The 136,148-nt window shown below is 51.4% G+C and overlaps 10 protein-coding genes across 11 annotated transcripts; all 10 read right to left on the minus strand.

Moving 5' to 3' along the window:
* Positions 1 to 3,267: 3,267 nt before the first annotated feature.
* LOC149919345 (E3 ubiquitin-protein ligase PHF7-like) lies at positions 3,268 to 6,944 on the minus strand. The gene is made up of 9 exons (XM_090134115.1): positions 6,396 to 6,944; positions 5,991 to 6,082; positions 5,797 to 5,898; positions 5,429 to 5,553; positions 5,113 to 5,275; positions 4,915 to 5,021; positions 4,611 to 4,724; positions 4,336 to 4,454; positions 3,268 to 4,173 (listed from the first exon to the last, which is right to left on the minus strand). The coding sequence occupies exons 1-9, from the start codon at positions 6,436 to 6,438 to the stop codon at positions 3,482 to 3,484; spliced, it is 1,557 nt and encodes a 518-aa protein (XP_089990241.1). The 5' UTR covers positions 6,439 to 6,944; the 3' UTR covers positions 3,268 to 3,481.
* Positions 6,945 to 11,516: 4,572 nt separating this feature from the next.
* LOC149919346 (uncharacterized) lies at positions 11,517 to 18,038 on the minus strand. The gene is made up of 10 exons (XM_090134376.1): positions 17,884 to 18,038; positions 14,645 to 14,793; positions 14,240 to 14,331; positions 14,046 to 14,147; positions 13,678 to 13,802; positions 13,362 to 13,524; positions 13,164 to 13,270; positions 12,860 to 12,973; positions 12,585 to 12,703; positions 11,517 to 12,422 (listed from the first exon to the last, which is right to left on the minus strand). Exons 1-10 carry the CDS (start codon positions 18,036 to 18,038, stop codon positions 11,731 to 11,733), a joined length of 1,818 nt encoding a protein of 605 aa, XP_089990502.1. The 3' UTR covers positions 11,517 to 11,730.
* A 1,727-nt stretch (positions 18,039 to 19,765) lies between these two features.
* LOC149919347 (uncharacterized) lies at positions 19,766 to 26,287 on the minus strand. Its single transcript, XM_090134377.1, has 10 exons — positions 26,133 to 26,287; positions 22,894 to 23,042; positions 22,489 to 22,580; positions 22,295 to 22,396; positions 21,927 to 22,051; positions 21,611 to 21,773; positions 21,413 to 21,519; positions 21,109 to 21,222; positions 20,834 to 20,952; positions 19,766 to 20,671 (listed from the first exon to the last, which is right to left on the minus strand). The coding sequence occupies exons 1-10, from the start codon at positions 26,285 to 26,287 to the stop codon at positions 19,980 to 19,982; spliced, it is 1,818 nt and encodes a 605-aa protein (XP_089990503.1). The 3' UTR covers positions 19,766 to 19,979.
* A 1,859-nt stretch (positions 26,288 to 28,146) lies between these two features.
* Positions 28,147 to 34,454, minus strand: LOC149919348 (uncharacterized). Its single transcript, XM_090134379.1, has 10 exons — positions 34,300 to 34,454; positions 31,061 to 31,209; positions 30,656 to 30,747; positions 30,462 to 30,563; positions 30,094 to 30,218; positions 29,778 to 29,940; positions 29,580 to 29,686; positions 29,276 to 29,389; positions 29,001 to 29,119; positions 28,147 to 28,838 (listed from the first exon to the last, which is right to left on the minus strand). Exons 1-10 carry the CDS (start codon positions 34,452 to 34,454, stop codon positions 28,147 to 28,149), a joined length of 1,818 nt encoding a protein of 605 aa, XP_089990505.1.
* Positions 34,455 to 36,311: 1,857 nt separating this feature from the next.
* On the minus strand, positions 36,312 to 42,619 carry LOC149919349 (uncharacterized). The gene is made up of 10 exons (XM_090134380.1): positions 42,465 to 42,619; positions 39,226 to 39,374; positions 38,821 to 38,912; positions 38,627 to 38,728; positions 38,259 to 38,383; positions 37,943 to 38,105; positions 37,745 to 37,851; positions 37,441 to 37,554; positions 37,166 to 37,284; positions 36,312 to 37,003 (listed from the first exon to the last, which is right to left on the minus strand). Exons 1-10 carry the CDS (start codon positions 42,617 to 42,619, stop codon positions 36,312 to 36,314), a joined length of 1,818 nt encoding a protein of 605 aa, XP_089990506.1.
* Positions 42,620 to 44,346: 1,727 nt separating this feature from the next.
* Positions 44,347 to 50,868, minus strand: LOC149919350 (uncharacterized). Its single transcript, XM_090134381.1, has 10 exons — positions 50,714 to 50,868; positions 47,475 to 47,623; positions 47,070 to 47,161; positions 46,876 to 46,977; positions 46,508 to 46,632; positions 46,192 to 46,354; positions 45,994 to 46,100; positions 45,690 to 45,803; positions 45,415 to 45,533; positions 44,347 to 45,252 (listed from the first exon to the last, which is right to left on the minus strand). The coding sequence occupies exons 1-10, from the start codon at positions 50,866 to 50,868 to the stop codon at positions 44,561 to 44,563; spliced, it is 1,818 nt and encodes a 605-aa protein (XP_089990507.1). The 3' UTR covers positions 44,347 to 44,560.
* Positions 50,869 to 52,074: 1,206 nt separating this feature from the next.
* On the minus strand, positions 52,075 to 59,117 carry LOC149919351 (uncharacterized). The gene is made up of 10 exons (XM_090134382.1): positions 58,963 to 59,117; positions 55,724 to 55,872; positions 55,319 to 55,410; positions 55,125 to 55,226; positions 54,757 to 54,881; positions 54,441 to 54,603; positions 54,243 to 54,349; positions 53,939 to 54,052; positions 53,664 to 53,782; positions 52,075 to 53,501 (listed from the first exon to the last, which is right to left on the minus strand). Exons 1-10 carry the CDS (start codon positions 59,115 to 59,117, stop codon positions 52,810 to 52,812), a joined length of 1,818 nt encoding a protein of 605 aa, XP_089990508.1. The 3' UTR covers positions 52,075 to 52,809.
* A 1,726-nt stretch (positions 59,118 to 60,843) lies between these two features.
* Positions 60,844 to 63,651, minus strand: LOC149919352 (E3 ubiquitin-protein ligase PHF7-like). The gene is made up of 8 exons (XM_090134396.1): positions 63,563 to 63,651; positions 63,369 to 63,470; positions 63,001 to 63,125; positions 62,685 to 62,847; positions 62,487 to 62,593; positions 62,183 to 62,296; positions 61,908 to 62,026; positions 60,844 to 61,745 (listed from the first exon to the last, which is right to left on the minus strand). Exons 1-8 carry the CDS (start codon positions 63,602 to 63,604, stop codon positions 61,054 to 61,056), a joined length of 1,464 nt encoding a protein of 487 aa, XP_089990522.1. The 5' UTR covers positions 63,605 to 63,651; the 3' UTR covers positions 60,844 to 61,053.
* Positions 63,652 to 67,942: 4,291 nt separating this feature from the next.
* On the minus strand, positions 67,943 to 75,617 carry LOC149919353 (uncharacterized). Its single transcript, XM_090134383.1, has 10 exons — positions 75,463 to 75,617; positions 72,224 to 72,372; positions 71,819 to 71,910; positions 71,625 to 71,726; positions 71,257 to 71,381; positions 70,941 to 71,103; positions 70,743 to 70,849; positions 70,439 to 70,552; positions 70,164 to 70,282; positions 67,943 to 70,001 (listed from the first exon to the last, which is right to left on the minus strand). The coding sequence occupies exons 1-10, from the start codon at positions 75,615 to 75,617 to the stop codon at positions 69,310 to 69,312; spliced, it is 1,818 nt and encodes a 605-aa protein (XP_089990509.1). The 3' UTR covers positions 67,943 to 69,309.
* Positions 75,618 to 77,261: 1,644 nt separating this feature from the next.
* LOC116239612 (E3 ubiquitin-protein ligase PHF7-like) lies at positions 77,262 to 83,418 on the minus strand. Of its 2 annotated transcripts, XM_090134127.1 has the most exons (9): positions 80,538 to 83,418; positions 80,127 to 80,218; positions 79,821 to 79,922; positions 79,439 to 79,563; positions 79,130 to 79,292; positions 78,932 to 79,038; positions 78,605 to 78,718; positions 78,330 to 78,448; positions 77,262 to 78,167 (listed from the first exon to the last, which is right to left on the minus strand). In XM_090134127.1, exons 1-9 carry the CDS (start codon positions 80,578 to 80,580, stop codon positions 77,476 to 77,478), a joined length of 1,557 nt encoding a protein of 518 aa, XP_089990253.1. In that variant the 5' UTR covers positions 80,581 to 83,418; the 3' UTR covers positions 77,262 to 77,475. The 2 variants fall into 2 exon arrangements, with proteins under 2 accessions (XP_089990253.1, XP_089990247.1); XM_090134121.1 differs by having other exon boundaries at positions 77,262 to 78,448.
* Between the last annotated feature and the right edge of the window lie 52,730 nt (positions 83,419 to 136,148).

Below are 136,148 nucleotides of genomic sequence, written 5' to 3' on the forward strand. Positions count from 1 at the left end.
AGCTTGTTCCTGTGGAAATGACAGTCTCTTCCACGTGGATCCCAATTCCCTGAAGCCAGAGCAGTCCCTGAAATAAGCAACGCTGCTCTGAATCTGAACTTGTCCAAGTCCGTTCAAGTTTGGCACCAGAAGTAGGCCTGATTCCCGGCCCTGTGGGTCACCATGGCTGCTCCCTGCCACCCTCTGTGGCATCATGGTCACCACCTCATGGGGGATGTGGGTGCGGGCCTTCATCTCCCAAGCAAGAGGGCAACAGCTCCACAGCTTCTCTGAGCAACCTATTCCAGTGCACCACTGCCCTCCGATTCAAGAATTTCCTCCCAGCGTTCAGTCTCTGTTTCTCTTTCGCCTTTGTTCAATACAACGCATCACCTCCAAGCACAGCTAGTTCCCTCTGGTTTCCCTCGACACCATTCCACTTGCCTGCGTAACGTACCAGATCTTCTTTGAAAGGACACTTTTCCTTCATGGCTGAGAAAGAATCACTTCCGTACCATGAAGACAGATAGCCCTTTTCCAGTCGCTTTGTCAGCATCCCTTCAAGGGGATCCCAGATGCCTGGCTTCATTGCCCACTAAGTCCGGGCCACGGGCCCCATTCTCCTGTTATCAGAGCAGCCAGGGAGCACAGTGCTCACCCGCGTGACGGCTGAAGTCTTTTCACATATCTCTCAGCTCAGCCGTGGTCAGGAGTTGAACGGTTATTGTCGCCCCTGTGAGTTGTGCCTCTTCTGCCTCCCGTCCTCACTGTCGTAGAATCATAGATCCCAGAATCTTTAAGGAGCGTTGGAGAAGAGCTCTAAGATCACCTCGTCCAACTGTCCACCTCTCACCGATATTGCCCACTAAAACCATGCCCCTAAGTTCGACATTACTACTGCGTCCAGTTCTGGAGCCCCCAGCACAAGAAGGACATGGAGTTGTTGGAGCAGAGCCAAGGGAGGGCCATGAAGATGATCAGAAGGCTGGAGCACCTCCCCGATGGGGACGGGCTGAGGGAGCTTTGGGCTGTTCAGGCTGGAGAAGAGAAGGCTCCAAGGAGACCTTATAGCGGCCCATCAGTTCTCGACTGGGGACTACAGAAAAGCTGGGGAGGGACATTTTATAAGGGCATGTTGCGACGGGACGAGGGGAAACGGCTTTAGGCTGGAAGAGGGTAGATTTGGGCTAGATACTAGGAAGTAATGCTTTACTGTGAGGGCGGTGAGACGCTGGAACAGGTTGCCCAGCGAGGTTGTGCATGCCCCCTCCCTGGAAGCATTCAAGGCCAGGCTGCATGCAGCTGTGAACAGCCTGGTCTGGTGGGAGGCGTCCGTGCCTATAGCGGAGGTTGGAACTAGGTGATCTGAAAGGTCCCTTCCAGCCCAAACCATTCTACGACTGTACTTCCCTGGCATTGCTTAGCCTCTCCAGCTCCCCCGAGAGCTCTGCCACCAGGCTGAGCACACCATCCATCCACCTGCTCTCACCTCATGCAGGTGGTATCTCTGCCGCCCTCCGATGGCAGCAGCAGGCTCAGGCACTCCCTGCGGCCCGAGACCCGAGCAGCTGTATTTCTGGGGAGGCACTCAGATTTGGTAGCTGCGTTCTTTTTGGCAAGGGCTTTGTTCCTGGTGGAGGCCATGGCTAGGTTAGTCGTCAAGGAGGAAGCCGATAGGTGAGGTGGTCTCCCGAGTGGGGAGGGAGGCTCTGGCTTCCCTGCTCACCCTCCCTGCGCCAACGGCCGTGCCACAGTCTGTTTGCTGGCTCTGTTCAGCCACCTTCCTGGTTGTTCACGCTCCCCGAGAGCAGCCTTTGTACGTTCAGCATTTGACCACGTCACTCCTGGCTCCGCTCACAGCGCCTCAGAGCCACTGTGCTTCCACGCAGAGGGGACTGCGGGTCCCTGCCTGTCCCCGAACTGTTTCCCGCAGATTTCTTGCGATGGCTCGGCTTCGTTCTCATCCTCTTCCCCCTTTCCCATCTTAGTAAAAGTGAATTTCCTTACTAAAAGCGCCGACCTTCTCAGCCGTTTTCTCGTCTTGTAAACACGGGCATCTGACAGTGGCACAGGTGGTTCTGTGGCTGAACCACAAGTCCTCTCACAGGGACTGGAGCAGCTGCGGGGCCTGTCGCAGGGCCTGTCACGACCGCAGGGCCTGTCATGAGGGCAGAAGCAACTGCGTGGTCCATGGCAGGGCTTGGAGCAACCCCAGCAGCCAGTGTAGGGGCTGGAGCAACCACAGGGCCCGTCACAACGGCAGGGCCTGTCAGCAGGGTTGAAGCAACTGCGGGCTCCGTCATGAGACTTGGAGCAACTGCCGCCTCCGTTGGAGGGTTGGAGCGGTTGCAGGGCCTGTTGAGTTGTCATCAGCTGCAAAGATCTCCAGGGATGGAGCATCCCCAAGCTCTCTGGGCAGCCTATTCCAGCACGTCAGCACTCCCTCTGTAAAGCACTTCCTCCTGGCATCCACCCTACACCTTCCCTCGCTGAGCTTAGAACCGTTCCCCCTTGTCCTCTTGCTGTCTACCCTTGTAAAAAGTTCATTCCCCTCCTGTTCCTTATGCCCTTTTCCATAGTGGAACGCTGCAAAGAGATCTCCTCCCGGCCTTTTCTTCTCCGGGCTGAACAAGACAACGGAATTTGCTCAGTGTTTGCTTTTCTCCTGAAGCCAAAGCATTGTGCCTGACGCTAGGAAGGAACAACAACTGTTCCAGCTGAAAGCAGAACTCTGTCATTTGAAAGGTGATAGAGACATGCTCAGCAATCACTTCTTACAAGTCCCTCAGCATGTGTGGGTGCAGCCAGCCTGGAGGAGGCATCTGGGCAGGCAAGGCCACAGCTCAGCCCAGAGAGCTGCCCTGCCCTGCGCTGACCGCACACGCTTGATGCGCTGCAGGACCTCAAGGCTTGCAGCATCCCCAGACCAGAACCAGCCCTCAGACCTGACAGCGTCTCCCACACGCAGGAGGAAAGCCCAAGCTCTGATTCAACTGGAAGCAGCCCTGGACCTGACATGCACCCTGAACGCGGTGGCATCCCAAGCCCAGAAACAAGCCCAGAACCGGGCTGCTCCTGCCAGTGCAGCCTGGGTTCTCGAGGAACCCAGTGGTCCGTGTGCCCCGCTGGGGATGTGGCCCGAACCCAGCTCAGCCTGGACTGGGCCAGGCGAAGTGAGGTCTGGGAGAGCGCGTTCATGGAGGAGAGAACCGTGCAGTCAAGGTCCCTAGCTGTGCCCAGCTCAGCAAAAGCAGGGAAGGATGAAGCTGACAAATGTGTCTGGGGGGGGGGAACTCTGATCTTTATTGTGTTGGACTTTTGGGACCAGAGCAAGCAGGGGAGATGGGAGGGGGGTACGACCCTGCAGATAGCGGGGGGGTTGAAACTAGATGATCGTTGTGGTCTTCTCAACCCATTCTGTGACGGGCGCACGGCTGCTCCTACGCAGACTTGGGGGCTGTCTGTGGGGACTTTGCCTCTGACGTTGTTCCTGGGAGCAGCTTCATTCCCGGGACCGCCTCCGCTGTTGGGCCCGGCTCCTGCTGCCTCTTTGGGGTGAGCTGCGGGAATTGGAAGCCCGACGTCTCTGCGGAGGACGGCTTTGGGTGCGGGAGCGCCCTCGCTGCCTGGACGGTCCCCTGCGTCCGGGCACTCTGGAAGCCCTCGGGGATCTCGAAGTGGCAGACCTTGTTGACCTGCGGGTGCCGCTCTGCTCCCCTGGGGCTGGCATGTGCCGGCTGCCACGGCGTCTTCTTGGCCGGCTCTGGGAACTCGGGGCCCGATCTTGCAGCGGGGAGCGGCTTCGTGTGCGGCTTCTTCCTCGCTGCCTGGGACGTCTTCTGCGTGCAGCTGCCCGAGACGCCCTGGAGGACCCTGACGCCCTCTGCCTGGTGGATGTGTGGGAGTCGCTCTCAGCACTTGCTGCTGCTGTTTGTCTGCTCCCACGGCGTCCTCGCAGCTGCTCAGAGGTAGCCCGATCCTCCGATGATCGTGGCCCGTTTGTCTCCTGCTCAGTCTCGGGCACACTGGGCAGGTCGCTGGGCTCGGGCAGCTGGGAACTCTGTGATGTCCCCAGTGCAGCCTGGCTGGCGGGCATGGAGCTCAAGCTCTCAGGCTCCATGGAGCTGCTGGATGGCTCCAAAGCCCTCTGGCTGGCGGTGCTGGGACCGGCGAGCTCGGTGTTGGCGCTGGAGGCTGTAAGGAGAGGCAGGGAGGTCCTGAGTCTGAAGCTGCAGCACCACAGTGGGATCTGCCATCCCGCTTGGGGCAGACAGGCTCTGGCAAAGCTGCCTTAAGCACTTGCTGCCGGGCCTTGCCTGGCCCCAGCGCGGTGCCATGCGGCTGACTGCTTCTTACCGGTACCCAGGCCAGCACAGCTGTCGCACTCCCACGTGGCCGTTCCGTCATTCAAGTGGGAGCACCGTCGGTGGGTGCCCTCAGCAGCACAGGAGCTGCACAGGAGCAGCTGCCAGGGCCTGGGGAAGCAAAGCGGTTGTGGCTATGAGGGCCAAGTGAGCCAAGCCATGGAGTGCCCGGCACAGCACATCCCTGGTGCTCAGCCCTTGCTCCGCCAGCCTGTGCTGAGGCTGAGGTCTCCCACAGAGCCGCAGAGAGCTGCTGCGGTAACTCACCCCTCTCCCTCTTCTTGCTCCCTCCCTCCATGGTACAGGCATTCGCTGGCATCGCAGCGGCTGTGCCTCTGGAGAAGTGATGCGTATGCATTGTTGTCCTCCCATGTCGGTCTTCTACAAGAGAAGGCGGGGGAAGTGATGAGCCCCCAGTGTCCCCAGCATAAGAACCAAGGTTATCCAAACCTATCCACCCCAACTCTACTTCCAGATTCACTATGAAGCTGGGGCACGTGCTCATGAGACGGCCAAGGACCAGGCCTGCCAAGGCAGTAATGTCAGCCAAAGTGGGCAGGAGGACACCAACCTGTATGGGATTGGGATCCCCATAATGGCCATTTCTGCAAAGAACAGAGTGTTGTCTCGACAGCTGGCGCACTGGAAGCACAAAGCACCTGCAGTCAAGGCCTGTTGCTGCAGGAGAAACACAAGCAGGGTGAGCGTGAGCAGTGCCTGGTGCTGCTGAGCACCAAGCGTGCTTGCGGGGTGAGGGGACGGCTCCTACCTGGATGCAGCGCCTGTGGAACCAGGCATGTTGGCATGCTGGGCACACCAGGGTATGATAGGACAAGCTGTCCCCCACAGGCTCAAGGCAGATGAGGCAGTTGGTTCCTTCTGCTGGAGCTTCCTCAGCATCCTGTCGAGGGCGGTGCTCCCAACAGAAGGTCCTGGGGGAAGATGGAAGGCGTAGTCACGGTGAGAAGTGCTTTGAGGAGGGCAGAGGAGCAGGAAGGAGCCTCCAGCCCTGTCTCTGGCTCTGGCAGGCTGCTGGGACGCGTAACTGCGGGTTCCTGCGCGGCTTGGCTGCTGACAGCCCTTACCAGTGGTCCCCAAAAAGGTGGACGACACATTCCCCGTCCATGGCGCAGGGCAGATGGAAGCTTCGCTCACAGCCGCTCTGTACGCATGTGATGGCAGCCCCCCTCTCGCCACAAACAAAGCATTGCTGGAAAGAGCAGAACAACCCCGTCAGCCACAGACTCAGGGCCTCCGTGGCTGGCCCCACGCCTCTGGGCACAGCCAGCTGGGTCACATTCTACGAAGATGCCTAGCAGACAGGGCTCATCTCCTGTGGCAGCACTTTTGTCATGGAGGTGGTTGGAAGGGCTGCCATTGCTTTCCTTGGTCCAGACTAAGCTGGCGTGAGCCCCTCCGGGCACAAATCTGCCTGCTCCGTGCAGGTCCTCACCTGCTTGGTGGCCTGTTTGACTGCACGTCTGATGGCAGCAACAGGGAGGCCCACAGTTCCCTGCTGTCTTGGTGTTGCTTCAGAAACGATGTTGGCAGACCCCTGTAGGAGAGAAAAGAGCAGGATCTCATTAGGACAGAAAGGAAAGGAGCATCCCCGGCGGGAATCTGGAAGGAGCCCATGGGGGAACTCACCACGCAGAACTCATGGACGTGAATCCCACTTTCAAAAAGCATGTGCCCGCAGATGTCCGGGTCGACATCTGCCCGGCCACACAGCACACACACTGCAGAGGAGAGAGCAAATGTGAGCGGCGGTGAGCAGCTGGAGGGGCCAGGTGTCCCTGAGGGCCGTCCCCAGGGCCCTGCTCTGTGCCTGCCGTGCTGGCTGGAGGCGGTGGAGGGGAAGGGGCCATGTCAAGGCCAAGGCAGCCACAGCCCAAGCTGGGCCCCCTTGCCGAGGAGCAGAGGGGCCCTGCCTCGCAGCAGTGTGGGGCCTGTACTTTCCTTGCCTCGCCTCCCGTCTGCAGGCAGAGCCCCAGCACTGCTCTGCCTGTTGGCAGGAGCTGTGCACAGGGGTGCTGTGCTCTGTGCTCTCACCTGGCTCCTCCGTGTCGGAGGCCTTCCTCTTCCTATTGGACATGATTGTGCGTTGATAGCGAGCACTGCGAGAGTCCCTGCTCTCTCCGCGCCTCACCAGGCCGCACTGACGCTCGGCCTGAGCCCGGCAGCCCTTGCTCTGCTCCAAGCTTCATGCGTCACAATGGCCGCTCTGTGACACCCACTGTGACATCACGGTCACCGCCTCACAGAGGGTGTGGGCGCGGGCCCTCAAGCAAGAGGGTGGCAGCCCTTGCAGGCAGCACAGAGTGAGGACCCGGTGCTGCCGTGCAGCAGAGAGGAAGGACGGCCGCCCTCAACCTGCTGGCACTGCTCCTCGTGGCAGATGCTGGAGTGCAGCTGTCCCTTGGGCACACTTGTAGCCCTGGTGCCACGCTAGCTCTTCAGGTCTGAGTCTAGTCTAGTAAAGATTGCAAGTTAACAGCATATTTGGTGTCTAGTGTGTGTGGTGAGTGACTTTTTACAAGGTCTGATAGGGATAGGACATGGTTTAATCTAGTTTTAATCTAGAAGAGGAGAGTAGACTAAGTCTTAGAGGAAATTCTTTTCTGCAAGACTGGTGAGACACTGGCGCAGGCTGCCCAGAGAAGCTGTGGATGCCCCATCCTTGGCGATGTTTGAGGCCAGGCTGGACGGGGCCCTATTCTAACCTCCTACAGTGGCAAATCTGGCACGGCAGGTGGTTGGGATACGTTCAGCTTGTAAGGTCCCTTCCAAGCCGAGTCTTTCTGTGGTACTTTGGTAACAAACTCTGCCGCTGTGCTGTAGCCACGACCTTAGCGTCGTATCTTCAATGTTTGTCTAAGGCGCACAACTCCTCCGTCTGCTTCTGTGTTGTAGGCAGCAGGGAAAGTGTTAATGATGTGCACAGAGACACATATGTGATTCAGTATGAAGCTTGGTTGAAGGAACAGAAAGGAAACCCCAAAACATCATGTCAGTGAGCTGCCCAAGCATATTCCTTCTAGCGAGGCTTGAGCTTTCGTGACTGCAGCTGAGCTCAGCTTTAAGCTTTCTCTTCCTTTGGTGCCTTTTTCACTGCAGTGACATTTTGTCTCCTTTTCTTCTCTCTCCAGAGAGAAAACCTGCCTGCTCCCAATTTTCCCAAACTTTTGTCATTCCTCTTTATTCCTTTATTTTTAAGTTACTGTTTCACTGCTTTATTTAACCCGAGTGTGTGAGCGTCCAGATACTTTTACTAGACAGCCATAGGGAAGTCCCACTGAAGGTGAAGAATTCCAAGACTTTGGGAAGAAGTGAAGTAAGGCCCTGAAGTTCGCTCAGCAGTGATGAGTCGAGCCAGAGATGAAATGCGGGCTGGCATCATGCCTTGTGGAACAAGGAGTCTTTGGGTTTGTGCAGCTCAGAAGAAACATTTATCTACATGCATGAAAGCTTCAACCGTTCTGCAGTCAGTGGAGGGAAACTGGCCTACCCATGCCACGATTCCCTTCAAGTCTACATCTAAATTTCGGCAGGAAGAGTGTGTTGGGTGAGATGAAGATCCAGCCTGGCAGGGGATCAGTGACCACCTCAAAAGACACGGGTGTTAGTCGAGAGTGTGCTGGTAGAGCATACTGAGCTCTGCTTTCTGCTCCGTAAGGCTGTTTGCCCCGCAAACCGTAGGTGAAAGGAGAGGTTTAAGGGGATTGGCAAAAGACAGCCCAGTAGGTATTGCTGTGGCTACCAGCAGACAGTTGGTTTGTTTTTACAGCGTTTCCATATTTCTTTCTCTGTAAACATTTTTCTAAGCTTGTTCCTGTGGAAATGACAGTCTCTTCCATGTGGATCCCAATTCCCTGAAGCCAGAGCAGTCCCTGAAATAAGCAACGCTGCTCTGAATCTGAACTTGTCCAAGTCCGTTCAAGTTTGGCACCAGAAGTAGGCCTGATTCCCGGCCCTGTGGGTCACCATGGCTGCTCCCTGCCACCCTCTGTGGCATCATGGTCACCACCTCATGGGGGATGTGGGTGCGGGCCTTCATCTCCCAAGCAAGAGGGCAACAGCTCCACAGCTTCTCTGAGCAACCTATTCCAGTGCACCACTGCCCTCCGATTCAAGAATTTCCTCCCAGCGTTCAGTCTCTGTTTCTCTTTCGCCTTTGTTCAATACAACGCATCACCTCCAAGCACAGCTAGTTCCCTCTGGTTTCCCTCGACACCATTCCACTTGCCTGCGTAACGTACCAGATCTTCTTTGAAAGGACACTTTTCCTTCATGGCTGAGAAAGAATCACTTCCGTACCATGAAGACAGATAGCCCTTTTCCAGTCGCTTTGTCAGCATCCCTTCAAGGGGATCCCAGATGCCTGGCTTCATTGCCCACTAAGTCCGGGCCACGGGCCCCATTCTCCTGTTATCAGAGCAGCCAGGGAGCACAGTGCTCACCCGCGTGACGGCTGAAGTCTTTTCACATATCTCTCAGCTCAGCCGTGGTCAGGAGTTGAACGGTTATTGTCGCCCCTGTGAGTTGTGCCTCTTCTGCCTCCCGTCCTCACTGTCGTAGAATCATAGATCCCAGAATCTTTAAGGAGCGTTGGAGAAGAGCTCTAAGATCACCTCGTCCAACTGTCCACCTCTCACCGATATTGCCCACTAAAACCATGCCCCTAAGTTCGACATTACTACTGCGTCCAGTTCTGGAGCCCCCAGCACAAGAAGGACATGGAGTTGTTGGAGCAGAGCCAAGGGAGGGCCATGAAGATGATCAGAAGGCTGGAGCACCTCCCCGATGGGGACGGGCTGAGGGAGCTTTGGGCTGTTCAGGCTGGAGAAGAGAAGGCTCCAAGGAGACCTTATAGCGGCCCATCAGTTCTCGACTGGGGACTACAGAAAAGCTGGGGAGGGACATTTTATAAGGGCATGTTGCGACGGGACGAGGGGAAACGGCTTTAGGCTGGAAGAGGGTAGATTTGGGCTAGATACTAGGAAGTAATGCTTTACTGTGAGGGCGGTGAGACGCTGGAACAGGTTGCCCAGCGAGGTTGTGCATGCCCCCTCCCTGGAAGCATTCAAGGCCAGGCTGCATGCAGCTGTGAACAGCCTGGTCTGGTGGGAGGCGTCCGTGCCTATAGCGGAGGTTGGAACTAGGTGATCTGAAAGGTCCCTTCCAGCCCAAACCATTCTACGACTGTACTTCCCTGGCATTGCTTAGCCTCTCCAGCTCCCCCGAGAGCTCTGCCACCAGGCTGAGCACACCATCCATCCACCTGCTCTCACCTCATGCAGGTGGTATCTCTGCCGCCCTCCGATGGCAGCAGCAGGCTCAGGCACTCCCTGCGGCCCGAGACCCGAGCAGCTGTATTTCTGGGGAGGCACTCAGATTTGGTAGCTGCGTTCTTTTTGGCAAGGGCTTTGTTCCTGGTGGAGGCCATGGCTAGGTTAGTCGTCAAGGAGGAAGCCGATAGGTGAGGTGGTCTCCCGAGTGGGGAGGGAGGCTCTGGCTTCCCTGCTCACCCTCCCTGCGCCAACGGCCGTGCCACAGTCTGTTTGCTGGCTCTGTTCAGCCACCTTCCTGGTTGCTCACGCTCCCCGAGAGCAGCCTTTGTACGTTCAGCATTTGACCACGTCACTCCTGGCTCCGCTCACAGCGCCTCAGAGCCACTGTGCTTCCACGCAGAGGGGACTGCGGGTCCCTGCCTGTCCCCGAACTGTTTCCCGCAGATTTCTTGCGATGGCTCGGCTTCGTTCTCATCCTCTTCCCCCTTTCCCATCTTAGTAAAAGTGAATTTCCTTACTAAAAATCACAGAATCACAGAATCACAGAATCACTAAGGTTGGAAAAGACCTATAAGATCATCCAGTCCAACCATCCACCTAAAAAAAGCGCCGACCTTCTCAGCCGTTTTCTTGTCTTGTAAACACGGGCATCTGACAGTGGCACAGGTGGTTCTGTGGCTGAACCACAAGTCCTCTCACAGGGACTGGAGCAGCTGCGGGGCCTGTCGCAGGGCCTGTCACGACCGCAGGGCCTGTCATGAGGGCAGAAGCAACTGCGTGGTCCATGGCAGGGCTTGGAGCAACCCCAGCAGCCAGTGTAGGGGCTGGAGCAACCACAGGGCCCGTCACAACGGCAGGGCCTGTCAGCAGGGTTGAAGCAACTGCGGGCTCCGTCATGAGACTTGGAGCAACTGCCGCCTCCGTTGGAGGGTTGGAGCGGTTGCAGGGCCTGTTGAGTTGTCATCAGCTGCAAAGATCTCCAGGGATGGAGCATCCCCAAGCTCTCTGGGCAGCCTATTCCAGCACGTCAGCACTCCCTCTGTAAAGCACTTCCTCCTGGCATCCACCCTACACCTTCCCTCGCTGAGCTTAGAACCGTTCCCCCTTGTCCTCTTGCTGTCTACCCTTGTAAAAAGTTCATTCCCCTCCTGTTCCTTATGCCCTTTTCCATAGTGGAACGCTGCAAAGAGATCTCCTCCCGGCCTTTTCTTCTCCGGGCTGAACAAGACAACGGAATTTGCTCAGTGTTTGCTTTTCTCCTGAAGCCAAAGCATTGTGCCTGACGCTAGGAAGGAACAACAACTGTTCCAGCTGAAAGCAGAACTCTGTCATTTGAAAGGTGATAGAGACATGCTCAGCAATCACTTCTTACAAGTCCCTCAGCATGTGTGGGTGCAGCCAGCCTGGAGGAGGCATCTGGGCAGGCAAGGCCACAGCTCAGCCCAGAGAGCTGCCCTGCCCTGCGCTGACCGCACACGCTTGATGCGCTGCAGGACCTCAAGGCTTGCAGCATCCCCAGACCAGAACCAGCCCTCAGACCTGACAGCGCCTCCCACACGCAGGAGGAAAGCCCAAGCTCTGATTCAACTGGAAGCAGCCCTGGACCTGACATGCACCCTGAACGCGGTGGCATCCCAAGCCCAGAAACAAGCCCAGAACCGGGCTGCTCCTGCCAGTGCAGCCTGGGTTCTCGAGGAACCCAGTGGTCCGTGTGCCCTGCTGGGGATGTGGCCCGAACCCAGCTCAGCCTGGACTGGGCCAGGCGAAGTGAGGTCTGGGAGAGCGCGTTCATGGAGGAGAGAACCGTGCTGTCAAGGTCCCTAGCTGTGCCCAGCTCAGCAAAAGCAGGGAAGGATGAAGCTGACAAATGTGTTTGGGGGGGGGGAACTCTGATCTTTATTGTGTTGGACTTTTGGGACCAGAGCAAGCAGGGGAGATGGGAGGGGGGTACGACCCTGCAGATAGCGGGGGGGTTGAAACTAGATGATCGTTGTGGTCTTCTCAACCCATTCTGTGACGGGCGCACGGCTGCTCCTACGCAGACTTGGGGGCTGTCTGTGGGGACTTTGCCTCTGACGTTGTTCCTGGGAGCAGCTTCATTCCCGGGACCGCCTCCGCTGTTGGGCCCGGCTCCTGCTGCCTCTTTGGGGTGAGCTGCGGGAATTGGAAGCCCGACGTCTCTGCGGAGGACGGCTTTGGGTGCGGGAGCGCCCTCGCTGCCTGGACGGTCCCCTGCGTCCGGGCACTCTGGAAGCCCTCGGGGATCTCGAAGTGGCAGACCTTGTTGACCTGCGGGTGCCGCTCTGCTCCCCTGGGGCTGGCATGTGCCGGCTGCCACGGCGTCTTCTTGGCCGGCTCTGGGAACTCGGGGCCCGATCTTGCAGCGGGGAGCGGCTTCGTGTGCGGCTTCTTCCTCGCTGCCTGGGACGTCTTCTGCGTGCAGCTGCCCGAGACGCCCTGGAGGACCCTGACGCCCTCTGCCTGGTGGATGTGTGGGAGTCGCTCTCAGCACTTGCTGCTGCTGTTTGTCTGCTCCCACGGCGTCCTCGCAGCTGCTCAGAGGTAGCCCGATCCTCCGATGATCGTGGCCCGTTTGTCTCCTGCTCAGTCTCGGGCACACTGGGCAGGTCGCTGGGCTCGGGCAGCTGGGAACTCTGTGATGTCCCCAGTGCAGCCTGGCTGGCGGGCATGGAGCTCAAGCTCTCAGGCTCCATGGAGCTGCTGGATGGCTCCAAAGCCCTCTGGCTGGCGGTGCTGGGACCGGCGAGCTCGGTGTTGGCGCTGGAGGCTGTAAGGAGAGGCAGGGAGGTCCTGAGTCTGAAGCTGCAGCACCACAGTGGGATCTGCCATCCCGCTTGGGGCAGACAGGCTCTGGCAAAGCCGCCTTGAGCACTTGCTGCCGGGCCTTGCCTGGCCCCAGCGCGGTGCCACGCGGCTGACTGCTTCTTACCGGTACCCAGGCCAGCACAGCTGTCGCACTCCCACGTGGCCGTTCCGTCATTCAAGTGGGAGCACCGTCGGTGGGTGCCCTCAGCAGCACAGGAGCTGCACAGGAGCAGCTGCCAGGGCCTGGGGAAGCAAAGCGGTTGTGGCTATGAGGGCCAAGTGAGCCAAGCCATGGAGTGCCCGGCACAGCACATCCCTGGTGCTCAGCCCTTGCTCCGCCAGCCTGTGCTGAGGCTGAGGTCTCCCACAGAGCCGCAGAGAGCTGCTGCGGTAACTCACCCCTCTCCCTCTTCTTGCTCCCTCCCTCCATGGTACAGGCATTCGCTGGCATCGCAGCGGCTGTGCCTCTGGAGAAGTGATGCGTATGCATTGTTGTCCTCCCATGTCGGTCTTCTACAAGAGAAGGCGGGGGAAGTGATGAGCCCCCAGTGTCCCCAGCATAAGAACCAAGGTTATCCAAACCTATCCACCCCAACTCTACTTCCAGATTCACTATGAAGCTGGGGCACGTGCTCATGAGACGGCCAAGGACCAGGCCTGCCAAGGCAGTAATGTCAGCCAAAGTGGGCAGGAGGACACCAACCTGTATGGGATTGGGATCCCCATAATGGCCATTTCTGCAAAGAACAGAGTGTTGTCTCGACAGCTGGCGCACTGGAAGCACAAAGCACCTGCAGTCAAGGCCTGTTGCTGCAGGAGAAACACAAGCAGGGTGAGCGTGAGCAGTGCCTGGTGCTGCTGAGCACCAAGCGTGCCTGCGGGGTGAGGGGACGGCTCCTACCTGGATGCAGCGCCTGTGGAACCAGGCATGTTGGCATGCTGGGCACACCAGGGTATGATAGGACAAGCTGTCCCCCACAGGCTCAAGGCAGATGAGGCAGTTGGTTCCTTCTGCTGGAGCTTCCTCAGCATCCTGTCGAGGGCGGTGCTCCCAACAGAAGGTCCTGGGGGAAGATGGAAGGCGTAGTCACGGTGAGAAGTGCTTTGAGGAGGGCAGAGGAGCAGGAAGGAGCCTCCAGCCCTGTCTCTGGCTCTGGCAGGCTGCTGGGACGCGTAACTGCGGGTTCCTGCGCGGCTTGGCTGCTGACAGCCCTTACCAGTGGTCCCCAAAAAGGTGGACGACACATTCCCCGTCCATGGCGCAGGGCAGATGGAAGCTTCGCTCACAGCCGCTCTGTACGCATGTGATGGCAGCCCCCCTCTCGCCACAAACAAAGCATTGCTGGAAAGAGCAGAACAACCCCGTCAGCCACAGACTCAGGGCCTCCGTGGCTGGCCCCACGCCTCTGGGCACAGCCAGCTGGGTCACATTCTACGAAGATGCCTAGCAGACAGGGCTCATCTCCTGTGGCAGCACTTTTGTCATGGAGGTGGTTGGAAGGGCTGCCATTGCTTTCCTTGGTCCAGACTAAGCTGGCGTGAGCCCCTCCGGGCACAAATCTGCCTGCTCCGTGCAGGTCCTCACCTGCTTGGTGGCCTGTTTGACTGCACGTCTGATGGCAGCAACAGGGAGGCCCACAGTTCCCTGCTGTCTTGGTGTTGCTTCAGAAACGATGTTGGCAGACCCCTGTAGGAGAGAAAAGAGCAGGATCTCATTAGGACAGAAAGGAAAGGAGCATCCCCGGCGGGAATCTGGAAGGAGCCCATGGGGGAACTCACCACGCAGAACTCATGGACGTGAATCCCACTTTCAAAAAGCATGTGCCCGCAGATGTCCGGGTCGACATCTGCCCGGCCACACAGCACACACACTGCAGAGGAGAGAGCAAATGTGAGCGGCGGTGAGCAGCTGGAGGGGCCAGGTGTCCCTGAGGGCCATCCCCAGGGCCCTGCTCTGTGCCTGCCGTGCTGGCTGGAGGCGGTGGAGGGGAAGGGGCCATGTCAAGGCCAAGGCAGCCACAGCCCAAGCTGGGCCCCCTTGCCGAGGAGCAGAGGGGCCCTGCCTCGCAGCAGTGTGGGGCCTGTACTTTCCTTGCCTCGCCTCCCGTCTGCAGGCAGAGCCCCAGCACTGCTCTGCCTGTTGGCAGGAGCTGTGCACAGGGGTGCTGTGCTCTGTGCTCTCACCTGGCTCCTCCGTGTCGGAGGCCTTCCTCTTCCTATTGGACATGATTGTGCGTTGATAGCGAGCACTGCGAGAGTCCCTGCTCTCTCCGCGCCTCACCAGGCCGCACTGACGCTCGGCCTGAGCCCGGCAGCCCTTGCTCTGCTCCAAGCTTCATGCGTCACAATGGCCGCTCTGTGACACCCACTGTGACATCACGGTCACCGCCTCACAGAGGGTGTGGGCGCGGGCCCTCAAGCAAGAGGGTGGCAGCCCTTGCAGGCAGCACAGAGTGAGGACCCGGTGCTGCCGTGCAGCAGAGAGGAAGGACGGCCGCCCTCAACCTGCTGGCACTGCTCCTCGTGGCAGATGCTGGAGTGCAGCTGTCCCTTGGGCACACTTGTAGCCCTGGTGCCACGCTAGCTCTTCAGGTCTGAGTCTAGTCTAGTAAAGATTGCAAGTTAACAGCATATTTGGTGTCTAGTGTGTGTGGTGAGTGACTTTTTACAAGGTCTGATAGGGATAGGACATGGTTTAATCTAGTTTTAATCTAGAAGAGGAGAGTAGACTAAGTCTTAGAGGAAATTCTTTTCTGCAAGACTGGTGAGACACTGGCGCAGGCTGCCCAGAGAAGCTGTGGATGCCCCATCCTTGGCGATGTTTGAGGCCAGGCTGGACGGGGCCCTATTCTAACCTCCTACAGTGGCAAATCTGGCACGGCAGGTGGTTGGGATACGTTCAGCTTGTAAGGTCCCTTCCAAGCCGAGTCTTTCTGTGGTACTTTGGTAACAAACTCTGCCGCTGTGCTGTAGCCACGACCTTAGCGTCGTATCTTCAATGTTTGTCTAAGGCGCACAACTCCTCCGTCTGCTTCTGTGTTGTAGGCAGCAGGGAAAGTGTTAATGATGTGCACAGAGACACATATGTGATTCAGTATGAAGCTTGGTTGAAGGAACAGAAAGGAAACCCCAAAACATCATGTCAGTGAGCTGCCCAAGCATATTCCTTCTAGCGAGGCTTGAGCTTTCGTGACTGCAGCTGAGCTCAGCTTTAAGCTTTCTCTTCCTTTGGTGCCTTTTTCACTGCAGTGACATTTTGTCTCCTTTTCTTCTCTCTCCAGAGAGAAAACCTGCCTGCTCCCAATTTTCCCAAACTTTTGTCATTCCTCTTTATTCCTTTATTTTTAAGTTACTGTTTCACTGCTTTATTTAACCCGAGTGTGTGAGCGTCCAGATACTTTTACTAGACAGCCATAGGGAAGTCCCACTGAAGGTGAAGAATTCCAAGACTTTGGGAAGAAGTGAAGTAAGGCCCTGAAGTTCGCTCAGCAGTGATGAGTCGAGCCAGAGATGAAATGCGGGCTGGCATCATGCCTTGTGGAACAAGGAGTCTTTGGGTTTGTGCAGCTCAGAAGAAACATTTATCTACATGCATGAAAGCTTCAACCGTTCTGCAGTCAGTGGAGGGAAACTGGCCTACCCATGCCACGATTCCCTTCAAGTCTACATCTAAATTTCGGCAGGAAGAGTGTGTTGGGTGAGATGAAGATCCAGCCTGGCAGGGGATCAGTGACCACCTCAAAAGACACGGGTGTTAGTCGAGAGTGTGCTGGTAGAGCATACTGAGCTCTGCTTTCTGCTCCGTAAGGCTGTTTGCCCCGCAAACCGTAGGTGAAAGGAGAGGTTTAAGGGGATTGGCAAAAGACAGCCCAGTAGGTATTGCTGTGGCTACCAGCAGACAGTTGGTTTGTTTTTACAGCGTTTCCATATTTCTTTCTCTGTAAACATTTTTCTAAGCTTGTTCCTGTGGAAATGACAGTCTCTTCCATGTGGATCCCAATTCCCTGAAGCCAGAGCAGTCCCTGAAATAAGCAACGCTGCTCTGAATCTGAACTTGTCCAAGTCCGTTCAAGTTTGGCACCAGAAGTAGGCCTGATTCCCGGCCCTGTGGGTCACCATGGCTGCTCCCTGCCACCCTCTGTGGCATCATGGTCACCACCTCATGGGGGATGTGGGTGCGGGCCTTCATCTCCCAAGCAAGAGGGCAACAGCTCCACAGCTTCTCTGAGCAACCTATTCCAGTGCACCACTGCCCTCCGATTCAAGAATTTCCTCCCAGCGTTCAGTCTCTGTTTCTCTTTCGCCTTTGTTCAATACAACGCATCACCTCCAAGCACAGCTAGTTCCCTCTGGTTTCCCTCGACACCATTCCACTTGCCTGCGTAACGTACCAGATCTTCTTTGAAAGGACACTTTTCCTTCATGGCTGAGAAAGAATCACTTCCGTACCATGAAGACAGATAGCCCTTTTCCAGTCGCTTTGTCAGCATCCCTTCAAGGGGATCCCAGATGCCTGGCTTCATTGCCCACTAAGTCCGGGCCACGGGCCCCATTCTCCTGTTATCAGAGCAGCCAGGGAGCACAGTGCTCACCCGCGTGACGGCTGAAGTCTTTTCACATATCTCTCAGCTCAGCCGTGGTCAGGAGTTGAACGGTTATTGTCGCCCCTGTGAGTTGTGCCTCTTCTGCCTCCCGTCCTCACTGTCGTAGAATCATAGATCCCAGAATCTTTAAGGAGCGTTGGAGAAGAGCTCTAAGATCACCTCGTCCAACTGTCCACCTCTCACCGATATTGCCCACTAAAACCATGCCCCTAAGTTCGACATTACTACTGCGTCCAGTTCTGGAGCCCCCAGCACAAGAAGGACATGGAGTTGTTGGAGCAGAGCCAAGGGAGGGCCATGAAGATGATCAGAAGGCTGGAGCACCTCCCCGATGGGGACGGGCTGAGGGAGCTTTGGGCTGTTCAGGCTGGAGAAGAGAAGGCTCCAAGGAGACCTTATAGCGGCCCATCAGTTCTCGACTGGGGACTACAGAAAAGCTGGGGAGGGACATTTTATAAGGGCATGTTGCGACGGGACGAGGGGAAACGGCTTTAGGCTGGAAGAGGGTAGATTTGGGCTAGATACTAGGAAGTAATGCTTTACTGTGAGGGCGGTGAGACGCTGGAACAGGTTGCCCAGCGAGGTTGTGCATGCCCCCTCCCTGGAAGCATTCAAGGCCAGGCTGCATGCAGCTGTGAACAGCCTGGTCTGGTGGGAGGCGTCCGTGCCTATAGCGGAGGTTGGAACTAGGTGATCTGAAAGGTCCCTTCCAGCCCAAACCATTCTACGACTGTACTTCCCTGGCATTGCTTAGCCTCTCCAGCTCCCCCGAGAGCTCTGCCACCAGGCTGAGCACACCATCCATCCACCTGCTCTCACCTCATGCAGGTGGTATCTCTGCCGCCCTCCGATGGCAGCAGCAGGCTCAGGCACTCCCTGCGGCCCGAGACCCGAGCAGCTGTATTTCTGGGGAGGCACTCAGATTTGGTAGCTGCGTTCTTTTTGGCAAGGGCTTTGTTCCTGGTGGAGGCCATGGCTAGGTTAGTCGTCAAGGAGGAAGCCGATAGGTGAGGTGGTCTCCCGAGTGGGGAGGGAGGCTCTGGCTTCCCTGCTCACCCTCCCTGCGCCAACGGCCGTGCCACAGTCTGTTTGCTGGCTCTGTTCAGCCACCTTCCTGGTTGCTCACGCTCCCCGAGAGCAGCCTTTGTACGTTCAGCATTTGACCACGTCACTCCTGGCTCCGCTCACAGCGCCTCAGAGCCACTGTGCTTCCACGCAGAGGGGACTGCGGGTCCCTGCCTGTCCCCGAACTGTTTCCCGCAGATTTCTTGCGATGGCTCGGCTTCGTTCTCATCCTCTTCCCCCTTTCCCATCTTAGTAAAAGTGAATTTCCTTACTAAAAATCACAGAATCACAGAATCACAGAATCACTAAGGTTGGAAAAGACCTATAAGATCATCCAGTCCAACCATCCACCTAAAAAAAGCGCCGACCTTCTCAGCCGTTTTCTTGTCTTGTAAACACGGGCATCTGACAGTGGCACAGGTGGTTCTGTGGCTGAACCACAAGTCCTCTCACAGGGACTGGAGCAGCTGCGGGGCCTGTCGCAGGGCCTGTCACGACCGCAGGGCCTGTCATGAGGGCAGAAGCAACTTCGTGGTCCATGGCAGGGCTTGGAGCAACCCCAGCAGCCAGTGTAGGGGCTGGAGCAACCACAGGGCCCGTCACAACGGCAGGGCCTGTCAGCAGGGTTGAAGCAACTGCGGGCTCCGTCATGAGACTTGGAGCAACTGCCGCCTCCGTTGGAGGGTTGGAGCAGTTGCAGGGCCTGTTGAGTTGTCATCAGCTGCAAAGATCTCCAGGGATGGAGCATCCCCAAGCTCTCTGGGCAGCCTATTCCAGCACGTCAGCACTCCCTCTGTAAAGCACTTCCTCCTGGCATCCACCCTACACCTTCCCTCGCTGAGCTTAGAACCGTTCCCCCTTGTCCTCTTGCTGTCTACCCTTGTAAAAAGTTCATTCCCCTCCTGTTCCTTATGCCCTTTTCCATAGTGGAACGCTGCAAAGAGATCTCCTCCCGGCCTTTTCTTCTCCGGGCTGAACAAGACAACGGAATTTGCTCAGTGTTTGCTTTTCTCCTGAAGCCAAAGCATTGTGCCTGACGCTAGGAAGGAACAACAACTGTTCCAGCTGAAAGCAGAACTCTGTCATTTGAAAGGTGATAGAGACATGCTCAGCAATCACTTCTTACAAGTCCCTCAGCATGTGTGGGTGCAGCCAGCCTGGAGGAGGCATCTGGGCAGGCAAGGCCACAGCTCAGCCCAGAGAGCTGCCCTGCCCTGCGCTGACCGCACACGCTTGATGCGCTGCAGGACCTCAAGGCTTGCAGCATCCCCAGACCAGAACCAGCCCTCAGACCTGACAGCGCCTCCCACACGCAGGAGGAAAGCCCAAGCTCTGATTCAACTGGAAGCAGCCCTGGACCTGACATGCACCCTGAACGCGGTGGCATCCCAAGCCCAGAAACAAGCCCAGAACCGGGCTGCTCCTGCCAGTGCAGCCTGGGTTCTCGAGGAACCCAGTGGTCCGTGTGCCCTGCTGGGGATGTGGCCCGAACCCAGCTCAGCCTGGACTGGGCCAGGCGAAGTGAGGTCTGGGAGAGCGCGTTCATGGAGGAGAGAACCGTGCTGTCAAGGTCCCTAGCTGTGCCCAGCTCAGCAAAAGCAGGGAAGGATGAAGCTGACAAATGTGTTTGGGGGGGGGGAACTCTGATCTTTATTGTGTTGGACTTTTGGGACCAGAGCAAGCAGGGGAGATGGGAGGGGGGTACGACCCTGCAGATAGCGGGGGGGTTGAAACTAGATGATCGTTGTGGTCTTCTCAACCCATTCTGTGACGGGCGCACGGCTGCTCCTACGCAGACTTGGGGGCTGTCTGTGGGGACTTTGCCTCTGACGTTGTTCCTGGGAGCAGCTTCATTCCCGGGACCGCCTCCGCTGTTGGGCCCGGCTCCTGCTGCCTCTTTGGGGTGAGCTGCGGGAATTGGAAGCCCGACGTCTCTGCGGAGGACGGCTTTGGGTGCGGGAGCGCCCTCGCTGCCTGGACGGTCCCCTGCGTCCGGGCACTCTGGAAGCCCTCGGGGATCTCGAAGTGGCAGACCTTGTTGACCTGCGGGTGCCGCTCTGCTCCCCTGGGGCTGGCATGTGCCGGCTGCCACGGCGTCTTCTTGGCCGGCTCTGGGAACTCGGGGCCCGATCTTGCAGCGGGGAGCGGCTTCGTGTGCGGCTTCTTCCTCGCTGCCTGGGACGTCTTCTGCGTGCAGCTGCCCGAGACGCCCTGGAGGACCCTGACGCCCTCTGCCTGGTGGATGTGTGGGAGTCGCTCTCAGCACTTGCTGCTGCTGTTTGTCTGCTCCCACGGCGTCCTCGCAGCTGCTCAGAGGTAGCCCGATCCTCCGATGATCGTGGCCCGTTTGTCTCCTGCTCAGTCTCGGGCACACTGGGCAGGTCGCTGGGCTCGGGCAGCTGGGAACTCTGTGATGTCCCCAGTGCAGCCTGGCTGGTGGGCATGGAGCTCAAGCTCTCAGGCTCCATGGAGCTGCTGGATGGCTCCAAAGCCCTCTGGCTGGCGGTGCTGGGACCGGCGAGCTCGGTGTTGGCGCTGGAGGCTGTAAGGAGAGGCAGGGAGGTCCTGAGTCTGAAGCTGCAGCACCACAGTGGGATCTGCCATCCCGCTTGGGGCAGACAGGCTCTGGCAAAGCTGCCTTGAGCACTTGCTGCCGGGCCTTGCCTGGCCCCAGCGCGGTGCCACGCGGCTGACTGCTTCTTACCGGTACCCAGGCCAGCACAGCTGTCGCACTCCCACGTGGCCGTTCCGTCATTCAAGTGGGAGCACCGTCGGTGGGTGCCCTCAGCAGCACAGGAGCTGCACAGGAGCAGCTGCCAGGGCCTGGGGAAGCAAAGCGGTTGTGGCTATGAGGGCCAAGTGAGCCAAGCCATGGAGTGCCCGGCACAGCACATCCCTGGTGCTCAGCCCTTGCTCCGCCAGCCTGTGCTGAGGCTGAGGTCTCCCACAGAGCCGCAGAGAGCTGCTGCGGTAACTCACCCCTCTCCCTCTTCTTGCTCCCTCCCTCCATGGTACAGGCATTCGCTGGCATCGCAGCGGCTGTGCCTCTGGAGAAGTGATGCGTATGCATTGTTGTCCTCCCATGTCGGTCTTCTACAAGAGAAGGCGGGGGAAGTGATGAGCCCCCAGTGTCCCCAGCATAAGAACCAAGGTTATCCAAACCTATCCACCCCAACTCTACTTCCAGATTCACTATGAAGCTGGGGCACGTGCTCATGAGACGGCCAAGGACCAGGCCTGCCAAGGCAGTAATGTCAGCCAAAGTGGGCAGGAGGACACCAACCTGTATGGGATTGGGATCCCCATAATGGCCATTTCTGCAAAGAACAGAGTGTTGTCTCGACAGCTGGCGCACTGGAAGCACAAAGCACCTGCAGTCAAGGCCTGTTGCTGCAGGAGAAACACAAGCAGGGTGAGCGTGAGCAGTGCCTGGTGCTGCTGAGCACCAAGCGTGCCTGCGGGGTGAGGGGACGGCTCCTACCTGGATGCAGCGCCTGTGGAACCAGGCATGTTGGCATGCTGGGCACACCAGGGTATGATAGGACAAGCTGTCCCCCACAGGCTCAAGGCAGATGAGGCAGTTGGTTCCTTCTGCTGGAGCTTCCTCAGCATCCTGTCGAGGGCGGTGCTCCCAACAGAAGGTCCTGGGGGAAGATGGAAGGCGTAGTCACGGTGAGAAGTGCTTTGAGGAGGGCAGAGGAGCAGGAAGGAGCCTCCAGCCCTGTCTCTGGCTCTGGCAGGCTGCTGGGACGCGTAACTGCGGGTTCCTGCGCGGCTTGGCTGCTGACAGCCCTTACCAGTGGTCCCCAAAAAGGTGGACGACACATTCCCCGTCCATGGCGCAGGGCAGATGGAAGCTTCGCTCACAGCCGCTCTGTACGCATGTGATGGCAGCCCCCCTCTCGCCACAAACAAAGCATTGCTGGAAAGAGCAGAACAACCCCGTCAGCCACAGACTCAGGGCCTCCGTGGCTGGCCCCACACCTCTGGGCACAGCCAGCTGGGTCACATTCTACGAAGATGCCTAGCAGACAGGGCTCATCTCCTGTGGCAGCACTTTTGTCATGGAGGTGGTTGGAAGGGCTGCCATTGCTTTCCTTGGTCCAGACTAAGCTGGCGTGAGCCCCTCCGGGCACAAATCTGCCTGCTCCGTGCAGGTCCTCACCTGCTTGGTGGCCTGTTTGACTGCACGTCTGATGGCAGCAACAGGGAGGCCCACAGTTCCCTGCTGTCTTGGTGTTGCTTCAGAAACGATGTTGGCAGACCCCTGTAGGAGAGAAAAGAGCAGGATCTCATTAGGACAGAAAGGAAAGGAGCATCCCCGGCGGGAATCTGGAAGGAGCCCATGGGGGAACTCACCACGCAGAACTCATGGACGTGAATCCCACTTTCAAAAAGCATGTGCCCGCAGATGTCCGGGTCGACATCTGCCCGGCCACACAGCACACACACTGCAGAGGAGAGAGCAAATGTGAGCGGCGGTGAGCAGCTGGAGGGGCCAGGTGTCCCTGAGGGCCGTCCCCAGGGCCCTGCTCTGTGCCTGCCGTGCTGGCTGGAGGCGGTAGAGGGGAAGGGGCCATGTCAAGGCCAAGGCAGCCACAGCCCAAGCTGGGCCCCCTTGCCGAGGAGCAGAGGGGCCCTGCCTCGCAGCAGTGTGGGGCCTGTACTTTCCTTGCCTCGCCTCCCGTCTGCAGGCAGAGCCCCAGCACTGCTCTGCCTGTTGGCAGGAGCTGTGCACAGGGGTGCTGTGCTCTGTGCTCTCACCTGGCTCCTCCGTGTCGGAGGCCTTCCTCTTCCTATTGGACATGATTGTGCGTTGATAGCGAGCACTGCGAGAGTCCCTGCTCTCTCCGCGCCTCACCAGGCCGCACTGACGCTCGGCCTGAGCCCGGCAGCCCTTGCTCTGCTCCAAGCTTCATGCGTCACAATGGCCGCTCTGTGACACCCACTGTGACATCACGGTCACCGCCTCACAGAGGGTGTGGGCGCGGGCCCTCAAGCAAGAGGGTGGCAGCCCTTGCAGGCAGCACAGAGTGAGGACCCGGTGCTGCCGTGCAGCAGAGAGGAAGGACGGCCGCCCTCAACCTGCTGGCACTGCTCCTCGTGGCAGATGCTGGAGTGCAGCTGTCCCTTGGGCACACTTGTAGCCCTGGTGCCACGCTAGCTCTTCAGGTCTGAGTCTAGTCTAGTAAAGATTGCAAGTTAACAGCATATTTGGTGTCTAGTGTGTGTGGTGAGTGACTTTTTACAAGGTCTGATAGGGATAGGACATGGTTTAATCTAGTTTTAATCTAGAAGAGGAGAGTAGACTAAGTCTTAGAGGAAATTCTTTTCTGCAAGACTGGTGAGACACTGGCGCAGGCTGCCCAGAGAAGCTGTGGATGCCCCATCCTTGGCGATGTTTGAGGCCAGGCTGGACGGGGCCCTATTCTAACCTCCTACAGTGGCAAATCTGGCACGGCAGGTGGTTGGGATACGTTCAGCTTGTAAGGTCCCTTCCAAGCCGAGTCTTTCTGTGGTACTTTGGTAACAAACTCTGCCGCTGTGCTGTAGCCACGACCTTAGCGTCGTATCTTCAATGTTTGTCTAAGGCGCACAACTCCTCCGTCTGCTTCTGTGTTGTAGGCAGCAGGGAAAGTGTTAATGATGTGCACAGAGACACATATGTGATTCAGTATGAAGCTTGGTTGAAGGAACAGAAAGGAAACCCCAAAACATCATGTCAGTGAGCTGCCCAAGCATATTCCTTCTAGCGAGGCTTGAGCTTTCGTGACTGCAGCTGAGCTCAGCTTTAAGCTTTCTCTTCCTTTGGTGCCTTTTTCACTGCAGTGACATTTTGTCTCCTTTTCTTCTCTCTCCAGAGAGAAAACCTGCCTGCTCCCAATTTTCCCAAACTTTTGTCATTCCTCTTTATTCCTTTATTTTTAAGTTACTGTTTCACTGCTTTATTTAACCCGAGTGTGTGAGCGTCCAGATACTTTTACTAGACAGCCATAGGGAAGTCCCACTGAAGGTGAAGAATTCCAAGACTTTGGGAAGAAGTGAAGTAAGGCCCTGAAGTTCGCTCAGCAGTGATGAGTCGAGCCAGAGATGAAATGCGGGCTGGCATCATGCCTTGTGGAACAAGGAGTCTTTGGGTTTGTGCAGCTCAGAAGAAACATTTATCTACATGCATGAAAGCTTCAACCGTTCTGCAGTCAGTGGAGGGAAACTGGCCTACCCATGCCACGATTCCCTTCAAGTCTACATCTAAATTTCGGCAGGAAGAGTGTGTTGGGTGAGATGAAGATCCAGCCTGGCAGGGGATCAGTGACCACCTCAAAAGACACGGGTGTTAGTCGAGAGTGTGCTGGTAGAGCATACTGAGCTCTGCTTTCTGCTCCGTAAGGCTGTTTGCCCCGCAAACCGTAGGTGAAAGGAGAGGTTTAAGGGGATTGGCAAAAGACAGCCCAGTAGGTATTGCTGTGGCTACCAGCAGACAGTTGGTTTGTTTTTACAGCGTTTCCATATTTCTTTCTCTGTAAACATTTTTCTAAGCTTGTTCCTGTGGAAATGACAGTCTCTTCCATGTGGATCCCAATTCCCTGAAGCCAGAGCAGTCCCTGAAATAAGCAACGCTGCTCTGAATCTGAACTTGTCCAAGTCCGTTCAAGTTTGGCACCAGAAGTAGGCCTGATTCCCGGCCCTGTGGGTCACCATGGCTGCTCCCTGCCACCCTCTGTGGCATCATGGTCACCACCTCATGGGGGATGTGGGTGCGGGCCTTCATCTCCCAAGCAAGAGGGCAACAGCTCCACAGCTTCTCTGAGCAACCTATTCCAGTGCACCACTGCCCTCCGATTCAAGAATTTCCTCCCAGCGTTCAGTCTCTGTTTCTCTTTCGCCTTTGTTCAATACAACGCATCACCTCCAAGCACAGCTAGTTCCCTCTGGTTTCCCTCGACACCATTCCACTTGCCTGCGTAACGTACCAGATCTTCTTTGAAAGGACACTTTTCCTTCATGGCTGAGAAAGAATCACTTCCGTACCATGAAGACAGATAGCCCTTTTCCAGTCGCTTTGTCAGCATCCCTTCAAGGGGATCCCAGATGCCTGGCTTCATTGCCCACTAAGTCCGGGCCACGGGCCCCATTCTCCTGTTATCAGAGCAGCCAGGGAGCACAGTGCTCACCCGCGTGACGGCTGAAGTCTTTTCACATATCTCTCAGCTCAGCCGTGGTCAGGAGTTGAACGGTTATTGTCGCCCCTGTGAGTTGTGCCTCTTCTGCCTCCCGTCCTCACTGTCGTAGAATCATAGATCCCAGAATCTTTAAGGAGCGTTGGAGAAGAGCTCTAAGATCACCTCGTCCAACTGTCCACCTCTCACCGATATTGCCCACTAAAACCATGCCCCTAAGTTCGACATTACTACTGCGTCCAGTTCTGGAGCCCCCAGCACAAGAAGGACATGGAGTTGTTGGAGCAGAGCCAAGGGAGGGCCATGAAGATGATCAGAAGGCTGGAGCACCTCCCCGATGGGGACGGGCTGAGGGAGCTTTGGGCTGTTCAGGCTGGAGAAGAGAAGGCTCCAAGGAGACCTTATAGCGGCCCATCAGTTCTCGACTGGGGACTACAGAAAAGCTGGGGAGGGACATTTTATAAGGGCATGTTGCGACGGGACGAGGGGAAACGGCTTTAGGCTGGAAGAGGGTAGATTTGGGCTAGATACTAGGAAGTAATGCTTTACTGTGAGGGCGGTGAGACGCTGGAACAGGTTGCCCAGCGAGGTTGTGCATGCCCCCTCCCTGGAAGCATTCAAGGCCAGGCTGCATGCAGCTGTGAACAGCCTGGTCTGGTGGGAGGCGTCCGTGCCTATAGCGGAGGTTGGAACTAGGTGATCTGAAAGGTCCCTTCCAGCCCAAACCATTCTACGACTGTACTTCCCTGGCATTGCTTAGCCTCTCCAGCTCCCCCGAGAGCTCTGCCACCAGGCTGAGCACACCATCCATCCACCTGCTCTCACCTCATGCAGGTGGTATCTCTGCCGCCCTCCGATGGCAGCAGCAGGCTCAGGCACTCCCTGCGGCCCGAGACCCGAGCAGCTGTATTTCTGGGGAGGCACTCAGATTTGGTAGCTGCGTTCTTTTTGGCAAGGGCTTTGTTCCTGGTGGAGGCCATGGCTAGGTTAGTCGTCAAGGAGGAAGCCGATAGGTGAGGTGGTCTCCCGAGTGGGGAGGGAGGCTCTGGCTTCCCTGCTCACCCTCCCTGCGCCAACGGCCGTGCCACAGTCTGTTTGCTGGCTCTGTTCAGCCACCTTCCTGGTTGCTCACGCTCCCCGAGAGCAGCCTTTGTACGTTCAGCATTTGACCACGTCACTCCTGGCTCCGCTCACAGCGCCTCAGAGCCACTGTGCTTCCACGCAGAGGGGACTGCGGGTCCCTGCCTGTCCCCGAACTGTTTCCCGCAGATTTCTTGCGATGGCTCGGCTTCGTTCTCATCCTCTTCCCCCTTTCCCATCTTAGTAAAAGTGAATTTCCTTACTAAAAGCGCCGACCTTCTCAGCCGTTTTCTTGTCTTGTAAACACGGGCATCTGACAGTGGCACAGGTGGTTCTGTGGCTGAACCACAAGTCCTCTCACAGGGACTGGAGCAGCTGCGGGGCCTGTCGCAGGGCCTGTCACGACCGCAGGGCCTGTCATGAGGGCAGAAGCAACTGCGTGGTCCATGGCAGGGCTTGGAGCAACCCCAGCAGCCAGTGTAGGGGCTGGAGCAACCACAGGGCCCGTCACAACGGCAGGGCCTGTCAGCAGGGTTGAAGCAACTGCGGGCTCCGTCATGAGACTTGGAGCAACTGCCGCCTCCGTTGGAGGGTTGGAGCGGTTGCAGGGCCTGTTGAGTTGTCATCAGCTGCAAAGATCTCCAGGGATGGAGCATCCCCAAGCTCTCTGGGCAGCCTATTCCAGCACGTCAGCACTCCCTCTGTAAAGCACTTCCTCCTGGCATCCACCCTACACCTTCCCTCGCTGAGCTTAGAACCGTTCCCCCTTGTCCTCTTGCTGTCTACCCTTGTAAAAAGTTCATTCCCCTCCTGTTCCTTATGCCCTTTTCCATAGTGGAACGCTGCAAAGAGATCTCCTCCCGGCCTTTTCTTCTCCGGGCTGAACAAGACAACGGAATTTGCTCAGTGTTTGCTTTTCTCCTGAAGCCAAAGCATTGTGCCTGACGCTAGGAAGGAACAACAACTGTTCCAGCTGAAAGCAGAACTCTGTCATTTGAAAGGTGATAGAGACATGCTCAGCAATCACTTCTTACAAGTCCCTCAGCATGTGTGGGTGCAGCCAGCCTGGAGGAGGCATCTGGGCAGGCAAGGCCACAGCTCAGCCCAGAGAGCTGCCCTGCCCTGCGCTGACCGCACACGCTTGATGCGCTGCAGGACCTCAAGGCTTGCAGCATCCCCAGACCAGAACCAGCCCTCAGACCTGACAGCGCCTCCCACACGCAGGAGGAAAGCCCAAGCTCTGATTCAACTGGAAGCAGCCCTGGACCTGACATGCACCCTGAACGCGGTGGCATCCCAAGCCCAGAAACAAGCCCAGAACCGGGCTGCTCCTGCCAGTGCAGCCTGGGTTCTCGAGGAACCCAGTGGTCCGTGTGCCCCGCTGGGGATGTGGCCCGAACCCAGCTCAGCCTGGACTGGGCCAGGCGAAGTGAGGTCTGGGAGAGCGCGTTCATGGAGGAGAGAACCGTGCAGTCAAGGTCCCTAGCTGTGCCCAGCTCAGCAAAAGCAGGGAAGGATGAAGCTGACAAATGTGTTTGGGGGGGGGGGAACTCTGATCTTTATTGTGTTGGACTTTTGGGACCAGAGCAAGCAGGGGAGATGGGAGGGGGGTACGACCCTGCAGATAGCGGGGGGGTTGAAACTAGATGATCGTTGTGGTCTTCTCAACCCATTCTGTGACGGGCGCACGGCTGCTCCTACGCAGACTTGGGGGCTGTCTGTGGGGACTTTGCCTCTGACGTTGTTCCTGGGAGCAGCTTCATTCCCGGGACCGCCTCCGCTGTTGGGCCCGGCTCCTGCTGCCTCTTTGGGGTGAGCTGCGGGAATTGGAAGCCTGACGTCTCTGCGGAGGACGGCTTTGGGTGCGGGAGCGCCCTCGCTGCCTGGACGGTCCCCTGCGTCCGGGCACTCTGGAAGCCCTCGGGGATCTCGAAGTGGCAGACCTTGTTGACCTGCGGGTGCCGCTCTGCTCCCCTGGGGCTGGCATGTGCCGGCTGCCACGGCGTCTTCTTGGCCGGCTCTGGGAACTCGGGGCCCGATCTTGCAGCGGGGAGCGGCTTCGTGTGCGGCTTCTTCCTCGCTGCCTGGGACGTCTTCTGCGTGCAGCTGCCCGAGACGCCCTGGAGGACCCTGACGCCCTCTGCCTGGTGGATGTGTGGGAGTCGCTCTCAGCACTTGCTGCTGCTGTTTGTCTGCTCCCACGGCGTCCTCGCAGCTGCTCAGAGGTAGCCCGATCCTCCGATGATCGTGGCCCGTTTGTCTCCTGCTCAGTCTCGGGCACACTGGGCAGGTCGCTGGGCTCGGGCAGCTGGGAACTCTGTGATGTCCCCAGTGCAGCCTGGCTGGCGGGCATGGAGCTCAAGCTCTCAGGCTCCATGGAGCTGCTGGATGGCTCCAAAGCCCTCTGGCTGGCGGTGCTGGGACCGGCGAGCTCGGTGTTGGCGCTGGAGGCTGTAAGGAGAGGCAGGGAGGTCCTGAGTCTGAAGCTGCAGCACCACAGTGGGATCTGCCATCCCGCTTGGGGCAGACAGGCTCTGGCAAAGCCGCCTTGAGCACTTGCTGCCGGGCCTTGCCTGGCCCCAGCGCGGTGCCACGCGGCTGACTGCTTCTTACCGGTACCCAGGCCAGCACAGCTGTCGCACTCCCACGTGGCCGTTCCGTCATTCAAGTGGGAGCACCGTCGGTGGGTGCCCTCAGCAGCACAGGAGCTGCACAGGAGCAGCTGCCAGGGCCTGGGGAAGCAAAGCGGTTGTGGCTATGAGGGCCAAGTGAGCCAAGCCATGGAGTGCCCGGCACAGCACATCCCTGGTGCTCAGCCCTTGCTCCGCCAGCCTGTGCTGAGGCTGAGGTCTCCCACAGAGCCGCAGAGAGCTGCTGCGGTAACTCACCCCTCTCCCTCTTCTTGCTCCCTCCCTCCATGGTACAGGCATTCGCTGGCATCGCAGCGGCTGTGCCTCTGGAGAAGTGATGCGTATGCATTGTTGTCCTCCCATGTCGGTCTTCTACAAGAGAAGGCGGGGGAAGTGATGAGCCCCCAGTGTCCCCAGCATAAGAACCAAGGTTATCCAAACCTATCCACCCCAACTCTACTTCCAGATTCACTATGAAGCTGGGGCACGTGCTCATGAGACGGCCAAGGACCAGGCCTGCCAAGGCAGTAATGTCAGCCAAAGTGGGCAGGAGGACACCAACCTGTATGGGATTGGGATCCCCATAATGGCCATTTCTGCAAAGAACAGAGTGTTGTCTCGACAGCTGGCGCACTGGAAGCACAAAGCACCTGCAGTCAAGGCCTGTTGCTGCAGGAGAAACACAAGCAGGGTGAGCGTGAGCAGTGCCTGGTGCTGCTGAGCACCAAGCGTGCCTGCGGGGTGAGGGGACGGCTCCTACCTGGATGCAGCGCCTGTGGAACCAGGCATGTTGGCATGCTGGGCACACCAGGGTATGATAGGACAAGCTGTCCCCCACAGGCTCAAGGCAGATGAGGCAGTTGGTTCCTTCTGCTGGAGCTTCCTCAGCATCCTGTCGAGGGCGGTGCTCCCAACAGAAGGTCCTGGGGGAAGATGGAAGGCGTAGTCACGGTGAGAAGTGCTTTGAGGAGGGCAGAGGAGCAGGAAGGAGCCTCCAGCCCTGTCTCTGGCTCTGGCAGGCTGCTGGGACGCGTAACTGCGGGTTCCTGCGCGGCTTGGCTGCTGACAGCCCTTACCAGTGGTCCCCAAAAAGGTGGACGACACATTCCCCGTCCATGGCGCAGGGCAGATGGAAGCTTCGCTCACAGCCGCTCTGTACGCATGTGATGGCAGCCCCCCTCTCGCCACAAACAAAGCATTGCTGGAAAGAGCAGAACAACCCCGTCAGCCACAGACTCAGGGCCTCCGTGGCTGGCCCCACGCCTCTGGGCACAGCCAGCTGGGTCACATTCTACGAAGATGCCTAGCAGACAGGGCTCATCTCCTGTGGCAGCACTTTTGTCATGGAGGTGGTTGGAAGGGCTGCCATTGCTTTCCTTGGTCCAGACTAAGCTGGCGTGAGCCCCTCCTGGCACAAATCTGCCTGCTCCGTGCAGGTCCTCACCTGCTTGGTGGCCTGTTTGACTGCACGTCTGATGGCAGCAACAGGGAGGCCCACAGTTCCCTGCTGTCTTGGTGTTGCTTCAGAAACGATGTTGGCAGACCCCTGTAGGAGAGAAAAGAGCAGGATCTCATTAGGACAGAAAGGAAAGGAGCATCCCCGGCGGGAATCTGGAAGGAGCCCATGGGGGAACTCACCACGCAGAACTCATGGACGTGAATCCCACTTTCAAAAAGCATGTGCCCGCAGATGTCCGGGTCGACATCTGCCCGGCCACACAGCACACACACTGCAGAGGAGAGAGCAAATGTGAGCGGCGGTGAGCAGCTGGAGGGGCCAGGTGTCCCTGAGGGCCATCCCCAGGGCCCTGCTCTGTGCCTGCCGTGCTGGCTGGAGGCGGTGGAGGGGAAGGGGCCATGTCAAGGCCAAGGCAGCCACAGCCCAAGCTGGGCCCCCTTGCCGAGGAGCAGAGGGGCCCTGCCTCGCAGCAGTGTGGGGCCTGTACTTTCCTTGCCTCGCCTCCCGTCTGCAGGCAGAGCCCCAGCACTGCTCTGCCTGTTGGCAGGAGCTGTGCACAGGGGTGCTGTGCTCTGTGCTCTCACCTGGCTCCTCCGTGTCGGAGGCCTTCCTCTTCCTATTGGACATGATTGTGCGTTGATAGCGAGCACTGCGAGAGTCCCTGCTCTCTCCGCGCCTCACCAGGCCGCACTGACGCTCGGCCTGAGCCCGGCAGCCCTTGCTCTGCTCCAAGCTTCATGCGTCACAATGGCCGCTCTGTGACACCCACTGTGACATCACGGTCACTGCCTCACAGAGGGTGTGGGCGCGGGCCCTCAAGCAAGAGGGTGGCAGCCCTTGCAGGCAGCACAGAGTGAGGACCCGGTGCTGCCGTGCAGCAGAGAGGAAGGACGGCCGCCCTCAACCTGCTGGCACTGCTCCTCGTGGCAGATGCTGGAGTGCAGCTGTCCCTTGGGCACACTTGTAGCCCTGGTGCCACGCTAGCTCTTCAGGTCTGAGTCTAGTCTAGTAAAGATTGCAAGTTAACAGCATATTTGGTGTCTAGTGTGTGTGGTGAGTGACTTTTTACAAGGTCTGATAGGGATAGGACATGGTTTAATCTAGTTTTAATCTAGAAGAGGAGAGTAGACTAAGTCTTAGAGGAAATTCTTTTCTGCAAGACTGGTGAGACACTGGCGCAGGCTGCCCAGAGAAGCTGTGGATGCCCCATCCTTGGCGATGTTTGAGGCCAGGCTGGACGGGGCCCTATTCTAACCTCCTACAGTGGCAAATCTGGCACGGCAGGTGGTTGGGATACGTTCAGCTTGTAAGGTCCCTTCCAAGCCGAGTCTTTCTGTGGTACTTTGGTAACAAACTCTGCCGCTGTGCTGTAGCCACGACCTTAGCGTCGTATCTTCAATGTTTGTCTAAGGCGCACAACTCCTCCGTCTGCTTCTGTGTTGTAGGCAGCAGGGAAAGTGTTAATGATGTGCACAGAGACACATATGTGATTCAGTATGAAGCTTGGTTGAAGGAACAGAAAGGAAACCCCAAAACATCATGTCAGTGAGCTGCCCAAGCATATTCCTTCTAGCGAGGCTTGAGCTTTCGTGACTGCAGCTGAGCTCAGCTTTAAGCTTTCTCTTCCTTTGGTGCCTTTTTCACTGCAGTGACATTTTGTCTCCTTTTCTTCTCTCTCCAGAGAGAAAACCTGCCTGCTCCCAATTTTCCCAAACTTTTGTCATTCCTCTTTATTCCTTTATTTTTAAGTTACTGTTTCACTGCTTTATTTAACCCGAGTGTGTGAGCGTCCAGATACTTTTACTAGACAGCCATAGGGAAGTCCCACTGAAGGTGAAGAATTCCAAGACTTTGGGAAGAAGTGAAGTAAGGCCCTGAAGTTCGCTCAGCAGTGATGAGTCGAGCCAGAGATGAAATGCGGGCTGGCATCATGCCTTGTGGAACAAGGAGTCTTTGGGTTTGTGCAGCTCAGAAGAAACATTTATCTACATGCATGAAAGCTTCAACCGTTCTGCAGTCAGTGGAGGGAAACTGGCCTACCCATGCCACGATTCCCTTCAAGTCTACATCTAAATTTCGGCAGGAAGAGTGTGTTGGGTGAGATGAAGATCCAGCCTGGCAGGGGATCAGTGACCACCTCAAAAGACACGGGTGTTAGTCGAGAGTGTGCTGGTAGAGCATACTGAGCTCTGCTTTCTGCTCCATAAGGCTGTTTGCCCCGCAAACCGTAGGTGAAAGGAGAGGTTTAAGGGGATTGGCAAAAGACAGCCCAGTAGGTATTGCTGTGGCTACCAGCAGACAGTTGGTTTGTTTTTACAGCGTTTCCATATTTCTTTCTCTGTAAACATTTTTCTAAGCTTGTTCCTGTGGAAATGACAGTCTCTTCCATGTGGATCCCAATTCCCTGAAGCCAGAGCAGTCCCTGAAATAAGCAACGCTGCTCTGAATCTGAACTTGTCCAAGTCCGTTCAAGTTTGGCACCAGAAGTAGGCCTGATTCCCGGCCCTGTGGGTCACCATGGCTGCTCCCTGCCACCCTCTGTGGCATCATGGTCACCACCTCATGGGGGATGTGGGTGCGGGCCTTCATCTCCCAAGCAAGAGGGCAACAGCTCCACAGCTTCTCTGAGCAACCTATTCCAGTGCACCACTGCCCTCCGATTCAAGAATTTCCTCCCAGCGTTCAGTCTCTGTTTCTCTTTCGCCTTTGTTCAATACAACGCATCACCTCCAAGCACAGCTAGTTCCCTCTGGTTTCCCTCGACACCATTCCACTTGCCTGCGTAACGTACCAGATCTTCTTTGAAAGGACACTTTTCCTTCATGGCTGAGAAAGAATCACTTCCGTACCATGAAGACAGATAGCCCTTTTCCAGTCGCTTTGTCAGCATCCCTTCAAGGGGATCCCAGATGCCTGGCTTCATTGCCCACTAAGTCCGGGCCACGGGCCCCATTCTCCTGTTATCAGAGCAGCCAGGGAGCACAGTGCTCACCCGCGTGACGGCTGAAGTCTTTTCACATATCTCTCAGCTCAGCCGTGGTCAGGAGTTGAACGGTTATTGTCGCCCCTGTGAGTTGTGCCTCTTCTGCCTCCCGTCCTCACTGTCGTAGAATCATAGATCCCAGAATCTTTAAGGAGCGTTGGAGAAGAGCTCTAAGATCACCTCGTCCAACTGTCCACCTCTCACCGATATTGCCCACTAAAACCATGCCCCTAAGTTCGACATTACTACTGCGTCCAGTTCTGGAGCCCCCAGCACAAGAAGGACATGGAGTTGTTGGAGCAGAGCCAAGGGAGGGCCATGAAGATGATCAGAAGGCTGGAGCACCTCCCCGATGGGGACGGGCTGAGGGAGCTTTGGGCTGTTCAGGCTGGAGAAGAGAAGGCTCCAAGGAGACCTTATAGCGGCCCATCAGTTCTCGACTGGGGACTACAGAAAAGCTGGGGAGGGACATTTTATAAGGGCATGTTGCGACGGGACGAGGGGAAACGGCTTTAGGCTGGAAGAGGGTAGATTTGGGCTAGATACTAGGAAGTAATGCTTTACTGTGAGGGCGGTGAGACGCTGGAACAGGTTGCCCAGCGAGGTTGTGCATGCCCCCTCCCTGGAAGCATTCAAGGCCAGGCTGCATGCAGCTGTGAACAGCCTGGTCTGGTGGGAGGCGTCCGTGCCTATAGCGGAGGTTGGAACTAGGTGATCTGAAAGGTCCCTTCCAGCCCAAACCATTCTACGACTGTACTTCCCTGGCATTGCTTAGCCTCTCCAGCTCCCCCGAGAGCTCTGCCACCAGGCTGAGCACACCATCCATCCACCTGCTCTCACCTCATGCAGGTGGTATCTCTGCCGCCCTCCGATGGCAGCAGCAGGCTCAGGCACTCCCTGCGGCCCGAGACCCGAGCAGCTGTATTTCTGGGGAGGCACTCAGATTTGGTAGCTGCGTTCTTTTTGGCAAGGGCTTTGTTCCTGGTGGAGGCCATGGCTAGGTTAGTCGTCAAGGAGGAAGCCGATAGGTGAGGTGGTCTCCCGAGTGGGGAGGGAGGCTCTGGCTTCCCTGCTCACCCTCCCTGCGCCAACGGCCGTGCCACAGTCTGTTTGCTGGCTCTGTTCAGCCACCTTCCTGGTTGCTCACGCTCCCCGAGAGCAGCCTTTGTACGTTCAGCATTTGACCACGTCACTCCTGGCTCCGCTCACAGCGCCTCAGAGCCACTGTGCTTCCACGCAGAGGGGACTGCGGGTCCCTGCCTGTCCCCGAACTGTTTCCCGCAGATTTCTTGCGATGGCTCGGCTTCGTTCTCATCCTCTTCCCCCTTTCCCATCTTAGTAAAAGTGAATTTCCTTACTAAAAGCGCCGACCTTCTCAGCCGTTTTCTTGTCTTGTAAACACGGGCATCTGACAGTGGCACAGGTGGTTCTGTGGCTGAACCACAAGTCCTCTCACAGGGACTGGAGCAGCTGCGGGGCCTGTCGCAGGGCCTGTCACGACCGCAGGGCCTGTCATGAGGGCAGAAGCAACTGCGTGGTCCATGGCAGGGCTTGGAGCAACCCCAGCAGCCAGTGTAGGGGCTGGAGCAACCACAGGGCCCGTCACAACGGCAGGGCCTGTCAGCAGGGTTGAAGCAACTGCGGGCTCCGTCATGAGACTTGGAGCAACTGCCGCCTCCGTTGGAGGGTTGGAGCGGTTGCAGGGCCTGTTGAGTTGTCATCAGCTGCAAAGATCTCCAGGGATGGAGCATCCCCAAGCTCTCTGGGCAGCCTATTCCAGCACGTCAGCACTCCCTCTGTAAAGCACTTCCTCCTGGCATCCACCCTACACCTTCCCTCGCTGAGCTTAGAACCGTTCCCCCTTGTCCTCTTGCTGTCTACCCTTGTAAAAAGTTCATTCCCCTCCTGTTCCTTATGCCCTTTTCCATAGTGGAACGCTGCAAAGAGATCTCCTCCCGGCCTTTTCTTCTCCGGGCTGAACAAGACAACGGAATTTGCTCAGTGTTTGCTTTTCTCCTGAAGCCAAAGCATTGTGCCTGACGCTAGGAAGGAACAACAACTGTTCCAGCTGAAAGCAGAACTCTGTCATTTGAAAGGTGATAGAGACATGCTCAGCAATCACTTCTTACAAGTCCCTCAGCATGTGTGGGTGCAGCCAGCCTGGAGGAGGCATCTGGGCAGGCAAGGCCACAGCTCAGCCCAGAGAGCTGCCCTGCCCTGCGCTGACCGCACACGCTTGATGCGCTGCAGGACCTCAAGGCTTGCAGCATCCCCAGACCAGAACCAGCCCTCAGACCTGACAGCGCCTCCCACACGCAGGAGGAAAGCCCAAGCTCTGATTCAACTGGAAGCAGCCCTGGACCTGACATGCACCCTGAACGCGGTGGCATCCCAAGCCCAGAAACAAGCCCAGAACCGGGCTGCTCCTGCCAGTGCAGCCTGGGTTCTCGAGGAACCCAGTGGTCCGTGTGCCCTGCTGGGGATGTGGCCCGAACCCAGCTCAGCCTGGACTGGGCCAGGCGAAGTGAGGTCTGGGAGAGCGCGTTCATGGAGGAGAGAACCGTGCTGTCAAGGTCCCTAGCTGTGCCCAGCTCAGCAAAAGCAGGGAAGGATGAAGCTGACAAATGTGTTTGGGGGGGGGAACTCTGATCTTTATTGTGTTGGACTTTTGGGACCAGAGCAAGCAGGGGAGATGGGAGGGGGGTACGACCCTGCAGATAGCGGGGGGGTTGAAACTAGATGATCGTTGTGGTCTTCTCAACCCATTCTGTGACGGGCGCACGGCTGCTCCTACGCAGACTTGGGGGCTGTCTGTGGGGACTTTGCCTCTGACGTTGTTCCTGGGAGCAGCTTCATTCCCGGGACCGCCTCCGCTGTTGGGCCCGGCTCCTGCTGCCTCTTTGGGGTGAGCTGCGGGAATTGGAAGCCTGACGTCTCTGCGGAGGACGGCTTTGGGTGCGGGAGCGCCCTCGCTGCCTGGACGGTCCCCTGCGTCCGGGCACTCTGGAAGCCCTCGGGGATCTCGAAGTGGCAGACCTTGTTGACCTGCGGGTGCCGCTCTGCTCCCCTGGGGCTGGCATGTGCCGGCTGCCACGGCGTCTTCTTGGCCGGCTCTGGGAACTCGGGGCCCGATCTTGCAGCGGGGAGCGGCTTCGTGTGCGGCTTCTTCCTCGCTGCCTGGGACGTCTTCTGCGTGCAGCTGCCCGAGACGCCCTGGAGGACCCTGACGCCCTCTGCCTGGTGGATGTGTGGGAGTCGCTCTCAGCACTTGCTGCTGCTGTTTGTCTGCTCCCACGGCGTCCTCGCAGCTGCTCAGAGGTAGCCCGATCCTCCGATGATCGTGGCCCGTTTGTCTCCTGCTCAGTCTCGGGCACACTGGGCAGGTCGCTGGGCTCGGGCAGCTGGGAACTCTGTGATGTCCCCAGTGCAGCCTGGCTGGCGGGCATGGAGCTCAAGCTCTCAGGCTCCATGGAGCTGCTGGATGGCTCCAAAGCCCTCTGGCTGGCGGTGCTGGGACCGGCGAGCTCGGTGTTGGCGCTGGAGGCTGTAAGGAGAGGCAGGGAGGTCCTGAGTCTGAAGCTGCAGCACCACAGTGGGATCTGCCATCCCGCTTGGGGCAGACAGGCTCTGGCAAAGCTGCCTTGAGCACTTGCTGCCGGGCCTTGCCTGGCCCCAGCGCGGTGCCACGCGGCTGACTGCTTCTTACCGGTACCCAGGCCAGCACAGCTGTCGCACTCCCACGTGGCCGTTCCGTCATTCAAGTGGGAGCACCGTCGGTGGGTGCCCTCAGCAGCACAGGAGCTGCACAGGAGCAGCTGCCAGGGCCTGGGGAAGCAAAGCGGTTGTGGCTATGAGGGCCAAGTGAGCCAAGCCATGGAGTGCCCGGCACAGCACATCCCTGGTGCTCAGCCCTTGCTCCGCCAGCCTGTGCTGAGGCTGAGGTCTCCCACAGAGCCGCAGAGAGCTGCTGCGGTAACTCACCCCTCTCCCTCTTCTTGCTCCCTCCCTCCATGGTACAGGCATTCGCTGGCATCGCAGCGGCTGTGCCTCTGGAGAAGTGATGCGTATGCATTGTTGTCCTCCCATGTCGGTCTTCTACAAGAGAAGGCGGGGGAAGTGATGAGCCCCCAGTGTCCCCAGCATAAGAACCAAGGTTATCCAAACCTATCCACCCCAACTCTACTTCCAGATTCACTATGAAGCTGGGGCACGTGCTCATGAGACGGCCAAGGACCAGGCCTGCCAAGGCAGTAATGTCAGCCAAAGTGGGCAGGAGGACACCAACCTGTATGGGATTGGGATCCCCATAATGGCCATTTCTGCAAAGAACAGAGTGTTGTCTCGACAGCTGGCGCACTGGAAGCACAAAGCACCTGCAGTCAAGGCCTGTTGCTGCAGGAGAAACACAAGCAGGGTGAGCGTGAGCAGTGCCTGGTGCTGCTGAGCACCAAGCGTGCCTGCGGGGTGAGGGGACGGCTCCTACCTGGATGCAGCGCCTGTGGAACCAGGCATGTTGGCATGCTGGGCACACCAGGGTATGATAGGACAAGCTGTCCCCCACAGGCTCAAGGCAGATGAGGCAGTTGGTTCCTTCTGCTGGAGCTTCCTCAGCATCCTGTCGAGGGCGGTGCTCCCAACAGAAGGTCCTGGGGGAAGATGGAAGGCGTAGTCACGGTGAGAAGTGCTTTGAGGAGGGCAGAGGAGCAGGAAGGAGCCTCCAGCCCTGTCTCTGGCTCTGGCAGGCTGCTGGGACGCGTAACTGCGGGTTCCTGCGCGGCTTGGCTGCTGACAGCCCTTACCAGTGGTCCCCAAAAAGGTGGACGACACATTCCCCGTCCATGGCGCAGGGCAGATGGAAGCTTCGCTCACAGCCGCTCTGTACGCATGTGATGGCAGCCCCCCTCTCGCCACAAACAAAGCATTGCTGGAAAGAGCAGAACAACCCCGTCAGCCACAGACTCAGGGCCTCCGTGGCTGGCCCCACGCCTCTGGGCACAGCCAGCTGGGTCACATTCTACGAAGATGCCTAGCAGACAGGGCTCATCTCCTGTGGCAGCACTTTTGTCATGGAGGTGGTTGGAAGGGCTGCCATTGCTTTCCTTGGTCCAGACTAAGCTGGCGTGAGCCCCTCCGGGCACAAATCTGCCTGCTCCGTGCAGGTCCTCACCTGCTTGGTGGCCTGTTTGACTGCACGTCTGATGGCAGCAACAGGGAGGCCCACAGTTCCCTGCTGTCTTGGTGTTGCTTCAGAAACGATGTTGGCAGACCCCTGTAGGAGAGAAAAGAGCAGGATCTCATTAGGACAGAAAGGAAAGGAGCATCCCCGGCGGGAATCTGGAAGGAGCCCATGGGGGAACTCACCACGCAGAACTCATGGACGTGAATCCCACTTTCAAAAAGCATGTGCCCGCAGATGTCCGGGTCGACATCTGCCCGGCCACACAGCACACACACTGCAGAGGAGAGAGCAAATGTGAGCGGCGGTGAGCAGCTGGAGGGGCCAGGTGTCCCTGAGGGCCATCCCCAGGGCCCTGCTCTGTGCCTGCCGTGCTGGCTGGAGGCGGTGGAGGGGAAGGGGCCATGTCAAGGCCAAGGCAGCCACAGCCCAAGCTGGGCCCCCTTGCCGAGGAGCAGAGGGGCCCTGCCTCGCAGCAGTGTGGGGCCTGTACTTTCCTTGCCTCGCCTCCCGTCTGCAGGCAGAGCCCCAGCACTGCTCTGCCTGTTGGCAGGAGCTGTGCACAGGGGTGCTGTGCTCTGTGCTCTCACCTGGCTCCTCCGTGTCGGAGGCCTTCCTCTTCCTATTGGACATGATTGTGCGTTGATAGCGAGCACTGCGAGAGTCCCTGCTCTCTCCGCGCCTCACCAGGCCGCACTGACGCTCGGCCTGAGCCCGGCAGCCCTTGCTCTGCTCCAAGCTTCATGCGTCACAATGGCCGCTCTGTGACACCCACTGTGACATCACGGTCACCGCCTCACAGAGGGTGTGGGCGCGGGCCCTCAAGCAAGAGGGTGGCAGCCCTTGCAGGCAGCACAGAGTGAGGACCCGGTGCTGCCGTGCAGCAGAGAGGAAGGACGGCCGCCCTCAACCTGCTGGCACTGCTCCTCGTGGCAGATGCTGGAGTGCAGCTGTCCCTTGGGCACACTTGTAGCCCTGGTGCCACGCTAGCTCTTCAGGTCTGAGTCTAGTCTAGTAAAGATTGCAAGTTAACAGCATATTTGGTGTCTAGTGTGTGTGGTGAGTGACTTTTTACAAGGTCTGATAGGGATAGGACATGGTTTAATCTAGTTTTAATCTAGAAGAGGAGAGTAGACTAAGTCTTAGAGGAAATTCTTTTCTGCAAGACTGGTGAGACACTGGCGCAGGCTGCCCAGAGAAGCTGTGGATGCCCCATCCTTGGCGATGTTTGAGGCCAGGCTGGACGGGGCCCTATTCTAACCTCCTACAGTGGCAAATCTGGCACGGCAGGTGGTTGGGATACGTTCAGCTTGTAAGGTCCCTTCCAAGCCGAGTCTTTCTGTGGTACTTTGGTAACAAACTCTGCCGCTGTGCTGTAGCCACGACCTTAGCGTCGTATCTTCAATGTTTGTCTAAGGCGCACAACTCCTCCGTCTGCTTCTGTGTTGTAGGCAGCAGGGAAAGTGTTAATGATGTGCACAGAGACACATATGTGATTCAGTATGAAGCTTGGTTGAAGGAACAGAAAGGAAACCCCAAAACATCATGTCAGTGAGCTGCCCAAGCATATTCCTTCTAGCGAGGCTTGAGCTTTCGTGACTGCAGCTGAGCTCAGCTTTAAGCTTTCTCTTCCTTTGGTGCCTTTTTCACTGCAGTGACATTTTGTCTCCTTTTCTTCTCTCTCCAGAGAGAAAACCTGCCTGCTCCCAATTTTCCCAAACTTTTGTCATTCCTCTTTATTCCTTTATTTTTAAGTTACTGTTTCACTGCTTTATTTAACCCGAGTGTGTGAGCGTCCAGATACTTTTACTAGACAGCCATAGGGAAGTCCCACTGAAGGTGAAGAATTCCAAGACTTTGGGAAGAAGTGAAGTAAGGCCCTGAAGTTCGCTCAGCAGTGATGAGTCGAGCCAGAGATGAAATGCGGGCTGGCATCATGCCTTGTGGAACAAGGAGTCTTTGGGTTTGTGCAGCTCAGAAGAAACATTTATCTACATGCATGAAAGCTTCAACCGTTCTGCAGTCAGTGGAGGGAAACTGGCCTACCCATGCCACGATTCCCTTCAAGTCTACATCTAAATTTCGGCAGGAAGAGTGTGTTGGGTGAGATGAAGATCCAGCCTGGCAGGGGATCAGTGACCACCTCAAAAGACACGGGTGTTAGTTGAGAGTGTGCTGGTAGAGCATACTGAGCTCTGCTTTCTGCTCCGTAAGGCTGTTTGCCCCGCAAACCGTAGGTGAAAGGAGAGGTTTAAGGGGATTGGCAAAAGACAGCCCAGTAGGTATTGCTGTGGCTACCAGCAGACAGTTGGTTTGTTTTTACAGCGTTTCCATATTTCTTTCTCTGTAAACATTTTTCTAAGCTTGTTCCTGTGGAAATGACAGTCTCTTCCATGTGGATCCCAATTCCCTGAAGCCAGAGCAGTCCCTGAAATAAGCAACGCTGCTCTGAATCTGAACTTGTCCAAGTCCGTTCAAGTTTGGCACCAGAAGTAGGCCTGATTCCCGGCCCTGTGGGTCACCATGGCTGCTCCCTGCCACCCTCTGTGGCATCATGGTCACCACCTCATGGGGGATGTGGGTGCGGGCCTTCATCTCCCAAGCAAGAGGGCAACAGCTCCACAGCTTCTCTGAGCAACCTATTCCAGTGCACCACTGCCCTCCGATTCAAGAATTTCCTCCCAGCGTTCAGTCTCTGTTTCTCTTTCGCCTTTGTTCAATACAACGCATCACCTCCAAGCACAGCTAGTTCCCTCTGGTTTCCCTCGACACCATTCCACTTGCCTGCGTAACGTACCAGATCTTCTTTGAAAGGACACTTTTCCTTCATGGCTGAGAAAGAATCACTTCCGTACCATGAAGACAGATAGCCCTTTTCCAGTCGCTTTGTCAGCATCCCTTCAAGGGGATCCCAGATGCCTGGCTTCATTGCCCACTAAGTCCGGGCCACGGGCCCCATTCTCCTGTTATCAGAGCAGCCAGGGAGCACAGTGCTCACCCGCGTGACGGCTGAAGTCTTTTCACATATCTCTCAGCTCAGCCGTGGTCAGGAGTTGAACGGTTATTGTCGCCCCTGTGAGTTGTGCCTCTTCTGCCTCCCGTCCTCACTGTCGTAGAATCATAGATCCCAGAATCTTTAAGGAGCGTTGGAGAAGAGCTCTAAGATCACCTCGTCCAACTGTCCACCTCTCACCGATATTGCCCACTAAAACCATGCCCCTAAGTTCGACATTACTACTGCGTCCAGTTCTGGAGCCCCCAGCACAAGAAGGACATGGAGTTGTTGGAGCAGAGCCAAGGGAGGGCCATGAAGATGATCAGAAGGCTGGAGCACCTCCCCGATGGGGACGGGCTGAGGGAGCTTTGGGCTGTTCAGGCTGGAGAAGAGAAGGCTCCAAGGAGACCTTATAGCGGCCCATCAGTTCTCGACTGGGGACTACAGAAAAGCTGGGGAGGGACATTTTATAAGGGCATGTTGCGACGGGACGAGGGGAAACGGCTTTAGGCTGGAAGAGGGTAGATTTGGGCTAGATACTAGGAAGTAATGCTTTACTGTGAGGGCGGTGAGACGCTGGAACAGGTTGCCCAGCGAGGTTGTGCATGCCCCCTCCCTGGAGGCATTCAAGGCCAGGCTGCATGCAGCTGTGAACAGCCTGGTCTGGTGGGAGGCGTCCGTGCCTATAGCGGAGGTTGGAACTAGGTGATCTGAAAGGTCCCTTCCAGCCCAAACCATTCTACGACTGTACTTCCCTGGCATTGCTTAGCCTCTCCAGCTCCCCCGAGAGCTCTGCCACCAGGCTGAGCACACCATCCATCCACCTGCTCTCACCTCATGCAGGTGGTATCTCTGCCGCCCTCCGATGGCAGCAGCAGGCTCAGGCACTCCCTGCGGCCCGAGACCCGAGCAGCTGTATTTCTGGGGAGGCACTCAGATTTGGTAGCTGCGTTCTTTTTGGCAAGGGCTTTGTTCCTGGTGGAGGCCATGGCTAGGTTAGTCGTCAAGGAGGAAGCCGATAGGTGAGGTGGTCTCCCGAGTGGGGAGGGAGGCTCTGGCTTCCCTGCTCACCCTCCCTGCGCCAACGGCCGTGCCACAGTCTGTTTGCTGGCTCTGTTCAGCCACCTTCCTGGTTGCTCACGCTCCCCGAGAGCAGCCTTTGTACGTTCAGCATTTGACCACGTCACTCCTGGCTCCGCTCACAGCGCCTCAGAGCCACTGTGCTTCCACGCAGAGGGGACTGCGGGTCCCTGCCTGTCCCCGAACTGTTTCCCGCAGATTTCTTGCGATGGCTCGGCTTCGTTCTCATCCTCTTCCCCCTTTCCCATCTTAGTAAAAGTGAATTTCCTTACTAAAAATCACAGAATCACAGAATCACAGAATCACTAAGGTTGGAAAAGACCTATAAGATCATCCAGTCCAACCATCCACCTAAAAAAAGCGCCGACCTTCTCAGCCGTTTTCTTGTCTTGTAAACACGGGCATCTGACAGTGGCACAGGTGGTTCTGTGGCTGAACCACAAGTCCTCTCACAGGGACTGGAGCAGCTGCGGGGCCTGTCGCAGGGCCTGTCACGACCGCAGGGCCTGTCATGAGGGCAGAAGCAACTGCATGGTCCATGGCAGGGCTTGGAGCAACCCCAGCAGCCAGTGTAGGGGCTGGAGCAACCACAGGGCCCGTCACAACGGCAGGGCCTGTCAGCAGGGTTGAAGCAACTGCGGGCTCCGTCATGAGACTTGGAGCAACTGCCGCCTCCGTTGGAGGGTTGGAGCGGTTGCAGGGCCTGTTGAGTTGTCATCAGCTGCAAAGATCTCCAGGGATGGAGCATCCCCAAGCTCTCTGGGCAGCCTATTCCAGCACGTCAGCACTCCCTCTGTAAAGCACTTCCTCCTGGCATCCACCCTACACCTTCCCTCGCTGAGCTTAGAACCGTTCCCCCTTGTCCTCTTGCTGTCTACCCTTGTAAAAAGTTCATTCCCCTCCTGTTCCTTATGCCCTTTTCCATAGTGGAACGCTGCAAAGAGATCTCCTCCCGGCCTTTTCTTCTCCGGGCTGAACAAGACAACGGAATTTGCTCAGTGTTTGCTTTTCTCCTGAAGCCAAAGCATTGTGCCTGACGCTAGGAAGGAACAACAACTGTTCCAGCTGAAAGCAGAACTCTGTCATTTGAAAGGTGATAGAGACATGCTCAGCAATCACTTCTTACAAGTCCCTCAGCATGTGTGGGTGCAGCCAGCCTGGAGGAGGCATCTGGGCAGGCAAGGCCACAGCTCAGCCCAGAGAGCTGCCCTGCCCTGCGCTGACCGCACACGCTTGATGCGCCGCAGGACCTCAAGGCTTGCAGCATCCCCAGACCAGAACCAGCCCTCAGACCTGACAGCGCCTCCCACACGCAGGAGGAAAGCCCAAGCTCTGATTCAACTGGAAGCAGCCCTGGACCTGACATGCACCCTGAACGCGGTGGCATCCCAAGCCCAGAAACAAGCCCAGAACCGGGCTGCTCCTGCCAGTGCAGCCTGGGTTCTCGAGGAACCCAGTGGTCCGTGTGCCCCGCTGGGGATGTGGCCCGAACCCAGCTCAGCCTGGACTGGGCCAGGCGAAGTGAGGTCTGGGAGAGCACGTTCATGGAGGAGAGAACCGTGCTGTCAAGGTCCCTAGTTGTGCCCAGCTCAGCAAAAGCAGGGAAGGATGAAGCTGACAAATGTGTTTGGGGGGGGGGAACTCTGATCTTTATTGTGTTGGACTTTTGGGACCAGAGCAAGCAGGGGAGATGGGAGGGGGGTACGACCCTGCAGATAGCGGGGGGGTTGAAACTAGATGATCGTTGTGGTCTTCTCAACCCATTCTGTGACGGGCGCACGGCTGCTCCTACGCAGACTTGGGGGCTGTCTGTGGGGACTTTGCCTCTGACGTTGTTCCTGGGAGCAGCTTCATTCCCGGGACCGCCTCCGCTGTTGGGCCCGGCTCCTGCTGCCTCTTTGGGGTGAGCTGCGGGAATTGGAAGCCCGACGTCTCTGCGGAGGACGGCTTTGGGTGCGGGAGCGCCCTCGCTGCCTGGACGGTCCCCTGCGTCCGGGCACTCTGGAAGCCCTCGGGGATCTCGAAGTGGCAGACCTTGTTGACCTGCGGGTGCCGCTCTGCTCCCCTGGGGCTGGCATGTGCCGGCTGCCACGGCGTCTTCTTGGCCGGCTCTGGGAACTCGGGGCCCGATCTTGCAGCGGGGAGCGGCTTCGTGTGCGGCTTCTTCCTCGCTGCCTGGGACGTCTTCTGCGTGCAGCTGCCCGAGACGCCCTGGAGGACCCTGACGCCCTCTGCCTGGTGGATGTGTGGGAGTCGCTCTCAGCACTTGCTGCTGCTGTTTGTCTGCTCCCACGGCGTCCTCGCAGCTGCTCAGAGGTAGCCCGATCCTCCGATGATCGTGGCCCGTTTGTCTCCTGCTCAGTCTCGGGCACACTGGGCAGGTCGCTGGGCTCGGGCAGCTGGGAACTCTGTGATGTCCCCAGTGCAGCCTGGCTGGCGGGCATGGAGCTCAAGCTCTCAGGCTCCATGGAGCTGCTGGATGGCTCCAAAGCCCTCTGGCTGGCGGTGCTGGGACCGGCGAGCTCGGTGTTGGCGCTGGAGGCTGTAAGGAGAGGCAGGGAGGTCCTGAGTCTGAAGCTGCAGCACCACAGTGGGATCTGCCATCCCGCTTGGGGCAGACAGGCTCTGGCAAAGCTGCCTTGAGCACTTGCTGCCGGGCCTTGCCTGGCCCCAGCGCGGTGCCACGCGGCTGACTGCTTCTTACCGGTACCCAGGCCAGCACAGCTGTCGCACTCCCACGTGGCCGTTCCGTCATTCAAGTGGGAGCACCGTCGGTGGGTGCCCTCAGCAGCACAGGAGCTGCACAGGAGCAGCTGCCAGGGCCTGGGGAAGCAAAGCGGTTGTGGCTATGAGGGCCAAGTGAGCCAAGCCATGGAGTGCCCGGCACAGCACATCCCTGGTGCTCAGCCCTTGCTCCGCCAGCCTGTGCTGAGGCTGAGGTCTCCCACAGAGCCGCAGAGAGCTGCTGCGGTAACTCACCCCTCTCCCTCTTCTTGCTCCCTCCCTCCATGGTACAGGCATTCGCTGGCATCGCAGCGGCTGTGCCTCTGGAGAAGTGATGCGTATGCATTGTTGTCCTCCCATGTCGGTCTTCTACAAGAGAAGGCGGGGGAAGTGATGAGCCCCCAGTGTCCCCAGCATAAGAACCAAGGTTATCCAAACCTATCCACCCCAACTCTACTTCCAGATTCACTATGAAGCTGGGGCACGTGCTCATGAGACGGCCAAGGACCAGGCCTGCCAAGGCAGTAATGTCAGCCAAAGTGGGCAGGAGGACACCAACCTGTATGGGATTGGGATCCCCATAATGGCCATTTCTGCAAAGAACAGAGTGTTGTCTCGACAGCTGGCGCACTGGAAGCACAAAGCACCTGCAGTCAAGGCCTGTTGCTGCAGGAGAAACACAAGCAGGGTGAGCGTGAGCAGTGCCTGGTGCTGCTGAGCACCAAGCGTGCCTGCGGGGTGAGGGGACGGCTCCTACCTGGATGCAGCGCCTGTGGAACCAGGCATGTTGGCATGCTGGGCACACCAGGGTATGATAGGACAAGCTGTCCCCCACAGGCTCAAGGCAGATGAGGCAGTTGGTTCCTTCTGCTGGAGCTTCCTCAGCATCCTGTCGAGGGCGGTGCTCCCAACAGAAGGTCCTGGGGGAAGATGGAAGGCGTAGTCACGGTGAGAAGTGCTTTGAGGAGGGCAGAGGAGCAGGAAGGAGCCTCCAGCCCTGTCTCTGGCTCTGGCAGGCTGCTGGGACGCGTAACTGCGGGTTCCTGCGCGGCTTGGCTGCTGACAGCCCTTACCAGTGGTCCCCAAAAAGGTGGACGACACATTCCCCGTCCATGGCGCAGGGCAGATGGAAGCTTCGCTCACAGCCGCTCTGTACGCATGTGATGGCAGCCCCCCTCTCGCCACAAACAAAGCATTGCTGGAAAGAGCAGAACAACCCCGTCAGCCACAGACTCAGGGCCTCCGTGGCTGGCCCCACGCCTCTGGGCACAGCCAGCTGGGTCACATTCTACGAAGATGCCTAGCAGACAGGGCTCATCTCCTGTGGCAGCACTTTTGTCATGGAGGTGGTTGGAAGGGCTGCCATTGCTTTCCTTGGTCCAGACTAAGCTGGCGTGAGCCCCTCCGGGCACAAATCTGCCTGCTCCGTGCAGGTCCTCACCTGCTTGGTGGCCTGTTTGACTGCACGTCTGATGGCAGCAACAGGGAGGCCCACAGTTCCCTGCTGTCTTGGTGTTGCTTCAGAAACGATGTTGGCAGACCCCTGTAGGAGAGAAAAGAGCAGGATCTCATTAGGACAGAAAGGAAAGGAGCATCCCCGGCGGGAATCTGGAAGGAGCCCATGGGGGAACTCACCACGCAGAACTCATGGACGTGAATCCCACTTTCAGAAAGCATGTGCCCGCAGATGTCTGGGTCGACATCTGCCCGGCCACACAGCACACACACTGCAGAGGAGAGAGCAAATGTGAGCGGCGGTGAGCAGCTGGCGGGGCCAGGTGTCCCTGAGGGCCGTCCCCAGGGCCCTGCTCTGTGCCTGCCGTGCTGGCTGGAGGCGGTGGAGGGGAAGGGGCCATGTCAAGGCCAAGGCAGCCACAGCCCAAGCTGGGCCCCCTTGCCGAGGAGCAGAGGGGCCCTGCCTCGCAGCAGTGTGGGGCCTGTACTTTCCTTGCCTCGCCTCCCGTCTGCAGGCAGAGCCCCAGCACTGCTCTGCCTGTTGGCAGGAGCTGTGCACAGGGGTGCTGTGCTCTGAGCTCTCACCTGGCTCCTCCGTGTCGGAGGCCTTCCTCTTCCTATTGGACATGATTGTGCGTTGATAGCGAGCACTGCGAGAGTCCCTGCTCTCTCCGCGCCTCACCAGGCCGCACTGACGCTCGGCCTGAGCCCGGCAGCCCTTGCTCTGCTCCAAGCTTCATGCGTCACAATGGCCGCTCTGTGACACCCACTGTGACATCACGGTCACCGCCTCACAGAGGGTGTGGGCGCGGGCCCTCAAGCAAGAGGGTGGCAGCCCTTGCAGGCAGCACAGAGTGAGGACCCGGTGCTGCCGTGCAGCAGAGAGGAAGGACGGCCGCCCTCAACCTGCTGGCACTGCTCCTCGTGGCAGATGCTGGAGTGCAGCTGTCCCTTGGGCACACTTGTAGCCCTGGTGCCACGCTAGCTCTTCAGGTCTGAGTCTAGTCTAGTAAAGATTGCAAGTTAACAGCATATTTGGTGTCTAGTGTGTGTGGTGAGTGACTTTTTACAAGGTCTGATAGGGATAGGACATGGTTTAATCTAGTTTTAATCTAGAAGAGGAGAGTAGACTAAGTCTTAGAGGAAATTCTTTTCTGCAAGACTGGTGAGACACTGGCGCAGGCTGCCCAGAGAAGCTGTGGATGCCCCATCCTTGGCGATGTTTGAGGCCAGGCTGGACGGGGCCCTATTCTAACCTCCTACAGTGGCAAATCTGGCACGGCAGGTGGTTGGGATACGTTCAGCTTGTAAGGTCCCTTCCAAGCCGAGTCTTTCTGTGGTACTTTGGTAACAAACTCTGCCGCTGTGCTGTAGCCACGACCTTAGCGTCGTATCTTCAATGTTTGTCTAAGGCGCACAACTCCTCCGTCTGCTTCTGTGTTGTAGGCAGCAGGGAAAGTGTTAATGATGTGCACAGAGACACATATGTGATTCAGTATGAAGCTTGGTTGAAGGAACAGAAAGGAAACCCCAAAACATCATGTCAGTGAGCTGCCCAAGCATATTCCTTCTAGCGAGGCTTGAGCTTTCGTGACTGCAGCTGAGCTCAGCTTTAAGCTTTCTCTTCCTTTGGTGCCTTTTTCACTGCAGTGACATTTTGTCTCCTTTTCTTCTCTCTCCAGAGAGAAAACCTGCCTGCTCCCAATTTTCCCAAACTTTTGTCATTCCTCTTTATTCCTTTATTTTTAAGTTACTGTTTCACTGCTTTATTTAACCCGAGTGTGTGAGCGTCCAGATACTTTTACTAGACAGCCATAGGGAAGTCCCACTGAAGGTGAAGAATTCCAAGACTTTGGGAAGAAGTGAAGTAAGGCCCTGAAGTTCGCTCAGCAGTGATGAGTCGAGCCAGAGATGAAATGCGGGCTGGCATCATGCCTTGTGGAACAAGGAGTCTTTGGGTTTGTGCAGCTCAGAAGAAACATTTATCTACATGCATGAAAGCTTCAACCGTTCTGCAGTCAGTGGAGGGAAACTGGCCTACCCATGCCACGATTCCCTTCAAGTCTACATCTAAATTTCGGCAGGAAGAGTGTGTTGGGTGAGATGAAGATCCAGCCTGGCAGGGGATCAGTGACCACCTCAAAAGACACGGGTGTTAGTCGAGAGTGTGCTGGTAGAGCATACTGAGCTCTGCTTTCTGCTCCGTAAGGCTGTTTGCCCCGCAAACCGTAGGTGAAAGGAGAGGTTTAAGGGGATTGGCAAAAGACAGCCCAGTAGGTATTGCTGTGGCTACCAGCAGACAGTTGGTTTGTTTTTACAGCGTTTCCATATTTCTTTCTCTGTAAACATTTTTCTAAGCTTGTTCCTGTGGAAATGACAGCCTCTTCCACGTGGATCCCAATTCCCTGAAGCCAGAGCAGTCCCTGAAATAAGCAACGCTGCTCTGAATCTGAACTTGTCCAAGTCCGTTCAAGTTTGGCACCAGAAGTAGGCCTGATTCCCGGCCCTGTGGGTCACCATGGCTGCTCCCTGCCACCCTCTGTGGCATCATGGTCACCACCTCATGGGGGATGTGGGTGCGGGCCTTCATCTCCCAAGCAAGAGGGCAACAGCTCCACAGCTTCTCTGAGCAACCTATTCCAGTGCACCACTGCCCTCCGATTCAAGAATTTCCTCCCAGCGTTCAGTCTCTGTTTCTCTTTCGCCTTTGTTCAATACAACGCATCACCTCCAAGCACAGCTAGTTCCCTCTGGTTTCCCTCGACACCATTCCACTTGCCTGCGTAACGTACCAGATCTTCTTTGAAAGGACACTTTTCCTTCATGGCTGAGAAAGAATCACTTCCGTACCATGAAGACAGATAGCCCTTTTCCAGTCGCTTTGTCAGCATCCCTTCAAGGGGATCCCAGATGCCTGGCTTCATTGCCCACTAAGTCCGGGCCACGGGCCCCATTCTCCTGTTATCAGAGCAGCCAGGGAGCACAGTGCTCACCCGCGTGACGGCTGAAGTCTTTTCACATATCTCTCAGCTCAGCCGTGGTCAGGAGTTGAACGGTTATTGTCGCCCCTGTGAGTTGTGCCTCTTCTGCCTCCCGTCCTCACTGTCGTAGAATCATAGATCCCAGAATCTTTAAGGAGCGTTGGAGAAGAGCTCTAAGATCACCTCGTCCAACTGTCCACCTCTCACCGATATTGCCCACTAAAACCATGCCCCTAAGTTCGACATTACTACTGCGTCCAGTTCTGGAGCCCCCAGCACAAGAAGGACATGGAGTTGTTGGAGCAGAGCCAAGGGAGGGCCATGAAGATGATCAGAAGGCTGGAGCACCTCCCCAATGGGGACGGGCTGAGGGAGCTTTGGGCTGTTCAGGCTGGAGAAGAGAAGGCTCCAAGGAGACCTTATAGCGGCCCATCAGTTCTCGACTGGGGACTACAGAAAAGCTGGGGAGGGACATTTTATAAGGGCATGTTGCGACGGGACGAGGGGAAACGGCTTTAGGCTGGAAGAGGGTAGATTTGGGCTAGATACTAGGAAGTAATGCTTTACTGTGAGGGCGGTGAGACGCTGGAACAGGTTGCCCAGCGAGGTTGTGCATGCCCCCTCCCTGGAGGCATTCAAGGCCAGGCTGCATGCAGCTGTGAACAGCCTGGTCTGGTGGGAGGCGTCCGTGCCTATAGCGGAGGTTGGAACTAGGTGATCTGAAAGGTCCCTTCCAGCCCAAACCATTCTACGACTGTACTTCCCTGGCATTGCTTAGCCTCTCCAGCTCCCCCGAGAGCTCTGCCACCAGGCTGAGCACACCATCCATCCACCTGCTCTCACCTCATGCAGGTGGTATCTCTGCCGCCCTCCGATGGCAGCAGCAGGCTCAGGCACTCCCTGCGGCCCGAGACCCGAGCAGCTGTATTTCTGGGGAGGCACTCAGATTTGGTAGCTGCGTTCTTTTTGGCAAGGGCTTTGTTCCTGGTGGAGGCCATGGCTAGGTTAGTCGTCAAGGAGGAAGCCGATAGGTGAGGTGGTCTCCCGAGTGGGGAGGGAGGCTCTGGCTTCCCTGCTCACCCTCCCTGCGCCAACGGCCGTGCCACAGTCTGTTTGCTGGCTCTGTTCAGCCACCTTCCTGGTTGCTCACGCTCCCCGAGAGCAGCCTTTGTACGTTCAGCATTTGACCACGTCACTCCTGGCTCCGCTCACAGCGCCTCAGAGCCACTGTGCTTCCACGCAGAGGGGACTGCGGGTCCCTGCCTGTCCCCGAACTGTTTCCCGCAGATTTCTTGCGATGGCTCGGCTTCGTTCTCATCCTCTTCCCCCTTTCCCATCTTAGTAAAAGTGAATTTCCTTACTAAAAATCACAGAATCACAGAATCACAGAATCACTAAGGTTGGAAAAGACCTATAAGATCATCCAGTCCAACCATCCACCTAAAAAAAGCGCCGACCTTCTCAGCCGTTTTCTTGTCTTGTAAACACGGGCATCTGACAGTGGCACAGGTGGTTCTGTGGCTGAACCACAAGTCCTCTCACAGGGACTGGAGCAGCTGCGGGGCCTGTCGCAGGGCCTGTCACGACCGCAGGGCCTGTCATGAGGGCAGAAGCAACTGCGTGGTCCATGGCAGGGCTTGGAGCAACCCCAGCAGCCAGTGTAGGGGCTGGAGCAACCACAGGGCCCGTCACAACGGCAGGGCCTGTCAGCAGGGTTGAAGCAACTGCGGGCTCCGTCATGAGACTTGGAGCAACTGCCGCCTCCGTTGGAGGGTTGGAGCGGTTGCAGGGCCTGTTGAGTTGTCATCAGCTGCAAAGATCTCCAGGGATGGAGCATCCCCAAGCTCTCTGGGCAGCCTATTCCAGCACGTCAGCACTCCCTCTGTAAAGCACTTCCTCCTGGCATCCACCCTACACCTTCCCTCGCTGAGCTTAGAACCGTTCCCCCTTGTCCTCTTGCTGTCTACCCTTGTAAAAAGTTCATTCCCCTCCTGTTCCTTATGCCCTTTTCCATAGTGGAACGCTGCAAAGAGATCTCCTCCCGGCCTTTTCTTCTCCGGGCTGAACAAGACAACGGAATTTGCTCAGTGTTTGCTTTTCTCCTGAAGCCAAAGCATTTTGCCTGACGCTAGGAAGGAACAACAACTGTTCCAGCTGAAAGCAGAACTCTGTCATTTGAAAGGTGATAGAGACATGCTCAGCAATCACTTCTTACAAGTCCCTCAGCATGTGTGGGTGCAGCCAGCCTGGAGGAGGCATCTGGGCAGGCAAGGCCACAGCTCAGCCCAGAGAGCTGCCCTGCCCTGCGCTGACCGCACACGCTTGATGCGCCGCAGGACCTCAAGGCTTGCAGCATCCCCAGACCAGAACCAGCCCTCAGACCTGACAGCGCCTCCCACACGCAGGAGGAAAGCCCAAGCTCTGATTCAACTGGAAGCAGCCCTGGACCTGACATGCACCCTGAACGCGGTGGCATCCCAAGCCCAGAAACAAGCCCAGAACCGGGCTGCTCCTGCCAGTGCAGCCTGGGTTCTCGAGGAACCCAGTGGTCCGTGTGCCCCGCTGGGGATGTGGCCCGAACCCAGCTCAGCCTGGACTGGGCCAGGCGAAGTGAGGTCTGGGAGAGCGCGTTCATGGAGGAGAGAACCGTGCAGTCAAGGTCCCTAGTTGTGCCCAGCTCAGCAAAAGCAGGGAAGGATGAAGCTGACAAATGTGTTTGGGGGGGGGGAACTCTGATCTTTATTGTGTTGGACTTTTGGGACCAGAGCAAGCAGGGGAGATGGGAGGGGGGTACGACCCTGCAGATAGCGGGGGGGTTGAAACTAGATGATCGTTGTGGTCTTCTCAACCCATTCTGTGACGGGCGCACGGCTGCTCCTACGCAGACTTGGGGGCTGTCTGTGGGGACTTTGCCTCTGACGTTGTTCCTGGGAGCAGCTTCATTCCCGGGACCGCCTCCGCTGTTGGGCCCGGCTCCTGCTGCCTCTTTGGGGTGAGCTGCGGGAATTGGAAGCCCGACGTCTCTGCGGAGGACGGCTTTGGGTGCGGGAGCGCCCTCGCTGCCTGGACGGTCCCCTGCGTCCGGGCACTCTGGAAGCCCTCGGGGATCTCGAAGTGGCAGACCTTGTTGACCTGCGGGTGCTGCTCTGCTCCCCTGGGGCTGGCATGTGCCGGCTGCCACGGCGTCTTCTTGGCCGGCTCTGGGAACTCGGGGCCCGATCTTGCAGCGGGGAGCGGCTTCGTGTGCGGCTTCTTCCTCGCTGCCTGGGACGTCTTCTGCGTGCAGCTGCCCGAGACGCCCTGGAGGACCCTGACGCCCTCTGCCTGGTGGATGTGTGGGAGTCGCTCTCAGCACTTGCTGCTGCTGTTTGTCTGCTCCCACGGCGTCCTCGCAGCTGCTCAGAGGTAGCCCGATCCTCCGATGATCGTGGCCCGTTTGTCTCCTGCTCAGTCTCGGGCACACTGGGCAGGTCGCTGGGCTCGGGCAGCTGGGAACTCTGTGATGTCCCCAGTGCAGCCTGGCTGGCGGGCATGGAGCTCAAGCTCTCAGGCTCCATGGAGCTGCTGGATGGCTCCAAAGCCCTCTGGCTGGCGGTGCTGGGACCGGCGAGCTCGGTGTTGGCGCTGGAGGCTGTAAGGAGAGGCAGGGAGGTCCTGAGTCTGAAGCTGCAGCACCACAGTGGGATCTGCCATCCCGCTTGGGGCAGACAGGCTCTGGCAAAGCTGCCTTGAGCACTTGCTGCCGGGCCTTGCCTGGCCCCAGCGCGGTGCCACGCGGCTGACTGCTTCTTACCGGTACCCAGGCCAGCACAGCTGTCGCACTCCCACGTGGCCGTTCCGTCATTCAAGTGGGAGCACCGTCGGTGGGTGCCCTCAGCAGCACAGGAGCTGCACAGGAGCAGCTGCCAGGGCCTGGGGAAGCAAAGCGGTTGTGGCTATGAGGGCCAAGTGAGCCAAGCCATGGAGTGCCCGGCACAGCACATCCCTGGTGCTCAGCCCTTGCTCCGCCAGCCTGTGCTGAGGCTGAGGTCTCCCACAGAGCTGCAGAGAGCTGCTGCGGTAACTCACCCCTCTCCCTCTTCTTGCTCCCTCCCTCCATGGTACAGGCATTCGCTGGCATCGCAGCGGCTGTGCCTCTGGAGAAGTGATGCGTATGCATTGTTGTCCTCCCATGTCGGTCTTCTACAAGAGAAGGCGGGGGAAGTGATGAGCCCCCAGTGTCCCCAGCATAAGAACCAAGGTTATCCAAACCTATCCACCCCAACTCTACTTCCAGATTCACTATGAAGCTGGGGCACGTGCTCATGAGACGGCCAAGGACCAGGCCTGCCAAGGCAGTAATGTCAGCCAAAGTGGGCAGGAGGACACCAACCTGTATGGGATTGGGATCCCCATAATGGCCATTTCTGCAAAGAACAGAGTGTTGTCTCGACAGCTGGCGCACTGGAAGCACAAAGCACCTGCAGTCAAGGCCTGTTGCTGCAGGAGAAACACAAGCAGGGTGAGCGTGAGCAGTGCCTGGTGCTGCTGAGCACCAAGCGTGCCTGCGGGGTGAGGGGACGGCTCCTACCTGGATGCAGCGCCTGTGGAACCAGGCATGTTGGCATGCTGGGCACACCAGGGTATGATAGGACAAGCTGTCCCCCACAGGCTCAAGGCAGATGAGGCAGTTGGTTCCTTCTGCTGGAGCTTCCTCAGCATCCTGTCGAGGGCGGTGCTCCCAACAGAAGGTCCTGGGGGAAGATGGAAGGCGTAGTCACGGTGAGAAGTGCTTTGAGGAGGGCAGAGGAGCAGGAAGGAGCCTCCAGCCCTGTCTCTGGCTCTGGCAGGCTGCTGGGACGCGTAACTGCGGGTTCCTGCGCGGCTTGGCTGCTGACAGCCCTTACCAGTGGTCCCCAAAAAGGTGGACGACACATTCCCCGTCCATGGCGCAGGGCAGATGGAAGCTTCGCTCACAGCCGCTCTGTACGCATGTGATGGCAGCCCCCCTCTCGCCACAAACAAAGCATTGCTGGAAAGAGCAGAACAACCCCGTCAGCCACAGACTCAGGGCCTCCGTGGCTGGCCCCACGCCTCTGGGCACAGCCAGCTGGGTCACATTCTACGAAGATGCCTAGCAGACAGGGCTCATCTCCTGTGGCAGCACTTTTGTCATGGAGGTGGTTGGAAGGGCTGCCATTGCTTTCCTTGGTCCAGACTAAGCTGGCGTGAGCCCCTCCGGGCACAAATCTGCCTGCTCCGTGCAGGTCCTCACCTGCTTGGTGGCCTGTTTGACTGCACGTCTGATGGCAGCAACAGGGAGGCCCACAGTTCCCTGCTGTCTTGGTGTTGCTTCAGAAACGATGTTGGCAGACCCCTGTAGGAGAGAAAAGAGCAGGATCTCATTAGGACAGAAAGGAAAGGAGCATCCCCGGCGGGAATCTGGAAGGAGCCCATGGGGGAACTCACCACGCAGAACTCATGGACGTGAATCCCACTTTCAAAAAGCATGTGCCCGCAGATGTCTGGGTCGACATCTGCCCGGCCACACAGCACACACACTGCAGAGGAGAGAGCAAATGTGAGCGGCGGTGAGCAGCTGGAGGGGCCAGGTGTCCCTGAGGGCCGTCCCCAGGGCCCTGCTCTGTGCCTGCCGTGCTGGCTGGAGGCGGTGGAGGGGAAGGGGCCATGTCAAGGCCAAGGCAGCCACAGCCCAAGCTGGGCCCCCTTGCCGAGGAGCAGAGGGGCCCTGCCTCGCAGCAGTGTGGGGCCTGTACTTTCCTTGCCTCGCCTCCCGTCTGCAGGCAGAGCCCCAGCACTGCTCTGCCTGTTGGCAGGAGCTGTGCACAGGGGTGCTGTGCTCTGTGCTCTCACCTGGCTCCTCCGTGTCGGAGGCCTTCCTCTTCCTATTGGACATGATTGTGCGTTGATAGCGAGCACTGCGAGAGTCCCTGCTCTCTCCGCGCCTCACCAGGCCGCACTGACGCTCGGCCTGAGCCCGGCAGCCCTTGCTCTGCTCCAAGCTTCATGCGTCACAATGGCCGCTCTGTGACACCCACTGTGACATCACGGTCACCGCCTCACAGAGGGTGTGGGCGCGGGCCCTCAAGCAAGAGGGTGGCAGCCCTTGCAGGCAGCACAGAGTGAGGACCCGGTGCTGCCGTGCAGCAGAGAGGAAGGACGGCCGCCCTCAACCTGCTGGCACTGCTCCTCGTGGCAGATGCTGGAGTGCAGCTGTCCCTTGGGCACACTTGTAGCCCTGGTGCCACGCTAGCTCTTCAGGTCTGAGTCTAGTCTAGTAAAGATTGCAAGTTAACAGCATATTTGGTGTCTAGTGTGTGTGGTGAGTGACTTTTTACAAGGTCTGATAGGGATAGGACATGGTTTAATCTAGTTTTAATCTAGAAGAGGAGAGTAGACTAAGTCTTAGAGGAAATTCTTTTCTGCGAGACTGGTGAGACACTGGCGCAGGCTGCCCAGAGAAGCTGTGGATGCCCCATCCTTGGCGATGTTTGAGGCCAGGCTGGACGGGGCCCTATTCTAACCTCCTACAGTGGCAAATCTGGCACGGCAGGTGGTTGGGATACGTTCAGCTTGTAAGGTCCCTTCCAAGCCGAGTCTTTCTGTGGTACTTTGGTAACAAACTCTGCCGCTGTGCTGTAGCCACAACCTTAGCGTCGTATCTTCAATGTTTGTCTAAGGCGCACAACTCCTCCGTCTGCTTCTGTGTTGTAGGCAGCAGGGAAAGTGTTAATGATGTGCACAGAGACACATATGTGATTCAGTATGAAGCTTGGTTGAAGGAACAGAAAGGAAACCCCAAAACATCATGTCAGTGAGCTGCCCAAGCATATTCCTTCTAGCGAGGCTTGAGCTTTCGTGACTGCAGCTGAGCTCAGCTTTAAGCTTTCTCTTCCTTTGGTGCCTTTTTCACTGCAGTGACATTTTGTCTCCTTTTCTTCTCTCTCCAGAGAGAAAACCTGCCTGCTCCCAATTTTCCCAAACTTTTGTCATTCCTCTTTATTCCTTTATTTTTAAGTTACTGTTTCACTGCTTTATTTAACCCGAGTGTGTGAGCGTCCAGATACTTTTACTAGACAGCCATAGGGAAGTCCCACTGAAGGTGAAGAATTCCAAGACTTTGGGAAGAAGTGAAGTAAGGCCCTGAAGTTCGCTCAGCAGTGATGAGTCGAGCCAGAGATGAAATGCGGGCTGGCATCATGCCTTGTGGAACAAGGAGTCTTTGGGTTTGTGCAGCTCAGAAGAAACATTTATCTACATGCATGAAAGCTTCAACCGTTCTGCAGTCAGTGGAGGGAAACTGGCCTACCCATGCCACGATTCCCTTCAAGTCTACATCTAAATTTCGGCAGGAAGAGTGTGTTGGGTGAGATGAAGATCCAGCCTGGCAGGGGATCAGTGACCACCTCAAAAGACACGGGTGTTAGTCGAGAGTGTGCTGGTAGAGCATACTGAGCTCTGCTTTCTGCTCCGTAAGGCTGTTTGCCCCGCAAACCGTAGGTGAAAGGAGAGGTTTAAGGGGATTGGCAAAAGACAGCCCAGTAGGTATTGCTGTGGCTACCAGCAGACAGTTGGTTTGTTTTTACAGCGTTTCCATATTTCTTTCTCTGTAAACATTTTTCTAAGCTTGTTCCTGTGGAAATGACAGCCTCTTCCACGTGGATCCCAATTCCCTGAAGCCAGAGCAGTCCCTGAAATAAGCAACGCTGCTCTGAATCTGAACTTGTCCAAGTCCGTTCAAGTTTGGCACCAGAAGTAGGCCTGATTCCCGGCCCTGTGGGTCACCATGGCTGCTCCCTGCCACCCTCTGTGGCATCATGGTCACCACCTCATGGGGGATGTGGGTGCGGGCCTTCATCTCCCAAGCAAGAGGGCAACAGCTCCACAGCTTCTCTGAGCAACCTATTCCAGTGCACCACTGCCCTCCGATTCAAGAATTTCCTCCCAGCGTTCAGTCTCTGTTTCTCTTTCGCCTTTGTTCAATACAACGCATCACCTCCAAGCACAGCTAGTTCCCTCTGGTTTCCCTCGACACCATTCCACTTGCCTGCGTAACGTACCAGATCTTCTTTGAAAGGACACTTTTCCTTCATGGCTGAGAAAGAATCACTTCCGTACCATGAAGACAGATAGCCCTTTTCCAGTCGCTTTGTCAGCATCCCTTCAAGGGGATCCCAGATGCCTGGCTTCATTGCCCACTAAGTCCGGGCCACGGGCCCCATTCTCCTGTTATCAGAGCAGCCAGGGAGCACAGTGCTCACCCGCGTGACGGCTGAAGTCTTTTCACATATCTCTCAGCTCAGCCGTGGTCAGGAGTTGAACGGTTATTGTCGCCCCTGTGAGTTGTGCCTCTTCTGCCTCCCGTCCTCACTGTCGTAGAATCATAGATCCCAGAATCTTTAAGGAGCGTTGGAGAAGAGCTCTAAGATCACCTCGTCCAACTGTCCACCTCTCACCGATATTGCCCACTAAAACCATGCCCCTAAGTTCGACATTACTACTGCGTCCAGTTCTGGAGCCCCCAGCACAAGAAGGACATGGAGTTGTTGGAGCAGAGCCAAGGGAGGGCCATGAAGATGATCAGAAGGCTGGAGCACCTCCCCGATGGGGACGGGCTGAGGGAGCTTTGGGCTGTTCAGGCTGGAGAAGAGAAGGCTCCAAGGAGACCTTATAGCGGCCCATCAGTTCTCGACTGGGGACTACAGAAAAGCTGGGGAGGGACATTTTATAAGGGCATGTTGCGACGGGACGAGGGGAAACGGCTTTAGGCTGGAAGAGGGTAGATTTGGGCTAGATACTAGGAAGTAATGCTTTACTGTGAGGGCGGTGAGACGCTGGAACAGGTTGCCCAGCGAGGTTGTGCATGCCCCCTCCCTGGAGGCATTCAAGGCCAGGCTGCATGCAGCTGTGAACAGCCTGGTCTGGTGGGAGGCGTCCGTGCCTATAGCGGAGGTTGGAACTAGGTGATCTGAAAGGTCCCTTCCAGCCCAAACCATTCTACGACTGTACTTCCCTGGCATTGCTTAGCCTCTCCAGCTCCCCCGAGAGCTCTGCCACCAGGCTGAGCACACCATCCATCCACCTGCTCTCACCTCATGCAGGTGGTATCTCTGCCGCCCTCCGATGGCAGCAGCAGGCTCAGGCACTCCCTGCGGCCCGAGACCCGAGCAGCTGTATTTCTGGGGAGGCACTCAGATTTGGTAGCTGCGTTCTTTTTGGCAAGGGCTTTGTTCCTGGTGGAGGCCATGGCTAGGTTAGTCGTCAAGGAGGAAGCCGATAGGTGAGGTGGTCTCCCGAGTGGGGAGGGAGGCTCTGGCTTCCCTGCTCACCCTCCCTGCGCCAACGGCCGTGCCACAGTCTGTTTGCTGGCTCTGTTCAGCCACCTTCCTGGTTGCTCACGCTCCCCGAGAGCAGCCTTTGTACGTTCAGCATTTGACCACGTCACTCCTGGCTCCGCTCACAGCGCCTCAGAGCCACTGTGCTTCCACGCAGAGGGGACTGCGGGTCCCTGCCTGTCCCCGAACTGTTTCCCGCAGATTTCTTGCGATGGCTCGGCTTCGTTCTCATCCTCTTCCCCCTTTCCCATCTTAGTAAAAGTGAATTTCCTTACTAAAAATCACAGAATCACAGAATCACAGAATCACTAAGGTTGGAAAAGACCTATAAGATCATCCAGTCCAACCATCCACCTAAAAAAAGCGCCGACCTTCTCAGCCGTTTTCTTGTCTTGTAAACACGGGCATCTGACAGTGGCACAGGTGGTTCTGTGGCTGAACCACAAGTCCTCTCACAGGGACTGGAGCAGCTGCGGGGCCTGTCGCAGGGCCTGTCACGACCGCAGGGCCTGTCATGAGGGCAGAAGCAACTGCGTGGTCCATGGCAGGGCTTGGAGCAACCCCAGCAGCCAGTGTAGGGGCTGGAGCAACCACAGGGCCCGTCACAACGGCAGGGCCTGTCAGCAGGGTTGAAGCAACTGCGGGCTCCGTCATGAGACTTGGAGCAACTGCCGCCTCCGTTGGAGGGTTGGAGCGGTTGCAGGGCCTGTTGAGTTGTCATCAGCTGCAAAGATCTCCAGGGATGGAGCATCCCCAAGCTCTCTGGGCAGCCTATTCCAGCACGTCAGCACTCCCTCTGTAAAGCACTTCCTCCTGGCATCCACCCTACACCTTCCCTCGCTGAGCTTAGAACCGTTCCCCCTTGTCCTCTTGCTGTCTACCCTTGTAAAAAGTTCATTCCCCTCCTGTTCCTTATGCCCTTTTCCATAGTGGAACGTTGCAAAGAGATCTCCTCCCGGCCTTTTCTTCTCCGGGCTGAACAAGACAACGGAATTTGCTCAGTGTTTGCTTTTCTCCTGAAGCCAAAGCATTGTGCCTGACGCTAGGAAGGAACAACAACTGTTCCAGCTGAAAGCAGAACTCTGTCATTTGAAAGGTGATAGAGACATGCTCAGCAATCACTTCTTACAAGTCCCTCAGCATGTGTGGGTGCAGCCAGCCTGGAGGAGGCATCTGGGCAGGCAAGGCCACAGCTCAGCCCAGAGAGCTGCCCTGCCCTGCGCTGACCGCACACGCTTGATGCGCCGCAGGACCTCAAGGCTTGCAGCATCCCCAGACCAGAACCAGCCCTCAGACCTGACAGCGCCTCCCACACGCAGGAGGAAAGCCCAAGCTCTGATTCAACTGGAAGCAGCCCTGGACCTGACATGCACCCTGAACGCGGTGGCATCCCAAGCCCAGAAACAAGCCCAGAACCGGGCTGCTCCTGCCAGTGCAGCCTGGGTTCTCGAGGAACCCAGTGGTCCGTGTGCCCCGCTGGGGATGTGGCCCGAACCCAGCTCAGCCTGGACTGGGCCAGGCGAAGTGAGGTCTGGGAGAGCGCGTTCATGGAGGAGAGAACCGTGCAGTCAAGGTCCCTAGTTGTGCCCAGCTCAGCAAAAGCAGGGAAGGATGAAGCTGACAAATGTGTTTGGGGGAACTCTGATCTTTATTGTGTTGGACTTTTGGGACCAGAGCAAGCAGGGGAGATGGGAGGGGGGTACGACCCTGCAGATAGCGGGGGGGTTGAAACTAGATGATCGTTGTGGTCTTCTCAACCCATTCTGTGACGGGCGCACGGCTGCTCCTACGCAGACTTGGGGGCTGTCTGTGGGGACTTTGCCTCTGACGTTGTTCCTGGGAGCAGCTTCATTCCCGGGACCGCCTCCGCTGTTGGGCCCGGCTCCTGCTGCCTCTTTGGGGTGAGCTGCGGGAATTGGAAGCCCGACGTCTCTGCGGAGGACGGCTTTGGGTGCGGGAGCGCCCTCGCTGCCTGGACGGTCCCCTGCGTCCGGGCACTCTGGAAGCCCTCGGGGATCTCGAAGTGGCAGACCTTGTTGACCTGCGGGTGCCGCTCTGCTCCCCTGGGGCTGGCATGTGCCGGCTGCCACGGCGTCTTCTTGGCCGGCTCTGGGAACTCGGGGCCCGATCTTGCAGCGGGGAGCGGCTTCGTGTGCGGCTTCTTCCTCGCTGCCTGGGACGTCTTCTGCGTGCAGCTGCCCGAGACGCCCTGGAGGACCCTGACGCCCTCTGCCTGGTGGATGTGTGGGAGTCGCTCTCAGCACTTGCTGCTGCTGTTTGTCTGCTCCCACGGCGTCCTCGCAGCTGCTCAGAGGTAGCCCGATCCTCCGATGATCGTGGCCCGTTTGTCTCCTGCTCAGTCTCGGGCACACTGGGCAGGTCGCTGGGCTCGGGCAGCTGGGAACTCTGTGATGTCCCCAGTGCAGCCTGGCTGGCGGGCATGGAGCTCAAGCTCTCAGGCTCCATGGAGCTGCTGGATGGCTCCAAAGCCCTCTGGCTGGCGGTGCTGGGACCGGCGAGCTCGGTGTTGGCGCTGGAGGCTGTAAGGAGAGGCAGGGAGGTCCTGAGTCTGAAGCTGCAGCACCACAGTGGGATCTGCCATCCCGCTTGGGGCAGACAGGCTCTGGCAAAGCTGCCTTGAGCACTTGCTGCCGGGCCTTGCCTGGCCCCAGCGCGGTGCCACGCGGCTGACTGCTTCTTACCGGTACCCAGGCCAGCACAGCTGTCGCACTCCCACGTGGCCGTTCCGTCATTCAAGTGGGAGCACCGTCGGTGGGTGCCCTCAGCAGCACAGGAGCTGCACAGGAGCAGCTGCCAGGGCCTGGGGAAGCAAAGCGGTTGTGGCTATGAGGGCCAAGTGAGCCAAGCCATGGAGTGCCCGGCACAGCACATCCCTGGTGCTCAGCCCTTGCTCCGCCAGCCTGTGCTGAGGCTGAGGTCTCCCACAGAGCCGCAGAGAGCTGCTGCGGTAACTCACCCCTCTCCCTCTTCTTGCTCCCTCCCTCCATGGTACAGGCATTCGCTGGCATCGCAGCGGCTGTGCCTCTGGAGAAGTGATGCGTATGCATTGTTGTCCTCCCATGTCGGTCTTCTACAAGAGAAGGCGGGGGAAGTGATGAGCCCCCAGTGTCCCCAGCATAAGAACCAAGGTTATCCAAACCTATCCACCCCAACTCTACTTCCAGATTCACTATGAAGCTGGGGCACGTGCTCATGAGACGGCCAAGGACCAGGCCTGCCAAGGCAGTAATGTCAGCCAAAGTGGGCAGGAGGACACCAACCTGTATGGGATTGGGATCCCCATAATGGCCATTTCTGCAAAGAACAGAGTGTTGTCTCGACAGCTGGCGCACTGGAAGCACAAAGCACCTGCAGTCAAGGCCTGTTGCTGCAGGAGAAACACAAGCAGGGTGAGCGTGAGCAGTGCCTGGTGCTGCTGAGCACCAAGCGTGCCTGCGGGGTGAGGGGACGGCTCCTACCTGGATGCAGCGCCTGTGGAACCAGGCATGTTGGCATGCTGGGCACACCAGGGTATGATAGGACAAGCTGTCCCCCACAGGCTCAAGGCAGATGAGGCAGTTGGTTCCTTCTGCTGGAGCTTCCTCAGCATCCTGTCGAGGGCGGTGCTCCCAACAGAAGGTCCTGGGGGAAGATGGAAGGCGTAGTCACGGTGAGAAGTGCTTTGAGGAGGGCAGAGGAGCAGGAAGGAGCCTCCAGCCCTGTCTCTGGCTCTGGCAGGCTGCTGGGACGCGTAACTGCGGGTTCCTGCGCGGCTTGGCTGCTGACAGCCCTTACCAGTGGTCCCCAAAAAGGTGGACGACACATTCCCCGTCCATGGCGCAGGGCAGATGGAAGCTTCGCTCACAGCCGCTCTGTACGCATGTGATGGCAGCCCCCCTCTCGCCACAAACAAAGCATTGCTGGAAAGAGCAGAACAACCCCGTCAGCCACAGACTCAGGGCCTCCGTGGCTGGCCCCACACCTCTGGGCACAGCCAGCTAAGTCACATTCTACGAAGATGCCTAGCAGACAGGGCTCATCTCCTGTGGCAGCACTTTTGTCATGGAGGTGGTTGGAAGGGCTGCCATTGCTTTCCTTGGTCCAGACTAAGCTGGCGTGAGCCCCTCCGGGCACAAATCTGCCTGCTCCGTGCAGGTCCTCACCTGCTTGGTGGCCTGTTTGACTGCACGTCTGATGGCAGCAACAGGGAGGCCCACAGTTCCCTGCTGTCTTGGTGTTGCTTCAGAAACGATGTTGGCAGACCCCTGTAGGAGAGAAAAGAGCAGGATCTCATTAGGACAGAAAGGAAAGGAGCATCCCCGGCGGGAATCTGGAAGGAGCCCATGGGGGAACTCACCACGCAGAACTCATGGACGTGAATCCCACTTCCAAAAAGCATGTGCCCGCAGATGTCCGGGTCGACATCTGCCCGGCCACACAGCACACACACTGCAGAGGAGAGAGCAAATGTGAGCGGCGGTGAGCAGCTGGAGGGGCCAGGTGTCCCTGAGGGCCGTCCCCAGGGCCCTGCTCTGTGCCTGCCGTGCTGGCTGGAGGCGGTGGAGGGGAAGGGGCCATGTCAAGGCCAAGGCAGCCACAGCCCAAGCTGGGCCCCCTTGCCGAGGAGCAGAGGGGCCCTGCCTCGCAGCAGTGTGGGGCCTGTACTTTCCTTGCCTCGCCTCCCGTCTGCAGGCAGAGCCCCAGCACTGCTCTGCCTGTTGGCAGGAGCTGTGCACAGGGGTGCTGTGCTCTGTGCTCTCACCTGGCTCCTCCGTGTCGGAGGCCTTCCTCTTCCTATTGGACATGATTGTGCGTTGATAGCGAGCACTGCGAGAGTCCCTGCTCTCTCCGCGCCTCACCAGGCCGCACTGACGCTCGGCCTGAGCCCGGCAGCCCTTGCTCTGCTCCAAGCTTCATGCGTCACAATGGCCGCTCTGTGACACCCACTGTGACATCACGGTCACCGCCTCACAGAGGGTGTGGGCGCGGGCCCTCAAGCAAGAGGGTGGCAGCCCTTGCAGGCAGCACAGAGTGAGGACCCGGTGCTGCCGTGCAGCAGAGAGGAAGGACGGCCGCCCTCAACCTGCTGGCACTGCTCCTCGTGGCAGATGCTGGAGTGCAGCTGTCCCTTGGGCACACTTGTAGCCCTGGTGCCACGCTAGCTCTTCAGGTCTGAGTCTAGTCTAGTAAAGATTGCAAGTTAACAGCATATTTGGTGTCTAGTGTGTGTGGTGAGTGACTTTTTACAAGGTCTGATAGGGATAGGACATGGTTTAATCTAGTTTTAATCTAGAAGAGGAGAGTAGACTAAGTCTTAGAGGAAATTCTTTTCTGCAAGACTGGTGAGACACTGGCGCAGGCTGCCCAGAGAAGCTGTGGATGCCCCATCCTTGGCGATGTTTGAGGCCAGGCTGGACGGGGCCTATTCTAACCTCCTACAGTGGCAAATCTGGCACGGCAGGTGGTTGGGATACGTTCAGCTTGTAAGGTCCCTTCCAAGCCGAGTCTTTCTGTGGTACTTTGGTAACAAACTCTGCCGCTGTGCTGTAGCCACAACCTTAGCGTCGTATCTTCAATGTTTGTCTAAGGCGCACAACTCCTCCGTCTGCTTCTGTGTTGTAGGCAGCAGGGAAAGTGTTAATGATGTGCACAGAGACACATATGTGATTCAGTATGAAGCTTGGTTGAAGGAACAGAAAGGAAACCCCAAAACATCATGTCAGTGAGCTGCCCAAGCATATTCCTTCTAGCGAGGCTTGAGCTTTCGTGACTGCAGCTGAGCTCAGCTTTAAGCTTTCTCTTCCTTTGGTGCCTTTTTCACTGCAGTGACATTTTGTCTCCTTTTCTTCTCTCTCCAGAGAGAAAACCTGCCTGCTCCCAATTTTCCCAAACTTTTGTCATTCCTCTTTATTCCTTTATTTTTAAGTTACTGTTTCACTGCTTTATTTAACCCGAGTGTGTGAGCGTCCAGATACTTTTACTAGACAGCCATAGGGAAGTCCCACTGAAGGTGAAGAATTCCAAGACTTTGGGAAGAAGTGAAGTAAAGCCCTGAAGTTCGCTCAGCAGTGATGAGTCGAGCCAGAGATGAAATGCGGGCTGGCATCATGCCTTGTGGAACAAGGAGTCTTTGGGTTTGTGCAGCTCAGAAGAAACATTTATCTACATGCATGAAAGCTTCAACCGTTCTGCAGTCAGTGGAGGGAAACTGGCCTACCCATGCCACGATTCCCTTCAAGTCTACATCTAAATTTCGGCAGGAAGAGTGTGTTGGGTGAGATGAAGATCCAGCCTGGCAGGGGATCAGTGACCACCTCAAAAGACACGGGTGTTAGTCGAGAGTGTGCTGGTAGAGCATACTGAGCTCTGCTTTCTGCTCCGTAAGGCTGTTTGCCCCGCAAACCGTAGGTGAAAGGAGAGGTTTAAGGGGATTGGCAAAAGACAGCCCAGTAGGTATTGCTGTGGCTACCAGCAGACAGTTGGTTTGTTTTTACAGCGTTTCCATATTTCTTTCTCTGTAAACATTTTTCTAAGCTTGTTCCTGTGGAAATGACAGCCTCTTCCACGTGGATCCCAATTCCCTGAAGCCAGAGCAGTCCCTGAAATAAGCAACGCTGCTCTGAATCTGAACTTGTCCAAGTCCGTTCAAGTTTGGCACCAGAAGTAGGCCTGATTCCCGGCCCTGTGGGTCACCATGGCTGCTCCCTGCCACCCTCTGTGGCATCATGGTCACCACCTCATGGGGGATGTGGGTGCGGGCCTTCATCTCCCAAGCAAGAGGGCAACAGCTCCACAGCTTCTCTGAGCAACCTATTCCAGTGCACCACTGCCCTCCGATTCAAGAATTTCCTCCCAGCGTTCAGTCTCTGTTTCTCTTTCGCCTTTGTTCAATACAACGCATCACCTCCAAGCACAGCTAGTTCCCTCTGGTTTCCCTCGACACCATTCCACTTGCCTGCGTAACGTACCAGATCTTCTTTGAAAGGACACTTTTCCTTCATGGCTGAGAAAGAATCACTTCCGTACCATGAAGACAGATAGCCCTTTTCCAGTCGCTTTGTCAGCATCCCTTCAAGGGGATCCCAGATGCCTGGCTTCATTGCCCACTAAGTCCGGGCCACGGGCCCCATTCTCCTGTTATCAGAGCAGCCAGGGAGCACAGTGCTCACCCGCGTGACGGCTGAAGTCTTTTCACATATCTCTCAGCTCAGCCGTGGTCAGGAGTTGAACGGTTATTGTCGCCCCTGTGAGTTGTGCCTCTTCTGCCTCCCGTCCTCACTGTCGTAGAATCATAGATCCCAGAATCTTTAAGGAGCGTTGGAGAAGAGCTCTAAGATCACCTCGTCCAACTGTCCACCTCTCACCGATATTGCCCACTAAAACCATGCCCCTAAGTTCGACATTACTACTGCGTCCAGTTCTGGAGCCCCCAGCACAAGAAGGACATGGAGTTGTTGGAGCAGAGCCAAGGGAGGGCCATGAAGATGATCAGAAGGCTGGAGCACCTCCCCAATGGGGACGGGCTGAGGGAGCTTTGGGCTGTTCAGGCTGGAGAAGAGAAGGCTCCAAGGAGACCTTATAGCGGCCCATCAGTTCTCGACTGGGGACTACAGAAAAGCTGGGGAGGGACATTTTATAAGGGCATGTTGCGACGGGACGAGGGGAAACGGCTTTAGGCTGGAAGAGGGTAGATTTGGGCTAGATACTAGGAAGTAATGCTTTACTGTGAGGGCGGTGAGACGCTGGAACAGGTTGCCCAGCGAGGTTGTGCATGCCCCCTCCCTGGAAGCATTCAAGGCCAGGCTGCATGCAGCTGTGAACAGCCTGGTCTGGTGGGAGGCGTCCGTGCCTATAGCGGAGGTTGGAACTAGGTGATCTGAAAGGTCCCTTCCAGCCCAAACCATTCTACGACTGTACTTCCCTGGCATTGCTTAGCCTCTCCAGCTCCCCTGAGAGCTCTGCCACCAGGCTGAGCACACCATCCATCCACCTGCTCTCACCTCATGCAGGTGGTATCTCTGCCGCCCTCCGATGGCAGCAGCAGGCTCAGGCACTCCCTGCGGCCCGAGACCCGAGCAGCTGTATTTCTGGGGAGGCACTCAGATTTGGTAGCTGCGTTCTTTTTGGCAAGGGCTTTGTTCCTGGTGGAGGCCATGGCTAGGTTAGTCGTCAAGGAGGAAGCCGATAGGTGAGGTGGTCTCCCGAGTGGGGAGGGAGGCTCTGGCTTCCCTGCTCACCCTCCCTGCGCCAACGGCCGTGCCACAGTCTGTTTGCTGGCTCTGTTCAGCCACCTTCCTGGTTGCTCACGCTCCCCGAGAGCAGCCTTTGTACGTTCAGCATTTGACCACGTCACTCCTGGCTCCGCTCACAGCGCCTCAGAGCCACTGTGCTTCCACGCAGAGGGGACTGCGGGTCCCTGCCTGTCCCCGAACTGTTTCCCGCAGATTTCTTGCAATGGCTCGGCTTCGTTCTCATCCTCTTCCCCCTTTCCCATCTTAGTAAAAGTGAATTTCCTTACTAAAAATCACAGAATCACAGAATCACAGAATCACAGAATCACTAAGGTTGGAAAAGACCTATAAGATCATCCAGTCCAACCATCCACCTAAAAAAAGCGCCGACCTTCTCAGCCGTTTTCTTGTCTTGTAAACACAGGCATCTGACAGTGGCACAGGTGGTTCTGTGGCTGAACCACAAGTCCTCTCACAGGGACTGGAGCAGCTGCGGGGCCTGTCGCAGGGCCTGTCACGACCGCAGGGCCTGTCATGAGGGCAGAAGCAACTGCGTGGTCCATGGCAGGGCTTGGAGCAACCCCAGCAGCCAGTGTAGGGGCTGGAGCAACCACAGGGCCCGTCACAACGGCAGGGCCTGTCAGCAGGGTTGAAGCAACTGCGGGCTCCGTCATGAGACTTGGAGCAACTGCCGCCTCCGTTGGAGGGTTGGAGCGGTTGCAGGGCCTGTTGAGTTGTCATCAGCTGCAAAGATCTCCAGGGATGGAGCATCCCCAAGCTCTCTGGGCAGCCTATTCCAGCACGTCAGCACTCCCTCTGTAAAGCACTTCCTCCTGGCATCCACCCTACACCTTCCCTCGCTGAGCTTAGAACCGTTCCCCCTTGTCCTCTTGCTGTCTACCCTTGTAAAAAGTTCATTCCCCTCCTGTTCCTTATGCCCTTTTCCATAGTGGAACGCTGCAAAGAGATCTCCTCCCGGCCTTTTCTTCTCCGGGCTGAACAAGACAACGGAATTTGCTCAGTGTTTGCTTTTCTCCTGAAGCCAAAGCATTGTGCCTGACGCTAGGAAGGAACAACAACTGTTCCAGCTGAAAGCAGAACTCTGTCATTTGAAAGGTGATAGAGACATGCTCAGCAATCACTTCTTACAAGTCCCTCAGCATGTGTGGGTGCAGCCAGCCTGGAGGAGGCATCTGGGCAGGCAAGGCCACAGCTCAGCCCAGAGAGCTGCCCTGCCCTGCGCTGACCGCACACGCTTGATGCGCCGCAGGACCTCAAGGCTTGCAGCATCCCCAGACCAGAACCAGCCCTCAGACCTGACAGCGCCTCCCACACGCAGGAGGAAAGCCCAAGCTCTGATTCAACTGGAAGCAGCCCTGGACCTGACATGCACCCTGAACGCGGTGGCATCCCAAGCCCAGAAACAAGCCCAGAACCGGGCTGCTCCTGCCAGTGCAGCCTGGGTTCTCGAGGAACCCAGTGGTCCGTGTGCCCCGCTGGGGATGTGGCCCGAACCCAGCTCAGCCTGGACTGGGCCAGGCGAAGTGAGGTCTGGGAGAGCGCGTTCATGGAGGAGAGAACCGTGCTGTCAAGGTCCCTAGCTGTGCCCAGCTCAGCAAAAGCAGGGAAGGATGAAGCTGACAAATGTGTTTGGGGGGGGGGAACTCTGATCTTTATTGTGTTGGACTTTTGGGACCAGAGCAAGCAGGGGAGATGGGAGGGGGGTACGACCCTGCAGATAGCGGGGGGGTTGAAACTAGATGATCGTTGTGGTCTTCTCAACCCATTCTGTGACGGGCGCACGGCTGCTCCTACGCAGACTTGGGGGCTGTCTGTGGGGACTTTGCCTCTGACGTTGTTCCTGGGAGCAGCTTCATTCCCGGGACCGCCTCCGCTGTTGGGCCCGGCTCCTGCTGCCTCTTTGGGGTGAGCTGCGGGAATTGGAAGCCCGACGTCTCTGCGGAGGACGGCTTTGGGTGCGGGAGCGCCCTCGCTGCCTGGACGGTCCCCTGCGTCCGGGCACTCTGGAAGCCCTCGGGGATCTCGAAGTGGCAGACCTTGTTGACCTGCGGGTGCCGCTCTGCTCCCCTGGGGCTGGCATGTGCCGGCTGCCACGGCGTCTTCTTGGCCGGCTCTGGGAACTCGGGGCCCGATCTTGCAGCGGGGAGCGGCTTCGTGTGCGGCTTCTTCCTCGCTGCCTGGGACGTCTTCTGCGTGCAGCTGCCCGAGACGCCCTGGAGGACCCTGACGCCCTCTGCCTGGTGGATGTGTGGGAGTCGCTCTCAGCACTTGCTGCTGCTGTTTGTCTGCTCCCACGGCGTCCTCGCAGCTGCTCAGAGGTAGCCCGATCCTCCGATGATCGTGGCCCGTTTGTCTCCTGCTCAGTCTCGGGCACACTGGGCAGGTCGCTGGGCTCGGGCAGCTGGGAACTCTGTGATGTCCCCAGTGCAGCCTGGCTGGCGGGCATGGAGCTCAAGCTCTCAGGCTCCATGGAGCTGCTGGATGGCTCCAAAGCCCTCTGGCTGGCGGTGCTGGGACCGGCGAGCTCGGTGTTGGCGCTGGAGGCTGTAAGGAGAGGCAGGGAGGTCCTGAGTCTGAAGCTGCAGCACCACAGTGGGATCTGCCATCCCGCTTGGGGCAGACAGGCTCTGGCAAAGCTGCCTTAAGCACTTGCTGCCGGGCCTTGCCTGGCCCCAGCGCGGTGCCATGCGGCTGACTGCTTCTTACCGGTACCCAGGCCAGCACAGCTGTCGCACTCCCACGTGGCCGTTCCGTCATTCAAGTGGGAGCACCGTCGGTGGGTGCCCTCAGCAGCACAGGAGCTGCACAGGAGCAGCTGCCAGGGCCTGGGGAAGCAAAGCGGTTGTGGCTATGAGGGCCAAGTGAGCCAAGCCATGGAGTGCCCGGCACAGCACATCCCTGGTGCTCAGCCCTTGCTCCGCCAGCCTGTGCTGAGGCTGAGGTCTCCCACAGAGCTGCAGAGAGCTGCTGCGGTAACTCACCCCTCTCCCTCTTCTTGCTCCCTCCCTCCATGGTACAGGCATTCGCTGGCATCGCAGTGGCTGTGCCTCTGGAGAAGTGATGCGTATGCATTGTTGTCCTCCCATGTCGGTCTTCTACAAGAGAAGGCGGGGGAAGTGATGAGCCCCCAGTGTCCCCAGCATAAGAACCAAGGTTATCCAAACCTATCCACCCCAACTCTACTTCCAGATTCACTATGAAGCTGGGGCACGTGCTCATGAGACGGCCAAGGACCAGGCCTGCCAAGGCAGTAATGTCAGCCAAAGTGGGCAGGAGGACACCAACCTGTATGGGATTGGGATCCCCATAATGGCCATTTCTGCAAAGAACAGAGTGTTGTCTCGACAGCTGGCGCACTGGAAGCACAAAGCACCTGCAGTCAAGGCCTGTTGCTGCAGGAGAAACACAAGCAGGGTGAGCGTGAGCAGTGCCTGGTGCTGCTGAGCACCAAGCGTGCCTGCGGGGTGAGGGGACGGCTCCTACCTGGATGCAGCGCCTGTGGAACCAGGCATGTTGGCATGCTGGGCACACCAGGGTATGATAGGACAAGCTGTCCCCCACAGGCTCAAGGCAGATGAGGCAGTTGGTTCCTTCTGCTGGAGCTTCCTCAGCATCCTGTCGAGGGCGGTGCTCCCAACAGAAGGTCCTGGGGGAAGATGGAAGGCGTAGTCACGGTGAGAAGTGCTTTGAGGAGGGCAGAGGAGCAGGAAGGAGCCTCCAGCCCTGTCTCTGGCTCTGGCAGGCTGCTGGGACGCGTAACTGCGGGTTCCTGCGCGGCTTGGCTGCTGACAGCCCTTACCAGTGGTCCCCAAAAAGGTGGACGACACATTCCCCGTCCATGGCGCAGGGCAGATGGAAGCTTCGCTCACAGCCGCTCTGTACGCATGTGATGGCAGCCCCCCTCTCGCCACAAACAAAGCATTGCTGGAAAGAGCAGAACAACCCCGTCAGCCACAGACTCAGGGCCTCCGTGGCTGGCCCCACACCTCTGGGCACAGCCAGCTAAGTCACATTCTACGAAGATGCCTAGCAGACAGGGCTCATCTCCTGTGGCAGCACTTTTGTCATGGAGGTGGTTGGAAGGGCTGCCATTGCTTTCCTTGGTCCAGACTAAGCTGGCGTGAGCCCCTCCGGGCACAAATCTGCCTGCTCCGTGCAGGTCCTCACCTGCTTGGTGGCCTGTTTGACTGCACGTCTGATGGCAGCAACAGGGAGGACCACAGTTCCCTGCTGTCTTGGTGTTGCTTCAGAAACGATGTTGGCAGACCCCTGTAGGAGAGAAAAGAGCAGGATCTCATTAGGACAGAAAGGAAAGGAGCATCCCCGGCGGGAATCTGGAAGGAGCCCATGGGGGAACTCACCACGCAGAACTCATGGACGTGAATCCCACTTCCAAAAAGCATGTGCCCGCAGATGTCCGGGTCGACATCTGCCCGGCCACACAGCACACACACTGCAGAGGAGAGAGCAAATGTGAGCGGCGGTGAGCAGCTGGCGGGGCCAGGTGTCCCTGAGGGCCGTCCCCAGGGCCCTGCTCTGTGCCTGCCGTGCTGGCTGGAGGCGGTGGAGGGGAAGGGGCCATGTCAAGGCCAAGGCAGCCACAGCCCAAGCTGGGCCCCCTTGCCGAGGAGCAGAGGGGCCCTGCCTCGCAGCAGTGTGGGGCCTGTACTTTCCTTGCCTCGCCTCCCGTCTGCAGGCAGAGCCCCAGCACTGCTCTGCCTGTTGGCAGGAGCTGTGCACAGGGGTGCTGTGCTCTGTGCTCTCACCTGGCTCCTCCGTGTCGGAGGCCTTCCTCTTCCTATTGGACATGATTGTGCGTTGATAGCGAGCACTGCGAGAGTCCCTGCTCTCTCCGCGCCTCACCAGGCCGCACTGACGCTCGGCCTGAGCCCGGCAGCCCTTGCTCTGCTCCAAGCTTCATGCGTCACAATGGCCGCTCTGTGACACCCACTGTGACATCACGGTCACCGCCTCACAGAGGGTGTGGGCGCGGGCCCTCAAGCAAGAGGGTGGCAGCCCTTGCAGGCAGCACAGAGTGAGGACCCGGTGCTGCCGTGCAGCAGAGAGGAAGGACGGCCGCCCTCAACCTGCTGGCACTGCTCCTCGTGGCAGATGCTGGAGTGCAGCTGTCCCTTGGGCACACTTGTAGCCCTGGTGCCACGCTAGCTCTTCAGGTCTGAGTCTAGTCTAGTAAAGATTGCAAGTTAACAGCATATTTGGTGTCTAGTGTGTGTGGTGAGTGACTTTTTACAAGGTCTGATAGGGATAGGACATGGTTTAATCTAGTTTTAATCTAGAAGAGGAGAGTAGACTAAGTCTTAGAGGAAATTCTTTTCTGCGAGACTGGTGAGACACTGGCGCAGGCTGCCCAGAGAAGCTGTGGATGCCCCATCCTTGGCGATGTTTGAGGCCAGGCTGGACGGGGCCCTATTCTAACCTCCTACAGTGGCAAATCTGGCACGGCAGGTGGTTGGGATACGTTCAGCTTGTAAGGTCCCTTCCAAGCCGAGTCTTTCTGTGGTACTTTGGTAACAAACTCTGCCGCTGTGCTGTAGCCACGACCTTAGCGTCGTATCTTCAATGTTTGTCTAAGGCGCACAACTCCTCCGTCTGCTTCTGTGTTGTAGGCAGCAGGGAAAGTGTTAATGATGTGCACAGAGACACATATGTGATTCAGTATGAAGCTTGGTTGAAGGAACAGAAAGGAAACCCCAAAACATCATGTCAGTGAGCTGCCCAAGCATATTCCTTCTAGCGAGGCTTGAGCTTTCATGACTGCAGCTGAGCTCAGCTTTAAGCTTTCTCTTCCTTTGGTGCCTTTTTCACTGCAGTGACATTTTGTCTCCTTTTCTTCTCTCTCCAGAGAGAAAACCTGCCTGCTCCCAATTTTCCCAAACTTTTGTCATTCCTCTTTATTCCTTTATTTTTAAGTTACTGTTTCACTGCTTTATTTAACCCGAGTGTGTGAGCGTCCAGATACTTTTACTAGACAGCCATAGGGAAGTCCCACTGAAGGTGAAGAATTCCAAGACTTTGGGAAGAAGTGAAGTAAGGCCCTGAAGTTCGCTCAGCAGTGATGAGTCGAGCCAGAGATGAAATGCGGGCTGGCATCATGCCTTGTGGAACAAGGAGTCTTTGGGTTTGTGCAGCTCAGAAGAAACATTTATCTACATGCATGAAAGCTTCAACCGTTCTGCAGTCAGTGGAGGGAAACTGGCCTACCCATGCCACGATTCCCTTCAAGTCTACATCTAAATTTCGGCAGGAAGAGTGTGTTGGGTGAGATGAAGATCCAGCCTGGCAGGGGATCAGTGACCACCTCAAAAGACACGGGTGTTAGTCGAGAGTGTGCTGGTAGAGCATACTGAGCTCTGCTTTCTGCTCCGTAAGGCTGTTTGCCCCGCAAACCGTAGGTGAAAGGAGAGGTTTAAGGGGATTGGCAAAAGACAGCCCAGTAGGTATTGCTGTGGCTACCAGCAGACAGTTGGTTTGTTTTTACAGCGTTTCCATATTTCTTTCTCTGTAAACATTTTTCTAAGCTTGTTCCTGTGGAAATGACAGTCTCTTCCACGTGGATCCCAATTCCCTGAAGCCAGAGCAGTCCCTGAAATAAGCAACGCTGCTCTGAATCTGAACTTGTCCAAGTCCGTTCAAGTTTGGCACCAGAAGTAGGCCTGATTCCCGGCCCTGTGGGTCACCATGGCTGCTCCCTGCCACCCTCTGTGGCATCATGGTCACCACCTCATGGGGGATGTGGGTGCGGGCCTTCATCTCCCAAGCAAGAGGGCAACAGCTCCACAGCTTCTCTGAGCAACCTATTCCAGTGCACCACTGCCCTCCGATTCAAGAATTTCCTCCCAGCGTTCAGTCTCTGTTTCTCTTTCGCCTTTGTTCAATACAACGCATCACCTCCAAGCACAGCTAGTTCCCTCTGGTTTCCCTCGACACCATTCCACTTGCCTGCGTAACGTACCAGATCTTCTTTGAAAGGACACTTTTCCTTCATGGCTGAGAAAGAATCACTTCCGTACCATGAAGACAGATAGCCCTTTTCCAGTCGCTTTGTCAGCATCCCTTCAAGGGGATCCCAGATGCCTGGCTTCATTGCCCACTAAGTCCGGGCCACGGGCCCCATTCTCCTGTTATCAGAGCAGCCAGGGAGCACAGTGCTCACCCGCGTGACGGCTGAAGTCTTTTCACATATCTCTCAGCTCAGCCGTGGTCAGGAGTTGAACGGTTATTGTCGCCCCTGTGAGTTGTGCCTCTTCTGCCTCCCGTCCTCACTGTCGTAGAATCATAGATCCCAGAATCTTTAAGGAGCGTTGGAGAAGAGCTCTAAGATCACCTCGTCCAACTGTCCACCTCTCACCGATATTGCCCACTAAAACCATGCCCCTAAGTTCGACATTACTACTGCGTCCAGTTCTGGAGCCCCCAGCACAAGAAGGACATGGAGTTGTTGGAGCAGAGCCAAGGGAGGGCCATGAAGATGATCAGAAGGCTGGAGCACCTCCCCAATGGGGACGGGCTGAGGGAGCTTTGGGCTGTTCAGGCTGGAGAAGAGAAGGCTCCAAGGAGACCTTATAGCGGCCCATCAGTTCTCGACTGGGGACTACAGAAAAGCTGGGGAGGGACATTTTATAAGGGCATGTTGCGACGGGACGAGGGGAAACGGCTTTAGGCTGGAAGAGGGTAGATTTGGGCTAGATACTAGGAAGTAATGCTTTACTGTGAGGGCGGTGAGACGCTGGAACAGGTTGCCCAGCGAGGTTGTGCATGCCCCCTCCCTGGAGGCATTCAAGGCCAGGCTGCATGCAGCTGTGAACAGCCTGGTCTGGTGGGAGGCGTCCGTGCCTATAGCGGAGGTTGGAACTAGGTGATCTGAAAGGTCCCTTCCAGCCCAAACCATTCTACGACTGTACTTCCCTGGCATTGCTTAGCCTCTCCAGCTCCCCCGAGAGCTCTGCCACCAGGCTGAGCACACCATCCATCCACCTGCTCTCACCTCATGCAGGTGGTATCTCTGCCGCCCTCCGATGGCAGCAGCAGGCTCAGGCACTCCCTGCGGCCCGAGACCCGAGCAGCTGTATTTCTGGGGAGGCACTCAGATTTGGTAGCTGCGTTCTTTTTGGCAAGGGCTTTGTTCCTGGTGGAGGCCATGGCTAGGTTAGTCGTCAAGGAGGAAGCCGATAGGTGAGGTGGTCTCCCGAGTGGGGAGGGAGGCTCTGGCTTCCCTGCTCACCCTCCCTGCGCCAACGGCCGTGCCACAGTCTGTTTGCTGGCTCTGTTCAGCCACCTTCCTGGTTGCTCACGCTCCCCGAGAGCAGCCTTTGTACGTTCAGCATTTGACCACGTCACTCCTGGCTCCGCTCACAGCGCCTCAGAGCCACTGTGCTTCCACGCAGAGGGGACTGCGGGTCCCTGCCTGTCCCCGAACTGTTTCCCGCAGATTTCTTGCAATGGCTCGGCTTCGTTCTCATCCTCTTCCCCCTTTCCCATCTTAGTAAAAGTGAATTTCCTTACAAAAAGCGCCGACCTTCTCAGCCGTTTTCTCGTCTTGTAAACACGGGCATCTGACAGTGGCACAGGTGGTTCTGTGGCTGAACCACAAGTCCTCTCACAGGGACTGGAGCAGCTGCGGGGCCTGTCGCAGGGCCTGTCACGACCGCAGGGCCTGTCATGAGGGCAGAAGCAACTGCGTGGTCCATGGCAGGGCTTGGAGCAACCCCAGCAGCCAGTGTAGGGGCTGGAGCAACCACAGGGCCCGTCACAACGGCAGGGCCTGTCAGCAGGGTTGAAGCAACTGCGGGCTCCGTCATGAGACTTGGAGCAACTGCCGCCTCCGTTGGAGGGTTGGAGCGGTTGCAGGGCCTGTTGAGTTGTCATCAGCTGCAAAGATCTCCAGGGATGGAGCATCCCCAAGCTCTCTGGGCAGCCTATTCCAGCACGTCAGCACTCCCTCTGTAAAGCACTTCCTCCTGGCATCCACCCTACACCTTCCCTCGCTGAGCTTAGAACCGTTCCCCCTTGTCCTCTTGCTGTCTACCCTTGTAAAAAGTTCATTCCCCTCCTGTTCCTTATGCCCTTTTCCATAGTGGAACGCTGCAAAGAGATCTCCTCCCGGCCTTTTCTTCTCCGGGCTGAACAAGACAACGGAATTTGCTCAGTGTTTGCTTTTCTCCTGAAGCCAAAGCATTGTGCCTGACGCTAGGAAGGAACAACAACTGTTCCAGCTGAAAGCAGAACTCTGTCATTTGAAAGGTGATAGAGACATGCTCAGCAATCACTTCTTACAAGTCCCTCAGCATGTGTGGGTGCAGCCAGCCTGGAGGAGGCATCTGGGCAGGCAAGGCCACAGCTCAGCCCAGAGAGCTGCCCTGCCCTGCGCTGACCGCACACGCTTGATGCGCCGCAGGACCTCAAGGCTTGCAGCATCCCCAGACCAGAACCAGCCCTCAGACCTGACAGCGCCTCCCACACGCAGGAGGAAAGCCCAAGCTCTGATTCAACTGGAAGCAGCCCTGGACCTGACATGCACCCTGAACGCGGTGGCATCCCAAGCCCAGAAACAAGCCCAGAACCGGGCTGCTCCTGCCAGTGCAGCCTGGGTTCTCGAGGAACCCAGTGGTCCGTGTGCCCCGCTGGGGATGTGGCCCGAACCCAGCTCAGCCTGGACTGGGCCAGGCGAAGTGAGGTCTGGGAGAGCGCGTTCATGGAGGAGAGAACTGTGCAGTCAAGGTCCCTAGTTGTGCCCAGCTCAGCAAAAGCAGGGAAGGATGAAGCTGACAAATGTGTTTGGGGGGGGGGAACTCTGATCTTTATTGTGTTGGACTTTTGGGACCAGAGCAAGCAGGGGAGATGGGAGGGGGGTACGACCCTGCAGATAGCGGGGGGGTTGAAACTAGATGATCGTTGTGGTCTTCTCAACCCATTCTGTGACGGGCGCACGGCTGCTCCTACGCAGACTTGGGGGCTGTCTGTGGGGACTTTGCCTCTGACGTTGTTCCTGGGAGCAGCTTCATTCCCGGGACCGCCTCCGCTGTTGGGCCCGGCTCCTGCTGCCTCTTTGGGGTGAGCTGCGGGAATTGGAAGCCCGACGTCTCTGCGGAGGACGGCTTTGGGTGCGGGAGCGCCCTCGCTGCCTGGACGGTCCCCTGCGTCCGGGCACTCTGGAAGCCCTCGGGGATCTCGAAGTGGCAGACCTTGTTGACCTGCGGGTGCCGCTCTGCTCCCCTGGGGCTGGCATGTGCCGGCTGCCACGGCGTCTTCTTGGCCGGCTCTGGGAACTCGGGGCCCGATCTTGCAGCGGGGAGCGGCTTCGTGTGCGGCTTCTTCCTCGCTGCCTGGGACGTCTTCTGCGTGCAGCTGCCCGAGACGCCCTGGAGGACCCTGACGCCCTCTGCCTGGTGGATGTGTGGGAGTCGCTCTCAGCACTTGCTGCTGCTGTTTGTCTGCTCCCACGGCGTCCTCGCAGCTGCTCAGAGGTAGCCCGATCCTCCGATGATCGTGGCCCGTTTGTCTCCTGCTCAGTCTCGGGCACACTGGGCAGGTCGCTGGGCTCGGGCAGCTGGGAACTCTGTGATGTCCCCAGTGCAGCCTGGCTGGCGGGCATGGAGCTCAAGCTCTCAGGCTCCATGGAGCTGCTGGATGGCTCCAAAGCCCTCTGGCTGGCGGTGCTGGGACCGGCGAGCTCGGTGTTGGCGCTGGAGGCTGTAAGGAGAGGCAGGGAGGTCCTGAGTCTGAAGCTGCAGCACCACAGTGGGATCTGCCATCCCGCTTGGGGCAGACAGGCTCTGGCAAAGCTGCCTTGAGCACTTGCTGCCGGGCCTTGCCTGGCCCCAGCGCGGTGCCACGCGGCTGACTGCTTCTTACCGGTACCCAGGCCAGCACAGCTGTCGCACTCCCACGTGGCCGTTCCGTCATTCAAGTGGGAGCACCGTCGGTGGGTGCCCTCAGCAGCACAGGAGCTGCACAGGAGCAGCTGCCAGGGCCTGGGGAAGCAAAGCGGTTGTGGCTATGAGGGCCAAGTGAGCCAAGCCATGGAGTGCCCGGCACAGCACATCCCTGGTGCTCAGCCCTTGCTCCGCCAGCCTGTGCTGAGGCTGAGGTCTCCCACAGAGCCGCAGAGAGCTGCTGCGGTAACTCACCCCTCTCCCTCTTCTTGCTCCCTCCCTCCATGGTACAGGCATTCGCTGGCATCGCAGCGGCTGTGCCTCTGGAGAAGTGATGCGTATGCATTGTTGTCCTCCCATGTCGGTCTTCTACAAGAGAAGGCGGGGGAAGTGATGAGCCCCCAGTGTCCCCAGCATAAGAACCAAGGTTATCCAAACCTATCCACCCCAACTCTACTTCCAGATTCACTATGAAGCTGGGGCACATGCTCATGCGACAGCCAAGGTCCAGGCCTGCTGAGACATTCACCAGGCAGGCCCAGTATTACAGACTTAATGTCAGCAAAATCAGAAAACACCAACCTGGCAGGGATTTGGATTCCCATGGTGGACATTTCCAAATGGAATAGATCTTCGTCTCGACAACTGGCGCACTGGAAGCTCAGAGTGCCAACACTGAAGGCCTGTTGCTGCAGGAGAAACACAAGCAGCATGAACATGTGTGGTGCCTGGTGCTGCTGATCAACATGTTTACCTGCAGGCTGAGGAGAGGGCTCCTACCTGGATGCAGCGCCTGTGGAACCAGGCATGTTGGCATGCTGGGCACACCAGGGTGTTATAGGACAAGCTGTCCCCCACGGGCTCAAGGCAGATGAGGCAGTTGGTGCCTTCTGCTGGAGCTTCCTTAACTGCCTGTCGAGGGCGGTGCTCCCAGCAGTAGGAACTAGCGGGAAAATGGAAGGGATGACATGGTGAGAAGTGCTGCGAGAAGGGCAGAGGACCAAGAAGGAGTCCCAAGCCCTGTTTCTGGTTCTGGCAGGTGGCAGGCTGACAGCCCTCCCTGGCTTGGCTGCTGCTGACAGACCTTACCTGTGCTGCCCAAAGAACTGGGTGATGCATTCCCCATCCACTGCACAGGGCAGATGGAAGCTTCGTTCACAGCCATTTTCTGCACATGTGATGGCAGCCCCCCTCTCACCACAAACAAAGCATTGCTGGAAAAAGCAGAACAGCCCCATCAGCGGCAGGTTCTGTGTCTCCACAGCCAGCCTCATGCAACTTGACTGAGCACACATTGTGGGCATTTCTGTGTTACATTCTCCAGAGCTGCCTGGTAGACAAGGTTTGTCTGCTGTCACAGAACTTTGTCCTGGAGCTAGTTGCAGTGGCTGCATTTCCTCTTTTTGGCTCCAGACGAAACTTGTATGAGCCTCCCCTGGTACTAATTTGCCTGCTTTGTTCAGGTCCTCACCTTCTGGGTTGCCTGCTTGACCTTGTGTGTGATGGCAGCAAGGGGAAACCCCAAAATTCCCAACAGAAAGTTGTCTTCTTGATAAAGGCCGGTGGCAAAAAGCTTTTAAAAGAGAAAAGAAGAAATTAAGATTTTCTGAACTTAAAGAGGGGAGATTTATCGTAGAACAAGATTGAACTTTCACAACAAGAAGCCAGTCCATGATTCTATGATTCTTTGAAATTACAAACCTGTGAAGTTCTCATTAGACAGAATGGAAGAGACCATTACTTGTAGGAATCCGAAAGGAGTCCCAGGGGAACTCACCAGGCAAAATGAATGGACAAGAATCCCATTCTTCTGACAAAGATACCCAAAGGTGTTCGGGTCAACATCCGCCCGACCACACAGCATGCACACTGGAGAGGAGAGAGCAAATTTGAGCAGTGGTGAACACCTGGCGGGGCCAGATGTCCCTGAGGGCCATCCCCAGGGTCCTGCTCTGTGCCTGATGTGCTGTCTGGAGGCAGTGGAGGGGAAGAGGCCATGGCAGGCCCAATGGTGCTAACGGGCAGCCACAGCTCAAGCTGGATCCCCTTGCTAAGGAGCAGAGGGGTCCTGCCTTGCAGCAGCTGGGGAGTCCCTGCCTGCCTCTTCCTTCTCTCTCAGCCACAGGCAGACCCCCAGCACTTCTCTGCCCTTCTGTGGGAGCTGCGTGCAGGGATGCTTTGCACTCACCTGGCTCCTCCAAGCTGGAGGCCTTCCTCTTCCTATCAGACATTATGTGCTTCAACAGTGAAGACTGCAGGAGACCCTGTGCTCTCCGCACCTCACCAGGCCACACTGATGCTTGGCCTGAGCCCGGCAGCCTTTGCTCTGCTCCCAGCCCTGCGGGTCACAATGGCCGCTCTGTGACACTCGCTGTGACATCACGGTCACCGCCTCACAGGAGGTGTGGGCACAGGCCCTCAGCTGCCAAGCAAGATGGCAGCAGCTCCACAGCTCCTCTGGGCAACCTGTTCCAGAGTGCCACCACCCTCCAATTACATAATTTGCTCCCAACATCCAATCTATATCTCCCCTCTTTTTTTCCCATATTGTTCATCACCTCTAGCAGAGCTAATTCCTTCAGGTACTTAACACCATGGTGGTCTACTTGCCTGGATATCATACTAGATCTTTCTTGAAGGGATACCTTTCCTTCATGGCTACCACAAGTCACCTGTTGTGGCAGACAGTGTCAAAAGCCTTGCTGATGTCAGGGAACACAACATCCACTGCTCTCCCCACATCTGCCCAACTGATGATGACAACATGGAAGGCTTCCAGGTCAATCAGGTGTGATTTCCTCCATGAATCCATACTGGGTACCAATAACTTCTACTCTTCCACCATCCTTCCAGGGACAGAGATGAGGCTGACTAGCTGGTAGTTTCAACCTGTGCATGGCGGGTAGTTGGAACTAGTTGAACATAAAGGTCTCTTCCATCACAAGTCTTTCCATGATTCTTCAAAAACCAACTCTGCTGCAGTACTGTTGCCAAGAGCTTAGTAGCAGGACTTCTTGTGGTCATGGCTGATATTCTCGTGATCCTGTTGAGGCTAAAGGTCTGGACAGAGCCTAGCTAAGCCAGAAATATTTTATCTTCAATGTTTGTCTCAGATGCACAACTGCTACAGACCACTTTTGTTTTGGGGACAGTAGGGAAAATATTAATGATGCGTGTGATGTCTTATCCCTTTCAACTTTCAATAACGTCAACTCTCTTTCCTCGCCACGCATTTGAAACACTATTGCATCAGAAAGTATTTGTAATGGACATTTTTTTAAGCATGGAATTTCTAGATCTTTACGCCTTGCTGAGCTGGCATTGCTGTCTATTTGGTAAGCCCTTTAAGCTACGATACTGAGATAAAAAATGTTACATGACCAAAAAAAAGGTCATGATTGCTAAAATGTATATTCATTAACAAAAATAAATTCTCCTTTCATCTTCCCCTATTCAAGTAACACTATAAGCTTTTAAGCCTTCAAGCACCCCTAAACAACATCTTTGCTAAGAATGGCTATTTAACATCAGTAAAGAGATTGGAGAGGAAATCTGTCTTCACTGCAGATAGAAGGGGAACTGTTTGATGTCACCAAGGCCTGAAAAAACTTCTCCCAGGAGGAACATCTCACTGTTTTTTAAAACCCATGGGTAAAAGCCGAAATTCTCAAAGGTTTAAAGACAGGATGTTGTGATGATGCCAAAAGGAAGTGTTCTCTCTTCAAGAGAATGGAACTTTTCTCTTGGATAAATGCATGGAAAGATCACTTCCCAGAGCCCAGTGAATTGGCTAAGTAGATCAGGAGAAGACATGAAAAATAAAAGGCTTCTTTCTGAAAAAGAATTTGCCAATGGAATACAGTATAACATAAACCAAAATGAATCTAAATTCGGCCCAAATTCTTCCAGATCAAGGTCCACATGGTACACAAGTTCCAAGCAGGCCTAACTGTATCCTCAGTAGACATTCAGTACATACAGTTTGAGCTCTGACTGTCCCAAATGTAGAAGACAACATAACAGGTTTTCAAGGATCCAGGTACATATGTGAAATCATGGCCTCAAGTTTAGATGGGATAGCCAAAGTGTGTCTACAATATCACAGTGTGTCTGTATAGTTGTGGTATTAGCAAAGTACTCTATGGTTCATCTCAGCACAGCTGCAAAGGAAGCCCTACTATCAGTGTGGTGTGACTGGAGAGCTATTATGATCCTGACCCTGTCTTGCTAATGAGGAATGCAGGTCTGCATTGCAGCACAGTACTCAAAGCTTAATTCAGGTCAATATACAAAACGTCTTTACTTGCAAGCTTTAAAATTGGTCTCATATCCTTACCAAGAAGTGCTGCTGTTCTAGTCTGGTCTAAACCTGGAGAACATCTCTAGAGGTTCTCTCTTATCATCTCTCTAGTTATAAGAACAAGATTATATGGGATGTATAAATTTGGTGTAAATACACTAAGGCCCATCTATCTATCCATGTTATCTATAAATCTATTCATTCTTACCTGGGTGCATACTAAGGTATGATGAAAACTTCTTACCAACCTTATACAGAAGGGGGTAAGAACGTATGGATATTTTATTTAAATGTAAACAATATTATGAAAATACAATTTTATTAGCTTTGTTGCATGAACACAGTTCATAGTGATACAGAAAAGCTGTGTTAGTAATAATGCTCTAAAACTGTTATTCAAGAAAGCTCTCTGAGCGACTCTTTTTCCTCTGGTTTTCATATTGCCAGTGTCTTCGTAAGCCCTATCACTAGAAATGGATTTGATCAAGTAAGAGCATTTTAAAAGAAGAATAAACAAAGAAAACATGGAAAAGCTGTATTTGTGACACACTGACCTGAAACTAAGGACTAATTTTTGCATGTAGGGTTTTAAAATAAAATGTTTAATTAAAAATGAAACAAATAATGTTCTTCATTTGAATGTTTTCAGTTTTAATCCTTGTCCTTTTAGAAGTTTATATTCTGGAGTGAAAACACTACTCTGAAACGAGAGATTGGAACAATGAAAACATTCATATTGACATTGTCTGAACACAGTATTTTGTTGGTTCTGAATTTTCCCTTCTGTCTCTTTTCTAAAATAAATTATTCATTAAATTAAAAGTGAGTTTATAAATTATTTCCTCTCAACCTTTTTTTTTTTTTTTTCTGTAAGGAATTTACTACTCTCTGTATATACACATATCTGAGTATGTATGTATATATGTCTATATATGGACTGTGATTGATTTATTTCTCAGTTGTGCAGAAAGATTCACAGGAAGATTGAGGTATCAGAGGCTCATGAGGTAGTGGGGTAGTCTCATAATAACGTCTATCTTTCCAGCTACAAGGACATCTACACTCAAGCAAGGAGAAGGCATTTCAGATGTCCTGCTGCTGGTTGTTGCCAGACTCTTGCTCCCTGGAGAGACAACGCAAGTGCCTGAATACTGCCCTCCACCCATTCTGCAGACACTGCATCCTGCTTGTCCCTGATGGCACAGGGGAATAGCCGTTTCTTTTCTGACTCAACCAAGCCTATGCAAGATACATATTTTCCACTCCTCCGCTGCAGAAAAGCAAACAATCCATTAGGGCTTTGCTGACTGGATCTGACATTTCCCAGGTGAAGATTAACACCCCCTTGGGGCCTGAGCACCATGAAAATCAACTCATCACTTGCGCATCACTTCCTATCACTATTCCCAGAAAAAAGAAGCCCCAGCACCTGCCAGTGCCTGCTGGCATAGTTTACAAGGTGTTTGACTAGGCATGGGAGGGATAAATGGGTAAACAGTGGTGTGCCATTCATAATGTGAAGTCTTCAGGAACAGTGTTGGTTTGGGGTATTCCTACTTCCCCCTAGTCGTTCCTTTAGGATGTGGATTGATGATACGTAGGCTTTGAAAGTGGAATCATCTTAAGGTGTCTCTTTTTCTTTCTGGCTGTCTCTGCTTGGTCCCATCCTCTTAGCTGAGCTGACTCAAGGACATATGGTCTGTGCTGCAAAGGGGCAACTGACACACATCAAAAATGTGTGTCTTTTCCTGTAGAACTTCTGTGTGTCTCCTTCTGAAATCAGAAAGGAGCCGACTCCATGTTTTTTGCAGTTTTTGGCCATTGCTCCTTGTCCTGTCACTCCACAGCACTAAAAGCAGTCTGGCCTCATCCAATTGCCTCCTGCATTTTAGATATTAATAAACATTAATCAGATCCTCTCTCAGTCTTCTCCAAGCAGAACAGTCCCAGCTCTCTCAGCCTTTCCTCATACAGGAGATGTTCCAGGCATCTCATCATCTTTATGTCCCTCTGCTGGACTCATTCCAGGAGATCCCTGACTTTTGTGAGCTGGGAAGCCCAGAATTGGACACAGTATTCCAGATGTAGCCACACAAGGACAGAGTAGTGACAGAGGATCACCTCCCTTGTCCTGCTGGCCACATTCTTTTGAATGTACCCCAGGATACCACTGGCCTTTTTGGTCACAAGGCCACACTGCTGGCTCATGCCAGAAGTAGAAGTGTGGAATGATTAAGTGGTGAGGTGCTGGAACAGCTGCCCAGAGAGGTTGTGGATGCCCCGTCCATCCCTGGAGGTGTTCAAGGCCAGGTTGGATGGGGCCCTGGGCAGCCTGGTCTAGTATTAAATGTGGAGGTTGGTGGCCCTGCATGTGGCAAGGGGGTTGGAGATTCATGATCCTTGAGGTCCCTTCCAATCATGGCTATTCTGTGATTCTGTGATTCTTTCCAAAATAGCCTTACATCCTTCTGACAACTGTAATTTCTCAGACCTTACCAGAAAGTGCTTTTAAATTCAGCAGTTCTGGGTGGATATTTCCGCCCATAAATTTCCCAATCATTTGACTATGTCACCCTTAATGGAAGCACTGGTGTGCATTCAGGAGATGTATCTGTGACATTCCCTGATGCAGGGTGGTCTCATGCAGAGTGAGCTTAGTCCAGCTGCTACAACAATGCAAGCATCTGGGTTATTCAGGATATCTGCAAGGGGGTGATAAAGGTAGCACCAGCCCTTAAGGCATGCATGTCCAACCTTTTGGCTTGTCTGGGCTGCACTTAGTAAAGGGGAATTGTCTTGGGGAGCATAAACAGGTGTTGCTCCGAAAGTAATGCCTCCTAATTATTTCCATGGAAACTAAACCAATACAAAGAGCACAATAGCAGTATTTGATAGAGCAAATTCTCAGCTACAAAACACTATTTTTCAACACTGTCACTACCATTAGCTTTGCATTTTCACCAGCAATAAACAACAGCCTGCATGCCACACTCATAAAAGTCTGCACCAGCAGAGCTAGCCCACTGCTTCACAATGTTCCTCCACCTCACTGTTTGCTCTCTATAACTGTTCAGCAAGCATCGATGAATGTCAGTGTGTGCAATTTTTTTTGCATGGAGGAGTTCAGTGACACACTTTTGCTTTATATACACTTCCATGTCAGACTCCATTCTGTCAGACTGCCCCTCTGCTGCCATCTATCACACAGCAACAGAATGTAATAGAATATTGGTGGGAAGGTTCAACATCTGCTGCCATCCCACCAACATTCACCTCTGGCATCATGGGCCAGCATCATAAAATAGGAGGCATTACTTTCAGAGCAGACCTCATACAATATATAATATAGTTAACATATATAATTAACAAGACTTACTTCAATTTTTAATATTTGTATTAAAACAGCAAAAAAGAGCAACAAAACCATAAAACTAAGAGGATATCTGACCTTGCTTTTGCGAAACTAACACATCAGCCTGGTTTGATGGCAGTGGCTGCAATTCTCAGTGAGCTCTCATGGTGTTCAGCAGAGATTTTTGATGAAACTGCACTCTTCTTGTGCTTCATCCTTGACAACAGTTGTTCACAAATGTACACTCTGCCCAAAAGAGACGACATGCATAAGGTGTTACTGTGAAGTAGGGGATTCCTTTCTCTTATAAAAGTTTGGTAAAGAGACATGATCATATTATTGAATTGAATATCTGATTGCAGCTCTATACATCCCACTTGAAAAATGTGTTTATGTCGATTGAAGTCGCAAATATAGCAGAAAATTGATGAAACCCTCTCTCAAACTCCTTTATCACAACGGAAAACACAGCTGCATATTTTTCATTGTTCACAGGACTGTGTTTAGCCAAAGTACTAACATGCGTGAAATTATTTGCCACCACTGAAGCTGGCACCACACTGCACCCCGTGCCCTGATTTCTCCCATTTCTTTCCTTCCAGCTCTGAACCTTCCATTTGCCACTCAAAATGACCGCTCATCCTTTGCAGGCTGATCTCATTCCTCCGTGCATGTGTTGCATTTACACCAGCATCTGTCACACACAGGGGTTTTAACACAGGCGCAGTCAAACTGAGGCTTGAAAACATGGCTGTTGGATCCCCTACCATAGCTAGGGGTTAGTTGACAGAATTGAAAGATCTTTGGAGGCTGTGTCCTGCTGCTTTGGCACAGATAAAGGTCTATGCCTGCCCTTCTTTCTCCTTGCACTGGGATGCTGTGGGGATTATCTCACCATTTCCAAGCAGGCTGAGCATTTCTGCAAGTCTGACAGGCACTCGCCGCTGCTGGAAATTAGCTCCTGTTGTCTGCAGAAGATGCATTCATTACCTCATGCCCCTTGAGGCCCTCTGTGCTGGCAGCAAGCTTGAGGCTGGTGTGGCAGCTCCCCGAGCTGAAAAACAGGGCTTTGCACCATGCTCGATGAATATCCATGGGCCGTAGCATGTCCCACCCTTTCTGCAACCTGTGCCGTCCTTGCCAAAGTTATTAGAGGCTTTGCAATCCCTTCCCTTTCCCTGACACAGCTGCTGTTGGATGCCCTGCAGAGTTAACTCATTCTACCTGAATGCAGACAAGCTTTCCCCTGCTCTCCTATTAGTGCCATTTGAAAGCAATGATTCACCACCTCAGCTTCCTGGCATCCCGCTGCTCCTTGCACAGCACAGGCTTTGCCAGGGCAGATTCTGTCATTTAAAACAATAGAGAGGCAAGGGCTTAAAAGAAAATCTACCAACTCAAATGTAGACACTTTAGGATGGACAGAAAGATTTCTTACCTCTCTGCCTACCCCAGAAAGACTTTTCCTGGGATTCAGTGGTGCTTTGCTGTGAAGAAAAACTCAGTAAGTGTTCCTTGTTGTTTTGTGGTTTTTTTTAAACAAATTTCTAGTCATTATTTTAGTAGGATAATCTGTCTAAGGGAATGTCTCTAAACATCAGAGATTTTGAGTGTGTTTAACGAGTACAGGAGGGAGGAGGCTACTGCTAGATCTTTTTGCAGCTGGGAAAGCAAGAGGAAGACTTGTGCAGGGACAAAAGGGAGGACAGGGACAGAGCTAGAGGTTTGAACCCAGTGCCATGTTCTCCATAGCACTCCATCTTTAGAATTGAGATGCTTCATTGCCCTTCCATTGTATCCAAAGGGTTTAGAAGTACATGGAATCTGCTCTTCACTTGTCTGCATGCAAACCCATGTCTGTGCTTTGTTATTCTTCCTTTAAAAGGAGCATTGTTTCTCCATGCTACATCCCATGCTCTTGCAAAGACTGCAGCAGGGGTGAAAGCAAGGGCTCTCCACCAGGATCCATAGTAGGATGCAAGTGAGTTTTCAACTGGAAATGTAAAGGGATTGAAATGGCATGAGCAAAACTGGATTAATTACCTGGCAATTAGCTCTAAATTAATGTACAACCATATGGTACAATTGAGCTTGGAAAGGAGAGGCTGTTCTGGCAGCTGGAGTCCACAAGACCTGTAGAGATCAAACCACACTGTCTGTGGCAGGATACATGGCATAGGTCAATTCAGTTGTGTGTTCCTGAACCTCTGAGAAAATTTACTGACTTTAGTACTATCAGGGAAGAGATTTGGGTAGGAAGAGCAGGACAGTGGTCTGTTGGATTTTTTTCTTGGTTATACATAAATATACAGGCAAGATCAAGCTGGACTCTCAAACTGCAACACCAGAACTTTAATTTCTGGTCCTGGTCCCAATTCCTAGTCCTAGTCCATAATTCCCACTCCTGGTCAATCATGCTGGATTGCCCAGATTTTCTTAATTATTACACCTACTTATTCTCCAGCTTTCATCATCTTATCTTCCTCCCTCATCCCAGAGGGGGTACAAGCGTTTGGCTGAGCCTGGCCTGTACTGGAGCATCCCAAGTGTGACTTGGTACAGGGGAAAGGGAGGAGAGACAGCCTTCCATTGCCAGGAGACTCATTTCCAGCCCGCAGTTCCTCCCCATCTTTGAAGTGCCAGAGATGGGCTTTGTTCTGAACTAGTACATTGTTTAAACAGATCAGAGCAATTTCTGATGCCTAGAAACCCATTGCCAGGCAACCTGATACTTAAGCCCTCTTTCCCAGCCTGTGACAGAGAGATTCTCTCCCTTCACGGGAGAACTGTCTGCTGCCAAGCCTTCCTCTCTGCAACCCCCCTCCTCCTCTACCACATCTGAGGACAAGCACCCAAAACCCTTTTTCTATGTGCCAAAGTTTTGGGCTCCTTCCTACTCAAAGCATCTGTTGCTACAGAGCCCAGGTCCTTGGCCAGCCAGGATAGCCATCACACAAGCCAGCAGTCCAAGTATTCTATGCTGCAGCCCTGGGGTTGACTCCTGCCTTCCAACTCATGTTCATGCTCAAAGAGAGTCTTCACCTGCAGCTGAAGTTGCTCCTCAGGACAATGCCCAGGGAATGTTCTAGTAAGAACATTAAACCTTTTACCTCTGGCCACTCCCATTTGACCTTGTATTTGCAGCCACCCTGACATAAAGTCACAGGGAGTTTGCCAGAACAAGTTTGTTGGCTGCCACTCCATGGCAGCAGGTCTCAGACATGGGATCAGCCTCAACCACATTCCATGTACTGGAATAAAGGTAAGCAGTGCTTCTTACTTACATGGTTACAAAAGCTCTGAAATCCAGGGTAGTCTACCCTGTGCAAGCTGTCTTCAAAGGTTAAGATAGGAGAGTGTGTAAAAGGAAGAGTATGAAAGGGAAAAGAAAGAAGATGGTCTGTATAACCAGCTCCACTTTGCACCCATGGGACAGTGGTCCTTGGGGACATTCAGCCTCTGCAGGGGGAAACAAGGCCACCAATTCTAAGGTCTTGTGTGAGCTCCTTACAAGTCACATCTTCAAATGTCAGTCCTGCGAGTCAGATTCATTTGCCCCTGAATACAGCTGAAATGAATGCTTCTGGTGGACCATCCATACCAACATGCCTTTCCCACTCTCTGCAGCCCTCCAGGCCCCTGGTGACAGACTCTTGCCATTAGAAATGATGGAGAGGGCTGTTGCCCCTACACAGGCATACTCACATGTTATAGAAGCTCTGTGAGTAAAGCAATGAAATAAATCACCAAAAGAGCAAGTGGCTGTGATGAATTAGGAGATGTTAAATGAACAAAGCAAGCGAGCTGGCCATGGCACTGCCAGTCTTTTTCCCTAGCAAAGGCAATGGGCAGCAAGGCTTGCAGTACCTCTAATTCCCCTTTCATACTTTGCCAGGAGTGCTTTCAGAATCACTTTGTCAATTGAATTTGTCAGTCACTATTCTGGAGATAGCAAAGCTGCTTTAGCTGTCTTTACTGTGTTGCTCACACAAGGCAGTTCCAGGGCATCTGTATTCATTCCAAGCAGCATTAGGTAGCTGATGATTCAGCCAACTGCTGGCAGATAGCTGCTCTCTCCTTGAGATGACTGAGTGACACAGGAATAACCTAGGGAATTTGTTCCCCTTTGGTGCACCTCTGAGTTTATTTATTTGTTTTGGGTGGATCCCATTTATCACACACATGCAGGAGCTGAGTCTTAAGTATGGCATCCCCTTGGGCATGGAGAGCAGAACAAGTCTGCTTCTCATTTACTTTGGACAGCTTTGTCTTTCCAATGTAAGGTGCTGTAGCCTGGGACCAGGACAGGGGGATTGGAAGTTGTACAGAGAAAGAGTGAATGGACACTGGTATGCAATAAGCAGACACTGAAAAATATCAGAGCTGGACTCCCTAGACTTGAAAGAAAATATCTTCTCAGCAGTTAGCAATATTTGACCTCAAGTTGTGCCAGAAGAGGTTCTAGTTGCACATTAGGAAAAACTTCAAAAGGGTGGTAATGCATTGGAACAGACTGCCTGAGGAGGTGGCAGAGACACTGTCCCTGAAGGTGTTCAAGAGATGTGGAGATGTGGTACTGAGGGACATGGTTAGTGGGCAATACTGGTGGTAGATCGATGGCTGGACTTAATGACCTTAGTGGTCTTTTCCAACCTTAATGATTCTATGATTCTGCAGGGAGGGGAGGCAATAAGTCAGATGGAAAGTGGTGCAAAGGTGATCTTGTTTGCACTCAAAGGGAAAGGCTTGCATCTGTATAGCTGCTTGGAAATCAATGAGACACAATGTGGTCGAGTCTTCACTTGAGCCTGCAGAGGTTCTGAACAAGGCTCTCAAGGCCAAATGCATTTCTGCTAATTCCTCCTGTCTGCAAGTTCCAATTCTTTTCTCAGCTGTTGGCCTCACCCCTATCTCCATACTGTGGAAAGAGATAGGGATATTTCAACCCCTCTGAGAGAGGTGTCTGAGATAAATGGACTTGAATCACCCCTAAAGCAGCTCTGATTTCTCTCTGCTGATTACAAAGGGAACTTGATGACAACTTTAGACCAGACAATAACTGCTGAGCTGTCGTGAACACAGGCTGCACTCACAGTTCCTCTGCTCTGCTGTGCCTGTGGCTTTCTCAACATGTCTGTGGTTGCATGAACGTACAGAAGGCAAAGATGCCTTTCTCACAGGGCATCAGCAACTCCAGCTTTTCAACAACAAATTTCAGTAGTTAATCAGCCTGCCAAGACTTGGACAGGGGCACAGCAGGGAAAGGAGCATGCTCTCATGATGCCAGCACATTTTGTCAGTGGCCATGCAGTCCAGGGGCTCTTGACAGTGTTGTTACTCAGGGGTTACTCAGTGTTGTCTGTTCTAGAGGTAACTTCTGTCTCTCCACTTCATCAGCATTCCTAGCTCACAGATGGGAAGTAGGCACATGAGATAGAAGGCAATGCTCATCCAAAAGTATCTGTTCTCCCCAGTAGTGGTCTAACTGAAAAGCTCTTATTCCACCTCGGAGGAAACTGTATCACACTGCCTCACAACCCAACACAGCAATTTTTGCTTTGGGATGCTGTAGGAGAGCAGATCCTTATATCCATCATTACTTCAAGACTGAAAAACTTAGTCTGCTTCCTTAAACTTCCATTTCCCCTTGCTGGCACTGCATAGAGGCCTGGGGCATTGCTGTGGTTTGTAGGGGCAGAGCAGTGTCTAGAAACCTCCTACAGGCAGACAGATAGGCATGTCTGTGTCTATATCCATGTATCCATGTCCTTGCACTGAGCCTGCTCCTGACCTTTCTCCATCAACCTACAATTTATTTCCTTCCAGATGCACTTGGAAGGAGAGAAGTGAAACTGCCCCTCAGGGCCAAGCAGTCATGCTGAGCTTCCCTAGGAATTGGTCCCAGCACAGCCCTTCAGAAGAATCTTCTACCCACCTCCAGCTTTGCTGGGAGGAAAGCTCCCTTCTCTCTACAAGGCAGGGGACAGAAGAGAGAAGATGAAAAGGGAAGAGAGAGAGAGAGAGAGAGAGAGCATTTCAGGCTTGTAATTCAGTTATAGTGCAGTGAATCGATTTGCTGCGCCTCAGAGGTCTGTTTGTTTTTGCTGGAATGGAGGAAGAAGACCAACAGTGGTGCAATGGGCCTCAGGCTCACCATCCCAGCATTGAGCTCAGAGGGGAGAGTGCCACACAAGGATTGTTGCAGTTCCTACTTCAAATCCAGCTCTGCGTCTGTTGCATCCTGCACTCAGGTTATGGAGAGGTATTTGGTCCTTTAGTGGGTGGACATTCATATTAAATAAAAAAACAGATTTCATTCAAGTGTTTGTTGGCTACTAGGGTAGAAACCTCATGGGGATACAGAACTGAACTCGGACACCTGAACAACCTTTGTGGAAAAACAAAGGAGAAATATAGGATCAAGTGTGGGTTGTGAGTCCCAACAGCCCCTGTTCTTCAAAGAGGCAGGTGGGGCACCCTATGGATCATCATTTATGAGGCTAATGGTAGCCACCAACCTCCGTAAGAAATCAATGTGTTGTTCAGGAATGGCATCCCAGGCAATCTCCATGAAAACTCAGAAAGTCTGCCAATGGTTGTCCATCTGAAATTGGTGATGTGCTTGTCATTAGGAAGACATACATATATTTGCATGTGCTGTGGCTCTGGGGTCATTTTTGTGCTGTGTCCACTGCACTTAGTTGTGGCCTCAAAACTGATAAAGGCCAAAATGGATGGAAAAGTGAAAGCCATACCAGAGGTAAGGCACTAAGGGCTGAAAGGTACTGAGGGCTGGGTCTGGATCAAAACTTCTTCTAGCTTTGCCAAAAAACACCTCACTGGAGGGAAAAATATAAAAAACAGCCTCTTTCCTAACTGTTCTTTAGGAGACATAGGATAACCTGTCGTCCTGATGCTCTTCAGTAGGACATCACCTGGCTATTGACCCCATAGGGTCAAGACAAAAGGAATGTGCTACTCAAGAACCTAATTGGCTGAAACTGCAGGAAGAGTGAGAAACAAAGGGGGCCACCATATGGCAGTGGAAAAACGTGGGAGCTGCAGTTGCAAGTCAGGAGCTAGCAAAGTAGAGTTCCCTTCCTGAGTTGTGGGAAAGAGAGGGAAGACCCTTTGGATCTCAGCCTAGTATCCCACTGTGCTACATGCAATATGAAATTTTGTATGCGATTTTGCAAACAAGATATTCATCATTTCAGAAAGGGAAGTATAAATGATCTTCTTTTGGCCAAGTATTTTATTTTTACTATTTTTATTATTTTTCTAACATTGTGGTTCAGAATGGAAGCCTTTGCTTTGCAGGGGGATGCTGCTGACCACCCTGCTGTTCTCAGTTTAATCTAGTCTTATACAGCCTTCAGGGTATTTGAGTGACTCACTGATAGAAAACGTTCAAAATGAAAAAATGCAGAGATACTCTATGGAGTGCCTAGAAACCAAGGATACAAGAGGATGAGTTCTATTTTCTGCCCATTGGATTCAGTTTGCAGCTTGATTTCATCCAGTAAAGATATCATCCAGGTAAAAAGAATTATACTCTTAGAAATATAACACAAAATCTCTCTGCTCCAGAACCAGTGGAAAGCCTGTGACTCCAGGATTCACTCATGTTGTCACAGATGAAGGCAGACCCTATGGAAGAGTGGTTGGGAAAAAATTTCCAAGAACAGAGAACTTTAGGAGTCTGAAGGTGAAAGACAAAGCTCTTTACCAAGATCTTTCTGATGTCTTCTTCCCTTGAGCCTGGCCACCAGCCTTTTCCTAGATAGCAACTTTGATAAGAAACCTCTAAGACGTGACTCAAATCATAGAATCAGTAAGGTTGGAAAAGACCTATAAGATCATCTAGTGCAACCACCAACTCATCACCACCATGCCCAATAAACCATGCCTCTCAGTGTCACAGCTACATTTTCTTGAATGCTTCCAGGAATAGTGACTTCAACATGGTGCTGCATGGCCAAACAGTATTTTTTTGCCTAGGACAAGGGACATGGGGCTAGAGGAGAACACAGTAAAGGGGAAAAGAACAAAATGCACATCAGCCTCTGAGAAAATATCTGACCTGGTCATGCTGGATGTCACCTTGTCCTTACAGACATGAGTCATATGTTCCACTGTCATTTCCCTTCAGTGAGAGTCATTGCATCAGATCCACTCACTCAAGAGGGTCCACAGGCTTTGGCTGCTTGGTTTCTGCTGATGGCTTTGGGATAGTCCTTACCCTCCTCTGACCTAAGGATTCCCTCCAATGCAGGGGGGTTTCATAGAATCGTAGAATCATTTGAGTTGGAAGGGACCCCTAAAGGTCCCCTAGTCCAACTACCTTGCAGTGAACAAGGACATCTACAGCTCGATCAGGGTGCTCAGAGCCCCATCCATTCTGACCTTGAGTGTCTCCAGTGACGGAGCATCCACCATTGCCCTGGGCAACCTGTTCCAGTTCCTCACCACCCTTACTGTAAAAAAAACTTCTTCATTGTATCCAGTCTAAATCTCTCTTTTAGTTTCAAATCAGTTTCCCTTGTCCTATCACAACAGACCCTGCTAAAGAGTCTGTCTCCTTCTTTAGATACTGAAAGCCCTCTTCTCCATCTCTAACAGACCCCGGGGCTCAGACTAACCGCGGTGGAGGGTTCCCTCTGCTGGCCTAAAATCCCACGGCTCTGAGCCCATGCAGAGAGGATTTCAGAGCAGGGAAATGTCTGTTTGTGAGACTCAACCTGGGGGGCTGTCTTAGAAGGGCTCCCAACCTCCCTGTCCATCATCAGTACCCCAGTTCCCATCCTCAGACCCAGCCTCCAGGCTCTGTGCAGCCTCCCATTCCCTCAGCACAGAACCTTCTTATCTCCTTTCCCAAAACTCCGTTCCCTTTCCCAGAGCTGCCTGTTCCCAGTAATTTGTGCACGGCTCTCTCTGATTCAAGGATGCTGCTCTCCTCACTACACAGAACCAATCCGCATGTGCAAGGGAGACCCAGGCAAGCTATTAGCAAAACACGACCCTCCCTCTGCCTGTGCTTGAAGTGAATCCCAACAAAGCTACACAATGAGCCAGAGAGCCACAGGCAGCAGCTCTTCAGCACCCTGCTTTGCAAGAAGGACACCCCTGCCACAGTGATTGCTGGGTGGGTGTTTTAGGAAGCAAAAATATGATGCAAAGGGAACCTATCCCTTTATCCAGGAGCTGCTAATAAAGGATAGAGGGAGAGGAAAGAGATAAAAAATGTTTTTATAATGATACTGTGGGGGCATTTAAGAAGAAGGACAAGCTTTTAGCAGACAGAGGACACAATGACCAGCAGGAATAAAGAGGAAACTCCACCATGGTGGTGATTCCCTACTGTTTCTGCTTCATCCCCCCCCTACATGAGCACCTATTGCTTTGCTTTCTCTCTTTTTCCCTCTCCCCACCTCTGCCTCTGTTACTATCAAAGTGAAATTTATGAAGAGCTTGAGGCATTGGCGATTTCCTGGATTTCAATATAACTTCTTGCAATCTTAAGTGAACAGCTTGGTTGCTTCTGCCTGTCAGAGAATTTAAATTGCAAATTGAATGGTGAAATGCAGCAGCCAAGGGTCTGTATCAGTGACTTTGGAGAGCACAGATATTGCTTAGCAACTAGAGGGAGGGATGGAGGCAGAGGTAAACACAGCAATGAGGCATCTGGATTTTGGGAACCCCTCTTTCTCTGCATGGTGGATGGATGACAGTCAGAGTAAGGCCTGCAAAAGCTGAAGGCAGACACAAATTAAAATAAGGGAAACTCCAGCTGGATAATAGGACAAGGTCTCTGTAAGCAGGGTGGCTAAGCCTGTGGAGAACCCACAGAGATAGGGCAACCTCCACTTGGGAGATCTTAAAAATTCCCCAACAGAATGTCCTGAACTGCTCAGTCAGCTTTGAAGCTGGCCCTGTTTGAACTGAAGGTCGAACTAGACACCTCTAGAGGTCCCTTCTGACCTGTTCTATTCAGTTATCCCACATACTAGTCCTTACGTTTCTTAAGCTCGCTGGGAAATGACTTCAATATTGTCAGAAATTAAAGCAGAGATGCATCCTGAGTAACCATATAAGCTCCCAACAGTTCAGAGATATCCGAAGAGGTGCTCACAACCTTTTCTTGGAGCTTTTCTGATGTTTCACCTCAGTGAGCATCAGTGGATCTTAAAAATGCAATAGTAACAACTGGCTTTTATTTATTCTTTAATCACAGAATCATAAAATGGTTTGGGTTGGAAGGGACCTTTAAGATCATCTAGCTTCAACTCCCCTGATATAGGCAAGGATGCCTCCCTCTAGACCAAGTTGCTCAAAGTCCCATCCAGCCTGGCCAGTATAATTAAAAGCTCCAATGAGCTCTAACATCCTGCAGTAGTGAGTTCCACAAAAGTCTGCTGTCCTCTGCATCTCCAATAAGAAATCAATAAGGCCAAGTGGGAAGTAATTGTTCCCCATGGATGCTCATCCTGATTTCAATCCCTAAGACTCATGTGGAATCATAAAATCGTAAGGATTGGAAGAAAACACCAGAAGATCACCTAGTCCAGCTACCACGTCCACTAACCCATGTCCCTCACCGGTCCATCTCATTCTAGATATCTCTAGCAGGCAGAAACAGAACTCTGTGACTCAGTAAACCTAGCTCAATGCTGTGTCAATCGACGTCAGTGTCATATCTATCTTTGCCATACAGAAGCTAGGAGCAACAGGTGAAATTTTTCAGAACTGTTTCCCCATAAGACCTATTAAAGGAGAGAAACAGGCATTTTCCAGGAGCTGTTCATCTCACCTTTCTCAACTGTCCTTTTTCCAGATGAGATGGATTGCTCCATGAGAAAGTCTTTTTCTCTACAGTAGCCATAACAAGCAATGAAGAAGATTGTCCCAGAGGTGCCTGCAGTGTTGTTTACCAAGCTCTATCAAAATGATACCTAACTCACGTGCTCCAAATAGAGGACAAATAGAGAAGTGACCACAGCACCATGGGCTGTGGGCCCACTGTGGAAGCAGTAGGAACTCACAGGGAAAGACTGATAGTGTACTTGGAGTTGGTGAAAAGTACTGTATTTTGAGAAGTATGTGATCAGTAGAGATGATTTGTTCTCTCTGGAGCTGTACTGAAGCAAGAACTTTGTGCTATATTTTGGGCATTCTCCTCAGTGCAAGTACAAGGTGTTCATTGTTCCTGACCACAACTGGCCCAGGAAACCTATGAAAGGATTTCATGGGCAAGGACCTATGTCCAGCAGGTGCCAAATCCACAGCTATTAAGGGAGTCTGTGACAGTCAGGGTATGAAATCTGGTTGGACTAGATAATCTTAGTGATCTTTTTTCAACCTTAATGATTCTATGATTCTATGAAATGCTTTTCTCCAGTGCCCCAGAACAGAGTTCTAATTCCAAACCATCTTCTTCATAATTAAAAACAATTTCATAGGCTGTGACTTACACAAGCAGGGATATTTCTTTGTCTGTCCCTCACCTCCATGGGCACAGTAGTATGTTCTGCCTAAAACACCAGCATTAGTTCACCTATTAGGAACCAGTAAGTCACGCTCCAAAAACAGCTGCAATTTTCTTATCTGTGCACAACTCACTTAAATCCCACACTTCCTTCAGAAAGATGTTGACATTTACTCAGCTGCCTGTCAAATGTCTGGAGATGTTAACATCTCAAACGAGCTGTTGTCATTAAAGGAAGGCCGAGGATTGCAAAGACAGGTAGTTAGCATGACTCTGAGAGAGGTTCCTGAGGAGAGGGTATTTGATGTATGTCTGCATTTCCCTCCAGTTCACAAGGAAATTGCTGCCATGGTAGCATCAGATGGCAGAGGCATTTTGTGGGATAAGCTGAGAACATTCAGGTGGATAAGGCTAGCAGACGTGGAAAAAATCTCATCTTTGTCAACCAAGAGATATGCTCCTTTGCCACACGAAGTTTCAGTCATACTTGGATGGACCTAAGAGCATAGCTGGAGTTGCTAAAATGGAAGAGAAATAAGTGTTTCCAGGAACCAAGCATCTCTGCCACTTCATCATGGGCTGTTACCTCTTTGTGGTACAGTTCATAGGATCTAATTAATCGTTGTGTTCTTCAGTTCCCCTCATGTGAGAATAAAATTACTGTGGTTTCATCATTGAGCCTTGGGCTGCTTTGTATCATCTATAAACATCTCCCGTTTGGAGAGCTCTTGATATTGTCCTCCACAAACTACATTCACATAAATTATATCCCCGTCTCCCAGAAGCCCAGTTCCTAAGCCTGGCCCTTCATCAGCCTGAGGGCATTGGGATAACACCTAGGGAATCTGCACGGCACAGAGTTATAGAATAGAATCATGGAGTCATAGAAACACTAAGGTTGGAAAATACCACTATGATCATCTAGCCCAACCATCAAACCATCTCCACCATACCCACTAAGCCATGTCACTCAGTGCCACATCTCTACATTTCAGGGACTATGACTGCACCACCTCCCTGGGCAGCCTGTTCCAATGCATCACCACTATTTCAGAGAAGAAATTTTTCCTAACTTTCAACCTGAACCTCGCCTGTCACAATTTAAAGCCAAAACCTCACATCCAAAAATCGACCACACCACCGCAAATTATTTCACAGCTAACCAAATGTTGAGCTTACACCCCATCTCCACAGCTGTGGCACCTCTGCTGTGTGGCAAGGTTTGCATACACATGGGCTTTGCTATATACTTGGGATGGAGTTTCAGAGTCCTACGATTTTAAATCTCCCATGTTTCATTTTCCAAGGCTCAGCCACTATCAGGGGGGCTCTTTTCCTGCAGGCTGAGGTTAATTGGCTTGTGGTTTTAAGAGGATAAAGCTGCAGAGACTCTGAGTCAGGGCTGTTCTCCAAATTTCCTTTATAATCTACATTGCAGGAAAATAGCTTCCTTGATCAAATCATCTGTCCTGTTAATGCAGAGGATAAAGAGCTGGTGAAGTGGGAAATCTGTGGAGAAGGAAAGATGCAGAGCCTCTGTCTACAACCTTGCTGGACAGAAGAGGAGGAAGAGGCAAAGACTTTGCTTTGCTGTCAGGAAACGTGACAAAGGTTGTGAAGGCACACTGTCCTTGCCCAGTGCCTTAGGAGGAGAAATTTGGAAGGCTCACAGCAGCAATAAGCAGCATAGGTGGTGGTTGTCCCATCCCTGGGGACATTCAGTGTCAGGCTGAATGGGACTCTGAGCAACCTGATGGAGCTGCAGGTGTTCCTGTTCAATGCAGGGGAGTTGGACCAGATGATCTTTTATGGTCCCTTCCAACTCAAATGATTCTGTGCTTCCATGATTTCTGAGACTGGTTATATGCATCTCTTGAAATCAAATGGGGGAACAAGCTGGTACATGGGACTGGGGAATGATGTGAGTCCTGATACCAAGCTCAATAAATGGGCTGGAGCTGAAGCACTCCTGGCCCTTGAGAACTGGTTGAACTTTCTCCAAACCAGAGTCAGGTATTTCCCAAAGGCACAATTCCAGCTGCTTATCTCAAAGCTTGCAATTTATTCTCCAGAAAACCTGGAGGATCCCTATTGCTTTCTGACAGCTATCTCATGAAAGAGGGAGCTATCTGAAGACAAACCAAGTGTGAGGAAGACCGTGGATAACTTGTCTGGGACACAGAGTGTTTTATCTCTTCATTTTGCTCCTGTACCTAGCTCACTAGACAACATTCAGTTCTGGCAGAAAGAGCAAGAAATGTTTTTCTCAGCTATCCAAGACATCTTCAGCTCCCAGCTGCATAAATTCTCACCAGTGCATCTGACCTTTCACAATTGGCACCTACACAACCATGTGGACACCCAACACAGAGCCAGCTCCCACAGGCATGGAGCTGCTCAGCTATAACTTATGCACAGCAACCTCTTATGGCACAGAAAATAAGTGTGGATCATACTAAAAGCAGTTCAGCCATATTTTTTTTGGGGGGGGGGAGGAGGGGATAGTTCTAGAAATAATACAAATATATCTATATTAAAAAAAAAAAAAAACAGAAGAAAAAAAAAAAAAAAAAGGAAGACATAACCAAAGCACCCTAAAATTCAAAATCAGTTGAAAATTTATTTAATACCTTGGGGCTTTTCCGGATCCTGTTGTGACGTTTATGCCTTATTTTCCATGAATAATTATGCATAACCTATCATCTTCAAGTCCCTGGCATGACCCCATCATATGAGTCATGCTTTCTACAGAAGACAGGATGCTTTCGCTGTGGTGGGACCAAGTGCGTGGATTTTTGCAGATAGAAAGCTAAGAGCATCTTCCTCTGATGTTTCCTTTCTAGGACTACAATGTTACTAGAAAAGGGGATTCGTTTTTCTTTTCTCTGGCAGATCCAGAACTTACATGACATGCACTCCCTTTCTGAGCATCCCACCATCACCCGTCGGTGCTCAAAACAGCTGCTTACCTCACCTCTGAAGCTCAATACCTTGACTCCACAGGCCTGAAATCCAAAGACTAGCTCTAAACCCATCCCATCCACCTTATCACAGCACTTAGGACTGGGAGGAAAACCACATGTTGAGATTTCTCACTCTCACACAGGCATATATTCACACTGCTAGGCTTCTACCTGAAAAGATTACAAGATACGTGTCACAGGGGTGATTTGTAAGAGGAGAGGGAATGTTTACCTAGGGTAAATTACACTGCTTCTGTGTGTTCTCCTGAAATTTCAATTACTGAGCTACTCTTTTATTTCTAGCTTTCCTACAGGCTTTTCTCATTTAAACAATAAGCACCACAGTTCAAGTTTGTTCCAATGTATCTTGGGGTTTTATACCACCCTCATTTTATCTTCATGCTTTATACTCTGCATGTGTGTGTTTCTCACTCTGTATTCACATTTTTGTACTTTGAGATATTAAATAGCATCTCACTCTTAGTTAAGCTACTGCTACAGCTCCAGGGTAAGCTGCTTGGGTTCAGAAACAAGGCTGCAGGCTTTTTGAAAGATTTTAGTTTTTCTTCTCAATCATACATCATTTCTCTGACCTGAATCACCAACACTCTCACTAGGAAAAAGGCTCAGTATAACTGAAAAGGAAGAGGTTTTGAGATAGGAAGATGACACATAGAGTTAAGGATGGTCTTAAGAAGGAATGGGGCAGCAGTTGTGTTTATATCATGGAGACCTGAAACTAACCCAACTTCCAATGGGGGAAACTCTCCTCTACCCATTCACTGTGATTGAGGCAGAACACATAGCAGCCAGGACAGCCCTTTTATTAGTTTCCCAGATGATTAGACTGGCCCTGTTGTCTTGTTGAGTGAACCATATCTCCAGATCCCGGATCAATCAGAACATCCATTCTGGGCTGGACCATGCTCTGAGCATCCTGACCAAGCTGTAGGTGTCCCTGTTCAATGCAGGGGAGTTGGTCTAGATGACCATTAAAGGTCCCTTCCAACTCAAACAGTTCTATAATTCTATGATCAAGAGAGTCTAACATACTTTACTTGTTCAAGACCAGTCTTATAGGTATTTAAGTGCTACTTTTCTCCTTAGCATTTCAAAAGGGACTGTGTAGTCAGGGCTGTCCAGTCTCATACCTAGTTTTGTGCAGTCTCCATGAAGATTTAAAAACAAAACAAACAAACAAACAAACAAACCAAAAAGAACAAGAAAAATAAAAAACAATGCATAATTTTGGCAAAGAAATGGACTTGTTCTGTTTATTGAGGTGCTCGACAATCTTCACTCTTTCTGTGTTGGAGCATTATCTTCGACCATATCCCATCTTGGCTGGCTTCCTAGTGTTATTATTTGAGATAATGTTTATGATTGAGTTCAGCAAGTTGTACATTTCCTTATCTTTTTGCATGTCTATGAACACCAATATTTGGAGTCAGTCCAGCAGAATCCCAGGATAATTTGTCACAGGCAGGCCAGTAGGATAATATGAAAAGAGAAAAGATTACGGCAATGGGAGCAATATGCAATTTCTTCCATAGTGTTTCCAGCACAGATGGAGCAGCAGCCCAGACTGAGCAGAAATATTGAAGAACTTTACCATCTGTAAAGTGCTTTGAGATCCTGAGTTAAAGAAATGGGAGATGAGCAAAGCAACTTCCTCAATAAACTCCTTAGCCATGGTAATTCTACACGGTCATCATTCACAGGAAGAATGCTTTATTTAGGAGGGAATAATCACATCTTGCTGCCAAAACATGAAATCCAATTATGCTGTGAACTAAAGGCTGTTTTAAAGGTTTTATCGTTTTCCAGCTTTATCCTCATCAGCTGCAAAAGCAGGTTTCTTTCCTTCTTTCCTTTGCTTTTGGAAGGGCTTAGCCCCTTCTTTTCCCCTTTCCATCTTCCCCGTGAGCCAATTTTCACTTTTCTGTAACCCAGTTAACATTTGTTTTAACTTTTCCCTCAACACCTTCAATATTTCTCTCTAAAATCATAACAAGCCTATTAGGTCTACTCTGACTTTATTATTTTTTCATAACTATGACATGCAAAACCATGGGAATAACAACAAAAAAGGGTTTTCTTCCTGCTTCCTCCTTGAACAGGCTCCATATATGACTATGGTTTGAGTACTTTTAAAAAACCCAGCTGTAGGGAAATCACTTTCTTGGAGCAGTCAGACGTGGTGCTTCTTTTTCTCTTTTCATTTTCCCTTCCATTTTTCTCTTTTCCTTCCCTCTTGAAAAATAGGCAGCATAGCTTCCTAACTGCGAAAGTAGAAAGAGCATATGTGGTTTCTCTCTTCCTGTGATATTAAAATGGAAGAATAAAACTCAGCAATATTCAAGATCTGAAGGTAGAAGTTCTGAGGTGTCTTCCTGTTGCTGCCACAGATTTTTCATCTGAGGTTTTTAGACCATAGAAATACATTAATGAGGAGAGGCTTCCCAAAAGAGGGAGCTGGGATGAAGGTAGGATTTGGCAAAAGCTGCCCAAAAGAAGCTTGGTTTGTAAGCCTTTGTAAGCCTTTCTAAGCAAGTCCTACCTCACCCTCCAGTTTGTCCTTGCACTGTAGTGCCTTAAAAAGACACAGTTGGAGACTGCGTCATTGCCACATAAATAACTGTTGAGTCAATAGTTAATTGGTGAGCACTCTTCCGTCTCTTCATGACTTGATCAACAGTGACATTTTCAATAAGGCTGAGGCTTGGATCAAGAGTGTAAATTAATGGTATAATGCCATCCAGTTGTCTGCTAAGTTGTGCTAGACACAGGAAGATGGGAAGGCCAATTTCTCCCTGACCAGTCTGCCCTGTGTCTGGACAAGTGAACCAGAAATATGGACACAACTTTTGACTGACAGCCACACAAAAGCAATTGAAACCCTCCAAATTTACGTCCCATTCCTTAAGCTCCTTCAATTCCTACAAGGTGCTTTTCCCTTCCTTATCCCATGTCCCAAGTCTCAGTTAAAGGCATTAATAGGAGACCCTTGTATAGGTGGATTGGTATACACAGACATGCATCACATGAACTCTGTTCCTTGCAGTTTTCATTTATTTTTCCATTAAATAAAATAAAAAACTTCTGAAATCTAAACTTAATTTAGAAGCCAGCGTTCAAATATCCTAGGGATGATGTAGATCTCTTTTACCTTGAGAAATAGAGACCCTCCGCTTGCTTTGTGTCTGTGGCTGTCACATCCCTAGTCTGAATCTCCTGACAGTTGGAAACCCCCAAGATGAATGAGCTCCAAGCCTTTTCTCCCTGAATCCTAATTCATTAGTTAATGTCTGAAAAGCACTTCAGAGCTCAAGAGTGCTAAGTGCTATTATTATTAGAGACCACTCATATGCACGATGATTGAGAAAGATAATTGTTACCTTTCATTCGTTTTATTCCCTTCATTACAGAATGGTAACTGGCTTCCCTCAGAAGCAGAAATCATAGAATCGTTTGAGTTGGAAAGGACCCTTAAATGTCATCTACTCCAATTTCCCTGCAGTGAACCTGGACACCTACAGCTCGATCAGGTTGCTCACACAGCCCTGTCCAGCCTGACCTTGAATGTCTCCAAGGACAGGCTTCCACCACATCTCTGGGCAACCTGTTCCAGTGCCAGAAAGGAAAAGCTGAGTTTGGTGTTGACACAGGACGAGGAGGACAAAGTCCTAACCTATTACAATAAGAATGGAGTTAAGGCGAGATGAAGGGTTCCATCTGCCAGTGTCACAGTGATGCAGCAGAAGCAGATGCAACACAGCTTCTACTTTATACACCTCTGGGCCATTTCCGTTGCTTTTCCACGAAAAAGAAGAGATTACTCACTCATGCCCTAGCAGCCTATTCAGCTGCCTTCTCACAGGTATTGGCTGTGTTGGGTAAATCTTCACAGGCCATGAGAAGAGCTCAGCTGACATTGGAACATCTAAACTGTGAACACCAAACTCTTGAATCTGAGTAGAATCTCTCTTCCACAACACAGATAACTCCATCAATGCAAGATACCACAGGCTGATGTTACAACACTAAGTCAGGATTTTTGCCCTCAAGGCTGACAGCTAAAATCAGAGTAGGTGCCCAAAGTCTTCAGAATCTACATCCATGGATATATTCAGAACTTGAATGGGTGAGACCTTAGGGAACCAGATCTAATTGGCATCACATTCAGTATGCTCAGGGGATTGGACTAGAGAGGTCTTTTAAATCCTTAATTATTCTGTGATACCAAGACTAGAAAGACAAATTGGACTTCTGGGTATCCATCTCTTTCCTGTAAAGGGACTGTAAAGGCAGACAAATTCAGATAGGGGCATCTGCACCACAGACACCTAAAGTTCAGTGGGTTCAACACCATGCCACTTGCACTGCTATAAATAAAGGGAGGATCCAAGTCCCATTTAGCACATCAGGGAACAAGTCTATCTGCTCAGGATTTGTTGTACCTGTATTTCATTTGACTCAGCATCATGGACTTCTCCACTCCATACACAATGTCCACAGAAATGAAGCAAAAGAAAGTGACCTAAACAGGAGCCCTAATATTCTTTGCATTGATTCCCAATCAGTGGGGAGCAAGAACCATAGCAATACACATACTTTCCTGCAAAGTCTATGTGGGTTTGTCTTGAGACCACAAAAATAGCTTTGAAATAGTCATCCCTGAGACACACCAGACCACACAGCCACACACAAATACCAATGTTTAAGCACAGAGTGAAAGAGCAGGTCTTTTCCTCAGAAACCCCGTAATTGCTCTTACCCTTTATGCCCAACAGCAGTTCTGCCTTCCACCTTTCCAGCTCCACTTCCCCTTTGATAGTTTCACCATGTTATCACTTGCTTGCCTGCCTTTCTCATGGAAACAAGAAACAAAATCAAAAAGCTTTTCCACCTCCCATTGATCATCCTTGCCCAGGTTCTTTCACTTTGGGATAATGAAGCCCAGAGATGCTCATTTTGCACAGCTGTCCTCTCAGAATGACTATCATTTATACAGACCAAAGATATTACTCTCACAAAAAAAAAAAATTGCTTGACTTGCTCTATTTTCCCATTTTTATTGAGTTGGGGTTGCATTAACATTAATGAGAAGCTAAAGGAGAAGAAAAAAAAAAAAGGAAAGTGAAAGAAAAAAAAGGTTTTCCTAAGCAAATAATAACTATTCAGTCACTATTGGGAGAAAAATTATGGCTCTGTTACATTTGAATCTTTCCAATGGTTTTGCTCTCACTAAATTACGTGCAAATGAAGGAAATTCATATGTATATATGAATGCACACTGCCAAATTGAAAAGTTTTCTTAACCTGAAAATAATTTCTTCTTTCAGCGAGTCTATGGCTTGGTTCTTTCTCTTGTTCCATTCCTCTTTGTGTAATGCCAGTGAAGGGAAATTCCTCATTCTTCCATGGACTGGCCTTGGCTGCCTGGACAAAGAAATTACTTAATGACTCACGGGATTGTCTACACAAACAACACATAATTTTCAGGTCTATATAATAATAACAACAATAATAAAATCATGTCCCATTCTGTTGGGACTTCTGTTGGAACTGGAAATGGTAGCACCAGCCAAGACCTAGTTTATCAGCCTCTGCAAAATGACATAGTTACACACTTCAAGATTTGAGCAAAAGACAGATCAGGGAAGATGAAAGTAAGGAGGAAAAGGGAAAAAAAAAAATAAGATAACTGTTAAAAAGTAACTCATTAACAGGCTCAAGGCTTTCCCAGGGTTTCTCTACCATAGAGGGTGTGGATCTTCCCAGCAGTTTTCTTCCAGGGACACAACAGAACCCTGGTAGCAAAAACTCTTCGCCCACGTGAGATCCTGCTCCTCACCAGCCTCTGATCCCATGGCCTACACTGGCACATTCTTGGCCTCACTGAAAGAGCAGAAAAGCTTCCAGCCATCAGAGCCCATCGTCTCTCTGCTATGTGGAGTGATACTGCACAGCATCCTTAGAAAGCTGGAGGAAATTCTGCAAGGAAAGTGGAAGGCCAGACCCCCTGTTTGGTCCGGGCTCCTTGGTGACAACAGTGCACAGATAAACCATTCCATCTTTTAGTTGAACCCCACTAACTTTCATTCTCCTCACAAATGGAGCTGCACAAGACAACATGGCTTTGCCCATGCCTGTTGCTGGCTCTGTTTTAGCAGTCTGCAGGCAGTCAGTCTGATCTAGGCAAGCTGTGTTTCATTTTCAGGCCACATGGCCATTTACCTGCTGTCTTCTGTTCCTTTAAGTTCACCATACTGAAAAATACACATTTCACATGAAGTGTCAAAAAGCACAGATGTAAACAGAAAACTCTACGTTGCTTTGACTTTCATGATAAATGATAAGGAAGGGAGTTATTTTTACGTTGTGGATGAACTCAATTTGTGCATCCTGGGGACCTAACAAAGTGCTGTGAGAGTGGATAGCCAAAACTCTAATGCTCACCCTTCCCACTTCAGAGAAACAGACAACTCTTGAACTAAAGGAACTCTGCTGAGAAAGACACCTCAATGATACATCTGTGCTTATTACTGTAAAACAGCTAAGTTACTCAAAAATAAAAACCATTTTATAAGAAACAACATGAGAAAGTCCAAGCTGGGATTTTCCATTCTCCCAGGGGGAAAAATAGAAATCCCATTGTAAAGACTGTCTTTGGGAAGTCAGTTTGCACTTCTCTTGAGACAAGAAAACATTACCTTCAAGTATTTTTCAAATTGATAACAGGCTCAAACCTTATCCGTTCTGTGAAAATGGATGAGTAAACATTACCTTTGACTTTGGCTTGCTGTCTTTGTCTCTTTCATCAGTGGTTTCCAAGTGTTTCTGAAATCCAGATGATATGGCCTTAGCTAAGGAACACATGTTGGTTGCTCATAGAAATATCACAGACTCGTAGAATCATTAAGGTTGGAAAAGATCTCTAAGATCATCCAGTCCAAACATCATCCATCACCACCATGCCCACTAACCATGTCCCTCAGTGCCTTATCTACATATTTCATGAACGCCTCCAGGGACAGTGACTCCACCACCTCCCTGGGCAGCCTGTTCCAATGCCTCACCACTCTTTCTAAGAAGATATTTTCCTAACATCCAACCTGAACCTCTCATGGCACAACTTCAGGCCATTACCCCTCATCCTATATAATGCAGACCAGCTTGGTAGATGTGCACTAAATGTACCCCATGGACTTACAAAGGCCCTCACTGTCCACCTCTCTCCACAGAGGCAGATATCCAGTGTTGTTTCAGAAAAGCTGGGCTCCACAGTAATTGTGCCCTCACTTAGACTTCTTCAATCTCTACGCCCCATTCTGAAACACAAATAATAACAAATCTGGGACATTGTGTGGAACTTGTGATGCCCTGGACCTGTTTGAAATCCTGCCTGAGAAAGTGATCTTAATTAATCAAATCTGTGTTGTTACGAAATTCAGCCCCTAATGCCAGCCTGGATCACAATCACAGATTTGTTTTGGACTGAGATTCTGTACTCCTCAGGAGACTTGGAATTTCCCTCCTTCCCTGCTGCAAATGAGGTTTAATGAAAACACTGTCCTATTCTAGCCAGGTTTATACAAATAAGCTTTTCTTTCTTTCTTTTCTCCAAAGCCTCCATTTGAAGTCCTTTGCTAGACCTGCTCCATACCAGACTATGGGTTAATTCTCAACTTCTTCATCTTTTAATAGACTTCTCAGTAAGCTCCACCTCTGTTTCAAAGCTTGCTTCAACATCCCTGAACCCTGGAGCTTTGCACAACTTTGGGTTTCCAAATAAAAGCCTAATGTTGATTCATTGTGTTTTACAACCCCTTCAGAGTCTGACCTAAGCCCCATAGCCTAAGATGCAAGGCAGTGTCAGGATTACTTCTGCATTTGGCAGGAAAAATACATCTGAAAAGAATAATTAACACTTTGTAATGTGCCAAGAAACAGACTGGTCTGCATGTTAGCCAAAGGCAACTGGTAACTGCTGTGCACCTTGATGTATGTGTGCTAGTGCGGGTCATTTCTGATAGAGCACACGTATTCTTAGCCTTAAAGGACAATGACAGATGAGAGGTCCTCCTCCATTAACAGGCAAGCAGAGGAAGCCACCTGCAGAAACCTGTGGTCCAACCACAACCTGGCAGATAAAAATGCAAAATGCAGCAACAAAAGCAATAAAAGTCAGTAACAGGAAAAGGGATAACAGACTTGATCTCAGCTCCATAGGATAGCAACAAATGCCACCCCTCAGGGAGAGGGTGTCCATCTGGGGCTGCAGACTTCCAGCAATGCTTAGTGACATTGCTGTCACAGACATGATATAATACCACATCAAAAAATGAAAGAATTTTTGCAGGCCTCTGCAATGTTCTGCATCCAGCCAGACATGTTTAAGGATGTCCAGTACTTGGAGCAGATTCCCATCTACTGTCTGCAGATGCCTCTATGCTCTGCTTCCCAAAGCCATGTATCCTCCACACATTGCTGCATATCCTTTTATACTAAATGTTAGCAGATATCCAACTCCTTGTTCCCCTTCTGCCTTCCTCTTACCGCAGGGAAGGCCATTGCTCCCCTCCTGTTCCATGACCATTCCCTCTGAGGGATGCACCAGCTACGTTCCTGGTTACTGATGTGATACTGATGGTTAGACAAGATGATCTTAGTGGTCTCTTTCAACCTTAATGGTTTATGATTCTATGATACTAGATACAAATAGGGGACAATGTCATGATGACCACGATTTAGGTCCACAATAGAAAGTGCTGGCCTTCCTCATCTATCTTTTAACTTAAATTCAGGCCTTTCTGCAAAACTTTGTAGTTTAAGGAAGGCGTTGAAATTTTAGCAGCAAAAATGTGGTTCTGCAACATCCATTTGAGATGGAGCAGAAGTCTCTGCAATAATAAAGATGGGTATGTGGATAGACAGACAGACAAATATGTAGATGGGCAGGTAGATGATAGGCAGTATATTACACATTAAAGCTGTAGACAGTCTGTCATTCATTCTGTCTGTCATTTTTTTTCACCCTCTTTTTAAATTGCGTGTATTGCTCCAGTGCAATTTATCACAATGTAAGAAGTAATGATTTTTAAAAGATATTTTTTACTTTTTAAGCATAGGTGTGAGGGCTCCTTGATAACAAATGAAGATGTGAAAGCTTATTGGATTGTCACATGGGATACTTTATCCCCAGGGCTCTGAATGAAGAATTAAACCATGGAGATCTTATTTGACATTAGATGTTTCAATTTTTCCAAGAACGTTAAGGCATGTTGGATTCAGCACTGAATTCAATAATAAACAACAGCTCTGACCCTTCTTCCTTCCCCTTATGCCCCTTAGCATTTTAAGTCAGAGACATGTTATTAAGATTTATTTTACATTTTTATTATTACACTCACAAGAAAAGAGAGATCGTATTTGCATAATTCATTTTTATACAAATCTTTATGTATTACTTACAGCTGGTGATTCTCCCCCCTTTAATATATGTGTTTGTATGGCAGTAAAACAATGACATTTCAACAATACACAGAAAATGATTTACTTCAACCCTGAAGGTATTGCTGTATATTCATTAACCCCTGGGAATCATTTTGATTGAAATCCCTTTCGATAAAGCTCATCAAGATACTGAGGTTGTGTACTTGCTGGCAAATACAGGGCAATAGTTTAGCATCAGAATCTCTTGGGGTGATCACTGAATGAACATTTGGCCATAGTGATGCATTTTTTGCAGTTGTCTGGACTATAATGCTGAGTGCAGGATGAACACTGAGACATGCTGCCTGCAAGCATGAAAACACAGCCTGCCCTGTATGAGGCATAGCTAGGAGCATTGTCTGGGAAGGTACATCTCCTTGTTCTCTTGGTAAAGCCAACACAACCACCCGCATTTGGCTCACACAACTCCTCACTGCCATGCTCAGCCCATGGGCACATGCCCCATGCCCCAGTGACACAAGTCATAGAATCATAGAACATTTCAAGTTGGAAAGAACCCATATGGATCACTGAGTCCAATTCCTGGCTTCACATAGGAGCATCCAACAAGACCATCTTCTTCACCTCACCCTACTTCCCAGAGCCATTTAGAGCTGGCTGTGAAAGGCCACTTGGTTCTGCAATAGCTCTCTTGGTCCTTTTCCAGGTAGATCCTCCCAACCCAAACATATACAGAGTCATTTACCCCAATCTATTGCTTTTCTCCATGTTTTCACACACTGTAGTCAGCGATGGTGGTGGTGGTGAAGGTGGTTGTCATGGTAACTCCTCTTTCCCCTTCTCTTAATTCTGCAGGATTTCTATTAAATCTATTTTTGAATGTGTTTCCTCTTCGTGCTCTCCCTTTATAATAGCAGCTATCAGTAATATTTCAGGAATGTAAAATTTGCCAGATAAGGACTTCTTTAGGTCACTCATGCTGAAATTATGCCTACCTCCAATAGTTACACCCTCTGTATGCCTTCAGAGTCAACATGGGAACTGTCAAGGAAGAAGAATTTCCCAATCAAAAAAAGTCCTCCTTCCTTCCTGGTTGAAGTTGCGATGGTTCCGCCTCATGTGCTTGCATGCCACCCTAAAGAAACTTTAGCTGGCTTTTTTCACAAATAATGTACACATTTCATATCAATTTTCAGGAAAATGAACATACGCATACATAGACCTTCCTCATAAGGAAGACCCTTAAAGGAGGGAAGATTTAGGTTGGATATCTCTTCTTCACAGATAAAGTGGTGAGGTGCTGGAACAGGCTGCCCTGAGAGATTGTGGATGCCCCTTCCATGGAGGTGTTCAAGGCCAGGTTGGATGGGGCCTTGGGCATCTTGATTAAGTATTAAATGTGGAGGTTGACAGCCCTGCCCTCCCTGTGGTGGGGGGACTGAAGCTTCATGATCCTTGGGGTCTCTTCCAACCCAAGCCATTCTATAATATGATTCTATGACCCTACCCAAAGAAACACGCAAATGGTGTTACTAAATGATTCTATTAGGTAAATGTCAAGAGGATCTGGATTTAATTTTTCACTCCAATAAATTTTGTCTCCAATCTTTCTCCAGCTTGTTTCTCCTTATTAGAAACATGGGTAGTCATTTTCATGGTGTCACCTGAAGCTCATAAAATGGGCAGAGATATCTTCTGTGATATAAAATGTTAAGAGAACAGTGAAGTATGGACTATCTGCAGTCCAACATGCTGGATTTAACAGCACTTCCATCAGGAAAAGTCCCCCAGGTGTTTTTCACAACTCTCCTGAAGTTAAGTAAAGATCCATTCACTCAGATAGGGATCTATCTCACCTAACTTCTCCTATCAGAGTGCAAACATCACTCTCTGAGTCAGCAATAAACAGTAAAGCTTTGTTAGTGAGGAGTTTTCTGATGCTGAATTGAGATTGAGTTATCTCAGGAGGAGAAGTATTTTCCTTCAAAGTCTAATATTGATACTAATGTCAAAATAAGAGAATATCAACCCAATTTCTTAAGTTGTTTCTTAGCCCTATAAGCTTGGCACACCTCTTACAGAGATGGTGAGAGCATTTCTTCTCTTGACATAAAAGAGAGCAGAATCCAATGTTAGTTTCACTGATCTGTCATGAGAGCTCATGGGAACCCTCATATTCCCCCAGCACACAGGACTGCATTTCACAGACATGCTATTTTAAAAGTGAATCACACTGGAGTTTGATCCTACCTTGTTTCAAACCATGTCGAACTGTACCTTCATCTTTGATAGGAAAAAGAGAAGGCACTTAATCAATAGCCATGTGAGTGATAAGCACATAAAACAAGTGAGATTGGCCAGCTTGTATAATCATTAGCTAAACCATATGGGTATTGTATTATTCAGGAGGAAAGATGACTATGGGGGGTGGATTTTATGAGAGTCAAGACTGCTTAAGGAGTATCCTCTTATCATTAATTATTTCAGGTAGTATCTTACCTGGAACCTTCAAAATAAGTTATTAGGGTGATGGGGAAATCACAAGGAACATTCTGCCTGTGTTCTGAAGATGAAAATGCAGGCTAATTTGACTTCCAAAATCTCCTATTTAGAGCACACAAACATGCAAAGTGGAAAAAGATTATGCAGTAAGGCCTTTATCTTCTTTTCTTTCTTCTCTTTCCCTCTTCTTTTTTCCTTTCTTCTTTTCTTTTTCTTCTTCTTTTCTTTGTATCCTTTTTTTTTCCCCTTCTTTCTTCCTTCTTCTTTTCCTTTCTTTTCTTTCTGTTGTGCAGCATTCAGAATACATTTATGGCTCTAGCTGTGCTTTTTGAACCATTTACCACTCCCAAATGCACCTGCAACTGCTTATCACCTTTCTCTTGCTCCCTCCTCCTGTTGATCTGCTGAACTGCTCATGAAACTGCTCTGAACTATGGATTGGATTAGCAAAAATGTATATTAGAAATTTAAAGTAACTTAGCTCACTTGGGCTGTAGAACATTAGGGAGAAAGCTCTCAAGTAGCATGTGCAAGTAGCTTATTTAATGATGAACTCCATCTGAGACCTCGTTAAAAACAGCACTCTCATTAGACTTCTCAGAGATATACTTGTTTTATACAAAGAGGATTAAATAGTGCATATCTATTTAATCACGCCCTTTCTGAGCAAACCCATGTGCTCCTTTCTAACTGCTGGTGTTCAAAAACTTAAAGTGCAGAATCATTCCAGAAATCATAGGATGAGGTGGGGATAATGAGACCCCTCCTGGCATTTTTTTGATTGTGATGACTCTGCTCTTACAGGACACCACTGCTCTACCAGTGCATATATCACAGTTCATGCTTTACAATCCATACATCACAAAAAAGATGATGTTCCAGAACTTCATGTGCACCAGAAAGTATCAGACTACAATTTTTACATCCTGGAGTGAGCAAAGGTTGTATGATAATGACAACAAAGTACCCTCTCAAGCCTTGGCAGTTGAGCTAGATGCCATCCAAGGCCTTCAAAAAGCCAAGCAGAAGTTGCCTGTTGAATTGCTATTCTCGTGGTTACTCTCTCTGCATTTGGGAGCTTGTGGTGACAGAATTAATGTGGTTCTAAAGGTAATTTGAAAGCATCAAGAGAGGCGAATTATTACATGAAAATGCAAATTGCACTTTATCGGGGCTGTTCCACAGCTGCTGTGATTCATCATCATTTCTTCATCTGTTTTTTTTCTCCTCCAGGTGAGATCTCAATAAAAAAAGGGGGATGAGAGTGGCAGAGCAGAGATTTATGGCTTCTTTTATTCAAATATAAGAGGCCCTTCAACAGGAAGGGAATATTAAACATTTAAAATTATCATCTATCATTCAGCCCTTATCTGATAGTGACCACAAATTCCTCACACTTATAGCATAGGTTTCTATGACTTGCTATTGTTCCCTGCTTCAGGGGAGGACCACCATCCTCTAACCATCACTCTGCAGCCATTTCCCTACACTAGATATGCCATGACACTTTCTTCCAAAGTGACAACTCACTGCTGTCACACTTCTGTCTTAGCTGGAGCTACACAAAACTCAACCCAGTGGAATACCTACGAGATGTTCTCTACATTTCTCCTATGTAAACTCTCATTAATGGAAGTCATGCTATTATGGGTTTACTCCATTCCAGCACCCACACTGTCCTACGTGGTGGAGTATGCAATCTACAGGCATGCTTGTCTTTACATTGACTGCATGATTATTGATGATGGGAAGGGAGGCAGGGACTGACTACTCAGTCTTCCAAAAGAAAGGGCAGGAGAGCATCAACTGAATGCAGCAGATGGCAGATTCAGAATAATTGGATGGAAGTACATCTTCACACATGTGAAGTTCAGCTGTGAAACTCCTTGTCTTAAGATGATTACTGAAAATCTACATGGTTCAAAAGTGAGTTTAAGAAACCCACAAAAGAAAAATCTGCCAGTTGCTATTAAATAGGGAAATACAATTTCTGATTAAGTAGTCCCCAAGATTCATACTGCCAGAAGCTGAGAAGTAGCCACTTCCATTGGCATTTTTGTGGCCTTTCTCTTATTCTGTTATCTACTAGTCAGTTTTGGAGAAAGGCAACAATTCCATGTATTTCTTCTGTGATTGAGATGCTCTTGAATGCTTTGTGCTGCCCTCCCAATCCTTCATGTCAGTGAATGGGGAACAACTTTATTTCCAAATTATATTCTAGGAGAATAATGGAAAAACATAGAAGTAAACATACACAAAGCAAGAACTTTAGAGAGATCCAGAGAACCTAACATTCACAGAATAGTATGCTGAAATATATCTCTGTACCTGATGGAGAACATTATGGATTGAAGACAAGAACCTTGGGGAGATAGACTCCAGCAGGTAAGAAGGGTCTGGAACACAGGCCATATGAGGAGAGGCTGAAGGAGCTGGGAATTTTCAGCCTGGAGAAGAGGAGGCTCAGGGGAGACCTCATTGCTCTCTATAACTTCCTGAAGGGAGGTTGTAGTGAGCTGGGGGTCGGCCTCTTCTCTTGTGTCATTAGTGATAGGACCAGAGGGAATGGTTTCAAGCAGGGGAGATTCAAGCTGGACATTAGGAAGTATTACTTTTCAGAAAGGGTGGTCAGGCACTGGAATGGGCTGCCCAGGGAGGTGGTGGAGTCACCAACCCTGGGGGTGTTCAAGGAAAGACTGGATGTGGTGTTGAGGGACATGGTTTAGTAGGAGCTATTGGTAATAGGTGAACGGTTGGACTGGATGATCTTTTAGGTCTTTTCCAACCTCGGTGATTCTATGATTCTATGATTCTAAGATGATGCTTCCCATATCTGCACAAAATTGGTTTTAATTGCATTTTAATCATTCCAGGAACCCTCTAATGGAAGTGCAAGGAGCACATCTAGAGTTATTCACTAGTGAACAGGATGTGAGAAAGGATGGTCTCTTGCATACTTTGAGCAGAACTGGCCAAAAATTACTCCATATTTCTTCAGTTTCAACCATTCAGACCAGAGACCTTCAAGACAGAAAATGAACCTTATAGGTACTATTATTTTAGATCATTTTCCCACATTGTTATATATAGATCCTGAGATAAAAGCATTCCAGAGTACCAGCACCATCCTTCCAATTGACTCAGCAGTGACTCAGGAGATAACTCTGTGAGATAGCTTCCCACGTGCCACGTCTCAAGAAATCATGGAAGTGTAAATGTTTCCCACAGCAGATTGAGCTCTTGATTTCATCTCAAACACGCAACACACTGGGTTCATGCCTTGTCTCCACAACTGTCAATGAGTGTTGTGCAAGTACAGAATAGAACTAATTGTTAGGTGATACATTTATCCTCCTCCATAGGCCATGCACTAAGCCTGTGAGAACATCATTTGTTTTGGAGCATGATGTATAAGTGTGGGCAAGAGTCCCTCCACTGGCTTGAACAAGACAATGTTCACTGTGTATAAACTGCCCAAAATGATGCCAGACTTTTGCCTTTCTTATCTTTACAGTCAAACCAAGGAAACTGGATGAAAGAAAAAAGCAAGTCTTTCACAAACTTCTGATGAGATGTCACTTAATATCACCTGCATCACACATTAGGAACAGAAAGTACTATGCAACAGAAATGCTCTCAGGTTTGTTGGAGGAGGAAGGGAGCAACAGTGTAACAGAATCCTTCTGGAGTAATTATATTGGTGATAATAATGCTTAATTAGGTACAGCCCTCGAAAGCGAAGTCTACTGTTCTTAAGAAATGTAAACAGCATTTCCACGCAGATTATACAAGGATTGGTAATTATATGAAAAGATATACCATAGCACTATTAGAACTGTTCACAGTGTTTCTGTAGGCAGGTGTTTGTTTTACTTAAATGGTTATTTTATAGTAACTATCGATATTAAATACAAATAAACTGCATCATATCATACAGGTGTAGAGTATCAGTAAATAAATAACTTACATGCAGCTGATCTGTACTTCTTTTGGCAGTTGACACTGCAGAATACCTATGATATGCAGAAATAAAATGACAGTGGTGTGTCAGTATCTTCAGAATGCAATGCTGATGCTCTCCTGCACTGGGTACCATTCCAGCAGATAGAGCATGCCCAGATAGAAAAGCTTTGCCATTATCTCTGTCCTGCACTTTGTGCTTATCCATATCCAGCACCACTTAGGAACCACTCCAACAAGTGATCATCTTAACAGGGTCAGCACCTTTCCTCCCCCGGACCCCATAACAAACTTAGCATCAGTTCCTAACTAATTGAATTGGAGCATGATCAACAGTCTAATTGAAGACTATCTCACATCCATTTCAAGATGATATTATTTCCCAGTGTGCTTTCTGAGCTTCTGTTCACAGATTTAGGAGAAGGAAAAAAAAAAAAAAAAAAAGGGAAAAAGTAGGTTTACTTAACAGCTGCTATTTTGGTATCAAAAGGAGTCTGCATTGTTGATTAGAGTGAGAGATCATTATTCCTCTTAGGAGCCCGCTGAAGGTCGTTGTGTTAACCTTCAAATCACTCTGTAACTGGAGGCTGCTTTTTTTCTCCCGCTGAGCCACACTGGGAGAATAACAATAAATAAGACCAACACAAAGGAAGAAAGTCCAGCTCAGCTTCTGCTGAGTGAAGAAGCAGAAGGGTGGCAAGGTGGAATTAACTTCAGATGTTGTCATGTATTGTTAATGTTTGGTCAAAGGAGAAAGCCAGGATGTAGGGAAATGGGAGAAAACTGATTAAAATGTTTTAATCACTGAATGCCCTGTCATAACCGATGGCACCAAGCAGGCACCCAGAGTTACTCTGTAGACAGATCAGAAGCTGCACATCAAATTGCAGTAACTCATTAAGAACTAATATAGAGGGGTGGCATTGAACATTTCTCCAAAAGGAAGGTGGTTACTGTGTACTCAACAAACCGCCCACAGGATGATAATTTAGGCCAAGAATTAAGGAGATTCTTGACTAACACAGACTGATGGTAATGGTGTTCTGTGTTTTTTTGTTTTTCTTGTATAGAAGGTTCTCAGGTTCCAGTGTAGAAAGCTTTATAGAGATCTCTACTGTGTTATCAAGGATTCAGGCTCACAGGTAGCTGGTGAAAAGTTCGGCAAAGCTGTGTCTCTAGATACGCAGTGCACAATGTCCTTTCCACTGATGTGCTTCTTTAGCCCACAGACTGTGACTCAGAAGACCACAGGGTCCAAAGAAGAGACATTACAAACCAGAAGGGCCTCTTGGTTGTTGTAGAAGCCAGATGTTATATCTCTACCTTGGACACCTGGTCAACAGAGTTGACGTCCACCAGGGAGGAGGTATTCTGGCTTCCATACTGCTCAGTCTGACCTAGAAAAGCTCTCTAAGCTTTCTAAGCTGGTCTTGGCAAGGAAGACTGAAATCTGTGAGAAAAGAGGAAAAGAAACCCATGTCTAATTGCTATGTGAAAGGCCTCTCCATCTGTAGCTTCCTTCCACCCCACAGCTATTCTGGCTGCTTTGGCTTCTTGGTTAATATTATGTGGAGAGAGATTCAAACCTTATATTTTCCTGTGCCTCTTCCATCCACTCCTTCTCATTTATTTCCCATGTAGCTTCTCACGTGCAATCCCCCTGTGTATGCATGTGATCAGTCCTGGCCCCTTTCTAACACTGACCACTCAATTACCTCCTAGAAATGGCTCATTTCTGTGCAGTCTGAAGGTCCTTTGCACAATCTACCTGTTGCCATTCATTTTTCTTCCCTGCAGTGCCCATGCCCTTGCTTTGCTAATCTGCCTCGGACCACTTTTATTCTTAGTCAGTCAACACATCAACTTAGCATTCACCTTTTGTTGCATCTTAAATCCTTATAATCTCTGTCCTTGCCTCTACACGTTAAATAAATAGAGCTCACATTTTCTCTTTTTTTCCCCTGCCTTCTCTGCCTGGTAAGGAGCAGGCTCTGAGATGACACCTCCCAGGCAAGAGATACAGATGTAAATGACTGGGACAAGTAATGTGCACAGGGACATCACCCCTGTCTGAAAACGAGGTGAAAAAACATCCCTACAAGTTAGGATAAGAAGCCATTCCTGTCTGTATCCTCACCCCAGCAAAGATCTGAAAGACTGCAGAGGGAGAGTGTCTTTGAGACAATGCATTTGCTGCAGAAACAAAAGCATTTGCTGTTGTTTCAGGTAAAGACACTTGGAAAGATCTGAAACGAGCAGAGCAAACTCAGTTACATTCTGCCAGATTTTAAAAAAGGACGGTCCATTCCCAAATGTATGTGAATGCCATTTTCCTCTGTGGAAAATTCCTCTGTCTGTAGGCTCCTGAAATTCACATGTGGGTCTGTGGGGTTGTTACACAAAGAGAAATTCATTCGTTTTTTTTAAAACAAGACATACTTCAACAAGATGTTTTCCTCAGAAAGAAGATCAGCCAAAGATATTGACATCAGCAGCAGGTGTAATAGTGAAATTACACTTGCACAACCCTAATATGAGCAAGAAGAAGTTTACTCAGGTAGAAGACAAACTCTTTTGTTTACTATACCATTTGTTGTTTTCTTGGTGATAGCTAAAAATGACTACACGTTTTAAATAGGGCTCAGTAAGATGCACTTTTTTGCCACCATAACACCACGTGAGCATAATTTTCCCTTTTGATGTTGCTGGAACTGAACTTGACAAGGAAAGGCAGGGACTTGTTCTACACTTCTAGCAGTGTGTGTTGGAAGTACCCACTTGGCATTGCTAAAAAGTCAAGGCCAAGAGGGAATAGTCTTAATTTGCTCCAGGGGAGGTTCAGGTTGGATATTACAAAAAATTTATTCTCAGAAAGAGTGTTGGACATTGGCACAGGCTGCCCAGGGAAGTGGTGGAGTCACCATCCCTGGGTGTGTTCTATAAAAGGCTAGGTGTGTCACTGAGGGACATGGTTAGAGGGCATGGTGGGGATGGGTTGGTGGTTGGACTGAATGATCTTAGCAGACTTTTCCAATCTTAGTGATTCTATGATTCTATAATCAAAGAGAAGATAGGTCTCTGGAGAAGACGACGTCCCAGCACATTGGGATGATGCCTTGGCCCAGCTCACTTCACTGTTCATTTTTTCCTCTTAATTCTGGGTTTCCACCGTGTATAGGAACTTGCAGCTCCTTGATTGACATCTGACTCCCATGAAATATCCCATTGGGAAACTGTTTCCTTCAACTGCCCATAACTGTGTCTATTGTGGACAATACCACCACAGTTTTAGTCCCCAACTCTGTGTCCTGCTGCACAGAAAACACTACTGGACTGGTAGACAAGCCTTTCAGTCAACTGTTTCTCCAGTCAACTTTTATTTCTGAAACAAAAGGCAGTTTTGTGTCCTCACTACAGTCAGGCATAGGCAAACCTGGGGAAAGTCCATTAAACAAGACACAGAGTCATAGAATCGCTCAGGTTGGAAAAGACCTTAAAGATCATCGAATCCAACTATGACCTAACCATACCACCCTAACAACCCTCCACTAAATCATGTCCCTGAGCACCACATCCAAACGGATTTTAAACACATTCAGGGATGGTGACTCAACCACCCCCCTGGGGAGCCTATTGCAGTGCTTCAGTACCCTTTCTGTGAAGAAGTTTTTCCTGATATCCAACCTAAACCTCCCCTGGCTGAACTTGAGGCCATTTCCCCTCGTCCTGTCACCAGTGAGAAGAGACCAACCCCACTCTCGCTGTGAGCACCTTTCAGGTATTGGACGAGAGCAATAAGGTCTCCCCTCAGCCTCCTTTTCCCCAGTCTGAACAGCCCCAGTTCCTTCAGTCGCTCACTGTAGGGCGTATTTTCCAAGCCCTTCTCCAGCCTTGTTGCCCTTCTTTGGACCTGCTCCAGCACCTCAATGTCCTTTCTGTACTGAGATGCCCAACATGACTGCTTTAGCTGAAGACTTCTTTGCCTGATCTGTTTGGTCTTTACAGCCCTGAAGATTCTTTGAGGACAACTTCTCCAGCTTTCAATTCTCCTACACTGCAATAGTCAGATTTTTTGAAGAGCACTGAAATTAGAAGGTTAGAAATGAAAAACAGTATTAAGAGATTGAAAGGGAGCAAATTTACATGCTCCTTCACCACTGATGCCTGAGGTCAATTTTAGCCATGTGGGGAATGCAACACTCATCTCCACTGGCTGTTTTCTCTTGGAAGCACAAGTGTATGGCTCTGTTTGAAGCCAGGGATTGGTGAGTATACCTCCTGGTTGTTCATCAGAGGTGTATAGTAGAATAAAGCTGAATGCTCTACCCCAGTAGAAAAGCATTATATATGCATATAACACTTATATATATATATATGCATACATACAGATATTCACAATAAAGATTAATATTATTAATAAAAATAAATGACTAAAGATGTTATAGGTAACTGAAGACGAGGACAGAAAAAGAATCAAATCCTCCTTCAGATTGTGGATGATCATCCCCCTGGGCCAGGGATTCAGAGTACTACTCCCACCCAAAATGTGCTGGATTTCACCAGCAGAATGCTACTCCACTTTCTCAGTTTCCCATGGAACTTCATGAGCTGGAGGCATCACTGCTATTTTAGCCAGCATTAAAAATGACATAAACCTCAAGCTAACAACTAAGATGCAGGAGAGAAGGATTTACTTTCTTTGTGGGGCACAGTTTTCCAAGGACTGTAGAAAGTGAACAGAAGAACTTTACCCTCCCTCTGTACAGGAGAATTTGAGATGCTGAAATCTAAAACTCTGATTCTGGGTTTGACTGCCGCCCTCCTTCTGACAATACCCAATATCCATCCCTCACCCCAGACACTTTGAGTAGCCATGTTTCTCACACTGACTTGGAAACACGGGCTTTTACAATTAACCTGTCAGGAAGAGCAATGTATTATTCTCCAGCACTTGAGTCGTTTAAAAATCAGCAGATCTCAGTGATCTGCCTGGCATGTTAAGCTCTCAGTGTCAAGGAAGGACACAATGCTGGCTTCATTGCAGGCTGCAGAGCTGCTGCAGTAGCAGAGACCCAAGGTGGGAAGCAGAGGCCACATCTGTGAAAAAGAAGAACTTATAGTCAGGATGGGAGCTTTGCTGCATCATTATAAATCCACACCAAATCTGTTGTAGGTAGAGATCCAGCTTGGACAGCCATGTCCTAACACATGTGGTCAAGGAGATGCCAAATACTGTTAACTGGACCAGTAGTCAGCCTTATGGGTCCCCTGCGACTCAGGACAGTCTTACTGTGGTGGTGGGGACAATATTCCTTTGCTAACTCATAGAAATCCATGTTGTGACTAATGTTGCTGAAACAAAGGGATATTCTCCTCACCAATCCTGCTAGTTTTTGACTATGTATAGTCAAAGCATACAGTCAAAGTCCTAGCATAATGAATTCAGGAGCTGATCTGGAATTTTTAGATGTATCTATGATATTCATCAACCAACACCACTGGCAGTCTGATGCCATGGTTGTGTTGATGGAGATAAGCCCCTCACTTCCATTCATGAGTATTTTTGCTTCTGCCATCTTTCCCTTTACCACCCAAGCCCCAGTATCAGTCATTCTCTAGCCAGAATACTGGGTTTCAGCTCAGTATTTTTTGGAAGAAAGCACACAGCTGAGATCTGTGCTTTAAAGCACATGCGATTGCCTGGGGACTTGAGGAGGGTAAATGGGTTTTCTTGTGGGCTCCTCCTGTGCTCCTGGGGAGCTGATGTGGTTTTTTTGCCTGTCTTCAATCACAGAATAAGAGCTAAGTGTTATTGATCTGAGATGTAGAGGGAATATTTCTGAGCAATTCACCCTGGCATTAGTCCATCACTTAACTGGTATTTATTATTCAAGGCTGGCAAAGGGTTCCTGGCAGCATGCCCTGGCCAGACAGCAAAGTGGTGACGGAGGAGCCGAGTGAGTCAAGGGCAAATGAAGAGAAGAAAGAAACTGCAAAGTAGATTTTCCCTTCTCAAATTAACTTAGGTGGTTCCCAAAGCCTCTGTCTGCAAAGATGTCCTTCTGTGCATTAAAAACCCAGAGGAAGATGCACACAGAGAGCACGGCAGATGGTCAGCTTTAAATGAATATTTTTCCTGAAAGTTAAGGTTAAAAATGCAGAAAAACAGGACAAGAACAAGGCTTCATCCATGGAAAAAGCATGAAGAGTGCATGTGGTGGAGCAAAATGGCAGCTGTTTCACTTGCAGAGCAAAAAGGGGCTGTTCCTCAAAGCTGAAGATGTAAAAGTGGTCATGACAGCATCCAGTGAATAGTGTCATTGGGTTTCTTCCCATCATTCCAATAGGTCTGTCTTGCCTTATGATTAATTGAAAGCTGTAAAGCCATGTTGATAGACCTATCCAGTCCCTTCCGAAGATTCTCATCAAAACCAGCCTTTATTTCTTGGTAGCAAGGGGCAAGCTAATTTGATATGATCCAATGCAGCAACTCCTCTTGAAAGCTCAGTGGAGAAACAGCACAGCAGATGCAAAGCTGGTATATCTGTCTGCAAAAAAGGCCAGGATGTAACTGAGACTGAAGGAGGACAGGAAATCTTAGAGATCACTGATGTTCATGTCAAGGAAAAAAAATATAAGGAAAACTCAGCTCAAATGGCTCCATTTTGAGACCATAGCCTACTCCTATCTAATAGCCTTCCAAGAGCACAGCAGTGATTCAGGGCACTGTCAGGGCTCATTGCCTGGTGGCTTGGGGATACAGGCTGTAAACTTGCAAGGATCAATCAGATAAAAAAAAGTAGCATCTACACTGTTCACTCACAATTTGCTGTCCTCAAGCCAGTTTTGCAGTGATGCTTTTATCACCCATCAGCTAATAAACTGTGCTAGTTTTGTAGCTTGGTCGTGGAAAAGCAAGGAGAAAGTTGCAGTAGGATGGAGGAGAAGGGGGGAGAGGGAATGATAAAAAGGCCATGGAAGAAAGATGGGGCATGGTGAGAGGCAGAGGAGAAGCAGGGAGGGTCACACAGATGGTTGGAGGGTGAAGACTAATGGAAGAAGGAGAGCCAAGAGGCTGCAAACCCCAGCTCCCTGATACCATGCCATTGGGTGAATCACTCTGTCATCCACTTGCATCCTATTTGTTGTTTAGGGACTCCTCTAGACAAGAACATTCCTCCTTGTGCATATGGAGGACACTTCACACAACTCCAAGATTTGGAGAAGACAGCAGTGAATTATGCAACACTGAGCAGCCTGAATGTGGAGTGCTAAGGGGCTTGTAAGAAGGGTCAGAGACTTTCCTAAGGTAAAGGAGTTAAATCTCAGCTTTTAGAATCATAGAATGGCTTGGGTTGGAAGGGACCTCAAGGATCATCAAGCTCCAACCCCCTGCCACAGGCAGGGCCCCAACCTCCATATCTGATATTAGACCAGGCTGCCCAGGGCCTCATCCAACCTGGCCTTGAACACCTCTTACCCCTGACACTGCAGAAGGGTTGTGTAAAAGCAGAGACAGCTCCAGCTCTCAGTGGAGTTGTGGGAATGTCCACAAACATCAGATTCTGAAGAGACAGCAGGCTGGGCAGAACCTTTGAGAACTGAGCACATGGAACCTATTTTTCCTGGACTAGGCTACAAACTTGTCTGGGGCTTTCCAAGTAATAATTCTGTTTGTTTAAAAGCTCTTGTCATATTTGCACTAGAATCGTACTGGTAGAAAGGAAAAAAAAATCAAAACATCTGAGTTAGATTAACAGCACTGTGTGCTCATTTGCAATTAATTCTGCTGTTATTGATGTCTAGATTCATAGTTGGGACAGTGGGCTGAAGGACTGGCATACACGTAAGGTTTTCCTCTAGCTAGAAATTAAACCTTTTTCAAGTGGGATATTAATACCAATGTTAGTAAACAAATAATATGTAAGAGAGCTCCGGCTCTCTTTCAGATAAACAGCCACAAGGTTAGTCCAGCTCTCACAGATTTCACAAGAGCTCCCACATATTGAAGGTTCACATCTGAGCCCTTTTGTTCTCTCTTTCAACATGCTTCAGTCCTTCCCTTAATAACAATAGGAAACCCTGGAAAAAAATCTCCCTGCTTGGCTACTGCCTTATAAATGGTCTTTGATTTCTTCTGCTCACTGGACTAACACTGTAGAATCATGTGTCATAGAATACATTAGGTTGGAGAGGACCTTAAAGGTCAAGAACAAGGGGAAATGATTTTAAGTCGAGGGAGGGGAAATTTAGATTGGATGTCAGGGGGAAATTCTTTACAGAGAGAGTGGTGAGGTGCTGGAACAGGCTGCCCAGAGAGGCTGTGGATGCCCCGTCCATCCCTGGAGGTGTTCAAGGCCAGGTTGGATGGGACCCTGGGCAGCCTGGTCTAGTATTAAATGTGGAGGTTGGTGGCCCTGCGTGTGGCAGGGGGGTTGGAGCTTCATGATCCTTGAGGTCCCTTCTAACCCTGGCCATTCTGTGATTCTGTAATTCTGTGAGTCTGACATCCAGTTTTAACCTCCTCATCATGGGCAGGTTTGCCAACCTCAATATCAGGCAGCTCGGGATCACATCCAACCTGGCCTTGAACACTTCCAGAGATGGAGCACTCAGAACCTCTCTGGGCAACTTGTGACAGTATCTCACCACCCTCTAGGGACTGCATCAACCCATGTGCAACACCCCACACCTGGCATTATTGAACTTCATTAGGTTCTCATTTTGAGCATCTCTGGATGGTGTCTCTCCCTTCTGTTGTATCAACTGCACCATACAGCTTGGTGTCATCAGCAAACTTGCTGAGGGTACACTGAATCCCACTGTCTATGTTGTTGATAAAGATGTTGAAGAGCACTGGTCTTAAGATGGACTCCTGGGGGATACCACTCATGATTGGTCTCCACCTGGACACAGAACCATCGACAACAACCCTCTGCCTATGATCATCCAACCAATTCTTTATCCAGCTAATAGTCCAGCCCTCAAATCCACATCTCTCCAATGTAATACCTCAGGTCTTAGAATGAGTTCATTGCAAATGTTGATTTCAAAGTGTCACATAAGAAACTGTCCAATAGTCTCTAAATACATATATATATATGCATATATACTCATATACACTCTCTTATGTATTATAAAATTTAAAATAAAATTCAAAATAAAATAATACAAAGCTCTATTCAGGATGCTGAACTCTTAGTCTGTTAGATGGAGGTTACACCAGCAGAAGATCTATCTGCTCTTCTACAGTCAAGGTCTTCCTAATACTTCATGCATTTATTCTTTGGATACAAAGTGTAGAGAATAAGGCTGGAAAAGACAAAGAGAAAACACACATAGTGATGCATGCCCATTCCCAGGAGCTGCAAAAGCACCTTTTCCAATGGATTACACTGCATTACTATGTTCCACACCAGCACAGCTGCCTTTCAGGAAGCAATGACTGTGGAAATGAAGTGATCAGTGTGACTTGATAATTAAGATGGCAGCTAATATGAGCACGGTATGTTTGGGCTGAAAGAAGATATGTTTTAATTATTAGTGTCCAATTAAATATTGAGTAAGTTCCATTATTGTAGGGGGATTTTGTGTCTCCCAGGGAACACCATAAGAGTTAATTAGCAAGCTTGCATTTGTAGACATGATGAGCCTACACCCTCTTCTGTGCTGCTACAGATCCCTGTGCAAGAATGTCAGTATTTTCCACCCTGTGAGCCTGAAATAGGATTTGTATGAGTTCTTTGAACGATCAAACATCAATCTACAAGTGCTGCTCCAAAAGTAATGCCTCCTATTTTATTATGTTGGCCCCTGACATCAGATGCAGATGTTGGTAGTATGGCAATAGCAGCTGAACCTTCCTGCCAACATTCCATTGCATTTTGTTGCTGTGTGATGGTTGCAAAGGGGCAGCCTGACAAAATTATGTCTGACATGGAAATGCATATGAAGCAAAGGGGTAAAATCAAATTCCTTTATTTAAAAAACCAAAATAATTGCACCCATTGACATTCACTGACTCTTGCTGAATGTTTATGGAGACCAAACAGTGGATGTGAGCACAGTGAGGTGGTGGGTGGTGAGTTTCAACTGAGATAACAGTGACAAGGTGTCACTTCTGGAGGTGCACATTTTTACAAGCATGGCATGTAGGCTCTTGTTCATCACTGGAGAAATTGCATAGTTAAGGCTGGTGACTATGCTGAAAAATAGTGTTCTGCAGCTGAGATTTTTTTTCTATCGAACAGTATTGTTTTGCTCTTTGTATCTGTTGTAGTTACCATGGAAATAAATAGGAGGCATTACTTAGCCCTGTCAATGCAAATTGTGTCATAATAGTAGCCAGGGTGCAGGTGGGCAGTTCTTGGATATTGTATCTGTGAATGGGACCTATTAGCATAGGTCAGTTTTTGGCAGCATGATGCAGAGGTGCAGGAATAGCCAAATAGAGGTGCTGACCATTTAGGACCTAGTGCACCAGCCCAGACCTTTGGTCTGTCAGCATTTAGGGATAGACTAAATGTCCATTGTCAGAGGGAAGGCGAACAACACAGCAATCCCCTCTCGTTTGATAGGGGAGAGGATGGCGTGACCTCAGCTAGCAATCAATATACATGTGACATCCATCAGGCTGATGCGAAAGTGAGCTACAAATGGAGTGCTTGTCATTAAGAGAAGATACATGGAAGAGACAGGGATGGGAAAACAGTCCATGGGGGACTATTCTTGAGGCAGCCTCATCTAGCAAATAGGATTATTGGTAATGATGAGATAATTCACTAAGAAGTCATGTCGGATTTAAGTGACCCTCCTAGATGATGACAAGGGAAGGCTGGGGAAGAGGGGGGTGAGAGGTCTCAGATGGGTCGTGGCCTTCATTTGCTGGCCAGCATAGTCTGTGCAATGAGAAACTTGGGTGTGAAAAATGGTGGTTACACGCTTTTGGAGTTATCTCTTTCCTCTTAAAAGAGTCTGTAAGTTTTACAAACATTTCAGACTGAAACAAAATTTACCTCCATCAGATCATTTGTGTGTATTTGTAAGCCTCCTGCTATGCTGCAGCCCATCTGTAGTGCATTCATCCTCTAAGAAGAATCCATCTCAAGGGAACCAACACGAAGCCAAACCCCATAGGCAGTGTTGATAAGAAACATATATAAAACCAAATTTCCACCACGGTCACTGCAACCAGACAGCCTCTCCAATGCACTGCCTTCAGGAACTCACATGAAGAAACACACCAGTAAGAACCACCATACTCAAATCCCCATTGGAAAAGTTTTGTTCACAACTGTCCTGACTTAAACCTAAAGTCAGTCCAGGTTTGTCCTTTCAAACTTGTGCAGTATTGGGTACATTACTTCCTAACTTTTTATGGGCAAACAAAAACTGTCCTTGGACCTTGAGAACTGAAAAAGTAAATGAATCTTTGTTTTAGTTAAAAACAAAGCTGAAAACAGTCTGAACTGTGGGGTTGTCCCAACATTTAGGGCTGTGAGAAGGATACAAAACTAAGAATGACAAAGCAGTCATATCTCGATTCGCACCAGCAGAAACTTTTGATGACAGCTTTTTCAAATGTTTTTGGAGCCCTCTGAAAGAAAGATGATAACAATTAGATTAATAACACTAATTATTAATGATGGCTATTTCTGTGAGGTTTCTCTCACACCAGAAAGATGAAGTGATGCATGAGCCTACTGCAACGCAGCTGCCTGGTTGCCAGAGTCTGATTCTGCTCTCAGTTGTCTAAGCTCTTGTTAGGGTAATTTTCTGCAGCTAAAAATTGGGTGGTGAGAAGCAGATGATGTGAGACAGATTACCATCATCTTGGAAAGATGTGTCATGATTAAGCAATATCGCTGCTTTCTCTATGTTCTGTAGATAAAGCCATTTCTTGGCTCCCTGGTTTTCTCAGTGAAACATACACACACACACACAAAAGATCATCTATATCCCATAATAACATTAAAATCAGAGAATCATAGAATATCCCGAACTGGAAGGGACGCATAAGGGAACATCGAGTCAAACTCCTGGCACCACACAGACCAACCAAAATCCAAACCCTGTGGCTCAGAGCAGTGTCCAAATAGTCCTTGAGCTCCAGCAGCTCAGGGCCGTGCCTTCTGCTCTGGGCAGACTGTTCCATGCCCACTGCCCTACAGTGCAGAACCTTCTCCTGATATTTAATCTGAACCTCCCCTGAAGTAAAACCAGGCAACTCATCCTAAATTCCCAAGCCCACCTCTTCCCTGGTAATTTATTCATAGGGAGACTTCTCATACTGATTTTACTCTTCTTCTCCATCACATCAGTTGTTCTAGGAACAGAGATTGTCTTTCAGAGGAAGATAACAAATTGGTCCCACTTAAAAATTCTTCTCCATCCATGACCAACACAATTTGAAGTGCTATTAATTTGAATGGTGGCTTGCCCAGTGAAAAAGATGCAAACCAAAGGTTTGGCTTTTTTGTTTGTGTGTGCATTGGCTTTCTTTACTGATGCTGTTTGTGTTTTCATTTGTTTTGAATAATATACAGACATTCAGAATAACTGCATCTATCAGGTGAAGGCAGCTCACCAGTTGCCACTGCTTGTTGATTTGTTTATCTTCATTTACTTTCTCAGAAAAAAAAAAAAAGAGGAAACACAGTTTGTATTCTTCCTGTGACCAGAGTCAAGCAGCAGGGATTCTAGACATGTACATCTTGATTGAGAAAAAGACCTTGAAGAACCTAAAAGGGACAGCTTTTGAACACCAGGTGACCGTATTGTTTCAGCTGCAAAACTACATCCAGAATGGAAATGCTGGGGATGTATCACAGTGCTGCAGCCAACACAGAGAAGTGGAACAAGTCAGCTGGTTTTCATTACAAAATGTGATGGGTCTGACCTTCACCCTGTGATGCATGTGATGGGACAGAGTGGATAAGAGACTTGATGCTTTTTAAAATGATATGAAAAAAAAAGCATTGTTATTATCCTCCAGTGTAAAACCTAACAACAATGGGACTCTGACTCATAAATCATAGAATCATAGAATCATTAAGGTGGGAAAGACCACTAAGAATCATCAAGTCCATCCATCAGCCTATGCTTGTGATCACTTCACAGAACTGTAACTCTAACATTCATATTATTCAATTTATCTCTGTTGGCCATGCCTGGAGACACAACAGTGGGATAAACAGACTATCAGATTAGCCAATGTGACCATTCTTGTTTTATTCTGGAGAGTCCATATTACTTGATAATAGCTACCCTGAAATGAGTGTGGCTATTCCCATTCTTGGAGAGATAGTGCTTATCTCCCTGATCAAGTCACCTGAATTGAGGTGTCCACTTACAAATGAATCTATGGCAGTCAAATGCATTTGTCATTTGAGATGACCAGAAAAACCTCACTTGCATTCAGATTCTGTTTCTGAAAGGCTCACATCACCAATGGATCCTGTGTCATATCTTCTGGTCTCACGGTCCCACACGCATCTACACCAGCTTCCATTCTCTGGGCCTGTGGTCTACCAGAGTAGCACAGCTCACATTCATTCAACTAAATGCCATTACTCCATGGAGTATTTGGCCACACATCTATGGAGAGTCCTTGACCCATTCTAACCCCATAACAGGGCTTGGGAATAGTCTTAGAGAGTCAAACCCCAAAATGGTGCCAAGCCTTGCTTCACCCTAAGTCAGGTCTGTTTTGCTCTCCTAGAGTGGTCCTAAATGAGATCACCCCTTGCTCCTGAACTGTATTTCTATCTCCAGAAGTAAATCTAAAGTAAGCTTGGCAGTATTGTTGAAAATGAGTTCCAATGGTGGAGAGGATCCTCCGGAGCAACTGCATTTTGCAGTAGATGTCCATGGTTAGACTCTCAGAAGAACTATTTAAGGGAAGTTAAGGCATGTTGTAATGAGAAAACAATAAACTGCATGTTTTTAACATGACTTACTAAATTATTTCTGTGCTTATGTATGTATCTATTTGTATTTACTTCCCTAACATTTAAAAATGTCTTCTTTGACTCTGAGCAGTCCTGCAGAGTAAATGTAAGAGTTGAGACAAGTTTGGAGATGATTGGCAGCCAAATGAAGGACACAAGAAAAATCTCAGGAGGAGAGTCTGTGAAATGAGTTTACACTCACAGGGGAATGAGTGTTTCCCAATCGTTCCACCATAAGAAAAGATTTGGCTGGAGTTTTCATCTCTTGAGGATCCAACACGGCTCAGTGTAAGGGTGCCCAAAGAGCCCAATCCTAAGCAAACATTTCTGCAAAAAATTTCAACCGCTGGTTTCTGCTGAAACTACAGAAACAGGTCCCTGCTGGAGGGAGAAATTCTCCCAGAAGTCACAAGGAGACCAGGCAGCATTAGGAAACCAAGCCAGTTCCCATCAATCATGATGATTGATACTGTCAGTGAAGAGGGGAGGGAGCAATCAGTAATGGCTCAAAGAGCAGGAACAAATCAACCCGTTGGTGGGACAGCGGCTGTTTGTGCACATTAACACTGGCTGGAGCAAAGCAAGGAGCCATTAATTGACTTTTAGCTCTAACTGTAGCACTGGTGTCCTTTAGATATCAATTAACCACCAGTAATAAGTAACTAATTGTGTAAGATGGCTTTTCAAGTGAGATGTGAGACAGAGACTCAACCACTCTGAGGGCATTAAGGGAACTTCTGCATTTTCACAAGAGTAGGGAATGAGGAGAGGAGTGTTCTCTGGCCCTTTTCCAGCATCCCACTTTACACTGCATCCAATGTCCACGCTGGATTATTTTTACTGTGGATGTAACTTTCTTACAGCTTTCTTCTCGTGCCTTTGTCTGCCTGAGGGTATACAGAGTTGTTTTATTGAAATTATATCTAAAGGGCATGGCAGAAGTATCTCACAAGGGCACATTATGGGATTGAATGCAAGCACTGTTTTTTCAAAATAGGATTTGAGAAATGAAGACAGCACCTTCTTCCACGAGCTGCAGCCGTGAGAGCAATTCCTACACAGAACAGTTCCTCCTCCAAGGATGTCCCAAGATCTAACCAAGCCCAAGTAACTAACTTGGGCACAAGATTTCTCTGAAGGAAGGGCATGGTTACCTCTACGCTGTCAATCTCAGTTGGCAAACATTAATTACATAGAAGCATCCACTGTTTCTGGATCATAGAGATCACTGTATATGTTATTTGATGTTCAATATTTACTAGGGACATAATACTGCCTTTCCATTGGAAAGAAACTGAAAGGTGCACCTTTTTTTCTCTTTCACACATTGAAATCCATAGGAATATTATATTTTTGAGACACATGCATCCTGTTGAACTTATTTGACAGAAATGGGGACAGAAACAGCCAGAAATATGCATCCCTGCACTACACTGGTTTTGCTTAAATAATCAGGCTAAAAACATGCTATGCAAAAAGCTAAGAGCTTCAGAAAGATCACACTGCTTCAGGAACTCTGAAGTCTTGCTCTGTCCCTAGCAAAGCCATGAACAACTATCACCTTTCCAGAACTAATTTTAAACACCTGGTTAATTTTGTTTATTCTTCCCTATTTCCCATTCACTTCTCTCTTGAGAAAAGATCTTACTTCTTCCATTCTCTATTCCTGCCACAAATGTTTCTAATTTTTGACTTGGTTGGTTTGACCCACACAGATGCTGACTGGATGTTTGAATGGGGTTCTGTCTCAAATGTCCCTAATCCCAAAAGCATGAAGATTGGAGATCTGCCATTGGATATTTTTCAGCTCCAGCCTTACTATTGCACTTTCCCGTTCTTTCCAGTCTCTTCTGTCATTGTGGTCTAACTGTCTATGGATCCCATATTCTGTTAAATATATATATATTGATAGGACCTAATTTATTCAATCTTTCCCACAAAAGAGTAAGGTTTCAAAAGATCATAAACATCAGTGAGAATGCAAGGGAACAAAAATCATCACCACCCACAGTTTCCTATGGGACATGGGTGGTCACCAAGGCAGAAGTTCCTCAAGAGCTACTGCACCCTCTGATAGATATCTCATAAATGACAACAGTGATCCAGAATCTGTTTCTCTGCAAATTCTTGTCACTTTCTCCTCCCCAATCTTCTGGACAAACTAACTGCCTTTGTACAGTCATTCCCCAGGTCTGTAAGCAGAATGGCACAGAATTCGTTGTCTTTTACATGCCTCTGTCTAGACTCTAAGGAAAATCTGAATACCATTTGAAATATGTAGCATATGAAATGGGACAGTATTTGACAGCATCCCATGGGCAGCCTCTTCCCCTTCCCTCTATCTCTTTTCCCTCCATCTCAAGAGAAAAATGCAGATTTTTTTCTCTGACACTGCATTATCAGTGAAAAGTTCAAACCACTCACTAGGAAGTGATGTTTGGGAGTAGCAGAAGATTCCACACTGGTCCAATCTAAACCATCAGTTGTAGGATGGTGAAGAAGACAGGTTTGTAGAGAGTTAAGATCTTATATTTTGATTTCTCTCCAAGTGACCATTTCATTGTTGCATGGTTGACATCATTCACTGCCAATATTTTCTGAAGGTTTTCCCTCTGCTGCCTTCACTTATTGGACAGAGTCATACACGTTTTCTTCTTCTCATCATGAAGGAGTTACACTGCCAAGGAGAAGAGCCAGTGGGATACTGGGGTCAGAGGTTTGTGTTCTTACAACTCCTCAGACAGGCAGAGAGATGGCAGACACAAGATAAAACTGTCCCAGCTGAGATGGAGAGAGAGCAAAAGAAATCACGCAGTGCTGACCCAGTAAATTGAGGAGAGTTGTTAAGAGGAACTAATAGCTGGAGAAGGATTTCAAGGTCTGAGAATCTTTTTTCCACGTGCCTGGAAAGTACAAGCTGAATGAAGGTGATCCTGGTAGCACTGACAGACACTTGTGGAATTCTGCTAACAAACCCAGTGGTGAAGTTGAGCTTAAAATCAGAGTATCCTGAAGATAGAAACCAATAGCTGCCTCCACACCCTTTCTGTGACATATTCAACTCACAACTCACAATATCTTCCATCTGCAAAAAGAACACAGATGTATGCATAAAACCTCCAGATATTGCACCTAGACAGTGGATGAATTAAAAACCAATCACTGCAATATTTGATGTATTTTCCCATTGCAAAAAGATAACCATAAAATAAGACTACAGTCAGGATCAAGACTTTTGATTGTATGTCACTCCACTCAGCTCACCTAACAATTGCTGCAATCCAGTCTTGCCTCTTCTGCTTCAGTGCCTTCTTAATGCTTTGATAGCAGATTGGAAGCAGAGAGCAACACAGATCAGGACAAACGACACCAACACTCAACTGCTCAACTGATAAGAAAATTACTCAGGATGTCATCAGAGGAAAAATGACTTGTGTGTTTAAGAAGCACTCTTCCAACCCAGGGGAAAGGAGAAAGGGAAAACTACTTGCATAGAGATTACTGTCTTCACATTTTTCAGCCTTCATAGTTACCCAAAACTTCACACCTGTAGGATACAAGAACAAACTGATCCTAACAGCTATGAACATGTGGAAATTTCTACTAAATTCTGCTTTGACATGATGCAGGAGGCTTGTTTTGCCGTCTTCAAATGCAGAGGATGAAGCACCAGGAACCCATGGAGCTGTATTTCATGAAGTCTTTGCCAGGACCTTGCTGTGATGCCTTAGGAAAAGCACAAGATCTGCCTGTTTCTGAGTTTCCTTTGTGCAAAACAGAAAAAAGATAGGCATGAATATGGTGGTGTGTTGAGCAAAAAAAAAAAAAAAAAAAAAAGAAAAAGAAAAACCAAACAACATGGATAGGTATCTTTTTTTTTTAATGACTTTCAGCTCAACAATCTAAATACACAATGCACAACTCCAGACAACGCAGGAAGGCAATACCTTGTAGAAATCAGTATGAGCACGTCTCCCTCTAGAGACTGTCTAGCCTCCAACAGTTAGGACTTGCTTTCTCCAAATGCTTTAACAGCTCAAAGAGCAGGAATTGGACTTTGCATGCAGCAGTCTCAAGACCATGTCACTGAAGATACACTGCAAACATCTTAACACTGCTCTTCCCTGTGCTGCAGCAGAGAAAGACACCATGGAGACATACTGCAAGTACATAAATAGCCCACATGGGCAGAACACTAGCAATCTGGAGCTCTCCAGAGTAAGCAGAAGCAGTCATTGCCAGAAGAACAAGTGGATGTTGAATTGCATGTCTAGTTCATCCAAACACACTTATTAAACTGGTTTTGCTGAGGAATGGAAATATGTCTTGTACTTAAAATAACAGTGAATCTGGAGTTAGATGTAGCTCACGAAATTAGATTTTCCTTTTATCCAATGACTCTCTGAACACTTGGTTGGAAGATATCTATGACTGGGGGAAGCTTGTAGCCTGAGCAGATAAGGTAGACAAAGAAATCTGGAAGTGCATTGGTTTGCCAAGTAGAAAATGAGGTGCCAGAGGGAAAAAGACGAACTCAGCAGACTTTTACAAATAAAATACAACTGGATACCCCTGAGATGAACACATAGTTCTGAGCTACAACACTGGACCTACTGTAAATCCACACTCCTATGGTGAGGCATATGGGGATGCTCTAGAACAACTCAAATAAATGTCTGGATTGAGCCAGTTGCATTGTGCCCTTTCAATACACTGACTTACAAGAGATGTTGAGAGGTTGTTTGAATTGTCCTTCGTATCTTGTATGGTATCTGATTATTACATCCATACCCAGAACAAAACACAACTCACTAACCTTTTGACACACAAAAGCTGTGTCCAGTCTCAAAGGGTTACTTCTGTTTTTGGGAAGGAGAGGGGTTATCCTCACTCCATTTGCTAGTTTAGGTAATTCATCTTTCAAATTGTTCTTGCTAGTCAGAGCAATCCCAAAGGATCTGAGGCTGATTTCAAGGAATCAATCTGCACAGAGCTCATGAAAGCTCAATCAAAGCCAAAGGTGATGTACAATGAGTAGCTATCAATGCATCGTCCCACAGTGTGGCTTTGTAATAGCAAACTGCAGTTCATAGCAGTTAAAATTTCACTCAACTTAAGAGCACTTTTTACGAACGTGATATTAAAATGACTTCTCAGACTCTGGCTGGGTCAAAGGAACACAACAGATCAGCTTAATTTATAGGTTAAGATATTTATTTGCTGAAGTCCACAGATGCTAGAGGATGACTCAGTTGCCTAATACTGTGTGAGGTGCCACCTGAGATGCTCTGGGATATCTGAGATGGAACTAACAAATATATCAATGTCTCAAATAGACAATTGTCTCTTTGTCAAGGCCTTGTTTAGGCCTCTTCCTTACAGGTAGAGATCTGTCTCCCTGAAGAGCAGCATTTGGAGACTAGCTGATGGCCTTTGAACAGCTGCAGTGGTTCTGAACATCTACGTTTAGTCATCTGAGTTGAGACCACAATGTCTGAATGTAAAGTTGAATGCATCCATGATGTCAGGACAGCTGTCAGGACTTTAAGACCCCATTTATCTCCACACTACATCTTTGTCTCTAAATTGGAGAGATACAGATTTGAGGGCTGGACTATTATGGGATATATGGATATTATGGGATAAAGAGGAGTCCAGAGGAGGGCCACGAAGATAATCAGAGGGCTGGAACACCTCTTTATGAAAATAGGTTGAGAATTTTGGGCTTGTTAGCTTGGAGAAGAAAAGGCTCCAGGGAGACCTCACTGCAGCCTTTCAGTACTAGAAAGGAGCTTACAAGCAGGAGGGGGATCAACTTTTTACAGAATG

The sequence above is a fragment of the Phasianus colchicus genome, chromosome 1, assembly GCF_987193195.1.
Source record: "Phasianus colchicus chromosome 1, bPhaCol1.hap1.1, whole genome shotgun sequence".
Taxonomy (NCBI): Eukaryota; Metazoa; Chordata; class Aves; order Galliformes; family Phasianidae; genus Phasianus; species Phasianus colchicus.

Coding starts and splice junctions, on each gene's coding strand:
- LOC149919350 (XM_090134381.1), bottom strand. CDS start 50,868: ATGGCCTCCACCAGGAACAAAGCCCTTGCCAAAAAGAACGCAGCTACC. Junction 47,162..47,474: donor CTCCGACACGGAGGAGCCAG/GTGAGAGCTCAG, acceptor TCTCCTCTGCAG/TGTGTGTGCTGTGTGGCCGG. Junction 46,355..46,507: donor CACCTTTTTGGGGACCACTG/GTAAGGGCTGTC, acceptor ATCTTCCCCCAG/GACCTTCTGTTGGGAGCACC.
- LOC116239612 (XM_090134121.1), bottom strand. CDS start 80,580: ATGTCTGATAGGAAGAGGAAGGCCTCCAGCTTGGAGGAGCCAG. Junction 80,219..80,537: donor CTCCAGCTTGGAGGAGCCAG/GTGAGTGCAAAG, acceptor TCTCCTCTCCAG/TGTGCATGCTGTGTGGTCGG. Junction 78,449..78,604: donor GAGCAAGAAGAGGGAGAGGG/GTGAGTTACCGC, acceptor TTGCTTCCCCAG/GCCCTGGCAGCTGCTCCTGT.
- LOC149919348 (XM_090134379.1), bottom strand. CDS start 34,454: ATGGCCTCCACCAGGAACAAAGCCCTTGCCAAAAAGAACGCAGCTACC. Junction 30,748..31,060: donor CTCCGACACGGAGGAGCCAG/GTGAGAGCACAG, acceptor TCTCCTCTGCAG/TGTGTGTGCTGTGTGGCCGG. Junction 29,120..29,275: donor GAGCAAGAAGAGGGAGAGGG/GTGAGTTACCGC, acceptor TTGCTTCCCCAG/GCCCTGGCAGCTGCTCCTGT.
- LOC149919352 (XM_090134396.1), bottom strand. CDS start 63,604: ATGCTTTTTGGAAGTGGGATTCACGTCCATGAGTTCTGCGTG. Junction 63,126..63,368: donor TCAAACAGGCCACCAAGCAG/GTGAGGACCTGC, acceptor TGCTCTTTCCAG/CAATGCTTTGTTTGTGGCGA. Junction 62,848..63,000: donor CACCTTTTTGGGGACCACTG/GTAAGGGCTGTC, acceptor ATCTTCCCCCAG/GACCTTCTGTTGGGAGCACC.
- LOC149919346 (XM_090134376.1), bottom strand. CDS start 18,038: ATGGCCTCCACCAGGAACAAAGCCCTTGCCAAAAAGAACGCAGCTACC. Junction 14,332..14,644: donor CTCCGACACGGAGGAGCCAG/GTGAGAGCACAG, acceptor TCTCCTCTGCAG/TGTGTGTGCTGTGTGGCCGG. Junction 13,525..13,677: donor CACCTTTTTGGGGACCACTG/GTAAGGGCTGTC, acceptor ATCTTCCCCCAG/GACCTTCTGTTGGGAGCACC.
- LOC149919353 (XM_090134383.1), bottom strand. CDS start 75,617: ATGGCCTCCACCAGGAACAAAGCCCTTGCCAAAAAGAACGCAGCTACC. Junction 71,104..71,256: donor CACCTTTTTGGGGACCACTG/GTAAGGGCTGTC, acceptor ATCTTCCCCCAG/GACCTTCTGTTGGGAGCACC. Junction 70,553..70,742: donor GGGATCCCAATCCCATACAG/GTTGGTGTCCTC, acceptor CTTCTCTTGTAG/AAGACCGACATGGGAGGACA.
- LOC149919345 (XM_090134115.1), bottom strand. CDS start 6,438: ATGTCCAATAGGAAGAGGAAGGCCTCCGACACGGAGGAGCCAG. Junction 6,083..6,395: donor CTCCGACACGGAGGAGCCAG/GTGAGAGCACAG, acceptor TCTCCTCTGCAG/TGTGTGTGCTGTGTGGCCGG. Junction 5,276..5,428: donor CACCTTTTTGGGGACCACTG/GTAAGGGCTGTC, acceptor ATCTTCCCCCAG/GACCTTCTGTTGGGAGCACC.
- LOC149919347 (XM_090134377.1), bottom strand. CDS start 26,287: ATGGCCTCCACCAGGAACAAAGCCCTTGCCAAAAAGAACGCAGCTACC. Junction 21,774..21,926: donor CACCTTTTTGGGGACCACTG/GTAAGGGCTGTC, acceptor ATCTTCCCCCAG/GACCTTCTGTTGGGAGCACC. Junction 20,672..20,833: donor CTGTGCTGGCCTGGGTACCG/GTAAGAAGCAGT, acceptor CTCTCCTTACAG/CCTCCAGCGCCAACACCGAG.
- LOC149919351 (XM_090134382.1), bottom strand. CDS start 59,117: ATGGCCTCCACCAGGAACAAAGCCCTTGCCAAAAAGAACGCAGCTACC. Junction 55,873..58,962: donor AGAGATACCACCTGCATGAG/GTGAGAGCAGGT, acceptor TGACGCATGAAG/CTTGGAGCAGAGCAAGGGCT. Junction 53,502..53,663: donor CTGTGCTGGCCTGGGTACCG/GTAAGAAGCAGT, acceptor CTCTCCTTACAG/CCTCCAGCGCCAACACCGAG.
- LOC149919349 (XM_090134380.1), bottom strand. CDS start 42,619: ATGGCCTCCACCAGGAACAAAGCCCTTGCCAAAAAGAACGCAGCTACC. Junction 38,913..39,225: donor CTCCGACACGGAGGAGCCAG/GTGAGAGCACAG, acceptor TCTCCTCTGCAG/TGTGTGTGCTGTGTGGCCGG. Junction 38,106..38,258: donor CACCTTTTTGGGGACCACTG/GTAAGGGCTGTC, acceptor ATCTTCCCCCAG/GACCTTCTGTTGGGAGCACC.